The sequence below is a fragment of the Oryctolagus cuniculus genome, unplaced genomic scaffold (genome assembly GCF_964237555.1).
Source record: "Oryctolagus cuniculus unplaced genomic scaffold, mOryCun1.1 SCAFFOLD_134, whole genome shotgun sequence".
NCBI classification, from domain to species: domain Eukaryota; kingdom Metazoa; phylum Chordata; class Mammalia; order Lagomorpha; family Leporidae; genus Oryctolagus; species Oryctolagus cuniculus.
In genome coordinates, this window is record NW_027208314.1 from 1 (window position 1) to 144,179 (window position 144,179).

The 144,179-nt window shown below is 42.1% G+C and overlaps 1 protein-coding gene and 1 pseudogene across 19 annotated transcripts; one reads left to right on the forward strand and one right to left on the reverse strand.

Annotated features, from left to right (window-relative positions):
* Positions 1–18: 18 nt before the first annotated feature.
* Positions 19–121,441, reverse strand: LOC127488699 (uncharacterized). 19 transcript variants are annotated; one of them, XR_011386027.1, is made up of 8 exons: positions 90,014–93,105; positions 89,803–89,922; positions 89,275–89,369; positions 87,762–87,943; positions 73,275–85,748; positions 50,661–50,780; positions 48,620–50,227; positions 25,522–41,661 (listed from the first exon to the last, which is right to left on the reverse strand). XR_011386027.1 is itself a non-coding variant. In XM_070067811.1 (7 exons), exons 3-6 carry the CDS (start codon positions 87,866–87,868, stop codon positions 41,558–41,560), a joined length of 426 nt encoding a protein of 141 aa, XP_069923912.1. In that variant the 5' UTR covers positions 87,869–87,943; positions 89,275–89,369; positions 89,803–93,105; the 3' UTR covers positions 19–3,723; positions 41,518–41,557. The 19 variants fall into 19 exon arrangements, 6 of the variants coding, with proteins under 6 accessions (XP_069923912.1, XP_069923911.1, XP_069923908.1 ...); XM_070067811.1 differs by lacking the exon at positions 73,275–85,748 and adding an exon at positions 19–3,723 and having other exon boundaries at positions 41,518–41,661; positions 50,133–50,227; positions 89,803–93,105; XR_011386025.1 differs by lacking the exons at positions 73,275–85,748; positions 87,762–87,943 and having other exon boundaries at positions 48,620–48,801; positions 50,133–50,227.
* Positions 7,382–13,915, forward strand: LOC127488952 (adenomatous polyposis coli protein 2 pseudogene; annotated as a pseudogene).
* Positions 121,442–144,179: the final 22,738 nt, after the last annotated feature.

Sequence of the window (144,179 nt, forward strand, 5' to 3'; positions counted from 1 at the left end):
GGGTGGGAGGGACGGTATGGGGGGGGGAAGCCATTGTAACCCATGAGTCGTACTTTGGAAATTTATATTCATTAAATAAAAGATAAAAAAAAAGAAAAGAAATAGGATCTAGAGAATCTTGCCTTTAAATGAGAAATTCAAGAACCAACCATGCTGAGGACAAGTCGGGCTCTGTAAGCCAGGCACATGATGTGCCTCGGCTCCAGGCTCCCATCAGAGGCACTTTTTTCCCAAACCACTTTTTTCCCAAACCTAATCCTGAAAAAAATAACAGCACAACAAGTCAAGGCAACTTCCTCTGCACCATCTGTAACAGCGTTCCTCGCTCCTAGGTCAGGGAAGAAAAGCCGATGCACAGCCTCCCTGCATGACCCCTGTGCGGCTCACATATCTGTCTTCCTGGGCGAACGTGTCAGGAGGTAACAAAACTCGGCCAGGACTAATCACTGGGCGTCTCACACAGCAGGGTGCCCAGGCCTTCTGTGCTGCAGGGGAGAGGGGCAGAAGGAGGCACCCACAGTGTAGGAGCCCCAGAGCTGTGAGGAATGGCACTGCTGCAAAGGCACACTTGGGAAGTGGCACTGGAACCCAGCTCCCACCGGCAGCACTGTCCTCCTTGGCCATGTGCTGGCCCCAGAGCCTTCCCAAGGCAGGAACGATGTTTCTGTCTGTTTGCTATCAGCTCCTAGCCTAAGAAAGGACTTCGAAGACCAATCCCATTCACATAGCTACAAAGAAAATAAAATAGCTTGGAATTTTTTTTTTTAATTTATTTGGCAGATAGAGTTAGAGTGTGAGAGAAACAGAGAAAGTCTTCCTTTCACCCCCAACAATGGCCACCACGGCTGGAGCTATGCTGATCTGAAGCCAAGAGTCAGGAGCTTTTTCCTGGTCTCCAACATGGGTGCAGGCACCCAAGCACTTGGGCCATCCTCCACTGCCTTCATGGGCCACAGCAGAGAGCTGGACTGCAAGAGGAGCAACTGCGACTAGAACCACCGGCACCCATATGGAATGCTGGCACCGCAGGTGGAGGATTAACCAAGTGAACCATGGCATTGGCCCCAGCTAAGAATAAATTTAACCAAGAATTTTCAATATTGGAGAATCACAAAAGATTAAAGAAAGGAATAGAAGAGGACACCAAAACAACAACAACAAATTGAGAAGCTTCTGCACTGCAAAAGAGACACTCAGCAAAGTGAAGAGGCAACTAACAGTTGCAAAGTATGCAACTGATAAAGGATAACCTACCAGAAACTTTCAAGAAACTCAACAACAGCAAAACAAACCACCCACTCAAGAAATGGGCAAGGGACTTCAACAGGCTAAATATTTCAAGAAAGGAAATCTAAATGGCCAACAAACATATGCAGAAATGCTTAGGATCGGCCAGTGCCACGGCTCACTAGGCTAATCCTCCATCTGCGGCGCCGGCACCCAGGTTCTACTCCCAGTCGGAGCACCAGATTCTGTCCCGGTTGCTCCTCTTCCAGGCCAGCTCTCTGCTGTGGCCCAGGAGTGCAGTGGAGGGTGGCCTGGGTGCTTGGGCCCTGCACCCACTTGGGAGACCAGGAGAAGCACCTGGCTCCTGGCTTTGGATCGGCGCAGTGCACCGGCCACAATGTGCTGCCGGAGTGGCAATTGGGGGGTGAACCAACGGAAAAAGGAAGACCTTTTTCTCTCTCTCCCTCTGACACTGTCCACTCTGCCTGTCAAAAAGAAAAAAAAATGCTCAGGATCACTAGCCGTCAGGGAAATGCAAAGCAATACTACAATGGCCTTGTGAATGTGGGGAAAAAGGCACCCTAATCCACTGCTGGTGGGAATGTAAACTGGTATTGCCACTGTGGAAGACAGCATGGAGATCCCTCAGAAATCTGAATACGGACATAGCATATGACACAGCCATTCCACCCCTGGGAATATACCTAAGGGAAGTGAAATCAGCATATGAAAAAAGAGTTATCGCTGCCCCCGTATTTACTACAGCTCAAATCACAGCAGCAAAAATATGCAATCAGCCTAAATATCTATCGCCTTAAGACTGAATAAAGACATTATGGGCTATGTACATATGCAGACTGCATACATATACAGACTGCATAGCCTGGCTATTGTGCACCCTACTGCAATAAGCATAGGCCTATGAAAACCTCCCTGTCTATAATGATTTCTTTTTTTTTTAAAGCTATAGTACCAAATCTTTTGAGGTTTAACGGCTATTTTTTTGACAGGCAGAGTTGGACAGTGACAGAGAGAAAGGTTTTCCTTCCGTTGGTTCACCCCCCCCCCAAATTGCCCTATGGCCGATGCACTGCACCGATCTGAAGCCAGGAGCCAGGTACTTCTCCTGGTTTCCCATGGGGTGCAGGGCCCAAGCACTTGGGCCATCCTCCACTGCCTTCCCGGGCCACAGCAGAGAGCTGGACTGGAAGACGAGCAACCGGGACAGAATCCAGCGCCCCAACTGGGACTAGAACCTGGTGTGCTGGTGCTGCAGGCAGAGGATTAGCCTAGTGAGCCGCAGCGCCTGCCAAAATACAGTTCTTGAAAACGCAGTGAAACTGACAAAACGTTTATCCACAGGAAACAGGGGAAAAAAAGAGAACAGACTCCAGTGACTTAACAACAGAAATGACAGCGAGGACATTACTACCAACTTTACCAAAATAATAATCAAAAAGCACTGCGGAAAATCCACAGAGCCCTAACATCACACCAAATGCCAGGAACCCGAAACTGTCCTCCTAGACCAGGAAACGGACCAGCATTTTTGCCCTTGTTCCTCCAGTCCACAGTCTCAGAGGTCTAGAGCAGGGCGGGTGGGCCATCACAAAGCAAACACACGGGAACGCGGGGCCATTCCGGGAGGAGACAGAGCCACCTCTGCTCTCGCACAGCTGCTCGCACAGCACGACCGCGACTCCACTCGCACCGTCGGGACCCAGTGGGAAACCGCAACAGCCGCGCGTCACTCACCTCCAAGGGGGCCCGGTCTGCTGGCAGGACAGAGGCCCGCCAAGGCCGCTGCTTCCGGAAGGGGCCGAAGAAGAGAAACGCGCCTGGGAAACGGCGCGGCAGCCTCTCCTGATCCCGGCCTGGCCCTGGGGCCGCTGGGTCTCCCTCAGGCTCGGCCAGCAGCATCGCAGACAGCTACTCACGGCTCGTGCAGGCTCTCGGCAGGACCGGACACGGCGCTGACTCCCACCTGAGCACCACTGGGCTGTAGGCGCCAGGCGTGCGGGTGCACTTCCGGGTCACAGCGCCAGGCGCAGGCGCACTCCCCACTGGCCGTCACCATGGCGACACAGGATGCTTCTGCACACTGCCCCATCCAGCCTCCGAAGTTCCAGGACTGCTTCCAGTCTTGCCTCTCCAGGGTTCTCTGGGAGAAGCTGGGCCATCAGCGTCTGCATCCCTGAGTCACAGCCTGGATAGTGTCTGTTTCATTTGACAGGTTTTCTTCTAGATGCTCAGTTAGTTGTCACAGATCAGGGGGAATATATGATATTTATCGCTTGGGGACTGGCTTATTTCACTCACCATGATGTTTTCCAGATTCCTCCATTTTGTAGCAAATGACTGGATTTCATTTTTTACTGCTATATACTATTCTTTAGAGTACATATCCCATAATATCTTTATCCAGTCTTCTGTTGATGGGCATTTAGGTTGAGTCCATGTCTTAGCTATTGTGAATTGAGCTGCTTATCTAAGTACCTGAATATATATAAATTATTATATGTATAATATAATATACATATATATTATTTATCTAATTACCTATATATATATATCTCAGGGCTCACACATTTTTTTCATTCTGGAATCCTTATTTGTTTTATTGTTTTGGCTTACCACAGCTGCATTTTCCTTTGTTTTTGAGCTGTTCACCAAAAGTTTGCTTGTTTCAAATTTAATTATTTGTTTATTCATTTGTTTATTTATTCTTTTAAAAACAAAACTGCATTTGACATAGTATCGCTTATGATACAAGAAACACATTAAATTGGAGTTTTATGATTAGAAAACTACAGGGAACACCTACCCTTATGATCTATGTGTCTGGGAAAAGTGAAGGAGAAGGATTTTAAGTTTATCCAAAATGAATTTGACTACAATTTTTTTGTTTAAATCATTTGAAATGCTGAAGCCCCTTGGCCAGTATTGAGAGGCACAAACCAGAAAATCAGTTCTCCTGTTACTAAGCTCTATATCAGATCTGGCTACAGCCTCTTTGCTTGTTTGTTTTGCATTTTAATGCATTACATTTCATTTTGGCTTATAAATATTAATATGTTACATTTTGACTTCATTCTACATAATTTTACATAATTGTAAAAATGGTCTTCTTTAATCAGGGCACTGGCATTTAACCTTCTGGAATCATACGTTTTTTTTTGTTTTGTTTTGTTTTGGCTTCCAGCAGCCAGCTGTTTACGGGCTGTTACACACTTTGTGTGTGGCACAAAGGAGAAAAATCTGCTTCTCTCATTGCAAAACTCCATATCAGATCTGGATACAGCCTCTTTGTTTATTTGCTTTTTTAGGTATTTTTAATGTATTATATTTCATTTCAGTTTATATATTTTATTATGTTACTTTTTGACTTCACGCCAGATTAAACAATTTTGGTAATTGAATTAATTTTCTTTTTTAAATCAGGTCTCAGGCATTTCACCTTCTGCAATCCTACTTTCGTTTTCTTATTTTCCCTTACAGCAGCCAACTTTTCCTTTGTTAATGAGCTATTGCCCCTTTTATTACTTGTTTTCAATCTATTCATTTGTTTATATATTTATTCTGTCATAAACAACAATAAAATTGACATTGTATCACTTATGATACAATAAAACACAAAAAAATTGGAGTTTTATGATTAGAAAACTTTTGGGAACACCTACCCTTATGATGTATGCGTCCGGGTCAATTAAATTTTAACTGTATTGTGCAAGAGAAGGATTTTAATTTCTCCAAAATGAATCTTACTGCGATTTTCTTGTTAAATCATTTGGAATCCTAAAACAACTTGTCTGGTTTTTGGTTGCACAAACAAGAAAAATCTGGTTCTCTTGTTGCTAACTTCCATATCAGTTCTGGCTGCAGACTGTTGGTTTATTTGGTATTTCATTTCATTTGGGCTTATACATTTTATTATTTTACATTTTGGGTTCAGGCTGCATAATGGAATTCTGGTAATTATGCAAATACCCTTTCTTTTTATCAGGGCACTGGCATTTTACCTTCTGGAATTCTAGATTTTCTTTTATTGTTTTGGCTTCCACTAGTCAATATTTTCTTTGTTTATGGACTGTTCACCACATTATTTTGACTTTAAATTTATTTGTTTATTCATTGGATTATTTATTCTGTCCTAAATAAAAACACATTTGACATAATATCCAATATGATACCTAAAACAGCAAATTGGAGATTTGTGATGAGAAAACTACCCTTATGATCTATCTTATGGGAAAAATGAAATTTAAGTGGGAGAGAAGAATTTTAAATGTCTCTAAAACAAGTTTAACTGCAGTTTTCTTATTAAAATCATTTGGAATTCAAAATCAGCAATCTTGGCCTGTTTTGGGTGCCGCAGACTAGAAAAAGCTGGTTCTCTTGTTACAGAGCTCCATATCAGTTCTGGCTACAGCCTCTTTGGCTGTGGTGGTTTTCTTTTTCTTTTTTTTTTTTTTTGTATTTTTTCATGTATTGCACTGCATTTTGGTTTATGAATTTTATTACGTTACATTTTGGCATCATGCCAGATAATGGATTTAAGTAAACGGATAAATGCTCTTCTTTAATCAGTGTGTAGGTTTTTTACCTTCTGGAATTCTAAGTTTGTTTTATTGCTTTGGCTTCCAGCTGCTGCCTTTTTCTTTGTTTATGGGCTGTTCTGCACAGTTTTATGATTTTTAAATTTATGATTTTTTTAAATTTTATGATTTTTAAATTTATTTATTTGTGTATTCTGTCAGAAAAACACACTTGTACAGAAAAACCCAAGAAATTAGAGTTTTATGATTAGAAAACTACAAGGAACACCTACCCTTATGATCAATGTGTCTGGAAAAGTGAAATTTAAGCCTTTTGTAGTAGAGAAGATTTTTAAGTCTCACAAACCAAGTTTGACTGTGATTTCCTTGTTAAAATAATTCAGAATTATAATTTGTAGTAGAGAAGATTTTTAAGTCTCACAAACCAAGTTTGACTGTGATTTCCTTGTTAAAATAATTCAGAATTATAAAGCAACTTGACCTGTTCTGGGTGCAACAAACCAGAAAAATCCAGTTCTTTTTGCAAAGCTCCATATCAGATCTGGGAACAAAATCTTTTTTCTTAGTATTTTGGTAATTTTATTCATCAATTGCATTTCCTTTTGGTTTATATTTTAACTATGTTACATTTTGCCTTCATGCTGATAATACAATTCAGGTAATTGGATTAATTTTCCTTTTTAATCAGGGTTCAAGCATTTTAATTCTTCAATTCCAGGTATTTTTTTTTGGCTTCCAGCAGCTGCATATTTCTTTGTTTAGGGACTACTCCCAAATTTTTCCTTGTCTTAAATTTATTTGTATGCTTATTTATTTATTCTATGAAAAACAATACATTAGAAATAGTATCACTGTCGATACAAAGAAACAACAAACTGTCATTTTATGATTAAAAAACTGCAGGAAACACCTACTCTTATGATCTACTTGTCTGGAAAAATTGAAATTTAAGCCCTCTGTAGAAGAGAACGTTTTATGTTTCCCTAAATTGAGATTAACTGAGGTTTTCTTCCCAAACTCATTCAGAATGCTCAAGCAATTTTCCCAGATTTGGGTGGCACAAACAAAAAAAATACAGTTCTTTTGTTAATCACCTCCATATCAGATCTGTCTAGAGCCTCTCTTTGTTTGGGTTTTTTGTTTTTGACAGAATAAATGAACAAATGAATAAACAAATAAATTTAAAACCAGAAAAAATCTGGAGAACAGCCCATAAACAAAGGAAAATATTCTGCTGGTAGCCAAAACAATAAAACAAACCTAGAATTCCTGATTAAAACAACATCATTAACCCAGTACCTGAATTCCATCATCCAGCATGAAGCCGTAAGGTAACATAATAAAATTTATAAACCAAAATGAAATATAGCACATGAAAAAATGTAAAACAAACAAACCAAGATCAGTATCCAGATCTGATATGGAAATTTGAAACAAGAGAACTAGATTTCGCTGAGGTTTTTTTTGAATTTTATTTTAAAACGTATTTGAGAAACACAGAGACACACCACCACCACCCCTCCTACCTGCTGGTCCAGGCCCCCAAATGCCTACAAAGGCCGCCCAATCACCAGAGGGTCTGTTCCAGCCACACCTGACCCCGCCTCCACCCTCCCCCACCCAGGCAGGTGCTCCGCGACCACAACTGCCTGCAGAAGCTGCTGCAGCACCTGACCTCGCACAGCCTGACCATTGTGAGCAACGCGTGCTGCACGCTCTGGAACCTGTCGGCCTGCAGCACGCGAGACCAGGAGCTGCTGTGGGACCTGGGCGCCGTGGGCATACTGCACAACCTGGTGCACTCTGGGCACAAAATGATCGCCATGGGCAATGCCGCTGCGCTGCACAACCTGCTGGCCTACCAGCCCGCCAGGCACCAGGCAGCCGCCACGGCCATGTCCCCCGGCACCTGCGTGCCCATCCTCTATATGTGCAAGCAGCGGGCACTAGAGGCAGAGCTTGATGCCCGGCACCTGGCGCAGGCGCTCGGCCACCTGGAGAAGCAGGCCCTGGCCGAGGCGGAGGCCGAGGTTGCAGCCGCCGCCAAGAAGCCACTGCTGCCCCTGTGGCACCTGGACGGGCTGGCGCGGTACTACGCCTCCGACTGGGGCTGCTTCGAGGACGACCACGACGCGCCCTCCCTGGCCGCCACCACCGCGGAGCCCGCCAGCCCAGCCATGCTCTCTCTCTTCCTGGGCAGCCCCTTCCTGCAGGGCCAGGCACTGGCCGCACCCCGCCAGCCCGCCGCAGTCTGGAGCCCGAGAAGGAGGAGGGCAGCAAGGCTGTTGTGGCGGCCAAACCCAAACCAAGCTGGTGCTGGCGGTCCGCCGAGCGACCATCTGATGGAGGACATCTCGGCCTTGCACACCTCGTCTGACTACAGCTTCAGCCTCAGCTCCGAGGATCCCGGGCAGGAGGTGCGCAGGGGTGGGGTGGGGTGGGGAGGGCAGGCGCATCCCCTGCTGCTCAAGGCAGCTCATGCCAGCCTGTCAGACGACAGCCTCAACAACAGCAGCAGCAGCAGCGCCGGCTACTGCCCGCGGGAGCACATGAGGACCTGCCCGCTTGCCGCGCTGCCCAAGCACTGCAAGGAGCTCCTGGGCGGGCAGCCGCGGCCCGCTCGGCTCGACCGTGGGCCCACCCGGGATGCCGCTGGCGCCAACGCCCGTGTGCGCACCATCAAGCTGTCGCCCACCTATCAGAACGTACCTCTGCTGGAGGCCGCGGGCAGGGCAGGCACCAGGGATCCTGGCGGCCCCCAGGCGGCCCCCAGGGCCTGGAAGCAGCACTGGCTGCCGTCTGAGGGCCTGAGCAGGTGCCCGAGAAGCTGGGAGCTGGCTGGCCGGCCACGGCCAACAGGGCGCTGCAGAGGCTGGTGGCGCAGGAGGGGCCCCTCTTCCTGACCCGCTGCAGCTCGCTGTCCTCGGCCGGACTCCCCGGCCCCAGCGAGGCCAGAGACCTGGACAGTGAGTCCTCCCTAGAGGGCCTGGAGGAGGCCAGCCCCAAAGAGGCGGAGCTGGACGGGGCGTAACGCGGGCCCCCGCCCATGGCCATCCAGGCCCGCCGGCGGGGCTGCGGCTGGCGCCTGGGCATGGAGCTCCTCGGAGAACTGTGTGCAGGAGACGCCGCTGGTGCTGAGCCGCTGCAGCTCCATGAGCTCCCTGGGCAGCTTCGAGAGAGCCCAGCCATCGCCAGTTCCATCCCCAGTGACCCCTGAGGCGGACTAGGCAGCAGCATGGTGAGCCCCAGGGAGCTGCCCAACAGCCTCGGGCAGACCATGCCGCCCAGCAGCAGTAAGACGCCGCCGGCCACGCAGCCAGGCCAGCCCAAGGACAGCCAGGTCAGCCTGCAGTGGGAGAGCTACGGGAAGCGCTTCCTGGACATCCCCAACTGCCGGCAGCCCTGCCGCCTGCCTTCTGAGCTGGACGCCTGCAGCATCCGCTTCACCGTGAAGCTGGACGAGAACTTCTGCGCCTCCAGACTCAGTGCGCTGGCCCTGCACGAGCACTACGTGCAGCAGGACCTGGAGCTGGGGCTACTGCTGCCCACCTGCCCCGACCTCCGCGCCAGCCACTGTCAGTGAGAAGAGGCCGCCGGACGCCAGGAGGGGCCGGCACCCGCGGGCTCCCGCACCCGCACGGCCGCGGACCAGGAGCTGGAGCTGCTGCGCGAGTGCCTGGGGGCGGCCCTGCCCGTGCGGCTCTGCAAGGTGGCCTTGGCGCTGGAGCCCGACCGCAGGGCATTGCCCATCCGCGTCTACATGCTGGTGCCCGCCCCGGCCTAAGAGGACGACTTGTGCACCAACTCGGCCGAGGGCACTCCGGTCAGCTTCTCCAGCGCCGCCTCCCTCAGCGAGGAGACCCTGCAAGGGCCCACCAGGGAGCAGCCCGAGGCCGGCTGGACAGGCGGGAGCCCCCCGGCCTCGCGGCCCCAGCCAGCCAGATCTCCAGGAACCGGCTCAAGGCCGGGGGCGATGGCCGGAGCCCGGAGCAGGGCCGGGGAACAGGCAGGAGCCGGACCGGGCTGGAGCTGCCACTGGGCTGGCCCGCAAGTGCCCACTTGGACCAGGCTGGGGGGAGGGGGGAGGCAGTCCCTGTGCCTCAGGACGCCCACCAAGGAGGCCGTGTACTGCCTCTATCACTCTGAGGAGGCGCCGTCCTCGGCCGGGCCGCCCCCACGGCGACTGTCCACCATCCCATGGGCCCTGAGGTGGGGCGGGAAGGAGGCCCGGGCCCCAGCCAAGGCGGCCTCTCAGGCCCAGCCGCCCCCCCATCCCAGCCCAACCCTGGCTGATCACCAAGGAGACCCCCACCTTGCTATTCTCTGAGCTCTTCTGCCAGCTCGCTCAGCGATCCCGAGCCCTGTGAGCGGCCGGCCAGGACAGCCACCTGGGAGGCCCGGAGCCCACGGTCCCCCAGGCCCTGCGCCAGGGACCACAGCTCCCCCAGGTCGTGCTCAGAGGAGGAGCTCCTGCACTGCTGCATCGGCTCAGCCCTGCCCAGGCGCCGCAAGGCCCGGGCTCTGGGCAGGACTAGTGGCCGGCAGAGGCACCCCAGGACTGCCTCGAGGAGGTGGCCGGCTCAGACCAGGCCTCGGACCTGGACAGCGTCCAGTGGCACACCATCCAGGAGGGTGCCAACTCCATCATCACGTGGCTGCACCAGGCGGCCTTCTCCAAGTCCGACTCCCTCCCTCCCTCCCTCCCTCCCTCCCTCCCTCCCTCCCTCCCTCCCTCCTTCCTTCCTTCCTTCCTTTCTTTTTGACAGGCAGAGTGGACAGTGAGAGAGAGAGACAGAGAGAAAGGTCTACAATTAAATAGATTTAAAACCAGAAAAAAATGTAAGGATCAGCCCGTAAACAAAGAAAAAATCGTTTGCTGGAAGCCTAAACAATAAAACAAACCTAGAATTAAAGAAGAAGGTAAAATGTCTGTTTCCTCATTAAAAAATATTAAATCCAATGACCTGAATTCCATTATCTGGAATGAAGGCAAAATGTAACATATTAAAATTTATAAACCAAAATGAAACAATATATGAAAAATGCAAAAACAAACAAACAAAGAGGCTGTAGCCAGAGGCTGTAGCAGGATCTGATACAGAGCTTTGCAACAAGCAAATCAGATTTTTCTGGTTTGTGCCACCCAAAACTGGCCCAGTTGCTTTAGCATTCCAAATTATTTTAACAAGTAAACCACAATCATACTTGTTTTTTAGAAACTTAAAATGCTTCCCTTATACAAAGGCTTAAATTTCACTTTTCTCAGACTCATGGATCATAAGGGTAGTTGTTCCCTGGAGTTTTCAAATCATAAAAAGACAATTTGTTGTGTTTTTGTATCATAAGCAATACAAAAGTCAAATGAGTTGGTTTTTTTGACAGAATAAATAAATAAACAAATGAATAAACAAATTTTAAGTCAGAAAAAAGTGGGGAATAGCACATAAACAATGAAAAATTGGAACTGGAAGGTAAAATTACTATGTACTGATTAAAAAAAGAAAATTAAGCTAAATACATGAATTTTGTTATCTAGCATGAAGCCAAATTGTAACATACTAAAATTTATAAACAAAAATGAAATGTGATTCATGAAAATAATGCAAAGCAAACAAACAACCAAACCAGCAAAGAGGTTGTAGCCAAATCTGGTATGGAGCTATGCAAAAGGAACCAGATGTTTCTGGTTTGTGCCACCTAAAACCTTTCACATTGCTTTAGCATTCTAGATGATTTTAACAAGAAAACTGCAGTCAAACTCATTTTAGAGAAATTTAAATTCCTTCTCTTCAACAAAATGCTTAAATTTCTCTGTTCTCAGACACAAAGTTCAAAAGAGTAGGTGTTCTATGTAGTTTTCTAATCATGAAACTCCTACTAGTTGTGTTTTTGTTGTTTTTGACAGAATAAATGAATAAACAAATAAATATAAACAAGATATAAGGTAGGGAACAGCCCATAAATAAAGGAAAAACATCTGCTGGAGCCAAAACAATAAAGCAAACCTAGAATTCCATAAGATAAAATACATGTGCCCTGATTTAAAAAATTATCTAGTTACCAGAATTCCCTTATCCTGCATGAAGCCAAAATGTAACATAATAAAATTTATAAGCCAAAATGAAATGTAATACATGAAAAAATACCAAAAAAAATAAATAAATAAACAGAGGTTGTAGCCAGAACTGATGTGCAGCATAGCAAAAAGAGATTCAGATTTTTCTGCTTTGGGCCACCAAAACCTGGAGAGGCTTCTTTAGCGTTCTGACTGATTTTAATAAGGAAACTGCAGTCAAATTCATTTTGCAGAAATTTAAATCCTTTTCTTCTTCAAAAGCCCTAAATCTCACTTTTCCCAGACACATATCATAAGGGTAGGTGTTCCCTGCAATTTTCAACTCATAAAATCAATATTTATTGAATTTGATTGTATCACAAGAGATACTATGTCAAATGTGTTGTTTTTGACAGAATAAATAATGAATAAACAAATAAATTTAAAACCAGAAAAAATATGGTTACCAGCCTGTAAACAAAGGAAAAGGCAGCTCCTTGAAGTCAAAATCAACAAACAAACCTAGAATTCCAGAAGGTAAAATACCTGAGTCCTGATAAAATAAAAAAATTAATTTATTTCCTGAATCCCATTATTGGGTATAAAGCCAAAATATAACATAAAAATATTTATAAAAAAGTGAAATATAATTCATGAAAAAATGCAAAAAATAAACTCATTTTGGAGAAGCTTTCAATATTTCTCTTCTACAAAAGGCTGAAATTTTATATTTCCCAGACAGATAGATCATAAGCATAGGAGTTCCCTGTAGTTGTGTAATGATAAAACTCAAATTTTTGTATTTTTTAATCATAAGGGATACTATATCAAATGTGTTTTGTTTGACAGAATCAATAAAAACAAACAAATGAATAAACAAATAAATAAATTTACAAATGAGAAAAAAAAAAGAGAAAGAAAAAGAAAATGAGTTCACCTCAGACCTCAGGTTTCCCTTTTAAAATAATCGGGAATGCTGCAGCAACACTTCATTAGCTGGTTTTGGGTGGTAAAAGCCAGAAAAATCCAATTCTGTTGCTACTAGTCATGATTAACAGACCAGGCCATATTTTCTTTCCTTTCTTCTTTTTAAAAATTTTTGTGTTGTATAAAGGAACGCCTCAGGCAAACTCAATTTCAATAACTGTGAAATCCTTCTGAACTGAAAAAGACTTAAATTTAACTTTTCCCAAATACACATATCAGAAGTGACTATATTCTCTGTATATTTCTAATAATAAAATTCAGATGTGGCATTTTTTATCTTCATTTATTCCATGTCAAATATGTTGTTGTTGATGACAGAAAAAGTAAATAAATATATTTTAAAAAATAGGAATCTCTGAGGGTAAAGGCACATAACCAAAAGGATGAGGAATGGCAGGGAGACAAAACATAAAAAAAAAAAAAAAATGAGGAATCCAAATGGTAAAGTGCATGTGTCATGATATGAAAAATAAGACTAAAATAAGCTAAAATAATAAAAGACTAAAATGTTTTAAAAATTACACAATAAAATGTACCACATGAAAGTTAAAACAAATAGAATGAAAATGTGGCCTGTTCTGTTAGTCATGGTTAGCAGCAATAGAACTGGATTTTTCTGGTTTCTACCACCCAAAACCAGCCAATGAAATGTTGCTCCAGCATTCCTGACTTCTTTAAAGGAAAATTTGAGGCAAACTCATTTAACATAACGGTGAAATCAGTCTATATTGAAAAAGGCTTAAATTTAAATTTTCCCAAATACATGAATTAGAAGTACAGGTGTTCTCTGTGTATTTCCAAGAATAAAATCTCAGATTTTCTTTTGTTTTTGTATCTTATGCTGTACTATGTCAAATATGTTGTTGATGACTTAAAAAACATTATCTAAAAAAAAATTTAGATAATTACCTAAATTATCTAAAAAACAAAACAAAACAGGGATCCATGAGGGGATTGGCACATAGCTAACAGGATAAGACAGCCACCAGGAAGACAAAACAATAACAAAACTGAGGAATCCAAAAGATGAAATGTGTGAGCCATGATTTAAAAAAAAAAAAAGACCACATATTCAATTATATGTGCTAAACCATCACACAGAAAGCCAAAAAATAACACTAAAGTTTAAAAAAACTTCAAAATAAAATATACCATAGAAACAAAAAAATAAAATGTGGCAAGTTTTATTCATTGTGATTAGTAGTAACAGAAATGGAGTTTTCCAGTTTGTACCACCCAAAATTGGCTGATGAAATGTTGCTGTAGCATTCCTGGTTTTTTTTTAAATGGCAAACCTGAGGCAATCTCATTTTCAAAAACCATGAAATCCTATTGAATTGAAAAAAGGCATATTTTTAACTTTTCCCAAATAGATATATAAGAATTATATGTGTTTTCTGTATATTTCCAAGAATAAACCTGAGTTTTTTATATATATCTTAAGGTATACCATGTCAAATGTGTTGCTGTTGAACAGAAAAAACAAATAAATGTATTGAAAAAAACAGATTCCATGAAGAGAAAGGCACATAGCCCAAAGAATAAGGGAGGCAGCACTAAGTAAAAATAATAAATAAAAAACTGATAATCCAAAAATGAAATGCATGAGAGATGATTAACAACAACAATAACAACAAAACAAGACTACATATCAAATTAACTGAATCCACCATGAGGCACGAAGACAAATAAATGACAGACAACTGACTGAACACCAAAAAGGAAACCTGTTGAAGTGAAATGGACACTATGGGAAACGGTGACTTGATCAGCATAGCCCTGACTGTTAATGAACAACTTAATACATTATCCCTCTTAGTAGTTTTTTTGTCTGTTCTACATAATATGACTGGTTTAATTCTGTAATTAATACACAGTTATTCTTAAGTGTTGAAAATTAACTGAAATGTGATCCCTGTTAAACATAAGAGTAGGAATAAGAGGGGGAAGAGATGTATAATTTGGGACATGCTCAAGCTGACTTGCCCCAAATGGTAGAGTTAGAAACATACCAGGGGATTCCAATTCAATCCCATCAAGGTGGCATGTACCAATGCCATCTCACTATTCCAAGTGATCAATTTCAGTTCACAATTGATCATAATGAAAGGACTAAGAGTCAAAGGGAGCACATAAACAAGTCTAGTACCTGCTAACACTAACCGATAGAATAAATAAAGGGGAAAGTGGTCCAACATGGGAAGTGAGATACTCAGCAGACTCATAGAATGGCAGATGTCCTAAATAGCACTCTGGCCTCAGAATCAGCCCGAAAGCCATTCGGAGCTGGCTGAAAAGCCCATGAGAGTATTTCAGGCATGGAAAGCCAAGACACTCTGGCAAAAGATCTCTGCGAGTAAGATCCCAGTGGAAAGAACAGGTCTTCAAAGAAGGAGGTACCTTTCTCTGAAGGGAGGAGAGAACCTCCACTTTGACTATGACCTTGTCTAAACAAGATAAGAGTCGGAGAACTCAGAGGGCTTCCATAGCCTTGGAAACTCATGACTGGAGCATAGGGAGATTACTGATGCCATAGACAGGAGTGTCAATTGGTAAAGTCAACATCAGGAGTCACTGTGCACTTACTCCTCATGTAGGATCTCTGTCCTTAATGTGCTGTGCATTGAGATTTAATGCTATAATGAGTACTCAAACAATATATTTCACTTTGTGTTTCTATGGGGGTGCAAACTGTTGAAATCTTTACTTAATGCATACTAAACTGATCTTCTGTAAAAAAAATAAAAGAAATTATCAATTCCCAACTTGACTCTCACTGGGATTAAACATGACAATAGGTCTGATCTGATTTCATCATCATTTTAAAAAATCATCTGTTATTTTTCACTTTATGTTTCTGTGTGGGAGCAAACTGTTGAAATCCTTACTTAATGTATACTAAGCTGATCTTCTGTATATTAAGATAATCGAAAATGAATCTTGATGTGAATGGAAGGGGAGAGGGAGTGGGAAAGGGGAGGGTTGTGGGTGGGAGGGACGGTATGTGGGGGAAGCCATTGTAATCCATAAGTCATACTTTGGAAATTTATATTCATTAAATAAAAGTTAAAAAAAATCAAAAAAATCTTAAAAAAATTAAAAAAAATAGTGTAAAATAAAATATACCACGTGATAATTAAAAACTGAAAAGAAAGAAAATGTGACGTGGTCTGTTTAGTGACAACTGAACTGATTTTTCTGGTTTATACCACCCAAAACCAGCCAATTAAATATTATTCTAGCATTCCTGAATTTTTACTAAAAGTATAACCTGAAGAAAACTCATTTTCACTAGCTGTTAAATCCTTCTGTACTGAAAAGGCTTAAATTTAACTTTTTCCAAATAGACATCAGAAGTGTAGATGTTCTTGATATATTCCTAAGAATAAAATCTCAGATGTGTGAATTTCTTTGTTTTTAATGTTCAGTATTTCAAATGTGTTACTAATGACAGAAAAATAAATAAATATATTTTAAAAATGGGAATCCGTGAGGGGAACAGCCCATAGCTATAAGGATAACTACAGCTCACCAAAAATTTCACATAAGTGAAAAGATAAGGGAGCTGAAAGGAAGCCAAAACAATAAAACAGAAGAATCCAAAAGACTTGATGACAGAAAAAAATGAGTTAATATGTTAAAAAATGTGAATCCATGAGGGGAATGGAACATGGCCAGAAGGATAAGGGAATTTGCAAGAAGTAAAAACATTTAAAAAAGGAATTCAAAAGTGAAATTAGAGAGTCATGATTAAAAAGTTTTTAAAAAACCCATTATCCAAATATGAATTCCAAAATTGGGCATGAAGCCAAATAACAGACAGATTAAAGTATAAAAACAAAACAAAACAAAATATACCACACACACAAAAAGATAAAATGAAAGAAAAGTTGGCATGTTTTGTTAATCCTGTTTAATAGTAACACAACCGGACTTTTCCAGTTTGTACCACCCAAAGCCAGCCAATGAAATGTTGCTCTAGAATTCATGATTTTTTTAAAAGGAAAGCCTGAGGCAAACTCAGTTTCAAAAAAGTGAAATCATTCTGTACTGAAAAACGCTTAAATTTAACTTTTCCTTAGAAATATATCAGAATTCTAGGTGTTCTCTGTGTATTTCTAAAAATAAAATCTCAGATGAGGGTTGTTATTTGTATCTTAAAGTGTACCATGTCAACTGTGATGTTGTTGATGAAAGAAAAAATAAATAAATATATTACAAAATGGAAATCCAAGAGTGGAATGGCACATGGTGCAAAGGATTAAAGAGCCACCAGGAAGCCAAAACAATAAAAAACCTGAGGAATCCAAAAAGTTAAATGTGTGAGCAATGATTTAAAAAAAAATACCACATATAGAATTACATGAATTCCACCACTGGGCAAAAAAACAATTAAATAACAAATTAAAATTTTTAAAGAATCCAAAATACAATACACGACCCAAAAATTTCAAAAAAAAAAAAAAAAAAGAAAGAAAGAAAATATAGTCTGGTCTGTTAATTGTGGTTAGTAACAACAGATTTGGATTTTCTTGGTTTGTACCACAGAAAGGTGGCCAATGAAATATTGTTCGAACATTTCTGATTTTTCTAAAAGTATAACATGAAGCACACTCATTTTCAATAACCATTAATATCTTCTTTAGTGGAAAGTCTTAAATTTAACATTTCCCAAATATGGATAGCAGAAGTGTAGGTGTTCTCTGTGTATTTTTAAGAGTAAAATCTCAGATGTGGGGTGTTTTTTGGTATCTGAAGATATACCATGTCAAATGTGTTGCTGTTGATGACACCAAATTTGAATAAATGTATTTAGAAAATGGGAATCCCTGAGGGGAAAGGCACATACCCAAAAGGATAAAGGAGCCACAGGAAGTGAAAACAATGAAAAAGGAAAAAGAAAAAGAGCAAGAAATCCAAATAGTGAAATGATTAAAAAAAGAGAGAGAGAGAGAAACTGCATATCAATTACATGAATTTCATCATCAGGCAGGAGGCCAAAATCATAACAGGTGAAGAGTTGAAAAATATTCTGAAATAAAATGTACCACAGAAAAATTTAAAAAGAAAGAAAATGTGGTCTGATCTGTTAATCATGGTTTCTACAACAGAACTGGATATTTTCAGTTTTACCAGCTAAAAGCAACCAATGAAATGTCGTTCTAGCATTCCTGATTTTTTTAAATGGAAAACCTGAGGCAAACTCATACATAACCATGAAACCCTTCTGTACTGAAATGGCTTAAATTTAACAGTTCAAAAATATTCATATCAGAAGTGGAGGAGTTCTTTGTATATTTCTAAGAATAAAATTCAGATATGGGGTGTTTTCTTGTATCTTAATGTATACTATGTCAAATACATTATTGTTGATGATAGAGAAAATAAATAAATACATTTAAAAAACAGGAATCCGTGAGGAGAACGGGACATGGCCAAAACGATAAGGGAGCCAGCAGGAAGCCAAAACATTAAAAAAAAAAAAAACCTGAGGAATCCAAAAGGTGAAATGCATGAGCCATGATTAACAAAATAAAAAGAAGAAAAAAGAAAAGAACATATATCCAATTACATGAATTCCTCCATCAGTGATGAAACCAAATGAATAACATACTAAAGTATATATAAAAATTCTCCCCCAAAATATACCACACACAAAAGGAGGAAAAAGTGAGAGAAAGAAAAGTTGGGCTGGTCTTTTAATTCTGTTTAATAGCAACACAACTGATGTTTTCTGATTTGTACCACCCAAAGCCAGTCAATGAAGTGTTGCATTAACATTCATGATTTTTTTGGATAGAAAAACCTGAGGCAAACTCATTTTTAAAAAGATAAAAATCCTTGAGTACTGAAAAAGGCTTAAATTTATCTTTTCCCATATGCATACATCAGAAATGTAGGTATTCTCTGTATTTCTCTAAGCACAAAATCTCAGATGAAGGTTGCTATTTGTATCTTAATGTATATCATGTCAAATGCAATGTTGTTGATGACAGAAAAAATAAATGAATATATTAAAAATGGGAATCCCTGGGAGCTATGGCACATAGCCAGAAGGAAAAGAGAGCCGGTAAGAAAGCTAAAGCAATAAAAACAAAACCAAACAAACAAACAAAAAAGCTACCTCCTGAATCCAAATGTTGATAAACATGAGCCATGATAAGAAAACAAAAAGACCACATATCCAATTGCATTAATTCCACCATGTGCTATGAAGTCAAATCAATAACAAACTAAAACTAAAAAAGAATCCAAAATAAAATATATAAAACAAAAACTAAGAAAAGAAAATGTCACCTGGTCTGTTAATATGGTTAGTAGCAAATGATCTGGATTTTTCTGGTTCGTACCACCCAAAACCAGTCAATAAAAAGTTACTCTAGCTTTCCTGATTTTTAAAATGAAAACCTGAGGCAAACTTATTTTGAATAACTCTGAAAGAAATACTTCTGTCCTGATAATAGGCTTAAACTTAACTTTTCCCAAATGCATATTAGAAGTGTAGGTGCTCTCTATAGGTTTCTAAGCATAAAATCTCCAACCTTGGGGTGATTTTTATGTCTTAAGTTATTCTATGTCGAATATGTTTTTATTGATAACAAAATAAATAAATAAATTTAAAAATAGGAACCACTGAGGAAAACTGTCCATAGCCAAAGAATAAGTGAGCCACTATGAAGCCAAAACAATATAAAAAGAGGAATCTGAAAGTTGAAATGTTTGCATCAAGATAAAAAAGACCACATATCGAATTATATGAATTCGACTATCCATACCCTAGCCAAAATATTAACAGAATAAAGTGTAAAAAATTCTAAATTAAATATACAGCATGAAATTAATAAAAAAGGAAATCGTAGGCTTATCTGTCATTGCAGTTACTAGCAACAGAACTAGATTTTCCTCATTTTTAGCACCCAAAACAGGAATAGAAAAGTTGCTCTAGAATTCCTGAATTTTTTAAATGAAAAATGGAGGCAAACTCATTTTCAATAAACCTAAGATCATTCTATTCTTCAAAAGACTTTAACTTTTCCCAAATATCCCAAATATGTATTTCAGAAGTGTTTTTCTAAGAATAAAATCTCAGGTTGATGCTATTTTTGTATTTAAGGAATACAATGTACATGTGTGGTTATTGATGACAGAATAAATTAATAAATAAACTTAAAAAACAAGAACTCATGATTGGAATAGCCCATAGCCAAAAGATAAGAGAGCTGTTAGGAAGCCAAAACAAGAAAACAAACCTAGGAATCCAATAAGTGAAATGCCTGAATCAAGATAAAAAAAAATCCAAATATCCAATTACATGAATTCAAAATCTGAGTGAAGCCAAAAAGTAACAGACTAAAATTTTAAAAAGCCAAAATAAAATCTACCACACAAAAAAGAAAAATAAAAAAGAGGAAGTAGCCTGATCTATAATAGTGGTTTGTAGCAACAGACCTTGATTTTTAGTGTGTATACCATCCAAATTCGGGACAATGAAAAGTTGATCTAGCATTTCTGATTTTCAGAAAGGAACAATGGACGCAAATTCATTTTCAATACCCTTAAGACCTTCTGTTCTGTAGAAGCCTTAAATTTAACTTTTCCCATATACATATTTCAGAAGTGTAGGTGTGGGGGGCCGGCGCTGTGGTGTAGTGGGTAAAGCCAGCACCTGCAGTGATGGCATCCCATGTGGGCACCAGTTCGAGTCCTGGCTGCTCCACTTCCAATCCAGCTCTCTGTTGTGGCCTGGGAAAACAGTATAAGATGGTCCAAGTCCTTGGGACCCTGTACCCATGAGAGAGACCTGGAAGAAGCTCCTGGCTCCTGGCTTCAGATCACCTCAGCTCTAGCCATTGTGGCCAGGTGGGGAGTGAACTACTGAATGGAAGACCTCCCTCTCTCTGCCTCTGCTTCTCTCCATGTGTAACTCTAAAGTTTCAAATAAATACATAAATCTTAAAAAAATAAGTGAGGTGTTCTCTATATTTTGATTAGAATAATAGGTGTATTTTTATATTTAAGGTATTCAATGTCACATTATCATGGTTGATGACAGAATAAATAAAGTAATAAAGTTAAAAAACAGGAACCCATGATTGGAACAGCCCATAGCCAAAGGATAAGGGAGCTGCTATGAAACCAAAACAATAAAACAAATAGGAATCTAAAAGGTAAAATGTCTGACCCATAATAAAAAAAAAAAAAACATATCCAATTACATGAATTTCATCATCCATCATGAAGCCAAAAAAAAAAGACTAAATTTAAAATTAAAAAACTCAAAATAAAGTGTATCAAATGAAGAAAAAGAAAGTTGTTGGGGCCAGCCCTGTGGCGCAGTGGGTTAATCATCTGCCTAGGGTGCCCCCATCCCATGTGAGCACTGGTTGTAGTCCCGGCTGTTCCTCTTCCGACCCAGCTCTCTGCTGTGACCTGGGAAAACAGTGGAGGATGGCCCAAGTCCTTTGGGCCCCTGCACCCACATGGGAGACCATGAAGAAGCACCTGGCTCCTGGCTTCAGATCGGCGCAGCTCTGGCCATTATGGCCATGGGGGGTGAACCAACAGACAAAAGATCTTTCTCTCTGTTTCTCCCTCTCACTCTCTGTAACTCTACCTCTCAAATAAATCAATAAAAATCTTTAAAAAAAAAAAAAATAAATAAATAAACAAACAAATAAAAGAAAGTTGTGGCCTGATCTCTAATTCCTGTTTAGTAGCAACAGAACCAGATTTTTTCAGTTTATACCACCCAAAACAGGTGAATCAAAAGTTGCCCTCTCATTCCTGAATTTTTGAAAAGAAAAACTGGGGTAAACTCATATTCAATAATCATAGGATCCTTCTGTTCTGCAAAAGGCTAAAATTTAACTTTTCCCAAACACATATATGAGAAGTGTATGTGTTATCTATATTTTTTAAGCATAAAATCTCCAATGTGGGGTGTATTTTTGTGTCTTTAGGTTTTGCATGTCAAATACGTTCTTTTTGATGACAGAATAAATAATTTAAAAACAGGAACACTTGAGTGGAAAAGCATATTTCCAAATTATAAGAGAGCCACTATGAAGCCAAAACAATAAAAAAGACCATATATCTAATTATATGAATATCCCCATCCATCTCCTAGCCAAAATATTAACAGACTAAAGTGTAAAATATCCAAAATTAAATGTACCACAAGAAATTAATAAAAAAAACACACACAAAGAAACTGTGGCTTTATCTATCATGGTGGATAATAGCAACAGAACTGGATTTTCCTGGTTTGTACCACCTAGGTATTCCCTGTTTTTTCTAAGCATAAAATATCAGAAGTAGGGTATTACTTTGTATCTAAGGTATATAATGTCACATGTGGCATTGTTGATGACGGGATTAATTAATTAATTAATTTAAAAAACCAGTAAACCAATAGGATAACAACCCATAGCCAAAGGATAAGAGCTTTATTTAAAATATTCATGTGGTACATTTTATCTTGAATTTTTTATTTTTTCAGTCATTTTTTATTGTGGAATTCATGTAATTTGATATACAGACTTTTTTTTATCATGGTTCAGGCATTTCACATGTTGGATTCCATTATTATTGTTGTTGTTGTTGTTGTTTTGGCTTCCTAGTGACTCCCATCTCCTTTGGCTATGGGCTGTTCCCCTCATGTGTTCTTGTTTCTGAATTCATTTATTTACTTATTCTGTCATCATGTTATATGTATTTGGAAAATTTTAAATTTAAATCTTTTGCAAAACAGAATGATCTTATAGTTATGGAAAATAAGTTAGCCTCCATTTGACATTTTAGTGTAATAAAAATACAGAGAACACCTATACTTCTTTTTTTAAGATTTATTTATTTGAAACTTAGAGTTACACACAGCGAGAAGGAGAGGCAGAAAGAGAGGGAGGTCTTCCATTCGGTGGGTCATTCTTTTAAAAGAGTTAGCTCTTTTAAAAGCATCAGGAATGCTAGAGCAACTTTTCATTGATGAGTTCTAGGTGGTACAAGCTGGAAAAATCATGGGAAAATCATGAGCCTGTTTTATAAATTTATTTAGTTATTTATTCTGTCATCAATAAAACATATATGACATACTATTCATTATACAAAAACTCCACACAGTTTAGATTTTATGCTTAGAAAAATGCAGATAACATCTACACTTCTGATACGTGTATCTGGGACAATTAAATTTAAGCCTTTTGCAGAACAGAAGGATCTTATGGTTATACAAAATGAATTTGCCACTGGTTTTCCTTTTTACAAAATTAGGAATGCTAGAGCAAGTTTTCATTGGCTGGTTTTGGGTGGTACAATCCAAAAACTCCAGTTTTGTTGCTACTAACCATGATTACAGATCAGCTGACAGTTATTTTGCTAGTAATCTAGATTACATATCAGGCCATAGTTTGTCTGCTTGCTTGCTTGCTTGCTTGCTTTTTTTCTTCTTTCTTCTTTCTTTCTTCTTTTCACGTGGTATATTTTATTCTAGGTTTTTAAAAATTCACTCTAATTATTTTGACTACATCTCAAGTGGTGGAATTTGTTTAATTTGATATACTATTTTTTTTAAATCATTGCTCAGGCAGTTCAACTTTTGGACTCCTCGTTTTTTATTGTATAGTCTTCCTAGTGACAGCTTTATCATTTGCCTATGGATTGTTCCCCTCATGGTTTTCTGTATAATAAATTTATTTATTTATTTATTTATTTATTTATTATGTCACAAACAGCAACACCTTTGACAGAGTAAGCCTTTAGACACCAAAAAAACTCTCACATTGGAGATTTTATGCTTGCAGAAATACAGGGAATACCTACACTTCTGATGTATGTATTTGGGAAAAGTTAAATTTAAGCCCTGTGAAGAACAAAAGGATCTTATTGAAAATGAGTTTGCCTCCAGTTTTTATTTTAAAAAACTGAGGAATGCTAGAGCAACTTTTCACTGGCTGGTTTTGGGTGGTACAAACCAGAAAAATTCAGTTCTGTTGCTACTCACCAGGATTACAGATCAGGCCATAGGTTTTTTTTTTGTTTGTTTGTTTGTTTTTTTTAACTTTCTGTGGCACATTATATTTTGGCTTTTTTACAATTTTAATTTGTTATTTTTTGGCAATGAACCAGATGGTGAAATACATGTAACTAGATATATGGTCTTTTATTTTTTTACCATGTCTCATGCATTTTACCATTTGGAGTCCTAGTTTTGTTGTATTGTTTTGGCTTCTTAGCAGCTCCCTTATGCTTTGCCTATGGGCTGTTTTCTCATGGATTTCTATTTTTTTTTAACTTAATTCTTTATTTATTCTGTCATCAACAACAATATATTTGACATAGTATAAATTAAGATTCAAAAATTCATCCCATATCTGAGATTTCATTTTTGTAAAAATACAGAGTACACCTACACTTCTGATATATGTATTTGGGAAAAGTTAAACTAAAGGCATTTGCAGAACAAATGATTTTATGTTTATTAAATATTAGTTTGGCTCCAGTTTTCATTTAAAAAAATAAAGAATGCTAGAGTAACTTTCGATGGATGGTTTTGGATGGTACCAACTGGATAATGCAAGTTCTGTTGCAACTGACAATGGTTAACAGAGCAAACCCCAGTTTCTTACATTCTTTTCTGTTTTTAACAAATCTGTGTAGTATAATTCTTGTTTTTGATTTTTTAAAATTTTATTGTTATTTTTTGGCTTTGCACTGGATGGTGGAATTCATGTAATTGGATATATGGTCCATTTTTAATCATGGCTGAGGAATTTCACCTTTTGGATTCTTCCATTTTTTATTGTTTTTGTTTCTTAGTGGCTCCTTTATCCTTGGCTATTGGCTGTTTGCCTCATGGATTCCTGTTTTTTAAATTTATTTATTTGTTCTCTCATAAAAAACAACACTGTGGGGAGCAACTCGGACTAGACTGTTACTCGAATTAAGACTTATTTTATGCATCTGCTCTCCCACAATATGGCGCTGGGAGAGGAGGAAACAGCTTCTACACAGCTGCCTCCAGTTCAACCAATAAACAGCAGGACCTGCTCCTGATTGGAGGAGAGCAGCGTACTCGGCGTGTGGGTAGCAGAGTTGGGCTTGGTGGAAGAGGACTATAAAGGAGGAGAGAGACAACATGCACCAGGAACATCTATCTGAAGGAACACCTGTGCAGCCCCCGAGAGAGCCGGCGGTGTGCCGCTCCCCCGCGGAAGTGGGGAAAGTGGCAGGGGGAACCGCCCTTCCACGGAGGTGGAAGGGATGGTAGCCAACCCGGGAAGAACCAGCAGCAAACCCGGGGAGGGCCGAGCAGACAAAAGAACAATGCAGGGTTTAGTGTCATTCCTCCGCGAAGAGGGGGAGCGACATAATGGTGCTGTGACTCGGATATGAAGCCTAGGCAGGGTTTAGTGTCGTTCCTCCATGAAGAGGGGGAGCGACAAACACATTTCATGTAGTATACCTTAAAATTCAAAAAACACTCCACATCTGATACTTTATTTTTAGAAACATACAGAGAACATCTATACTTCTGATATGTGCAAATGTTAAATTTAAGCCTTTCACAGAACAGAGGATTTTATGGTTATTAAAATTATTTTGCCTCTGGTATTCCTTTTAAAAAGTTAGCAATGCTAGAGGAGCTTTCCATTGGCTGGTTTTGGGTGGTAGAAACTAGTTAAAACCAGTCATATCACCTTTTGGATATCTCAGGGTTTTTTTTTTTTTATTATTTTGGTTTCCTAGTGGCTCCCTTATCCTTCTTCTATGTGCTGTTCATATCATGGATTTCTGTCTTTTAAATCTATATATTTATTTATTCTGTCACCACTAACAACATATTTAACATAGTGTACCTTGGATAGAATGTAGCTTTTATGCATAGAGAAGTACGGAGAAGACCTACAATTCTGATATATTGATTTGAGAAAACTTAAATTTAAGCCTTTTGCAGAATAGAAGGATTGGGGTTCGTGCTGTGGTTCCCATGGTTAATCTTCCACTTGCAGCACTGGCATCTCATATGAGCACCAGGTTCTAGTCCCGGTTGCCCCTCTTTCAGTCCAGCTCTCTACTGTGGTCCGGGAGGGCAGTGGAGGATGGCCCAAGTGCTTGGGCCCTGCACTCACATGGGAGACCAGGAGGAAGCACCTGGCTCCTGGCTTTGGACTGGCATAGCTATGGCCGTGGCACCCATTGGGGAGTGAACCAACAGAAGGAAGACCTTTCTCTGTCTCTCTCTCTCACTGTCTATAACTCTACCTAATAAAAAAAAAGAATGGAGGCTTTTACAGATATTAAAAATGAGTTTGCCACCAGTTTCCTTTAAAAAAAAAACAGAGGCTGGCTCTGTGGTGCTGTAGATTAATCCTCTGCCTGTGGCACCAGTATCCCATGAGGGCACTGGTTCTAGTGCTGGCTGCTCCACTTCTGATCCAGCTCTCTGTTGTGTCCCGGGAAAGCAGTAGAAGATGACCAAGTCCTTGGGAACCCACACCTGTGTGGGAGACCCAGAGGAAACTCCTGGCTCCTAGCTTCGGATCAGTTTAGCTCTGGCCATTGCAGCCATTTGGGGAATGAACCAGCAGATGGAAGACCTTTCTCTCTCTGTCTCTCCCTCTCATTGTCTGTAACCCTAACCTCTCAAATAAATAAATAAAATCTTAAAATAAATCAGGGGCCAGTGCCGTGGCTCACTAGGCTAATCCTCTGCCTTGCGGCGCTGGCACACTGGGTTCTAGTGCCGGTCGGGGCACTGGATTATGTCCCGGTTGCCCCTCTTCCAGGCCAGCTCTCTGCTGTGGCCAGGGAGTGCAGTGGAGGATGGCCCAAGTGCTTGGGTCCTGCACCCCATGGGAGACCAGGAGAAACACCTGGCTCCTGCCATCAGATCAGCGCGGTGCGCCGGCCACAGCACGCCAGCTGCGGCGACCACTGGAGGGTGAACCAATGGCAAAAGGAAGACCTTTCTCTCTGTCTCTCTCACTGTCCACTCTGCATGTCAAATAATAATAATAATAAATCAGGAATGCTAGAGCAACTTTTCATTGGTTGGTTTTGGGTGGTACAAAATGGATAAAACAGCTTTTGTTGCTACTAACCACAGCTAATAGACCAGGCCAGTTTATTTGCTTCTTTATTTTTTTTTAAATTTTCATGTAGTACATTTTATTTTGGATTTTCAAAAATTTCAATCTGTTGACTTTTGTCTTCGCTCTGGATTTTGGAATGCATGTAATTGAATATACATATATTTTTAAGAATTATTTATTTGAAAGTCAGAGTTACACAGAGAAAAAAGGAGAGGCACAGAGAGAAAGAAAAAGAGGTCTTTCATCCGCTGGTTCACTGCCCAATTGGCTGCAATGGCTGGAGCTGTGCCAATCTGAAGCCAGGAGCCAGGTGTTTCTTCTGGGTCTCCTATGTGGGGGCAGTGGCCCAACGCCTTGAGCCATTATTCTACTGCTCTCCCAGGCCACAGCAGAGAGCTGGATCAGAAGTGGAGCCTGTGGACTTTAACTGGCACCCATATGGGATACTGGCACTGCAGATGGCAGCTTTACCAGCTATACCACAGCACTGACCCCTGGATATTTATTTTTTATCATGGCTTAAGCATTTCACCTGTTACATTCCTTGGCTTTTTTTTAATTGTTTTGTCTTCCTGGTGGGTCCCTTATCATTTGGTTTTTGGCTGTTCACCTCATGGGTTCCTGTTTCTAAATTTATTTATTTATTTATTAAATCTTTCACCACTAGCAAAATATGGGGCATATTATAACTTATATTAAAAAAAAAAAAGACCCTACAACTGAGTTTTTACTCTCAGAAAAGTACAGAGAACACCCACACTTCTGATATATGTATCTGGGTAAAGTCAAATATAAGCCTTTTGAAAAACAGAAGATCACTGAAAATGAGTTTGCTTCTTGTTTTCCTTTTAAAAAGTGAGAAATGGTAGAACAACCTTTCATTGGTCAGTTTTGGGTAGTACAAGCTGGAAAAATCCAGTTCTGTTGCTACTAACTTCAATTATATATCAGGCCACAGTTCTTTGTTTTTTTTTATTTTCATGTGGTATATTCTATTTTGGCTGCTTTTTAAATTTTGGTCTGTCATTTTTTTAGCTTCATGCCAGAAGGTGGAATCATGTAATTGGATATATGGTCTTATTTTCTTATCATGGCTCAAGCATTTAACCTTTTGTTTTCCTAGTTTTATTTTATTCTTTGACTTCCTAACAGCCCCCTTAGCCTATGGCTGTGGGGTGGTCCCCTTATGTGTTGCTGTCTTACAACTTATTAATTTATTTAATCTATCATCAACAACAACACATGTGACATAGCATACCTTAAATACAAAAGCCACCCTACATCTGAGATTTTTTCTTCAAATACACAGAGAACACCTACAATTCTGGTATATGTATTTGTGAAAGTTAAATTTAAGCCTTTTGCATAACAGAAGGATTTAACAGTTATTAAAAATGGGTTTCCCTCTCTTTTTGATTTTAAAAAATATCAGGAATGCTAGAGAAACTTTTCCTTGGCCAGTTTTGGGTGGTACAATCTGCATAAAATCAATTCTGTTTCTACTAACAATGACTGACAGCCCAGGCCAGAGTTTCTTTCATTTTTTTTTTTCCTATAGTACATTTTATTTGGATTTTTTAAAAAATTTCAGTCTGTTATTATCTGGCTTCCTGCCAGATGGTGTGATTCATGTAATTGTATATATTTTTTATCATATCTCAAGCATTTCAGCGTTTAGATTCCTTGCTCATGAGACTTGCCTGAAATGAGCCAGCAGGCAGCAGTGCAGCCTGCGAAGCCACTGACTTTGTTGACGATGTTCAGAATAGGTCACAACATGTATCACAGGAAGTCAGAGAGCGCACCACATCTGATTACACAGCACTGGACTGCAGGGAGATGCTGAAGCAAACTCTGGCTGTGAACACTCTACGTGTCTGCCTTCGTATTTCCCAGGGTGCTTAGGGTTTGCGTAGGTTGATAAACTTCTGAAGTTGCCGCCAACAGGGCCAGAAGTTTTGCTCGGTCCTGTGGTGGGACTGCTTTTACAAGTAACAATGGGAATGCTGATGTTGTGGCACAGCTAACAATGCTTCCGTTTTATATTGTAGTGCTGGGGCATGCCCCAGCTACTATGCTTCCACTCCAGCTTCCTCCTAAGGTGCATGGATAGACAGTAGGTGATGCCTGAAGATCTCAGGACTCTGCAACCCATGTTGGAAAAGAAGATGGAATTCCTGCTCCTGGCTTCACCTTGGCTAATCTGTAGCTGTTGCAGCCATTTGGAGAGTGAGGTAGTGGTTGGGATGATATCTCTATGTCGTTCCCTCACTAATATTTTTTTTCCAAATAAAAAATCATTAAAATGTAACAATAGCCAAGGAACTGTGACAGAGTTGTTAAGATGTCATTTGGGTTACCCACGTCCCATATCAGAGCGCCTGGATTTCAGCATAATCTTCCTGCAGTCAGGTTTCCTGCTAATGTACACTCTGATGGATAGCAGGCATTGGGTCAGTCACTTAGGTCTCTTCCACCAATGTGAGAGAACTGGATGGAGTTCTTGGCTTCTGACTTTGGCCTAGCCCTTCCAATAATGTCTGCAGGCTTTGGGGGTGAGGCCAACAGATGGAAGCATCTCTCTCTATCTCACACTGCCATTCTAATAATTAGTATATAAAGGCATCAATACATTGTATTTGGCATGGCAATTAAAGACATCATTTTTGGTGCCAGCATCCCATTGCAAAGTATCTAGGATCAATACCTGTCATGCATTCACATCCAGGTTCCTGCTTCTGCTTACCCTGGGAAACACAGGATGGCTCAGATATTTGGGCCCTTGCCACTCAAGTGGAGTGATCCAACCAGTGGGAAATCTGTTTTCTTGTCTTTCAATGAAACATAATGACTAACGCTTAAGTAAGTGAATAAATAATTCCACTGGGGCCAAGGTAGCTTGGTTGGGACTGCCCTAGGGGCAGCTTTGCCATTCAGGGGTGGTGGCTTGCACATGCTCACTGAAGAATGCCTAACAGCTCTCTTTTATTCTTAATTGTACACGTCCATTGAAATACAGAGGCTCCTGCTGTAGTGTGGTGTTTAACATGATCTGGACACCCACTGCAGTAGAAAACGTTTATGTTCACCCTCTGTGCAAACATGATGCCATCTGTTTGTGCTTTCCAGACAAGCTGGACAGGATCTTGATGTGGTTCAGTGACAGCTGCCAGCTGCCAAGTCTGTTGCCCCGTGATTTGTAGGCTACTTCCTGTCAGGAACACAGGAACTCAATCTGTTCCTGTCCAGTCTTTGGGCAGGCTTTGTATCTCCATCCACAGCAAGGTGTATATACATCTGTGTGGACTTCCTTGGTGTCTGAGATACAGAACTTCACCACCTGAGATGGTTGCAGACAAGGCATCTACTTTCTTAACCATGTCCTGGGTGGTACTTGGCAGCATGTGAGGAGCAGCCAGCAGTCATCTGGTGCATCCAGACTCACCATCCCGCAGCATACAAGACTCTGCATTACCCAGGTGGAGGTACAAATGTCTGAAATGATCTCATGAGACCATGTTACTTATACGGGGCTGCCAGCAACACTCTGCACACAACCTCAAGAAGCCTCACTGTCTCACTGGGAGTCTGTGGGGGACACAGAAACCAGTGATAAACCAATGGGTGAACCCATGCACTCCATTAACAACGTCAGTCCACAAGTCTACCAGGTACTATTTCCCATACGGCAAATGACAGAGAAATTTTCCACCGATAAACTTTAAGCCTTTTTGACATGCTCTTATATTTATCACATTAAATATTCCTCAACACAATTGTTAACAATAACTGGATTCAACAACATTGTAGAATACATGATGTTGTGCATGGAAAAATCTAAACACTCCACCAAAAAATGGTTCAAGATGAAAAACCAATTCAGTAAAGATACAGGTTACAAAATCAACATACAAAAGCAGTAGCTTTTTATATGCTAGCAACCAACTTGCCAAAAATGAAATCTAAAAAGTAATCCCATACACAATAGAGACAAAAAGAAAACATTTAGGAATCAATGTAACCAAATAAGTGAAAGATATCTACAATGATAATTCTAAGATGTTGAAGAAATGAATCATCAAGGACTCCCAAAATGGAAAAATATAACTTGCTCACGGATTGGAAGAATTAGTATAATTAAAATACCTGTATTAATTAAAGCAACCTACAAAATAAATGAAATTCCTATCAGACACCAATGACATTTTTTACAGAATGAGAAAATAATCCTAAATTCCCTAAGAAATCACAAAATATCAAGAATAGCCAAAATTATCCTGAGCAAAATTTAAAAAACAATCAACTTGGAGGCATCAGAATGCCTGCCTTCAAAACTAACTACAAAGCTATAGCAATCAAGGCAGCATGATAGTGGAATTTAATTAATTAATTCATCAATCCAAACAGGTAGAGACAATTGATTTTTCATGGAAGTGCCCAGACTATACAATGGAAAAAAGTATCATCTATTCAGTAAGTGGTGCTGGCAAAACTGGATGCATCTATGTAGAACTGAATATTACAGTACTATAAAAACTGAAAGCCTGTTATTAGTATCAAAATCATTGCAACTGGAGGACTTCATGCTCAGTGAAATTATCCTGATACAGAAAGACAAATATTAGATGTTCTCCTTTATATAATGAGAGCTAAAATTTTCTTTTACGAAAAAAGAAATCAGGCAACAACAACAAAAGAAAAACAGAAAAAAAGTTAATGCCTGTGTCTATCAGTATTGCTGCAAATATAGTTTTGTTCAACTTTCTTTTATATCTTTATCAAACAAATTCTTAAGGATGATATACTACTATTATTTTAATAATTCATGATCATTTTAAAATTTACTGTGTATTAGTGTAGTAGTCATTTTTATAGAAACCTTTGATTTAATAAACATAAATCTCATAAGTACAACTTTTGGATTACAGCAGTTCTTCCCCCCATACCCACCCTCCAACCCGCAAACCATCCCAACTCCTACCCCCTCTTCCATCCCATTCTTCATTGAGATTCATTTTTAATGATCTTTATATACAGAAGATCAATTCTATACTAAGTAAAGATTTCAACAGACTGCACCCACACAGACACACAAACTTTAAAGTACTGTTTGAAGACTAGTTTTACCATTAATTCTCCTAGTACAACACATTAAGGACAGAGGTCCTACATGGGGAGCAAGTGCACCGTGATACCTGTTGTTGATTTAACAATTGACACTCTTCTATTTGACATCAGTGATCACCCTAGGCTCCTGGTCATGAGCTGCCAAGGCTATGGAAGCCTCGAGTCCACAAATTCCAACATTATTTAGACAAGGCCATAATCAAAGTGGAAGTTCCCTCCTCCCTTCAGAGAAAGGTACTGACCTCTTTGGCGGCCCTTTCTTTCCCTGGGATCTCACTCTTAGAGACCTTTCATGTGGGTGATTTTTTGCCACAGTGTTTTTCTTGTCTTTCCATGCTTGAAATGCTCTCATGGGCTTTTTAGCCAGATTCGAATGCCTTAAGGGCTGATTCTGAGGCCAGAGCACTGTTTAGGGTAGTTGTCATTCTAGGAGTCTGCTGTGTGGCTTGCTTCCCATGTTGGATCATTGTCTCCTTTTTAATTCTATTACTTTTTTTTTTTTGACAGGCAGAGTGGACAGTGAGAGAGAGAGAGAAAGACAGAGAGAAAGGTCTTCCTTTGCCATTGGTTCACCTTCCAATGGCCACCGCGGCCGGTGCACTGTGGCCGGCGCACTGCGCTGATCTGAAGGCAGGAGCCAGGTGCTCCTGGTCTCCCATGGGGTGCAGGGCCCAAATACTTGGGCCATCCTCCACTGCACTCCCTGGCCACAGCAGAGAGCCGGCCTGGAAGAGGGGCACCCGGGACAGAATCCGGCGCCCCGACCGGGACTAGAACCCGGTGTGCCAGCGCCGCTAGGCGGAGGATTAGCCGGCTTTTTTTTTTTTTTTCCTATCTATTACTATCAGCAGACACTTCGTCTTATTTAGGTGATCCTTTTTTTGGTAAATTTTATTTAATAAATATAAATTTCCAAAGTACAGCTTTTGGATTACAGTGGCTTTTTCCTCCCATAACTTCCCTCCCACCCACAACCCTCCCATCTCCTGTTCCTTCTTCCATTCCATTCACATCAAGATTCATTTTCAATTGTCTTTATATACAGGAGATCGATTTAGTATATATTAAGTAAAGATTTCATCAGTTTGCACCCACACAGAAACACAAAGTGTGAAATACTGTTTGAGTACTAGTTATAGCATTAATTCACATTGGACAACACATTAAGGACACAGATCCTACGTGGGGAGTAAGTGCACAGTGAATCCTGTTGTTGACTTAACGATTCACACTCTTGTTTATGGTGTCAGTAATCACCCCAGGCTCTTCTCATGAGTTGCCAAGGCTATGGAAGCCTTTTGAGTTCGCCAACTCTGATCTTATTTAGACAAGGTCATAGTCAAAGTGGAAGTCCTCTCCTCACTTCAGAGAAAGGTACCTCCTTCTTTGATGGCCCATTCTTTCCACTGGGATCTCACTCCCAGAGATCTTTCGCTTAGGTTTTTTGTTTTTGGTTGTTTTTTCTTTGTTTATTTTGTTTGTTTGTTTGTTTTGTTTGTTTGTTTGTTTTTTGGCCAGGGTGTCTTGACTTTCCATGCCTAAAAACACTCTCATGGGCTCTTCAGCCTAATCCGAATGCCTTAAGGGCTGATTCTGAGGCCAGAGTGCTGTGATCTCTTTGACACTTAATGCCATCTTACTAGTTAAAGTGATCAGTTTAAGTTCATAACTGATCATAAAGATAGGACTTTTTTTGTTTGATTACTTTTATTGCCCTTGCCTATATTCTTCCTTAATAGATGAACTCTTTATTGAATGGAATATAAAGCTCTTATGAGGTAAATTTAAAAATACACTATTTCAAAAATAAAAGATTTTAAAAGAATGACAAGCCCTCACTTTTTTAATTTCTGGTTTGTTAAGAATAGTGTACAAATTAAAATGTCTCTGTAGTGATTCTCAAAAACCAATAAAATCCCAAATATGAAAAAGCTTATCTCATATTCATTGTATTGCTCTGATGCTGTTCAATTTCACATACACACATGAAAACATACTACCATTTTAGTTTATTAAAGGAAACAATCTAAAATAAATATCCATCACCAACTTAAACACAGCCAGGTAGCCCTTCGACTGAGCATGACAAGAAAAGAACAGTTCAGTTATTTACAGGTTATGTTTTTGCTTGTATTAATTAACCATTTTCAAATACCATAATATTAGTTGTGACATTAATCATTTAAAACCCCTTAACTTTATACACCAAGTAACATGTTGGTATTTTTCCTTAAATTTCATCCACAAGAGTTGTACATATTTATGGGCTAGTGTGACATTTCAATACTCATATAAAATTTGTACTGATCAAATCTACATTAATCTTTGGCATTATTTTATGGACAGAGCCTTGGGCTCCTTTATTTCTTTTTCTAATAAAAGATAACAGATTACTGTGAGCTACACACATCCCCCTGCATGATCCTAGGAAATGACTCAGTAATCTAAGGCTACTGGGATAATCATCCGTAAACCATTTTTTCCACCTAGTTTTAATATTGCAATTGGTTTCAAAAGCAAAACACGGAGAAACAATAACGGGGAGGGGGGAGGAGAGAGAGAGAGAGAGAGAGAGAGAGAGAGAGAAAGATACCACCCATCTAGTAGTTCATTACCCAAATGTCCAAAATACTCAGGGCTGATCTGACCCAGGCTGAAGCTGGAAGATGGTCTCCAATGTGGTAGCAAGAATCCAACTACTTAAGCCATCACTGGCTGCCACTGGTATCCTGAGCATTGTCTTTCCCACCATGCCAAATGTCTACCCTTCAAAAAACTGTCTGACACACCCTCATATAGCCCTGGCTTCCAGAGGAGGAGGCCACAGTCCCCTGTCTTGACCCCATCACTGCATGGTCTCCTACTCCCAAATCACTACACATGCCAAGCTCCTGCCCAACTCCAGCCACAGCATCTGGTTTAATGGATCCAACTGAAGACACTGGGGACCCTGGCCCACCAGGGTTACCAAACATGCAGTCACTGGACGTAAAGGCCCACATCTGAGGCAGAAGCAACCTGGATAACCACATGTCCAAAACTGAAACTGTATCACTGTTACACCACATATTAAAATCAGCTCAAAATGAACTGAAAGTCCATACAGAAGATCTGAACACTTACAACTTATAAAGTAGAAAAGTCCTTGACATCAGCCTCAAGAGTGGTTGCTTATGTGCTAACAACTAAAGCACAGAGAGCAAAAGCAAATGTAAGGAAATGAAACCCCAACAAACTAGTAAAGCAAAGATCAGTGAAATGAAAAGGCACACCAATGGATAGGAGGAAATATTAGCAAACTGGATGTATGATCAAGGGAATAATACAAGGAAGGCATACCACTAAGCAGCAAAGAATACAATTTAAAAAGGACAAAGGACTGAATCAATGTTTTCCAACAAAGACATACAATGTACCCTGAGGGTATGTGAAAAAGTTCTGAACATTGCTATCATCAGCAAAATGCAAATCAAGATGACAATGGTTATTATATCTGTTAAATGGCTACTATTAAAAAGTTAAAAGATAACAAGTATCGGGCACAATGTAGAGTAAACAGAACACACACTAGTGGAGGGAATGTAAATTGTGCCAGCCATTATGAAAAGCAATATGGAAGTTCCTCAAATGAAATTAAAAAAGGAACAACCTTTATTAGCCATGAATCCAAAAGAAAACCACCATCTCAGAGAACTGTCTGCACCCCCACATTCACTTCAGCATCATTCACAATTCCACGATATGGAAATAACCCAAATCTTTGTTGATGGACCCATAAGGAAAACTGGGATACACACACAGTGGAATCCTCGCCAAACCTTAAAAACAAAGGAAATACTACTACTTGTCACGAGATGGATCCAAAAGTATGGAACTACAGGACATTACAATGAGTGAAACAAGACACAGAAATAAGAAATACTACATGAGCACACTTACATGTGGAATATACAAAAGTCAAACTAACACAGTCAGAGAGCAGGAAAAATGAAGAGATGTTAGTCACAAGATACAAATATATGGTTATGGTGCTGGAGCTGGGGTGTAAAAGCTTAAGCCTCCACCTAGACGGCCAGCATCCCCTATGGGCACCAGACCGAGTCCCAGCTGCTCCACTTCCCATTCACCTCCCTGCTAATGTGCCTGGCGAAGCACTAGAAGATGTCCCAACGGCTTGGGCCACTGTGCCAAAGTGGGAGACCTGGGGTCCAGCCCTGCCACTGAGGACATTTGAGGAGTGAAATAATGCATGAGATGAGATATCCCTCATCCTCTCTCTCACTCTATCTTACTCTCTTTCCCTGCTGCCTGCCTTTCTTTTTTTTTTTTTTTTTTTTTTGACAGGTAGTTATACAGTGAGAGAAAGACAGAGAGAAAGGTCTTTCTTCTGTTGGTTCACTCCCCAAATGGCCCCTAGAGCTGGCGCTGCACTGATCCAAAGCCAGGAGTCAGGTCCTTCCTCCTGGTCTCCCACGCGGGTTCAGGTGCCCAGGCACTTGGGCCATCCTCCACCATCCCGGGCCACAGCAGAGAGCTGGACTGGAAGAGGAGCAACCGGGACTCGAACCCGGCACCCATATGGGATGCCGGCACTGCAGGCAGAGGATTAACCAAGTGAGCCATGGCGCTGGACCCTGCCTTTCAAATAAATCTTCTGGGAAAATACATACATAAATAAAATTTAAAAATTTTAAAAACACTATAGGAGTGATAACTTTGTTAAGTAGCTTCATTGCACTACCCCTTTCATAGTGTATGGTAAGTACCAGGAGAGTCGAAAAGTTTGTGTGAAAATGCAATGTAAAGATCAGACTCATATCGAAACACACATTGCATGCCTTGAATATATACAATTTTTGTTTCTCGGTTGTATTGTAATAAGGCTGGAAAAATAAAACATGCAAAAATAGGTTCCTATACTTAAAATGCAAATAAAAATTAAGGAACTTAGGTTAATATTGTGGGGTTTTGGTAGGCTTCATGGGAAAGAAATGAGTTTTAAAACATTCATGATTGGGGCTGGCTGGCACTGTGGCATAGTAGGTGAGGCCACCAAATGCAGTGCCGGTATCCCATATGGGCATCGGTTCAAGTCCCGGCTGCTCCACTTCCAATCCAGCTTTCTGCTATGGACTGGGAAAGCAGTAAAGGATGGCCCAAGTCCTTGGGCCCTCGCACCCACGTGGGAGACTTGGAAGAACCTCTTGGCTCCTGGCTGCGGATCAGCAGAGTTCTGGCCATTGCGGCCAACTGGGGAGTGATCCAGCAGATGAAAGACCTCTCTCTCTCCCTCCGCCTCTCCTTCTCTCTCTGTGTAACTCTGACTTTCAAATAAATAAATCTTAAGAAAAACATTCATGAACTTGACTAAACTAAATTTCAGGCGGTTTATATCTTGAAAATAAAGATTCAGGATTTCTATCAAGAGAATATTTAAGACAATATCCAAGTAACACATTACACTGTCACCTCACCTCCCTCAGACTGAAAACTCAGAAATAGAAAATAAAAGTTAGTATATCTGAAGGAAACCAGGAAAGTGAGAAGTGAAATTAGAATTATAAATTACCATATGGTATTCTCCCACCGATGGGTGTACATTCCTATATGCATGTAACACAGTTACATATTACAGGCAGGTTGAGAATTCGCCCAATTAAACCATGGAACTGAAAACGCAGGGCCTGCTTCATCAGCATGTCACCAGTGACACGGCAACTGGACCCAACGAAAAAGAGTACGCTCTCTGCTGTCCAAATTCTTGCTGGATTTCGCTTGAATTTGTACTTTGTAAATGAAGGCTGATAGGAAGATGGGGCAAGTGCTGGGGCTTGGAGCTAGGGGGCTCATGCACAGTTTGATCTCTCACTGACTCACCGGGACAGGTCTTGGTCACAGTCCTCAGGCTCACTGCCCTAAAATGCCTTCCATTTCCCATCATTGTTGACCACAATGGCCCTTGGTTCAAAGCAATAGTTGGATGTGGGCACATTATGTTTAGAGAACACACCTTTGGGGAGGCACCATGGTAGTTTCTCACCTAAACTCAATCTAAATTCCTAGGGTTTCCATATTGAAATGCATGACAATTTTTCAACAGCCCAATCTGCATTTTTCAGTTCCTACCAGGAGCTACACCTTATGGAGTTAGTTCTGTCAAGTTTTAGAATTTACACTTTCCTATAGTTTTCACAATGACATTCTTTCAGCTTATTTTGTAATCACAGGAAAGGAAGGAGGGAGGAGGGCAGCATTCTGGGGAGAGGAGGGAAAGGTGAAGTATCACTACACTCCTCAATCTGTGTCTATGAAATACATGATATCTGTTCACCTCTGTATAAATAAAAATTATTAAAAAAAGAAATTTAGCTGTGAAAACTGCAAGAGGAAATAAACGAACCAAATGGAGATATCATGTATTTAAGTTGAAGAACAAAGCAAAACATGGCAATACCAAAATATTAAACCAGGATGCTCACAGCAGTATGGCAGGGCCTTCCCCGTGGAATGAGTAGCAGTACAGGCCTACGGCATCTTAGTCACCAGGGGCTGCAGCCTCTGCCAGGGTCAGAGGTGCTCACGCTGCACTTGCTTCACTGGATCAATAGGTGGCAACGTCTTCACTGATCAGGTTGCTTTAGAACCCATTTTCATAAATGGCAGGACCCCAGTAGATATCATGAAGTATTTTACCAGAAAACTGTGGGTCCCATTACATTTATCATATTATCTCTATGTACCTCAAAAATTTAGGGTCTGCCAAGAATTACTCAAATTCTACCTGCACAGAGCAGACGGCTATACACCATGAACATTAGTCTACTACAAGAATATCTCTTGGGGACGGCACTGCGGCATAGCAGGAAAAGCTTCTGCCTGTAGTGCCGGCATCTCATAAGAGCACTGGTTTGAGTCCCCACTGCTCCACTTCTGATCCAGCTCTGTGATATAGCCTAGGAAAGTGGAAGATGGCCAAAGTGCTTGGGCTCCTGCACCCACAGAGAGACCCAGAAGCAGCTCCGGGCTCCTGGCTACATATCAGCTCAGCTCCAGCCATTGCGGCCTTATGGGGAGTGAACCAGCAGATCAAAGACCTCTCTCTTTTTCTCTCTCTGCCCCTGCCTCTCTGTAGCTCTGCCTTTCAAATAAATAAATCTTTAAGAAAAACCTTTCTTTCCCCATTTGACACTCACATGTCATCTTCCATAGTAATCAGGTGGGGAAATCAAGCAAGGTGATCCATTAGTGTAGGAGGAGTTATCAATCACATAGAGCTCAGTGTTTGCTGAGGCAGCACTTTTAAATTTAACATCATATGTATGAAAATGTTTACAAGGTTTAAATGTCTTTGAAAGCAGCACTCTGAAAACTACACATATACCAATTCATTGAAGGATTTCCTGGACTCCATGCCTGTTTTCTCACTACAGCACTTCAGTAGAAAGCTTTATAATATTTGCAATACTGAACTGCAAGTCACAGTTTTAGTTTCCCCATATGTAATTATAGAGGCCTACATAATTCACAAACACAATTGTATAGAGGTAACAAAGGCATTGTTTGTAGAAAACTTTTCACCTAGTTTTCCCCCATAGATATGACTTTAGTTAAGCAGAGGAAAAGCATCTTAAGATGTTTGGCATAAACCACTCTAATTTTGGAATTTCCTCACAAAGTTTCTATATTTTAACTTCTTATTAGTAGTGCACTAGTAGTTGCTAGCCTAGGCTTTTTGTGGGAGATGCTAAAGTTTCATGGTAGTCACAGGAACAGAGGTTTGTGGAAAAGGTGACAGAACTGAGACGCAAAAGTGAAAAGCAAAAGAATCACATATTCATGTGGCTTTGAGAAGGGTGTAGGGACCAGACAGCCTTTGAGATGCCTGGTGATTGTTATCAGAGAACATCTGTGGACTGGGAGCATGAGAAAACAAAAGAACAGATTTTTCTTGGTTTGTTGTGTGTGAGGGCAAATTATGGAATCAAGGAATCAAGTTTGAAAATAGCCAACACGAGAAAACCATGGGCAATATAAATAGGTCAAGCTAACGATGAGAGAAAGAGCCAAGACCTTCCTGAAACACGGTACAGAGATAAGGCTGCCTAGGATGAGAAGACCAGTGAGAACAAACACATAGACTGAACATGGGGTCATTTCAACTTCTGGATTTGAACAATCAGCACTAACAGGAACACCAAGAGTGGATACTGAGGAAACTGGAACATCCACGAGGACGTGCACCAAGGGGCTGTTTCGGAGTAGTCACTGGTCAGCATCTCATAAGATGAGGATCAAGGAATGATCCTGGGATGTCAACACGAGTAACTGCTAACCAGAAGGAAGGGAGACTTAATTCACCACATACTGTAAGAACCAAACCACAAAACACAATACCTACGGATTTTGAAATTTTGTGTTGTTTAAAACACAGGACAAACAGGGATTTCAATTCACCAACCGATGGTTTAGAACCAATTACACGGCAACCAGAGTGGATACTGCCCAGAAACAATGCCCCTGCCTTCTCAGACCTAAAAATGGTCTACAAATATCATAATCCGAATGATTTCAGTATTTCAAAATCGAATTTAGAAGTAAAAAGAACCTGTATTGAGTTATTCAGAACCTTATAGTTTTATACCTGAAACAAATATACTTAGGAAGTAATGCTACCCACTCAAAATTTCGGTGCCATCCTCTGATGATAAACGGAGTCCCCATATTCCTAGTTAATGCAATAGTATGACTGGGATATGTAAATTTTACATGATATGTCTTCCCAGATAACCACACTCATTAACGCAATACAACAATGTATTCCTCAGGAACTTTTTCATAAAATTAGGGAAACACTGGATATCACAGAGGCAGAATTAGAATTCAGTGGGGCGATGACAACAATGTACAACCATCTTTTTGAGTTTAGCAGTCAAAGTTATTACTGCTGTGTTGGAGAACCTTCAACGCAAACTGAGAGAAACTATCTTAGCAAATTAGGAAAAACAGGAAGCAAAGCCTGTGAGCAGGAACTTCCTTCCTGGATGACCAGATCCACTTTCTCAGCTCCTATCCACTAAGTAGAACTATAAATCCAGAAAATAAAACAAGAGACCTGGAAATCAACACAGTTGCTGGGCATCTTAATTGCCCACCTATAAGAAGATGACTCACCTGCGGGCACCTGCTGGTTCACCCATCCTGGCATCAGAATTCAGCCAGGTAGGCTCACACCTCCTGGAACTGTCTGTGATACCTCCGAGCACATATATGGTTTACAATATACAATTTAAAATCTATTTAGAACATATGATATGAAATTTATAATATATAATAAAAGGTTATCATATAAAATACAGTATTCAATTTATAACATACAATTTATTCTTCCTTCCCCCTGGCTCCTGAAGGCCCAAGTGTCCCCTGCCTGTGTCCAGGACCAGCGTATGATACGCACAAACATTTCAAGAAGACTCACCAGGCGAGGATGGACAAACCTGAGGGTCCTGTTGAATCTACTACCGGCAGCCCGGCCCTTCCTGCAGGTGTTGCTCTCGGCTGCTCACCTCCTTGTTCTTAGGGCCAGGGCTTAGCACATACTCCAATGAAGAGCTCCACGGCGCTGGACACCAAGAAGAGAAAAGGGAAACAGCAGCACTGAGCACCCCTTTTATAAACTCGGTATTCAACAGCATACATCAATTCTGGTTGGATTACCTGCAGGCTCCAACCAATCAAAAAACAAAGACCAAGCCCGCGCAGGGGTGTGGCTCCAGGCTTCTCCTGGGCTCCTGCTGTCTGTCCCCAGTAGGCAGTGAAGCCAGGCACCAGCGCAGTGGGGCCACAGGTCAATTGTTTGCTTCACTTTTGTCATGGAATTTATTCCACCATTCGATTTAAAATTTGACAGAGTTTTTCTCTTTAGGTACAATACATACTCATCTGCTTTTTCTCCTTAGAGTGTTCAAATAAAGTGAAATTGCTTTTATAGGACTCATGCATTGGGAGTGGTGGCTGTTTTTCAACTACTGGATTACAGAAAGAAAACAAGGGTGGGATGCTGGCATTACAGGTGATGGCTTAACCCACTGCACCACAACACTAGCCCCTACCCACAGAATTTTAGAAGCCCAGTGAGTCAGAAACTAGATTGTCTCATTTGTGCAAGGAATGAAAATGTATAGTTTCGATAAGCCTGAATTATTTTTATTCCAGAAAACAAGTAAACACAAAGATATTTCAACTAGGTGATGAGGTGTCAGATATGATATTCATTTAGCATCATCGTTACCACTGCTGTATCTTTTCCTCTAACAACTGGTTGAGACACTTGCTTTAAATGTGTGGCCAGCTTTGGAAAGCTGGAAATCTTGATGCCAAGCTGATGTGAGATGAAATTTAAAACAGAGGCATACCAGCAAGAACCACAGCCTAAACCTAACTCTAGTGTTTACCTCTTGGCGATAGTTGGAAATCATAACCTATGTAAGTAAGAAAACACCAGATTCCACGTTAAGCACCATGTACACTGACCAACAATGCTTTACTCCCGGTGTTGATGGAAAGCACAGGAAATTTACCTCACTGTTTGTGGAAGTCTAGATGGATGCAACCCTGCGGAATAATGTTGAAGGACCTAGGAAAATTTTAAACAGGACTGTTCTTGTCTTAGCAATTCTCCAATAACACAGGTCATCAAAACAGTTCCAGGGATGCTCAAGTATGCACATTCCAGGTTGATCACTGCCGCATTATTTTAATGGTGAAAAATCAGAATTATCGGCCGGTGCCGCGGCTCAGTAAGCTAATCCTCCGCATTGCGGCGCCGGCACACCGGGTTCTAGTCCCGGTCGGGGCGCCGGATTCTGTCCCGGTTGCCCCTCTTCCAGGCCAGCTCTCTGCTGTGGCCAGGGAGTGCAGTGGAGGATGGCCCAAGTACTTGGGCCCTGCACCCCATAGGAGACCAGGATAAGTACCCGGCTCCTGCCATCGGATCAGCGTGGTGCACCGGCCGCGGCGGCCATTGGAGGGTGAACCAACGGCAAAGGGAAAACCTTTCTGTCTCTCTCTCTCACTGTCCACTCTGCCTCTCAAAAAAAAATCAGAATTATCACACAAAATAGCAACCCCTTATGTTGGAATACAATGTAATCTTATACAGTCACTGAAGAGAATTAGATCTATGTGTTTATAATGTCTATATGTATAAAATGATCTATGTTTATTGTGTTTATAAGGTTTATAGTTTACTATACTGTCAAGTATAAAAAGAAAGATGGAAACTATCCTATTAAGAGCACAGTTCTGCACAAAGTCATTTCTATGTGCATGTGAGCACTGTACACACACAATACACCCACAACCACACCCACACACACACACACAATTTAAGGGAGGAAAAGCATCTGTAAGAGAGCACACCAAACTGTCAACAGTGCTTCGGACATCTCCAAACAGAACTGAGGAGTATCTTCCATTTTCTTTTTCAACTTCCACTTTCTAAATAATAAATTTTGTGATGTGCACACTTCAGGGACAAGTAAATCACATTCAGAATAACAAAAAGTAAAGATGCTGAACTTCATTTAAATTCTGGAGCCAAAAATCTTCAACATTTATAAAACTAAAATTCTGGGCTCTGGTATCAAGTTCCAGATGAACAAATGCAGCCAATACTCCAGGCTTTATTTATTCCTGCCCCATAAAATGAGGCTGGGAACACCTGTCCTAGCCTCTGCTCTGGTAGCTCAGGTAGCTAAATTAAAGTTCCCGGGTAGCTAAATTAAAGTCATAGGAAGAATTAAAAGCAACTCCTGCGGTGCCAGCATCCCATATAGGCAGCAGTTCGAGTTCTGGTACTCGGATTCCAATCCAGCTCCCTGCTAATGTGCCTGGGAAAGCAGCGGAGGATGGCCCAGCTCTTGGGCTCCTGGCTCTTGGCTTAAAAATTTGCTCTGTGGGCCAACGCCGTGGTAAAGTAGGTAAAGCATCCCTCCGGCAGCGCCAGCATCCCTCATGGGTGCGGTTCGTGCCCCCGATGCTACTCTTCCAATCTAGCTTTCTGCTTATAGCCTGGAAAAGCAGCAGAAGATAGCCTCACTTCTTGGGCCCCTGAAACCATGTAGGGGACCTCAAAGAAGCTCCTGGCTCCAGCTTTTGAATCGGTTCGCCTCTGGCCATTGCAACCATTTGGGGAGTGAACCATTGGACGGAAAACCTCTCTCTCTGTAACTCTACCTCGCAAATAAATAAATAAATCTTTAAAAAAGTTGCTCTATCTCCCACTGCTTTTCAGAGAGAAGGTGGATAAAAAGGTGCTGTGCGCTCTAAATCCATTTGACAAAAAGGACTAAGATAATCTAAGATCAGGAGCAGTAGTAAGCAGCCTTTGAACCACAAAATAGAATAAAAACTATGTTGCTTAGCACACCAAGTGTTGGTCCACTACTACTCAAAAGCAAAGCATTTCATCCTTGTAATTATGCTCACACGACACGCACTTATATACCCTAATGGTTGCGAAATTTTCTTCAGAATACTCAAGACTTTAATTTTTAAAGAAGAGAAAATGCCAGCTTTGATAAAATGAACATGCCTGCACTCGAAGGGAAAATTAAACCTTTAGGAAAAAAGCAATGAAACCACCAGATTGTGAAAAGGGTATTTTATCCACCAGGAAGTTTCTGAAAGCTGTTTTCTGTCATAAACAAACAAGGTGCCCAAACTCAGGACTGAACAACACATTCTACCAGTGCCACACAGCCACGATACTAAATTATTGTTCTTGCCAAGGCTTCAAATAGAGGGTACATTTCTAATTATGCTGGGTAAGCTCCAACTCCCTCAGTTTTGAGCAAGCAGAAAATTGTAGTCTAATGCTGCAAACTTCTATCAAGTTCCTAGTACCACGGGTTCAGTAAGTTATAACACACGTAAGATGGTGAATTTACTGATGACCAAAGATTGCCAAAATGACTTTTCACATACATTTCCTCAGGTTTTTAAACAAAAGGCATTTTAAAGTTGCTATAGCAATATAAAGGGAAAGTAAAGAATGACCAATCACACTGCCTCTGTTAAGGTCAGAGATGCTCTGTCTCATCTGCATTCCTTGTAGGCTGAGTCCTATTAGTGAGTCTCAAACTGAATTCTGCAGAACGGCATAGTTTCTAACTTCACAAGGCTGTAGTGATTGTATCTGGTGCCCAACACAGACAACCTAGTGCTGTGCTGCTCAAAAAATCCCAGCAAACCTTGTGGTCACTTCAATTCTAGAAGTCTCTTCTGCCTTCTCATTAACTGCTACTTATATTCCTCTGTTTTTCTTATGACTTTCCCACGTGGAGCATTCTCTAAAATACCTTCAGGCCAGACTTCAGCCCCTGGATCCTCAAAAGTGCAATAATGTACAGTTTGCAGGGCACTGTTAAGAGGTCAGGGAGAAGTCCCCTGGTGTTAATAGCTTCAGTAATATTGTTTTCTCCTTTAGACCACATCATTAAGGTGCTTTCATTATCCATAAAGCAATTCTTTATGTCACAGCAAATGAGATCCGGCACTAATTCAAATAGGCTAATTTCAACCTAACAAAATAATTTATTCCTAATAACTAAAGGACCAAGACAATGACCAAAATTTGTAAAGACTTGTTATGATACATGAGGGATCTTCAAACATTATATAAAAATACGTATTACAAAAAATATGCATGGGCTTAAAAAATTTTACACTAAAATAAAGGTATCTTTTGATTCCATTTCCCATTAACTTTCTGAACTATTCTGATGAAGAAGAGAAAAAGAAAGAGAAAAACTTAAAAAAAGTTTTAAAAATGAATCCTACCAGAGCAAAGGATGATGCTACATGATAATTTACAAGGGAGAAGCCAGCAGAGAAGAAGCAAGAAGCCTAACGCAAAAAAAATGCTGCCCTTCCTGAATTGCAAGGTGACTTGAAGCAGAGGAATGAGATTTCCTTTCCAAGTTAGAACAAATGCACACATTAGCATTAAGTTCTTTTTTAAAAAAGATTTATTTTACTTATTTGAAAGAGTTAGAGAGACAGAGACAGACAGAGACAGAGAGGTCTTCCAACAGCTTGTTCACTCCCCAAATGACTGCCAATGGCCAGTGTTGAGCTGATCCAAAGCCAGGAGCCAGAATTTTCTTCTAGGTCTCCCACACGGGTGCAGGACCCCAAAGACTCAGGTCATCTTCTACTGCTTTCCCAGGGCTTAGCAGAGAGCTGGCTCAGAAGTGGAGCAGCCGGGACATGAACCAGCACCCATATGGGATGCCAGTACTGCAGGCCAACACTTTATCCTGCTGTGCCACAGCGCCAGCCCCAGCATCAAGTTCTGATAGGACCATCTCCTCGTCCTGAGGCTCTGCTCCATACTACTGGAAAGACACAGTTTTACCTTCTAAGCTACACACAGATTCAGTGACAGCCTCCAGAGCACCATGGCTTGCTGTGCCACCCTGGCATCCCAGGAAGATCCCACAGTCCCAGCAGGAAGCACTCAGCTCCACCATGAGGCGGCACTCAAAAGTCTTCACCATGGGTGTCTGCAATCACAGTTGGATATCCAAGTGGTCACACAGATCCGAGGAACTCCGTTACATGTTTTCTGGCATCTGGAAACTCAGAAGTCAACTCAGTACATTTCCAGAGGCCAGAGCCTCTACACCTAGGACCAAGCAGCTCAGAACATGTCCTGGGGTGGGGGCAGTGAACTTCCCAAGGCAGGAAGTGTTCAAGTTGCACATAAAGTCCTGACCTCTGGTCCAAGATCCATTTGTGGGGATCTTGAGGTGACCTTAGTTATAAGGGGGCTGCTTGGATGCAACATTTCTATCAGGGGCCTTGTCTGGACCTTGATTGCCAGGCTCAGAGCAGGAATAGAGCAGGGACAGACTGTCCCATGAGTCATTTGCGAGCACAGTTCTCAAAGTGTGGTACCATAGAAACACTAAGCGGAGCTGTGGGGACCCAGTACTGCTCAGAGAACTTGCAGGAGGTCTCTGCCACACAGCAGCATTCCAGTTCCTCTCAGTGCTCTAGGTCAGGGGTGAGGAGCCTTACTCTAGAAAAAGATACCAGTCCTAGCTAGACAAGACAAGAGGTCTCTAAGAAAATCGAGGAGCGTGATCACGAGACAGTATGACTAACTAGTCCACACAATCCTCAGGGAGCTGATTTAATAAGACATAAGTCTGCCCAGGTGCCCTGGAGTGTCACAGGATTAGACCTGGACTGGTTAAAGCCAATGGGTTATATTCAGCAGCCAGGGCCAACCTCATGGGCGTGCAGCCTACATGGTCACACAGAAACAGTCACACGGCTCGCTCTCTGAAGGGCCTGCACTGGGTTTAAACCTCTGCTGGTGGTGTCTTAAAAATCCTCAAAACTCTGTCTTTGAACTTGTGTTTTGTAAGCCAGTCAAAAGAGCATGAGTCTGAGCCAAGGAGGTAGGTGGAAGAAAGGAAAGAGCTTTATGTTTTAGTATCTTTAGTGGCCCTTTACCCCTGCCTTTGGAACAAGGTCCTCACAAAATTGTGCAGCAGGCCCAGTTAGCAGTGGTGAGGTAAACCCCTCCCAAGTAGCCAGCCACACTTTGAAGGAGGGAACTGAAGACTAATCAGGGATGGGCTTTTGGTATAGCGACTAAGCCTCTACTGTAATCCCCACAGCTCATGTTAGAGTGCCCAGGATCAAGTCCTGGCTGAAGTCCTGAATCCAGCTTCCTACTATTCCAACCTGGGAGGCAGCAGGTGATGGCTCAAGTACTTACATCCCTGCCACTCACATGGGAGACTTGGATTGAGTTCCCAGACCCTGGCTTCACATACCTTTCCAGCTGTTGAGGGCATTAGGGAAGTAAACTAACGCATGAAATATTTCTTTCTTCCTTTGAAATAAATAATAAATAAATTTTAAAAAGACTAATCACCAGGGACCTTGAGGACTCCTCAAACCCTCTGGTCCTAACCCTACCAGCAAATCTCCTTTCATACCTCAAGGTCCCTCTTAAAAGTCAGTTCCAGTCCCAGGGTGGCAAGGTACCCTCCTCAGACCCCCCCGCCCCCCGCCAACAGCTCAAGACTCCCCACTGGTGTGAACCAGGACACAAGACCTATGTTAACAAATCACAGCATGAGGCCACAGCATTAGCAAGAAGGGTCCTTAGTGACACAGCTCAAGTCCCTGTAGTTATTTATGCTCCACACACAGACAAGCCCAAAGACTAGGACCACTGGTTTTCTCCGGCTACCACCTCTCTGATACCCCAACTCTGGAACCGATGGAAGCTGAGGTTCCAACCCCAGGAGGGACACAGCTCTGGGGCAAGCAAAGCAGGATTTAAACTGGAACTTCACTGATCTTGATATATGGCCTAGGGCAGGTTCCCACTTCCTTTAACTAATATTTAAAAGGCTATCAGAAGTGCCTCCCTCACAGACCTTTGAAGAGAATTAGACAGGACAATGTGGTATAATTCAAAAAAACAAAAACAAACAAACAAAAAAACCTCTTGCTTCCCCTCCTTGTGTTGTTATTTAGAAATGAGACAACGGTACCTTAAGAAGCCTGACAACTGAAAGTGCTTCATTAATGCTGATTCTGTTAAACATCCTTTCTTGTCCCTCCGACCTTTATTCTTGTGACCAGAGCCTTCATTAACCATCACTTCCTGTCCCAAGACGCAGCAGTGAGGGCACTGTTAGTTCTGCATATATCAAATACCAACTGTGACCAGGGACTACAGGAATGAAAGCAGAGAGATAAAGTCCTGCCCTGGACAAGCTCACAGTCTTGCATGAAATAGGTACACAGCAAATAAATGGTGATTAAATGGGTAAGTACTTTACATATATAAAGAGTGTGTAACAGAAATATTTCTGTAATGAAATACATCCAAAAGCTCTGGATACTTACCTCTGTCAGGGGAAGGAGAGAAAAGTATCACAGAAAAGGAAGACACCCATACGGGATGCTGGTACAGCTGGCAGTGGCTTCACTGACTATGCCATGGCTCTGCCCGCCCCACACCCCCAAACCCCCAACAACCCAGGCTGTTCCCACTTGTGATCAAGCTGTCTGTGTGCAGTCTGTGAAAATTCACCAGATTCTGTGCAAATTAATTCGAGCGCCCCATGCCCGTTTTCCTGCACACACACCTTACACTTCCGAACAACCTGGAGAAGAGAGGCCGTGAGTCAAGGTCCTCTTCTCAAGGACGCGACCAAGGCTACTGCTGGCCAGGGACAGAAAACACCCAAGACGCAACCGAGGCCATGGGAAAAGTTCTTCCTCTCCCAAACCCTGCCACCACCCACACCCACCAGGACTCCTGTCACTCTCCACCTCCCTTTCCTCTCCTCCACGCGGGTTTCTGCCCCTCCCTTCCTCACCTCCACACCTACACATCACCTTTTCATTCTCCTCCCTTCCTCTCTCCTCCCGCGTCCCCCTTGAGCCCCTCCCTCCTCCACTTTCTATCCCAACTACCCCTCAAACACACACACCCTCCCCGCTCTCTGCACCTCGGGCCCCACCCACCCAGTGACAGGAAGGCCACCACGGCCAACCATCCACAGAAAGAGCTGAGTGGATATGAAACCAGGAGCCAGGAGCTTCCTCCAGGACTCCCACACAGGTCCAGGGGCCCAAGGACTTGGGCCCTCTTCAACTGCTTTGCCTGGCCACAGTAGAGAGCTGGAACGGAAGTGGAGCTGCTGGGACTCGAACCAACACACATATGGAATGCTGGTACTGCAGGCGGCGGCTTCACCCGCTATGCCATGGCTCCGACCGCCGCCCCACCCAGGCTTTTCCCACTTGTGATCCCGCTGTCTCCTCAAACGCCTAGGAAAGCAGAGGAAGTGGCCCAAGGACTTGGGCCCCCGAACCCACACCGGAGTACTGGATACAGTACCTGGCTTGGGCTCCGGCCTGGTCAAGCACCGGCCATTGTAGCCACCTGGCACCTGGGCGGGGTGAGCCCACACACTGAAGATCTCTCCCTCACCGCCTCATCTATAACTCTGCCCTTCAAACCAGTCTTTAAATAGAAAAAAGTCGCGTACTTACTATGAGGTGTCAGAATCTTGGGGCAGGCTGGAACAGAGCAAAGAGGGATTCTTGGGGTTTCTCTAAGCTTCTGCTTTCTCCTCCCTGTGTGCAGTCTGTGGAAAGTCACCGGATTAGGTGCAAATTAATTCGAGCGCCCCATGCCCGTTTTCCTGCGCACACACACCTTACACTGCCGAACAACCCGGAGAAGAAAGGCCGTGATCAAGGCCTCTTCTCACGGATGCGGCCAAGGCTACTTCCCACCAGGGGCAGAAAACCGGGGCCGTGGGAAAAGTTCTTCCTCTCCCCACCCCACGCTCAACCACACACTCACCGGGATGCCTGTCACTCTCCCCCTCCCTTGCCTCTGCCCCACGAGGGTTTCTGCCCCTACCTTCCTCGCCTCCACACCTGCACGCCACTTTTTCATCCTTCCCCCTCGCTCCCTCCTCCCACCTCCCCCTTACACCCTCTCCTCCACCTTCTATCCCAGCTACCCTTCACACACACACCCCACCCCCGCTCTGCACCCTGGGCCCCGCCTACCCAGTGACAGGAAGGCCACCACACCAAACTCTCCGCAGGAAGGCCGTTTCTGTGTCTCTGGAACATGAACGCAGTCTTGAGGTGTAGTCTTCCAGAAGGGGCCGAAGCAAAAGACTGCACCTAGAAATTTCCAGAAGCCCAAGATAACTGATGCGGCCGCCTCAGACTGCAGCCTCATCTGAACCCGGCCTGAACCTGGGGGGGCACTCACTGTGTCTTCTCAGGGTGGGCCACCAGCGTCGAGGATGGCTCCTCAAGGCTTGTGCCAGCGCTGGGCAGGAGCGGACACGACGCTGACTCCTACCTGAGCACCAGCACAGCTGCAGATGCGCCTGCGGGTGCACTTCCAGGTCACAGCGCCAGGCGCAGGCGCACTCCTCACTGGCCGTCGCCATGGCGCAACGGGACGCATCTGCGCACTGCGACATCCCGCGTCCAGCGCCCCCAGGGTCACTTCCAGTCCCGCCCCTCCAGGCTTTACCCAGGCGGGGCAGCCGCTGGTGGCCCAGGTACTCTGCACCCCACTTCCCTGCCTCCTGGGAGTCCTCAATGGAGCTCCTGCCCCCTGGCTTCTGTTTGGCACAGCGCATGCTGTTGAAGCCGCATGGGGAGAGAAGCAATGCAAGCGGCATCACGAGCGCTCTTTCTCGCCAGAGCGTCCTTCTGGGGGATCAACCCCCCAGGTGACTACAAAGGCCGGGGCTGGGCCAGGCCAAAGCAGATGCCAGGGACTTTATCCGGTGCTCCCTTCTGGGTTCAGGGGCCTACGTCCTTGGGCCATCTCCCTCTGCTTTCCCAGGTACGTTAGCAGACAGCTGGATCCCACGGGGAACAGCTTCCGGGAGGGACCAGCGCTGTGCGGTAGCGGGTAAAGCCACCGCCCACAGTGCCGGCATCCCATATGGGCTCCGGTTCGAGTCCCGGCTGCTGTACTTCCGAAGCAGCTCTCTGCTGCGGTCTGGGAATGCAGCAGAAGATGGCCCAACTCCTTGGGCCCCTGCACCCATGCAGGAGACCCCGGGGAGGCTCCTGGCTCCTGGTTCCTGGCTTCAGATCCGCTCAGCTCCGCCCTTTGCAGCCAACAGGGTAGTGGACCAGCAGATGGGAGACCTCCCTCTCTCTCCTCTCACTCTGCCTCTCATCCTCTCCATGTGTAACTCTCAATGAAAAATAAGAAAGATCGAAAAAAGTAAAAAATTTAAAAAAGGAAGACATAGCTGTAAATAAAATACTGCATCAAGACCAACTACTAGAGTTTGTGTAGAATTTGATATTATATGCACTACATACCCTATTAACACAGAATTTGAAAAAGAGTTTAACTTAGAAAAGATTCTGGTACACATTCCTTCTCTTCTTCCTTACAAACATTCTGTCTGGCGTATTCTCTGACTCACGCATCAGGAAATCTTTGCAATTTATTTATTCAGACTCTTACGTATCCACTTGCACAAGGACACGGAACACCTGTGATCTACACAGTTCTCCACAGAACACAGGTCTGCTTGCCAGTCACCACCCTTCACAGTCTAGCCCTGCATTTAACCTATGGAATGTGTTTGAAATGTGACAAATCCTATCTTCCACAAAGCAAGACAGAATACAGAAAGGCAGCATCTGAGGTCACTGTTGACATTTTCTACGTGCACGTTATCATGTTGGTACTTTTTCTCTCATTTCTCAATGTTAGATACATCAGCTAGGAGCTGCATCATAAGCAGCACTAGGTGTTGGCACTGTGGTGTTGTGGGTAAAGCTGCCCCCTGCAACGCCAGCATCCCATATGGGTACCACTTCCAGTCCCAGATGCTCCATTTCTGGACCAGCTCCCTAATTGCCTGCGAAGGCAATACAGATGGCCCAAGTGCTTGGGCCCTACCACTCTTGTGGGATACCCAGATGAAGCTCCTGGCTCTTGACTTTGGCCTGGCCCGGTCCCAGCCACCACTGAGGCCATTTGGGGAGTGAACCAGTGGATGGAAGATCGATCTATCTCTCTCCCTCTCTGTCTCTCTGCCTTTCAAATGAAAAACCTTATCTCTTTTTTTTTTTTTTTGAGTAAAGTAGCAACACCAGGACTTGAAACAGGGAATACCATATGGGATGCAGGTGTTCCAAGCAGCTTCTTAATGCCATCCAACATCAAATACCTGCCCCTGAAGGTCTTCTTACTCAACTTCTCATTTCACATGTGAGGTTTACAACCTTTGTTCCTCTCAAAAGGACAGTACTGTACTGCCTATGTTAGAAAGAGGAAATCTAGCAGGTAAGCGCTGTGGTGTAGCAGGTAAAGCCACTGCCTGCAGTGCAGGCATGAGCCTCAGCTGCTCCACTTCCAATCCAGCTCTCTGCTGTGGCCTGGGAAAGCAGTAGAAGATGGCTCAAGTCCTTGGGCCCCTGCACCCATGTGAGAGACCTGGAAGAAACTCCTGGCTCCTGGCTTCAGATTGCAGCAGCTCCAGCCATTGCAGCCATCTGGGGAATGAACCAGCAGACGGAAGACCTCTCCCTCTGCCTCTCTCTCGTCCTCTCCTTCTCTCTCTGTGTAACTCTGACTTTTAAGAAAATAAATCATTAAAAAAGAAAGAAAGAAGAAAGAAATCTAATCAGAGCAAGATCAGCAGTAACATTCCCGTGTCAGGCATTTGATAAGAGAAATGCCCCTACGTGTTCAAAGTGCCTCCCTGTATTCTCTCCATTTACTGAGTGCATGTATTGGTCAAACGACTGGTGCTTTTGAGGAGGATGAGCAGAACAAGAATAAGAGGCAAAGGATGACAATAATCTGCAGCAGGGCCATGGAACAAAGGTGGCAGAGAGGGAAGATTCTAGTTATACCAAAGCTATAAAGAGAAAAAGCTGAGTCGCTCCACATGCATGTAGAAACATCTAAAGGTACTCTGCTTTCTAGCCTAGGTAGGAGGCGTGAGTAACAAGAGCACCCATCAAAGAGAACACAGCCTTTTTTTACCTATTAAGACTGCTAACAATTACATAATAATGACCTGGAGTTCACACTACAGAATAGAGAAGCAGTGTGCTTCAAGACAGCACACTTGAGTCTTTTTTTTTTTTTTAATTTTTTACAGGCAGAGTGGACAGTGAGAGAGAGAGAGAGAGAGAGAGAGAGAGAAAGCTCTTCCTTTTGCCGTTGGTTCACCCTCCAATGGCTGCCACGGCCGGCGCATTGCGCTGATCCGCTGGCAGGAGCCAGGTGCTTCTCCTGGTCTCCCATGGGGTGCAGGGCCCAAGCACTTGGGCCATCCTCCACTGCACTCCCGGGCCACAGCAGAGAGCTGGCCTTGAAGAGGAGCAACCGGGACAGAATCTGGCGCCCCGACCGGGACTAGAACCCGATGTGCCGGCGCTGCAAGGCGGAGGATTAGCCTATTGAGCCACGGCGCCGGCCATACTTGAGTCTTAAACCAAGGGTTCTAACATGATCCAGGAGCAACCAGGACTATAACCCGGCGTCCATACAGGATGCTGGTGATGCAGGCAGAGGGTTAACCAAGTGAGCCACGGTACTGGCCCCTCCAATCACTCTCGTAACATCTCCACAGTTCCCTCCTCATGCGTGTCCTCTCTCAATCCCTACTCAGTATAGATTCTACTGTCTGGCACTATCAGGCCCCCCACCAGGTGCCCAGTACTCATCCTCTCCTCCTCTGTTTCTCTATCACAGGAACCTTAAAGACCTTGATATGTACTAAACCCAACTCTCCGCCATCACCTCACCTCCACACAAATAGCTGGCCATGGTTCAAGGATGCTACAAGGAACTGCATCCCCTGAACTGCAATGTCTCCATCATTAACGTTTTACCACATCTGTTCCAATCACCTTCTTTATCTAACTGCACCCATTCTCATTACTCTTAGAGAGCAAGTTTCTGACATAAGGGCTGATCTGCCCTATGTTCACCAGAGTAAACGTTCCACAAGAGAATATTCACCTCTGGAACCTCAGATCAGTAGCTGAATAAGGAAACTGATACCACACTGTCAGTCCAATCTAGAGGTCCTCTGCACACGCTGTGCCTGTCAACAGCAGCCCTTGCACTTGCTGCCCAGCATCAAATGTGGCATTCCCTTGCTGTACCTCTTTTATTCTCAAATAGCTGCTCAGTGTTTCCCCACCTTTGTGATATTGACAATTCTCAAGAGTTCCAATCTTTCACTCTTTAGGATGTCCCTCAAGCAAAAACTGTAAAGGTGTCCTCAAAGTCAAACTCATGTTGGCATTTTATCAGAAAAACCTCAGAAATCACACTAACCTTTTCTCAGCTTTTCTCATCAAGAATCACATGATGTCAACGTATGTCACGACTGGTGAGGTTAACCTAGATCATCTGGTCACCAGATTTTCCTCTGTAAATCATAAGCATTTTGTGGGGAGATAACCCAATACTACACAGCATTCAATGTCTCATCAAACTTCTTCCCACCAACATCAAGATCCATTTGTAACTTCCATATGAATCAACTATCATTATGGTAGACGCCAAATAATGGCTTGTTTTTTTAACTACCCATTTTACGGGGAGATAACCCAATACTACACAGCATTCAATGTCTCATCTAACTTCTTCCCACCAACATCAGGATCCATTTGTAACTTCCATCTGAATCAAGTATCATTATGGTAGATGCCAAATAATGACTTTTTTTTTTGAACTACCCACTTCTTCATCATTAACAAAACGCCCCGCTGTAAAGAAGAAATTTTTCTTATCTCTCACTTATTCGTATACAACATCAACATTTACTTTAGTGCTGAAATTATCCAGTATCTGGCCAGTGTGCGCTCCTTCAAGCTAACTTCTGCATCTTCATGACACACCCTATCACTCTGAAAGAATTTTTTTTTAAGATTTATTTATTTATTTGAAAGGTAGAGTTAGAGAGCCAGAGAAAGAAAGAGAGAGAAGAGAGACAGAGAGAGAGACAAGAGAGAGATGAGAGAGAGAGAATGAGAATCTTCCATCCACTGGTTCACTCCAGAAATGGCCACAATGACCAGAATTTTGCCAATCCAAAGCCAGGAGCTTCTTCCAGGTCTCTCACATGGATAAAGGGGTCCAAGGACTTGAGCCATCTTTCACTGCTTTCCCAGGCACATTAGCAGAGAACTGAATCTAGCAGCTGGGACCCAAACCGGCACCCATATGGGATACTGGCCCCACAGGTGGTAGCTTTACCTACTAAGCCACAGCACCGGCCCCTGAAGAGTTCTTCAATTCCTTAGAGAAATATATTTCCCAGGCTCATTACACATACCCTGCAATCAACTGTTCCTTCAAGGAACTTTGATTTCCCTCTTAGGAGATGACAGAATTTACAAATTCATCTAGCTATTTTTGATTGTAGACATCTTCCATGACCATTTTGAGGACTTCCCATATGCATGGATTTCAAACTTTTCGCATCAAAATAAACTTCTCTCTTAATTCCATTTTCTACAAACTTTTAAAGTGGTGTCATATGCATAGATTTTCAGTATCTACATTTATATTCATGTTTTAAAAACCATGAATTTACTTTAAATTTCCAATTCCTGTCTGACATCTTCAAATTCTTTTTAATCTTCCTCATTCTATATTTATAAATTCCTTATCTGTCAATAATAAACATAGTTTGTTGTAACCTCAATATATTTACTTGGTTGCTCAATCTCCTGAATATATAACCAACTTCATTGGCTGCCTATGCAGCTCTCAGTCCCACTGCCTCCTTCACCTCTAGTCTGGTTGCCCACTCTTCAGCTCCTGTACCTGTCACTGCCTCCAAAGAAAGGGAAGGTAGGGAAATCCATGAAGAGTCCATAACAATCCCAAAATGGAACTCCATATTTTCTCCCTGCAAACCTGCTTTTCTCTGAGTCTTCCACTTGTCAGTAATCCAATGTAATTCACTTCATTGTCTGGCCAAAATTGGGTTTGCTTCTTTTTCTCAGTATCCATCTAATAACACGCTTATTTGCTCTACCTTCAAGACTTAATCCAAGCATTGCTACTTCTCTCCAGCTTCAGGCCAACTTTTACAGCCCAAGTCTACTTATGCTGCTCACAAAGACTGCTTTAAGAGTCTCAAATTCTCTGCCTTGCAAGCCTACAATCTATTCCCCAGAGAGCAACCAGGATGACTTTTTTTTTAAGACAAACACAAACCAACGCACAGCCTACTCTACTGAAAATTCTCCATGGACTTAGACGTAAAATAAAATCCAAACCCTTCACCGTATCGTATCAGCTTCTTGAAGTACCCCTGCTACTTCTCCAACCTCACCCACCAGCTAACTAGCATCTGCCACTCAGATCTTTCTGTGACCCTCAGTCACCAGGCTCTGCTTCATGCACTCTGCGCTTGCTGCTCTCTTCCATAAACTGGGTGTAGTCCCTCACATCGAACAGCTGTGCTAGAATGTCACCTCCCCAAGAGCCTTTTCTGACTGCATTCAGTACCTCTAGCTCCATCTTCATACACTGCTTTTTTGTTTTCACAGCACTTAACACTATCTGTAGCGCTATAATGAGTTTTATTCAGTAGTTTAATGTCTGTCTTCCATTATAAATCGTTATTCTTATAGAGACAGCGTATTGACCACACAGTATTACTTATAACACCTCATGAACACTGAATAAATGTTTGCTAAGCTGACACATTTACAGAACTGTGTATGGAATACTACATGAAATACAATCACTTGAAGCTACGGACTCAGTATGCATTCCAAAATAATAGGGTCAGCAACCACCAGCAATTTCTAGAGCATACCCTCAAACCTGAGATGTGCCATTAACAGCAGAATTTCTGTGATTACAGAATGCGGCAACTAAAGAGACATGAATACCAAGTCAACTGACAAGCTGCTGTCTGCAAAATATAAAAGGTGAGCAGAGAGCCGCATGGAGAAAGTCTTTCTGAGCTGCCCAAATGACAAATATCTTCATAATAATATAAAGCTCTATCTGGAAGACATCTATAAGATTCAAAAATGCATACTCCAGTGGTTTGTATATGCATCAAGAATGAAAACCAACCAAATAAAAGACCATCTATGGCTCTTCGCAGCCCTGAAAGAAAGAAAAAGAAACAGGATGGATACACAAATGAGGCAGATTGATGGCATGAAGGAAAACTTGACAAGAATAAATGGGACTGCAGGAAACAATCATGATGGAGAAAAAGAGAAATGAACGTAACCATTCCATCCAGCATTCCCCAGAACAGTGATGGAAGAACATGTAACTAAAAATAAAAATAACTCCAAATAGCTGTCCGCAATGAGAAAACTCATAGACAAAGGTATAGATATGTGCACAAGCACGTGTAAAACAAATACTCATACAAAAAGGGGAGGCTGATAAACTTTCAAAAACAATGATTATTAAATGCATGTTAGGTCATATTATATGTTAAAAAACTACCTTTAAAATTTTTCCCCAGCATGATGGCAATGTGGCATAATATGTTAAGCCTGCACCTGCATCTCCAGCATCCCTTATGGGCACCAGTTCAAGTCCTGGATGCTCTACTTCTGATCCAGCTTCCTGCTAATGTTCCTGGGAAGGCAGCAGAAGATGGCTCAAGTGCTTGGGCCTCTGCACCTTCTTGGGAGACCAGGAAGAAGCTCCTGCCTCTTGGCTTTGGATTGGCCCAGCTCCAGCCATTGCGTTCTTCTGGGGAGTGAATCAGTGGATGGAAGATTGATCTCTCTCTCTCTCTCTCTCTACTCCCCACCTTCTCCCCCTCGCCCTCTTTCTGCAACTCTGTCTTTCAAACAAACCTTCCAAAAATGGCAAAATATTAAAGGGTTTGGCAAGAATGTGGAGAAAAGAGAAGCTCTGCACACTGCTGGTAGGAATGCAGATTACTACAGCCATCTTGGAAAACAGTATGGAAGTTCCTCAAAAAACCAAAAAGTAGAACTACCATATGATCCAGCAGTTCTACCCCTCGGTATATATATCCAGGGGAAATGAAATATGTCCATTGAAAAGGCATCTGCACTGCCATGTTTATTGAAGCATTATTCACAATAGCCAAGACATAAGACAAAATCTAAGTACTGGAATACTGATAAATATATAAGGAAAATATGATACCCATAAATAATGGAATATTACTTAGCTATAAAAATCGAAATCTTTTCATTTGCACCAACATGAACTGGAGGTCATTGTGTAAGTGAAATAAATCAAACAGAGAGAACTATGACTTGATCTCACTCTAAAAAAAGTCTTTGTGGAGTCTTAAAAAAAAAAAACAGGTAATCTCATAGAAATTGTGTATATAATAGTGGTTACCAGAGGATGGGGAGCAAAGTGAGGTGGGAGTGATGGGGAAAGGTAGATGGATGAGTACTAGGTTCCAGCTAGATTGGAATAAGGAGTTCTGGGGTTCTATTGTACAGTAGGGTGACTACAGATCATTACATACCATATAGTTCTCTGTAAAGAAACACTAGAAGATAAAAGGCAAATAAAATATATCCCTAATTCAACGCTTCCACCATCTCTATGGCTGCCATCTGATCCATCAACTTCATTCCCTTTGATTGGATCATTTAAGTGGCCTCCTAACCGATCTTTGTGATTTCATCTCTGTCCCCTGCGTGCTGTTCTCAACACACAATCACGTCATGCTACTCGTGACCTTAGTGCTTCAGTACGATCATGTTGTTTCTACCCTGACTCAGTGTCTTCCAACTGTTTGTCATCCTGCTCCACACAATGCACCCCAAAAGGCTCTGAATGATGTGGTGCCCCTGACTGCATCTCTCAGATCTCAAGCAATTCATTCTGCTATTTATTCTTTCTGGAAAGTTCTTTCTCTGCAGAGCTGTGTAGTTCACTCCTTTCCCTCTTGAAATGTCATCCTCTCAGGCACTATTTGTTGAATGAATGAAGGAGTCAATGTTGTCAATAAAGCTGCTATACTCACTCAGGCCAGGCCCTGCAGGCTTCTAATCCCCATGATGTAGTCAGGAACCAAGGACTGGAACCCATACTTGAAGGATACTGTGTTCACAGCCACCAAGGCATTAGCAGGCAGCTGAGGCTGTGCCCACAATCAGAGTAATATTTTTGCTATATAAGTTGATGGCAAGTCTGTATGTACAAACACAGAACTAAGTGTACAAATACAGGACTTTTTGTGAGGATAAAATTAACATTGCCGGTCAAAGTATGACCATAAATTGATACCATTTCCACACTCATATTGATATTGTAATTAAGAACAAGCATTTAGAAACCTCACAGCAATTGGACAGTGCTATGGCACATCAGTGAATGGGTCTCACATGGGATTGTACTGCATACAGTCATGTGCAGGCAGATCACTAATCTACACAGGTTCTGCATTTGTTTAAAAAAGAAAAAAAAACAGTCCTCACCACAGGCAATATTAAGTGCATTATTAAAAAGTACATCTTTACAGAGGACAAAATACAAGCATCTGCCTGAATACCTACCAAATGACCTTTGTTCTTTTAAATATACAGAAAACTACTAATTTTTGGTTTTGACACTTGTTCTCATAATTCAAATGTGCATCCAATTTTCTTTCTACAACATATACAAATAACACATAACAATTTGGAAAGTGTGTGTGTGTGTGTGTATGTGTGTGTATGTTAACTGTCAACACTGATAGGTATACTAGCAGGTGACCACTTCCCAGGATCTTCCTGGAGATTAACAATACTGTATTTGACACATAGATTATAATAACTTTTTCACGGAACTTCTTGTAGTCAAAATCTACCAACAATAGATGCTGGAGAGGATGTGGGGAAAAAGGGACACTAACCCACTGTTGGTGGGAATGCAAATTGGTTAAGCCACTATGGAAGTCAGTTTGGAGATTCCTCAGAAACCTGAATATAACCCTACCATTCAACCCAGCCATAACACTCCTTGGAATTTACCCAAAGGAAATGAAATTGGCAAACAAACAAGCTGTCTGCACATTAATGTTTATTGCAGCTCAATTCACAATAGCTAAGACCTGGAACCAACCCAAATGCCCATCAACAGTAGACTGGATAAAGAAAGTATGGGACATGTACTCTATAGAATACTATACAGCAGTCAAAAAACAATGAAACCCGGTCATTTGCAAGAAGATGGAGGAATTTGGAAAACATCATGCTGAGTGAATTAAGCCAGTCCCAAAGGGACAAATATCACATGTTCTCCCTGATTGGCGACAACTAACTGAGCACAAAAGGGGAAACTTGTTGAAATGAAATGGACACTATGAGAAACAGTGACTTGATCAGCTCTTGTCCTGACGGTTGATGTACAATGTAATACTTTATCGGTTTTAGTATTTTTTTTGTTCTAGTACCATTGGTTGAACTCTGTAATTAACACACAATTATTCTTAGGTGTTTAAATTTTAACTGAAAAGTGATCCCTGTTAGGAATTTGGAAAACATTATGCTGAGTGAAATAAGCCAATCCCAAAGGGACAAATATCACTTGTTTTCCTTGATAGGTGACAACTAACTGAGCACCAAAAAGGAAACCAGTTAAAGTGAAATGAACACTATGAGAAACGGTGACTTGATCAGCCCTCACCCTGACTGTTGATGAGCAACTTGATATGTTATCCCTCTTAGTATTTTTTTTGTTTGTTCTACTTAATACTTTTGGTTGAATACTGTAATCAATACACAATTCTTCCTACGTGCTGAAACTTAACTGAAAAGTGATCACTGTTAAATATAAGAGTGGGAATAAGAGAGGGAAGAGATGTGCAATTCCGGACATGCTCAAGCTGACTTACCTCAAACGGTAGAGTTAGAAACATACCAGGGGATTCCAATTCAATCCCATCAAGGTGGCATGTTCCAATGCCATCTCACTAGTCCCAGTGATCAAGCTCTGTTCACAATTGATCATAATGATAGGACTAAGAACCAAAGGGATCACATAAACAAGACTAGTGTCTGCAAATACTAGCTGATAGAATCAAAAAGGGAGAGAATGATCCAACATGGGAAGTGAGATACACAGCAGACCCATAGAATGGCAGATGTCCTAAACAGCACTCTGGCCTCAAAATCAGCCCTTAAGGCATGTGGATCCGGCTGAAAAGCCCATGAGAGTATTTCCGGCATAGAAAGCCAAGACACTCTGGGGGAAAAAAAACCTAAATGAAAGATCTCCGCGAGTGAGATCCCAGTGGAAAGAACAGGTCATCAAAGAAGGAGGTACCTTTCTCTGAAGAGAGGACAGAACTTCCACTTTGACTACAACCTTGTCTAAATATGATCAGAGTCGGTGAACTCAGGGGGCTTCCATAGCCTTGGCAGCTCATGACAAGAGCCTATGGTGATTACTGATGCCATAAACAAGAGTGTCAATTGGTTAAGTCAACAAAGGAGTCACTGTGCACTTACTCCTCATGTAGGATCTTTGTCCTTAGTGTGCTGTACATTGAGATTTAATGCTATAACTAGTACTCAAACAGTATTTTTCACTTTATATTTCTGTGTGGGAGCAAACTGTTGAAATCTTTACTTAATGTATGCTAAACTGGTCTTCTGTATATAAAGAGAAACGGAAATGAATCTTGATGTGAATGGAAGGGGAGAGGGAGTGGGAAAGGGGAGGGTTGCAGGTGGGAGGGACGTTATGGGGGGGAAGCCATTGTAATCCATAAGCTGTACTTTGGAAATTTATATTCATTAAATAAAAGTTTAAAAAAAAAACTTTCCAATACAACATTATGCAATAATGTCCTCTCCTAAACCACTCAGTCCTCTGAATGCCCTCTTGATAGTTCTCATCACATTCCAACATTACCATATAACTATCCATCTTCTACCGGACTACACCACTGTAGGGAAAGGCACCATGTCTATACGGGTTTATCACAATACTGAAAGTAGTTCCTGGCTCACACTAGGGATTCAGCATACTTTTATCATGAATTCATCTTACACAGGAAAGAAAACTGAAGGTGACAATAAAATGTGGCCTCTTCAACTGGCCAAAGGGAACATAGTGTCCACTTCCTAAACAAGAAGATACAAGACAATGGTGTAGCTCTCAGTATTATGGAAGTGAATGAGCTTTAGTGCATATTCATATGCCTGTGATTAGAAAAAAACAGTGAAATGAACTTAGACTTTTGCACATGAATGTAAAAAAGTAAACTAATATTAAATCGTTTGCAAGAACAGAGGCAAAACAAAAAGTTTCCTTTGAATTGGAATGTTTTCCATAACATATATGTGCATGCAAGGTGGATACCTCAAGGCGGGGAGGAGAGTCAGGAGTGTGGAAGCAAATACATTACTGTCCCTGAACAGAACTGATTCTTGTCTCAGCCAAAGACTTGATTTTGGCTTGTTTCTGCCTTTTCTCTGGCTTGACCAGAAGAGGAAAAAAAGTTTAAACTGTTACAGATCAAAAGTCTACTGACAGGTGATCCATATTACTTAGTTACTATGAGGAGACTTCAAAAAGTTCAGGGAAAACTGGAATTAAAAATTAAATTTATTCTCATGCAAAAAATGAAATCTATTTCATAATACACATTTTCCATAAATTTGAAGACCCCCATATATGATATCAATTCTGCAAGTCACAGTTTTTTTTCTACTCTGAGAGGCTGGGTGTCCCAGACCTCCCTGTCCTGCACTCCCTCTGGTGCTCCACAACCATTGAGGGACTGAAAATGCTGGGGGCAGAAGCACACGCTGCATGCTGTGCAGGATAAAGGTAGCAAAACGTCCTAAGTGACTCTGCAGGAGTACTGTGGGTCTCAGCTAAACCTTGCAAGACTGCTAACCATTCACCAAGAGGGTGGGGACAAGTCACTTTGATTGACTAGTGCAGCACTCAATGATAACCTTCTACATGCTAGGTATATCTGCAAGCTCTCACTGGCCCATGGTAAGCTACCATGGAAGCACACAACCTACATCAGTACATGTGGTTCTGCCTCCCCACTACAAGAGGTCTATACCAGCGCAGATTACACCTCTAGGATTCAGCACCTAGCACACTCCTACAGCTAGAATACATTAGTAATTGTTAGTTGCGAAGACAACAAGCTTTTTCATTGTTGAGTCCGTAACAGTTGTATCATTCAGATCAGTGGTACATCATGTTTCTCGGGAGATTTCACTCCTTCTAGATTTATCAAAAACACACAAATATTGTCATTCCTCATCAAATATGATACACCTACATTTTCCCCTTTATTTAATCATGATCTCAATCACTTGTCTCATGACACAAATGTTAAAGGTTTACCAATTTACCACTTTGTATTAAATCACACAATTTGCCTTGAAGAAGATTTTTATAAAACTATTACCCAAGTTCTATACGGTGTAATTAAATAAGTCAAACCAACCCTTAGGGACCTCTTGCTCTGAAATGAAATTTAAGAGCCAAAGAGTGCCTGTAACCTTTACTGAAGTCATGTCTAAAATGTGGCTTTAAACTTAAACTAATCAGATCTCCATAGAAAAGGCTGGTCACACTCACTGACATGCATACGTGTGAATTTCACCCCCACCAGAAAGATCAATATGGAAAACAAGACCAGACTGTTCCAAGGGTACTCAAAGCTAGGAGTTTCCCTATCACTCAAGGTTAGAGACAGTAGTGCTGCTTGCTTGTTCGCTGTCCCTCCAACCTCTAGCAGTTCTATAGATAAGGAAATAAAAAAATATTTCATAAGGCAACCTAGGTGGTGCCAATCACCAATCACTAATTTAATAAACATCTCAAAGCTCCTTTATGATGCAAGACCCACCAAGTAGATCCAAAGACAGTTCCTGGGGCTGGTGCCACAGTACAGTGGGTTAAGCTGCTGCCTGCGATGATGGCATCCTCTATGGGCACAGGTTTGAGTCCCAGCTGCTCCCCTTCTGATCCAGCTCCCCGATAACAGCCTGGGAAAGCAGCAGAAGATGGCAGAATTGCTTGGGCCCTTGCATCCACATTGGAGACTCAGAAGGAGTTAGTTATGGCCTCCTGGCTTCGGTCTGGCACAGCCCAGACCGTTGTGCCATTGAGGGAGTAAACCAGCAAGTGGAAGATTCTGTTTCTCCCTCTCTCTCTGTATTCTGCCTTTCAAATAAATAAAAAATAAGTCTTTTAAGAAAAAGATACAATTCCTGCACACAGGGGCCCCAAGTATCTATTTCACACAGCATGCATACATTATCTCTTTAAAATTAGCTAAATTCATGGGGCCAGCACTATGGCTCAGCAGCACCAGCATCCCATATGGGCACTGGTTTGAGCCCCAGCTGCCCTACTTGTGATCCAGCTCCCAGCTAATCCAACTGGAAAAGCAGCAGAGGATGGCCCAAGTCCTTGGACCCCTGCACCCACATGGGAGACCTGGAAGAAGCTCCTGGCTTCTGACTTCAGATCACCTCAGCTCCAGTCATTACAGACATTTGGTGAGCAAACCAGTGGATGGAAGACACTTTTTCTCTCTCTTGTCTCTCTCTCTCTCTCTCTCCCCCTCTCTCTGTAACTCTCTCAAATAAATAAATCTCCCTTAAGAAAGCTAAATTCATATGCATTTAGCAGGAACATTATTCATCTCAGTGTAACCTGAGTGTCAAACATCCTCTCCAATTACCTCTCAAAAGCCAGAGGGACAGGGCACTGAATCAGAATTAAGAGCCAGAATTTTGCTTCTACTTATTATATTGACACACTGGCTGGATTTGATAAAATAACTTCTAATTTCTCAATTTTAGCTCTTCACATTCAACAGATGAAGCAACTCTTAAAAAGCTGGATGAGCACAGATTATCTGAGAAGTACATGAAACAGTCAGAAACAAGGAGAAAGATGTATCACTCCTACTGAATTAGATCTTCAAAAAAAGAGACAGCATAAACAACAAAACTGAAAAGATAGCAGAGCTAAAGAAGAAATTAATGCAGTCATAACTGAAGGCTTTTTTTTTTAGATTTATTTATTTATTTGAAAGTCTGAGTTACACAGAGAGAGAAGGAAAGCCAGAGAGACAGGTCTTCATCCGCTGGTTCACTTCCTGATTGGCCACAATGTCCGGAGCTGCACCGATCCAAAGCCAGGAGCTCCTTCCACGTCTCCCACACGGTGCAGGGGCCCAAGGACTTGGGCCATCCTCCACTGCTTTCCCAGGCCACAGCAGAGAGCTAGATCGGAAGTGGAGCAGCCAGCACTTGAACCGGCACCCACATGGGTGCCGGTACTGCAGGCTACGGCTTTACCTGCTACGCCACAGCGCTGGCCCCTATGTCTTGAAATACTAAAAATCTTACAAAGCCTATAGTTAAGAGTACTGGATAAAGAAGGTGCTTCCTGATGATGGCTCAGACCCTTTATCTCATATTCACCTGTCAAGACTCTCCACACCTTCGATCCAATAGCTTATCACTTCCAGACTAATCCTTATGAAATGTTCACTTCCTTTTATTATTTTCTAACTCAAAAACTTAGGATTTCCTGAACCAGGAAATCACTATCTAAATTCCATTACATGATTCTCCTACAATTGTATGTATTTTTACTACTTATTTTTACTTTGTGAATATACCTCTTGGCCGTCCCATAAAAACCTTATGTCCAGTCCCATGTCATATTTAGGTTGATCATGTTTTCCCCATCTTCTGTGACTCTTCAATTTTGAGAATATCAAACCCAAAGTAGCCTCCAACATCCCACTCAAGACTGCCTCCTCTATTTATGGCCTTTTTCTATTTTCCACCTTCACTAAGTTGGCTTCACTCTAAAAGAATGTTTACCACAAGTTTATCACTGTCAAGATAAACAGAGAGTAGGGAAACATTCATATGCATCATATGCTGTATCCATGCAGCCCCCCAAAATTGTCCATGTCTCTAATTCCTGGATCCTATGAAGATGTTCTTCTTCTGAGAATGAAATAATATTCTGCATTTAAGCATAAGCTCTTAAAACAGAGGTGAGAGCAGGGAAGAAGACTGCTGACTGGAACTCAGGCTGCTGTTGCTGGAGAGGGCTGCATGGATACATGAGAAGGGGTGTGAGCAGCCCGCAGCAAAGGGGCTTCCATCCTAGGACAGCAGGAATTGAATCCAGGCAACTGCAATGAGCTGGGATGTCGCTCCATCCTCAGAGCTCCCAGAAAGGAACACGGACAGCCCTACTGGCAACTTGATTTTGGCCTCATGACACTCTAAGAGGAGGACACTGTCACACACACCATACTGACCTGCAGAACTGTGAAATAAGATAGGAACATTGTTTTAAGCTGCAAAATCTGGGGTTCTTTATTACAGTAGCAACAGGAAACTAATCCACACACACATATGGCTGTGTAGGGTCAAGCAAGAAAGCAGGCAGGCCAAAACACAAGTTCAGACATGCCATCCAAGCACCTCTAAAGTGCTGGTACTGAGGCTGGTCAGATAAAGATCAACACGCCCACTGGAACAGGAATCAAGTGAACAGGTGGACTTCATGACTCACTTTTTATTAGGGAAAACTTGGAGAGATTCCTCTAACCAAACTGAATTTTAAAGTAATCAGGTCAAATATATTAGAATTACAGCATATAAGACAATTTGTTTCAACTATTCTTGACATAGTATAAGAGATCTGCATTTAACTTCCAGACTCTCAAGCAATACATCCCTTTATGACCAAATGTAAGGTTTTTTTTGACATGACGTTTGCACAAGACGCAGCAAAGTCGAACAGCTGCATCCTGACTGTACGCCCAGCCTTGTTATTAACATTACACTAACGAAGAGCTCAATGGAGTAAACAGATAACTGCACAGGATGTTCTTCACTAACCTGAATATCTGCTTATAGCTAAACCAATACAAGCAGGGGATTTATCCGGAAGCTTTTGAGGAGAGCAGGGTGAAACATCAACTTGTTGGTGGAAATCTTGAATCCATTTACAAAACCACTGAGCCAACAGATGGGCGAGAGGGAAATGTGACCCCAACAAGAGGGTCCCCAGAGAAGATCCTGGTAATGTGACAACCAGCATTTTTAATTGCCTTACACAGTGAGAACAGTCCATCTAAAGGTACTAACTTTTAATCAAATTAAAATAACTTCAGACAATTTCCCCCAAAATGTACAGTAACGTGCCCAAGAAAAACACATACAAACACAATCACTCATAATCCCAACATCCGGAGGTAACTCCTGCTATCAGTATGTTGTTAGTTGGTTTTCTGATTTATATACATGTTTGTATTTGAACAGAATACTTAGAAATGTCATATTGTTATAAAATTCAGCATTAATCTTTTACATCTATTTTCATGCACATCTCTGGCCTCAACAGAGGCAAAATGAACTTCCGACTTTACCAATTCACTGGCTACTTGGCATTAGAAAAGTCACTTCATCTTGGCTTCAACATTTCTACATATAAAAATGAATATAATAGTACCTGTTTCACAGCAATACAATTAGGTATGCATAAAATATTGCCCAAAACATAATAAGCTAGTATAAAAATGTTAGATCCTATCACTATCATTTCCTACAACCAATCTCCAAAAGTCTAACTGATGAGAAGAAAGGCTTACCTCTTAAGAATTTTTAGGATGCATTAGTATTATTTTCTCAAGAAAGAATGGTACAAAATAAATTATTCACCTTTAAGAAATTCATTTTACTGCCTCATAGCAATACTGGATATACTAAAGAAGCACATACTATCCTCCACATGGGAAAAAATGGAACTATAAAATTAATACCTTATTCAAACATTCTCAAAGATAAATTTTGTTTTGATTCAAAGAGCCTAAAACTGTTATATATTTTGGCTATTTAAGGATCCCTAGGTGGCTTCTTCAAAGAGAACGGGCACAGAAACAAACTAGCAAAGAAGGGGTTAGTGTTTGACACAATGGGTTAAGTTATACCTTGGAACACCAATAACCCATCTATGAGTGTGTGGGTCTAAGTACCCAATCTACTTCTGATCCAGCTTCCTGTTAATGCATTTCCTGGGAGGCGGCCAGTGATGGTTCAAGTAGTTGTGTCCCTGCCACACATGTGGGAGACTGCACTGAGTTCTGGGCTCCTGGCTTCATCCTACTCTGACAGTCCCAGCTGTTGCAGATTGGAGAGTCAATCAGCATAAGAAAGCTAAGTATGTCTGTCCATCTGTCTCCCAACCTCCTTCTTTCCTGGCCTCTGCCTTTCATATATGGATGATTTCTGTCTCTCTGCCATTCAAAAAATAGAAATAACCAACAAAACAACAAAATAAATTACTATTAACTAAGAAAAATATTTATGCATTGAGTATTGGCTACAGTTGGTATAATAACAGGAACACATTTGTGATTAACAGCAACTTATGTATTGTCAGGTGCTGCCATGGTCTTACTTAATGATGACCTAGCAAAGAAATGCACAGTGAATTCTCTGAATGTGCTGAGTCAAGCAAACATTTATTGGCATAAACTTCAAGGCTTACAGATCACGCAACATAGAAGAGTTGAGACCCTTATCAGAAGAGTTGGTGATGTCAACAGGGACAATTTGCATGCAATACATTAAAGATAATTCACCCCAACCATAGGAGTAACAGGCTTTGAGCCCTGAGTCACAATGAGAGGTACACCTGCATTCCTAAGCAGTACACACTACTTCCTAATCAAACACACTATAAGTTCCTGCAGAAAGCAAGCAGAAGTATCAAGTATCATCAGGACAACATGGGAAACAAAGCACAACTTGAGTTCTTCTTCTATATATCACAATATGTTTCTGTCTCTAATGCCATACAGAATTCACTCAGGTACAACTCAAGCAGTAATGGAATGCACCCAATAAAAACAAGCCAACATAATTAACAGGAAATAGGTGACCAGCATTGCAGCATCATGGGTAAAGCCACTGACTGCGATGCCAGCATCCCATATGGGTACCGGTTTGAATCCTGGATGCTCCACTTCTCATCCAGCTCCTTACTAATGCACCTGGGAAAGCAATGAAAGATAGCAAAGTACTTGTGTCCCCGCACCCACGGGGGAGACACAGATGAAGCTCCTGGGATCTGGATTGGGCCTGGCCCAGCCCCAGCCATTGCAGCCATTTGGGGAGTGAATCAGAGGATGGAAGATCTCTGTCTCTCTTTCTCTAACTCTGCCTGTCAGAGAAATCAATCAATCTTAAAAAAATAAATAAAAATAAAAAAAGAGGAATTAAGAGTTCCACACAGGGGCCAGTCTGTTATGTACTGGGTTGAGCTGCTGTCTATAGCACCAGCATCCCATATGGGTGCCAGTTCAAGTCTGGCTGCTCTACTTTTGATCCAGCTCCCTGCTAATGCACCTGGGAAAGCAGTGGAAGATGGACCAAGTACCTTGGCCCCTGCACCTGCGTGGGAGACCCAGAAGAAGCTCCTGGCTTCTGATTGGCCCAGCTCTGGCCACTGCAGCCATTTGGGGAGTGAACCAATGGATGAAAGTGCTCGCTCTTGGCGCTCTCTCTCTCTAACTCTGCCTTTCAAATTAATATTAAAACATATAAATAAATTTTGAAAAAGAGTTCAACACAAAGACTAGAAATATTATTGCTCTAGAAAATGGAAGAGTAAACTGGGTATAATTCAAGGTTGTTTTGTATTTACTTAATTATTTTGAAAAAGTTAAAGAGGGAGAGATGGAGACAGATCTTTGATCTATTGGTTCACTTCACAGATGGCCAAAATGGCCAGCCCTGGCACAAGCCAAAGCCAGGAGATTAATCCAGGTCTCCCATGTGGGTGGCATGGGCCAACACCTGGGTCATCTGCTTTTCCCCAGGCCATTAGCTAGGAGCTGGATAGGAAGCTTAACAGATGGAACTCAGACCATAGGGGATGCCAGCGTTGCAGGCAGTGGCTTCACTAGATATGCCACAATGCCAGCTCAACCAATTTGTACACAATGATGAATATGCCTGAATTGAGCACTCCTACAAACACTGAAGATACTGGCAGCTTCCTATCAGGGCAAGTACTATCACTCTTTCAGAGGGAATGAGTTCAAACTAGAAATGGTTCAGATTAAAAGTGTAAATGGGCTTGATAAGGGTTGTGTGTTTTGTGTTTTGAGAGAGAGCTGAGCTGATCTGAAGCCAGGAGCCTCCTCGGGGGCTCCCACGTGGGTGCAGGAGCCCAAGGACTTGGGCATCTTCCACTGCTTTCCCAGGCCATAGCAGAGAGCTGGATCGGAAGTGGAACAGCCGGGACTAGAACCAGCCAGCGCCCATATGGGATGCTGGTGCTTCAGGCCAGGGCATTAACCCACTGCACCACAGTGCTGGCCAATAAGGGTTTATATATTTATGAAAGATGTATGCAGCATAAGTTATAGAGAAAAAAAACGAATCTGTTTGCTTAAAACTCTAATTCTCTAAGAAAGGCAAACACACACCCCTCCATACTTCATCCTCCCTCACCCCCACTCACCAAAAACAACCTGGTTGTGGACAGTGGATGCTAACAGTAGGCTGATCTGACCCTCATGGCACATCACTGCTCCACGAGTGAGTGCTTTCTCTGGTCCCCAGGTTACAGTAGTGAAGTCCATTACAGTAAGTGAGTTCTTAGGAAAGGGAGTGCTTTTCTGAGTGATTTTGTATCCATCTCTTTTGAAGTCAGAACGTCTGATATTGGACACCTTTCAAATCCATTGTCAGACAACACCAGAGTTCTTCACACTAGACATTCAACGACTTTTCCAAATTATCATTTGCACAAACTCATAATACATTGTACAAAGGCAGACCTAGTACTTGTATTTATAGAACTATTTACAAAAATATCTCTAGTAGAAAATTAGAAACAAATTCATTAAGAGATCATGGATGCTGGAAAACTACTTCACTTAGGAATCAGGAGAATGTTTTATTTATTTATTTATTTATTTATTTATTTATTTTTGACAGGCAGAGTGGACAGTGAGAGAGAGAGAGAGAAAAGAGAAAGGTCTTTCTTTTCCGTTGGTTCACCCCGCAATGGCCGCTGCGGCCCACGCACTGTGGCCGGCACACTGCGCTGATCCGAAGCCAGGAGCCAGGTGCTTATCCTGGTCTCCCATGGGGTGCAGGGCCCAAGCACTTGGGCCATAGGATGTACTCTTAAAAATAGCACAAGGGTGAACATTTGAGACCCACATCCCATTTTAGCATGCCTGGTTCGAGTCCCTGCAACTCTGCTTCAGATTCAACTTCTAAAATACTAATGCACCATTTTACGCACAATACAAGAACATTTTCTAATAGGTGACTGCCAAATCTCATTACATTTAAAAGCTCTTACAAGGGCCAAAAGCATGGTTAACAAAACAGGAAAAGATTTCATTGTGATTTTAAGAGGGGAACATGGCCACAAAATGATATTTACCCCAAATCTCAACCATCCATACCAAAAAGCAGAGAAATATAAAGGAACGAAATAATACCTGTTAAGAGTGGTTGCCTCAAACAATTAACTAATTTTGCTGGAACCTTAATTAACTGCAAAACAGGTCAAAGATTTAACAGACACTTTAAGTCTATAGATAGAAAAATAAGCATATATTATATTATAAAGATATATTATATATATTATAAAGATATATAACATATTATAAAGATGTTATAAATCATTTGTCATCAGTGAGGTTTAAAACAACATATCACTCACTACACAACTATTTGAACAGGAAAGATCCAGAACTCTGACCTCACCAAGTGCTAGGGAGGAAGTGAAGCAACTCAAAGGCTCACGTATTGCTCGCAGGAATGAGAAATGTGCAGCCACTTTAGAAGGAGGTTTTGTGGTTTCTTGAAAGCTAAACCACCTCATACACTTCCACCCAGCAATCAAATTCCTTGATGATTACACAAAGGAGGTGCAAACAGGCCCATACAGAAAGCTGTCCACAAATGTTTATGGCAGCCTTATTCCTAATCGCCAAATCTTGGAAGCAACCAAGAGGTCCTGCAGTAGGTGAAACTTTGGTACATTCAGCCAAAGGAATCCTATTTGGCACAAAAAATACTGGATTATCAAGTCATGAAAACACATTGAGGAACTTAAATGCATAGTACAAAGTGAAAGAAGGTAGTGTAAAAAGTTTACCCACTGTGTGACTCCAATTATATAAGTCTAGGGAAAAAAATCAGAGTTAAGAGATTGGTGGTTGCCAGGCATTGGAGGGCAGAAGGGATGAATAAGCAGAATATGGAGGATTTTTAAGACAAGAAACTACTGTCACAGTAGATAAGTGCTCCTGAAGTTTGTCCAAACCAACAGAAAGTACAACAGCAATAGTGAATTCTAATGTGCACTATGGACTTTCCATGGTAATGATACGTTGATGCAGGTCCACTCCATGTGTGGGGGATACTGATAACATGGTAGGTTATGTGTGTGCAGGAGTACAGGGTAGATGAGAATTCATTGTACCTTCCCCACAATTTTGCTGGGAACCAAAAAATGCTCTATAAAGTAAAGCCTAGGGGAAGCATTTGGCCTAATAGCTACAAAATCCACATCCCACAACCTGGGTTAAGCCCTAGCTGCAGTCCAGATTCCAGATTCCAGCTTTCTGCTAATGTACACCCAGATTGGGTTTCATCACTGCAACTCACATCGAAGACCTGGATTCAGTTCCTGGCTCCCGGTTCCGATCTTGCCATGGCTGTTCTGGGCACATGGAGAAAGAAGCAGAGGACAGGAGCCCTGTCTGTCTCATGTGGTCCCTCTGGCTCTCAAACAATAAAATATAAACATAAATTAAAAAGTCTATTTTAAAAAGAGGTAAAATTGTGGCTGGGCTTATTTTTATTTTTTACCATACAAAGCTTCTAATGCTTTACTAATTTTCTACAATGAGTTTATTTTTATAATAAAGTTTTTTAATAACTGCTTGCTGAATACAGTCACTTAATAAAATTATCAGGAAAAATGAGTTAGAGGAATCCACAGCATTACATAGACAGGAATAACTGCTAAAAAAAAAAAAAAACATTTTGACAAGCCATTTAACAGAGTCTGACAATTTGATTAGCAAATTTTACCAGTAAGTTAAATGTTCATTAAATAGGAATACTTTATGTACAGTACTAAAGTAAGGAAAATGGCCTAAATGATCTACTTATTGAGCTTTAAATAATTAAAGCTTCAAAAAATTGAGGCTATTTTTGAACTAGAGCTTTATTTAAAATCCTTACCCTTGAAATCTTAAGAAAATGTAAATAGCTATAGATATTGTCACTAAGCATTTAAAAATAAAGAATGATCTAAATATAGGATAGTTTTCAAAAGCTACCAAATTATGTTGTAACTGCTCATCAAGAAAGAAGTAAAATTCCACATGACCTGAACTAATGGCCACAGCTTGGAGGTACCTGGGACTACTCTTCAGACCCCAAGTTTACTGCACAATGCTGCCAGCTGGGTCACCAAATACATCCCTACCAAACCAGCCTTTGGCACTGTCCCCTTCTCTTTCTGGGTTACTGCATAGCCACTCACTGTTCCTCTGCTTTCACCATCAACACCCCTGTGCTGACCCCTAATTTAATCCCATCTCCTGCACCATCAACACCCCTGTGCTGACCCCTAATTTAATTCCATCTCCTGTCCTAGTCCCCTACTTCCATCCTGAATTCCCACACGCACCAGTGGAGCAGTCAGTCATCTTTCCAGTTCCTGTTCTGAAGGTACCCTTCTTACTCAAGTAAAAAGGAGATCCTCATGAAAGGATCCAAGGCACAGTTCCTGTCATCTATGCAGCTTTCCTTTGGCTCCACTCTAGGCCAAGGTGAAGCTCCCCCATCCCTACTCATCCTGAAACAGCAGCACCTCTAAGAGGCATCTCTGGGTCACCCAGGTTAAACTGCAGCTCATGCAACCCCACCCCTGCGCTTGCTCCTGTTGTTGTCCCAGTGCATTTAGCACCAGACAACAAACTGTTTAGTATTTATTCTCTGCCCCCATGCCCTGCCACTAAGTAAAAGCTCAATGAGAACAGGAATTTGTTTGGCTCACTGATGTTTCCCAAGCATTTAGAATTTAACTGGCACAATGAACAAGATCCATGAACATGTGTTGAATGAATTTTTACAAAAGGCCCATTCATAGATCACAAAACTAACACAGAAGCACATTACGGTAACTCTGCCTAAAATTAAGTGTTATGCTTCTCTCTCAAGACGAGTGACACTTAATGGCTGTACTGCTACAAGTGATTATGATGATTAGATACCAGAAATCTACCTTCCTTGTTAAGAATAACATGCCCTGGTATAGCTAAAAAGGATGTCTGAAAAAAATAGAAAGACATTCCTTCTCCAAAACCAAACTCTCCATACCCTTCAATTCCTCTTCCATTCACTATGCATATGCATTAAAAATCAGAATATCAATAGTAAATATGACATTAACAATAGTAAATATGACATTAACAATAGTAAATATGACATTAACAACTAAATAGTGGGTAGTGAAAACAGATAAAATAAAAATTCAAGAAGTCAAGATACTATTGGTAGTATCTACTGTGGCAGAATTTCTGTTCAAACCAACCATAATGAATATTCGGATATGCTTTTCTATAAAATTTTAAACTCTTTGAGACATGCTGGCTCCTGCCTCACCTTGCATAGTGTTCATCCCTTGCCAGCAAACAGTGGTTTGCAAAGCTACAGAGCAAAAAAATCCTCTGGTCCAAGCACATGGAAAACACTATGAGATCTACTCTGGATAAGGCAATCCCTTAAGAAAATCTGGAGGAACAAGATAATAAATGAGCCCAATTCCAGCTCTATGTCCATGGTTGTCTACCACAGATATGTTTGAACCACCAGAGAGCTTTGCTAAGTACCTGACCCTTAACCAACAGGGATTCTGATTTAATTAGTCTGAGGTAAGACCCAGACATCTAAAATTTTTTATTTTATTATTTTTGACAGGCAGAGTGGACAGCGAGAGAGAGAGACAGAGAGAAAGGTCTTCCTTTTGCGGTTGGTTCACCCCCCAATGGCCGCTGCGGCCAGCGCACGGCGCCGATCTGAAGCCAGGAGCCAGGTGCTTCTCCTGGTCTCCCATGCGGGTGCAGGGGCCCAAGCACTTGGGCCATCCTCCACTGCACTCCTGGGCCATAGCAGAGAGCTGGCCTGGAAGAGGGGCAACCGGGACAGAATCCGGTGCCCCGACCGGGACTAGAACCCGGTGTGCCGGCGCCGCTAGGTGGAGGATTAGCCTATTGAGCCACGGCGCCGGCCGTCATCTATAATTTTTAAAGCCCACCAGGTGATGTGCAGCCTGAATTGAATTCTAAACATTCTCTTCTCTAAAATGTAGATTCCAACCATTCATTTTCTATGTGTCTAGAGGGCTCTCTCTTCCTGTCATGTTGCTTTTCTTACAGAAGTCCTCCCAAGGACCCACGGCAGGAAAGCCCCAAAGTGGGGTCTGCCCTGTGATGTTAGGGAGAACTGGTGGTCAGAGAGCAAGCAGTTGGGCATGGGTGAGACCAAGAGACCACTGTTGTTACTTGAGAGGCCCTGAAGAACACCCAGCTGTTCACATCTCAGCTTTGAGTCTGTAAGACGGAGGTGTCAAAAAAGCCTCAGCGTGGTTTAAGTATTCCCCAACCCCCTAAACAACCATTATTGTGTACCAGTCCCACTTTCAGTGCTTTGAAACATTCCCTCTCAGAAGGCGTGTTTTATCACTACCCCCAATTCACAGGCAAGGGAATTGAAACATAGAAAGGTAAAACTTGGCAGAACTGGAATTTAAAACCAAGGAGCTCTGGCTCCAGGGTTAGCCCAGACACTCATCATTAATATGAGAAAAACAACACAAAAAGCCCAAACACTCTCCTGCATTTACGCTACCTGTATCCTGGGGTTCAAGTCAATCTGCAAACACCACTGTCTGAAACTGTGCTCCTAAATCCTGGTTACTTTTTAAGGCAGAGGGGTGAATGCATCTACAGCCCACAGGCACAGACACACCTCATTCCTGAGGTTGCCGTGAAACATCGAGTTTGTTACTGCTTCCGGGCTGCCATGACCTGCATTCAGTACCGCAGCTATTCCCAGAAATTACTAAAACGCAGTACATGTATGTATTGCTCAAAAGCAGAAGAATAAACTACATCTCACATTCAATGAAAGAAGTATTCACTTCCTGTGCCCATCCATAAATATATGCTAAGCACTTACTGAGAACAACTATTCCTGCCATCAAAGAAATTCAAGTCTGACATGCAGCCTAGCAGGTAGGGTGCTGGTTGGGATGCCTGTGTCCCATGTGCTGGATGCGCCACTCCAGCTTTCTGCCAACACTAGTGACTTCCCGAGAAGGCAACAGTTTGGCTCAAGTGATAGGTGCCTGCTCCTCACACAGGAGACCCGGGTACAGTTCTCAGCTCCCAGCTTCACAACTGGCTCTTGCAAGCATTTGGGGAGGGAACCAGTGAATGGGAGCGTGTTCGCTTCGTGTCCCTCTCTGCTTCTCAAGTACAAATTTTAAAAAGAACTTCCTTCAGTGAGGGAAACAGACGTGGGGCCCTGCCAGTGCATTCCAAGGCTCTTTCAAAACCAAGACTCTAGGTGTTAAGAAAGATAAAGCACAGAATGTGCTGAAGAATCAGGAGAAGACCGTCAGAATCAGAGAGAGCTAAGTAAGCTGCAATCTCGAGAAACGAGAATGTCAGAGGGGTAAGAGCAATGGTTATTTCAATACGGAGCACACTGAGATTGCGAGCCTGAGGGACAAGGAAGTCAACAGCCAGACCTCTACCTCAATCTGAAACTGCTAAGAGTGTGTGGCCATGAAAATATGCATTTTAAAAACACCAGCTTCCAGATGGCAATTTATGTGATGGACGCATCTGAGAGTGCTACATAACAATGTGAGGAATTAGACAAAGACCATAGACAGTACCCCAAGAGTGCCTGGTAAGAGAAAAAGAAGCCAGATGAGTAGGGGACACCCTGAAAGAAAGGAAGTAGAAACCTATTGCATCAAGAAAGTCAAGGGTAGAGAGATTTCCACGAGCGTCAAGAGTGTCCAATGCCATTAGGAATCAAGGGGGATTAGGGCTGAGACAGGTTCATTGATCGCAGCAACAGTGACCCTTAAGTAAGGCTGGTGAGGACAAATGCAAGGGAGCTGCTGCTGGGTGAAGTCAAGACTGAAGCAGGGTGAAGATTAAGCATCAGCAGGTCTAGAGGTGGCTGTTTAAGACTAGGGGAGATTAAGGCACACTGAAATGCACACTGGAGACAGCGAAGGAGTGACTGAACAAAGATTAACTGCAGGCTAACGTATTCAGCCAGCACTTACTAAGTACTTACTATGCATCAGAATTTGTTCTAGATATGGAAATATGACAAGGTAGGGAGAGATATGGGAATATGGTATGGCAGGGGGAAGTCATTGCATTAACAAAGGAAACAACAAACAATCGCAACAAAGAAGGCGTGGCCAGTCAGTGTGGAGTAACTAGCACTAGACCAGCCTTCCTGCAGTAAACAATGGAAAAACAAAAGAAAACAGGAGAAACAAGTGTTTTCTGTCACTACACTGGCATCCCTAAGCACCAAGCATACCATGGAAGACAGGCTACATAATTTTGTCAGATGAGGAGAAGTCAGGGGAATTTGCACGAAAAACGCAAAAAGGAAAGGGTTTTAAGGCTGAAGTTCAGAAATCTGCATATGCACCCCCTGGACTCTAAATGCCAAGCTGTATATGACTGCCATGACACTGCATGAGCAACTGCTAGAGCACACAGGGCTGGAAGGCATCAGAGCCCCATGGACAGTTCAGTCCATGCCTGTGCATTCAGCAGAAACCATGGAAGCCCACATGCTGGCATTAGAGTTAAATAAACCCAGCAAGGAAGACGACTATTCACAACACAAGAACAAAAAACCTCAAAGCCAGGCTTGATCATTGCAGGTTGATGTGTAATGTAGTTTGCTGCAAGAATATACTTTTTAAAGGAAAATGCATGCTCAACCAGGAGAAAAAGCAAACCATGTAAAGAGATGCAGCAATCAAAGAGAAAATGGAATACTCAGGGCTTCCAGTGAACTTTCACATATTAACTATGCGCACAGATAGACATTAGAGGATTTGAAGAGCCTCAAGGACAGTGGATCTACATGAAAACATACAAAATAGAACAAACACCTAGAGTTAAAAGCACCTGAAATGAAATAAAAGATTGGTGAGTTTGAAGTCAGGGGAATAGAAACGATACCAACTGAACCATGGCTGCAGTTGGTGGGGAGGAGCTGAAACAGTCTCAGTAAACAAGGCCAACAACAAGCAACACAACACACAAGTCATCAAAGGCACAGAAGGAGGTATTGAAGATACACTATTTAAAATTTGCCAAATTACTTAAAAAATAACAACTCGAATATAAATGAGGGAGGGTGGGTAGAGAGAAAATCAACAAATTTCAAACAGAATTTTTAAAAAAGACACACAATAATGAAATACCTGAAAACCAGTGATAAATAGAAATTCTTACAGAGCAGTGGGTAGGAGCCAGGGGGAAGAAAAAAATATACACAGGGAAGACACAAGAGTTACTGTTAACTTTTCATGAGAAAGAATACAAACCAGAAGCTGGTGGAAGAACATCTTCACATTCAGAATAAAAACTAAACTGTTTTTCTGGTAGTCTACATGCAATGAAAAAGTCATTCAAAATGGAACCAAACTTTTTAAAACCAAACAAAAGAGAGTTTGTGTTCAGAAGACTTCAACTTCACAAAGAAAAAAGCTAGAAAGAGAAAAATGGAAAATGTTATCAGGTGAAAACATGGTGAAAAAGATTAAAGAGCACTGTACATCGTGAATTTAGGAAAATATATAAATTTAACTGGATTTGTGCTTTTAAGCTTTTTAAAAGATAACTGAAAGCTAAAAGCAAAATTAAAAATGTAGAGATTGGGACAGTGCTGTAGCATAGCAGGTTAAGACCCCAGTCTGCAGTGCCAGCATCTCATATGTGTGCTGGTTCAAATCCCAGCTGTTCCACTTCTGATCCAGCTCTCTGCTATGGCATGGGAAAGCAGTAGAGGATGGCCCAAGTCTGTGGGCCTCTGCACCCACGTGGGAGACCCAGAAGAAGCTCCTGGCTCCTGGCTTCGGATCAGCACAGCTCCAGCCACTGCAGCCATTTGGGGAGTGAACCAGCTGATGGAAGACCTCTCTCTCTCTGCCTCTGCCTCTCTGTAGCTCTGTCTTGCAAATAAATAAATAAGCCTTTTTAAAAAATGTAGAGATTACTATATCCATATAACTATAAAACATAAGACAGTAATAGAATGAGGAGAAAGACTGAAATGAATATACACTGCTTAAAGCATCTTTTACAAAAAGATTTAAAAGCTACATAACAGTAAATTACAGATAAAAATTGTAAACTCTAGAGCAACCAGCAAAAAATTAAAAAGATGTGGTTAATAAGTGAAAACGATATAGCAGATTATACGAAAAACTCAAAATGCAAAAGAAAAATAATTTCTACTTCATTGTGATCAGGTACATACAACCTACATTTTTAAAGGAAAATTATTTTAATAGTTACATGGACTTACCATGTATAAAGACAAAAATGGGCTTTATCATTGCTTGAAATTTTATTTATTTTGGTTGTTCACTGATTGTGTGTCCCATCACAACAAACGTTGCATGAGAAAAAAACTTTTCTTGTAAAATTTTATTCTATGTTTATTACTGTAACTCCTAATGCCTAGAAAAATACAAGGCACATAGAAATAAATTAAATGAATGAATAAACCGATCTTTTTTAAAAAATGTTTTTTGCTAAGACTAATCCTTGAGAACAGATGAATGTTAAGTAACTGCTTCAATTTTATTTATTTATTTTTTTGACAGGCAGAGTTAGACAGAGAGAGAGAGAGAGAAAGGTCTTCCTTTTCCATTGGTTCACCCCCGAAGTGGCTGCTATGGCTGGCACGCTGCGCTGATCTGAAGCCAGGAGCCAGGTGCTTCCTCCTGGTCTCCCATGCGGGTGCAGGGCCCAAGCACTTGGGCCATCCTCCACTGCCTTCCCAGGCCACAGCAGAGAGCTGGACTGGAAGAGGGGCAACCAGGACAGAATCCAGCGCCCCGATCGGGACTAGAACCCGGGTGCCGACGCCACAGAAGGACCGATTAGCCTATTGAGCCGTGGCGTCGGCCTCCCATTTTATTTTTTAAAGGCAGTACAATCCACTTCCCAATCAAAATCCTATCTGGAACTGGAATCTATATAGAAGTTCAAAGGAGGCCCCTGAATACCCAAGGCAGCCCTGAAGATATCTCTATGAAATACAAAGCTCAATTCAAAAACTCTTGCTTTCTGTCATTTTACTGACCACTATGAAATACCTTGGTTTTAAAAACAGTTCCATAGAAATCTGCTCTACACGAGACACAAGGCTTGAAATGTGTATCTCGGGGCCAGTGCTGTGGCTCAGCAGGTTAACGCCCTGGCCTGAAGTGCCGGCATCCCATACGGGTGCCGGTTCTAGTCCCGGCTGCTCCTCTTACCATTCAGCTCTCTGCTGTGTCCTGGGAGGGCAGTAGAGGATGGCCCGAGTCCTTGGGCCCCTGCACCTGTGTGGGGGACCTGGAGGAGGCTCCTGGCACCTGGCTTCGGATCGGCACAGCTCCGGCCGTTGTGGCCATCTGGGGAGTGAACCATCGGATGGAAGACCTCTCTCTCTCTCTCTGCCTCTCCTCTCTCTGTGTAACTCTGACTTTCGAATAAACAAATAAATCGTTAAAAAAAAAAAAATAAAAATAAAAACAGTTCCATTAAGTTGTCACATACCATGACATTTACCCACTGAAGTGTTCAAATCAACAGACTGTCAAATTCAAAAGCTGTCACTAACACAATTTTAGAAAATTACACCAACCCAAAGAAAAACTTCATATCCATTACCAGTTAATCCCCATTTCCAACCCCAGCTCCAGTCCTATGCAACTATTCATCTACTTTCTCTTCATATAAATTTGAAGAATTTTTCTTATACAAGGAATCATACAATACATGATTTTTGTGTCTGGCCTCTTTTAATTGGCATAATGTGTTCAACATTCTCCCATGTGATAGCATGTATAAGTATTTTGTCCACTTTTGTTGCCAAGCAGTATTCAAGTATATGGATATATCATATTTTATTTATCCATTCATCAATAGACATTTGGGTTACTTGTACTTTTTGATGAATAATACTGCTAGAAACATCTGTGTACCAGCTTTTACATAGCAATGCTTTCATATTTCTTGGGACATATGGTAACTGTATCTTTAATATTTAAAGGAACTACCAAACTGTTTTCCAAAGTACTTGTACTTAATTCCCATAAGCAAAGCTTGAGTTTTTTTTTTTTTTAATTTCTTTGTTGACTATGTTTTTAATGTAATATCTAAGAAACCATTACCTAACCAAGGATCAGGAAAACTTACTTTGCTACTTGCCTCTAAGAGTTTATAGCTCTAGCTATAATGTGATTTGAGTTAATTTTTGTGCTTGGTGCGAGGCAGAGGTCTAAACATTCTTTGAATATATAGTTGCTCAAACAAAAAAACATTAACATGTCTTTTATTTCCTGATTTCACAGTCCTAGTACACTTGTTGAAAATCTGTTGACTGTGAAAGTACATTTCTGGACTCTCAATTCTATTCCACTGATGTGTAGACCTTTATGCTAACGCCTGTTGTCTCCATCACTGTAGTTCTGGAGTATCATTAAAATTGCTAAGTGTCAGTCCTCCCATTCTGACCTTCTTTTTCATTGTAGTTTGGTAACTCTGGCTCCCTAATACTACTGTGTGATTTTAGGATCAGCTTGTGAAAATCTACAATGACAACAACAACAAAAATCCAGCAAGATCTTTGATAAAGTGTGCTTAATCTGTAGATTAATGTGGGGCTTAATACAGTTTTAACAATATGAAACCTTCTGATCTATAAACATGTCACATCTTTCCATGGATTTAGATCTCTCATTTTTTCAAAAAACATTTTGTTGTTTTCAATACTACTCTTGTGCGCTTTATTTAAAAAATTGTTTTAAAGTATGTTTTAATGCTATTGTGAATACAGCTGATTTTTTAAAAAGATTTATTTATTTGAAAAGTAGAATCAGAGTCAGAGTTAGAGAAAGACAGAGAGACAGAGAAGAACCTTCCATATGCTGGTCCACTCCCCGAATGACCACTATGGCCAGGGATGGGCAGGTCAAAGCTAGGAGCCTGGAACTCAATCAGTCTCCCATGTGAGTGGCAGGAACCTAAGCATTTGGGTCATCTTTCGCTGTTTTCCCAGGCACATTAGCAGATAGCTGCATCAGAAGTTCTGGTACTCGGATTCCAATCCAGCTCCCTGCTAATGTGCCTGGGAAAGCAGCGGAGGATGGCCCAGCTCTTGGGCTCCTGGCTCTTGGCTTAAAAATTTGCTCTGTGGGCCAACGCCGTGGTAAAGTAGGTAAAGCATCCCTCCGGCAGCGCCAGCATCCCTCATGGGTGCGGTTCGTGCCCCCGATGCTACTCTTCCAATCTAGCTTTCTGCTTATAGCCTGGAAAAGCAGCAGAAGATAGCCTCACTTCTTGGGCCCCTGAAACCATGTAGGGGACCTCAAAGAAGCTCCTGGCTCCAGCTTTTGAATCGGTTCGCCTCTGGCCATTGCAACCATTTGGGGAGTGAACCATTGGACGGAAAACCTCTCTCTCTGTAACTCTACCTCGCAAATAAATAAATAAATCTTTAAAAAAGTTGCTCTATCTCCCACTGCTTTTCAGAGAGAAGGTGGATAAAAAGGTGCTGTGCGCTCTAAATCCATTTGACAAAAAGGACTAAGATAATCTAAGATCAGGAGCAGTAGTAAGCAGCCTTTGAACCACAAAATAGAATAAAAACTATGTTGCTTAGCACACCAAGTGTTGGTCCACTACTACTCAAAAGCAAAGCATTTCATCCTTGTAATTATGCTCACACGACACGCACTTATATACCCTAATGGTTGCGAAATTTTCTTCAGAATACTCAAGACTTTAATTTTTAAAGAAGAGAAAATGCCAGCTTTGATAAAATGAACATGCCTGCACTCGAAGGGAAAATTAAACCTTTAGGAAAAAAGCAATGAAACCACCAGATTGTGAAAAGGGTATTTTATCCACCAGGAAGTTTCTGAAAGCTGTTTTCTGTCATAAACAAACAAGGTGCCCAAACTCAGGACTGAACAACACATTCTACCAGTGCCACACAGCCACGATACTAAATTATTGTTCTTGCCAAGGCTTCAAATAGAGGGTACATTTCTAATTATGCTGGGTAAGCTCCAACTCCCTCAGTTTTGAGCAAGCAGAAAATTGTAGTCTAATGCTGCAAACTTCTATCAAGTTCCTAGTACCACGGGTTCAGTAAGTTATAACACACGTAAGATGGTGAATTTACTGATGACCAAAGATTGCCAAAATGACTTTTCACATACATTTCCTCAGGTTTTTAAACAAAAGGCATTTTAAAGTTGCTATAGCAATATAAAGGGAAAGTAAAGAATGACCAATCACACTGCCTCTGTTAAGGTCAGAGATGCTCTGTCTCATCTGCATTCCTTGTAGGCTGAGTCCTATTAGTGAGTCTCAAACTGAATTCTGCAGAACGGCATAGTTTCTAACTTCACAAGGCTGTAGTGATTGTATCTGGTGCCCAACACAGACAACCTAGTGCTGTGCTGCTCAAAAAATCCCAGCAAACCTTGTGGTCACTTCAATTCTAGAAGTCTCTTCTGCCTTCTCATTAACTGCTACTTATATTCCTCTGTTTTTCTTATGACTTTCCCACGTGGAGCATTCTCTAAAATACCTTCAGGCCAGACTTCAGCCCCTGGATCCTCAAAAGTGCAATAATGTACAGTTTGCAGGGCACTGTTAAGAGGTCAGGGAGAAGTCCCCTGGTGTTAATAGCTTCAGTAATATTGTTTTCTCCTTTAGACCACATCATTAAGGTGCTTTCATTATCCATAAAGCAATTCTTTATGTCACAGCAAATGAGATCCGGCACTAATTCAAATAGGCTAATTTCAACCTAACAAAATAATTTATTCCTAATAACTAAAGGACCAAGACAATGACCAAAATTTGTAAAGACTTGTTATGATACATGAGGGATCTTCAAACATTATATAAAAATACGTATTACAAAAAATATGCATGGGCTTAAAAAATTTTACACTAAAATAAAGGTATCTTTTGATTCCATTTCCCATTAACTTTCTGAACTATTCTGATGAAGAAGAGAAAAAGAAAGAGAAAAACTTAAAAAAAGTTTTAAAAATGAATCCTACCAGAGCAAAGGATGATGCTACATGATAATTTACAAGGGAGAAGCCAGCAGAGAAGAAGCAAGAAGCCTAACGCAAAAAAAATGCTGCCCTTCCTGAATTGCAAGGTGACTTGAAGCAGAGGAATGAGATTTCCTTTCCAAGTTAGAACAAATGCACACATTAGCATTAAGTTCTTTTTTAAAAAAGATTTATTTTACTTATTTGAAAGAGTTAGAGAGACAGAGACAGACAGAGACAGAGAGGTCTTCCAACAGCTTGTTCACTCCCCAAATGACTGCCAATGGCCAGTGTTGAGCTGATCCAAAGCCAGGAGCCAGAATTTTCTTCTAGGTCTCCCACACGGGTGCAGGACCCCAAAGACTCAGGTCATCTTCTACTGCTTTCCCAGGGCTTAGCAGAGAGCTGGCTCAGAAGTGGAGCAGCCGGGACATGAACCAGCACCCATATGGGATGCCAGTACTGCAGGCCAACACTTTATCCTGCTGTGCCACAGCGCCAGCCCCAGCATCAAGTTCTGATAGGACCATCTCCTCGTCCTGAGGCTCTGCTCCATACTACTGGAAAGACACAGTTTTACCTTCTAAGCTACACACAGATTCAGTGACAGCCTCCAGAGCACCATGGCTTGCTGTGCCACCCTGGCATCCCAGGAAGATCCCACAGTCCCAGCAGGAAGCACTCAGCTCCACCATGAGGCGGCACTCAAAAGTCTTCACCATGGGTGTCTGCAATCACAGTTGGATATCCAAGTGGTCACACAGATCCGAGGAACTCCGTTACATGTTTTCTGGCATCTGGAAACTCAGAAGTCAACTCAGTACATTTCCAGAGGCCAGAGCCTCTACACCTAGGACCAAGCAGCTCAGAACATGTCCTGGGGTGGGGGCAGTGAACTTCCCAAGGCAGGAAGTGTTCAAGTTGCACATAAAGTCCTGACCTCTGGTCCAAGATCCATTTGTGGGGATCTTGAGGTGACCTTAGTTATAAGGGGGCTGCTTGGATGCAACATTTCTATCAGGGGCCTTGTCTGGACCTTGATTGCCAGGCTCAGAGCAGGAATAGAGCAGGGACAGACTGTCCCATGAGTCATTTGCGAGCACAGTTCTCAAAGTGTGGTACCATAGAAACACTAAGCGGAGCTGTGGGGACCCAGTACTGCTCAGAGAACTTGCAGGAGGTCTCTGCCACACAGCAGCATTCCAGTTCCTCTCAGTGCTCTAGGTCAGGGGTGAGGAGCCTTACTCTAGAAAAAGATACCAGTCCTAGCTAGACAAGACAAGAGGTCTCTAAGAAAATCGAGGAGCGTGATCACGAGACAGTATGACTAACTAGTCCACACAATCCTCAGGGAGCTGATTTAATAAGACATAAGTCTGCCCAGGTGCCCTGGAGTGTCACAGGATTAGACCTGGACTGGTTAAAGCCAATGGGTTATATTCAGCAGCCAGGGCCAACCTCATGGGCGTGCAGCCTACATGGTCACACAGAAACAGTCACACGGCTCGCTCTCTGAAGGGCCTGCACTGGGTTTAAACCTCTGCTGGTGGTGTCTTAAAAATCCTCAAAACTCTGTCTTTGAACTTGTGTTTTGTAAGCCAGTCAAAAGAGCATGAGTCTGAGCCAAGGAGGTAGGTGGAAGAAAGGAAAGAGCTTTATGTTTTAGTATCTTTAGTGGCCCTTTACCCCTGCCTTTGGAACAAGGTCCTCACAAAATTGTGCAGCAGGCCCAGTTAGCAGTGGTGAGGTAAACCCCTCCCAAGTAGCCAGCCACACTTTGAAGGAGGGAACTGAAGACTAATCAGGGATGGGCTTTTGGTATAGCGACTAAGCCTCTACTGTAATCCCCACAGCTCATGTTAGAGTGCCCAGGATCAAGTCCTGGCTGAAGTCCTGAATCCAGCTTCCTACTATTCCAACCTGGGAGGCAGCAGGTGATGGCTCAAGTACTTACATCCCTGCCACTCACATGGGAGACTTGGATTGAGTTCCCAGACCCTGGCTTCACATACCTTTCCAGCTGTTGAGGGCATTAGGGAAGTAAACTAACGCATGAAATATTTCTTTCTTCCTTTGAAATAAATAATAAATAAATTTTAAAAAGACTAATCACCAGGGACCTTGAGGACTCCTCAAACCCTCTGGTCCTAACCCTACCAGCAAATCTCCTTTCATACCTCAAGGTCCCTCTTAAAAGTCAGTTCCAGTCCCAGGGTGGCAAGGTACCCTCCTCAGACCCCCCCGCCCCCCGCCAACAGCTCAAGACTCCCCACTGGTGTGAACCAGGACACAAGACCTATGTTAACAAATCACAGCATGAGGCCACAGCATTAGCAAGAAGGGTCCTTAGTGACACAGCTCAAGTCCCTGTAGTTATTTATGCTCCACACACAGACAAGCCCAAAGACTAGGACCACTGGTTTTCTCTGGCTACCACCTCTCTGATACCCCAACTCTGGAACCGATGGAAGCTGAGGTTCCAACCCCAGGAGGGACACAGCTCTGGGGCAAGCAAAGCAGGATTTAAACTGGAACTTCACTGATCTTGATATATGGCCTAGGGCAGGTTCCCACTTCCTTTAACTAATATTTAAAAGGCTATCAGAAGTGCCTCCCTCACAGACCTTTGAAGAGAATTAGACAGGACAATGTGGTATAATTCAAAAAAACAAAAACAAACAAACAAAAAAACCTCTTGCTTCCCCTCCTTGTGTTGTTATTTAGAAATGAGACAACGGTACCTTAAGAAGCCTGACAACTGAAAGTGCTTCATTAATGCTGATTCTGTTAAACATCCTTTCTTGTCCCTCCGACCTTTATTCTTGTGACCAGAGCCTTCATTAACCATCACTTCCTGTCCCAAGACGCAGCAGTGAGGGCACTGTTAGTTCTGCATATATCAAATACCAACTGTGACCAGGGACTACAGGAATGAAAGCAGAGAGATAAAGTCCTGCCCTGGACAAGCTCACAGTCTTGCATGAAATAGGTACACAGCAAATAAATGGTGATTAAATGGGTAAGTACTTTACATATATAAAGAGTGTGTAACAGAAATATTTCTGTAATGAAATACATCCAAAAGCTCTGGATACTTACCTCTGTCAGGGGAAGGAGAGAAAAGTATCACAGAAAAGGAAGACACCCATACGGGATGCTGGTACAGCTGGCAGTGGCTTCACTGACTATGCCATGGCTCTGCCCGCCCCACACCCCCAAACCCCCAACAACCCAGGCTGTTCCCACTTGTGATCAAGCTGTCTGTGTGCAGTCTGTGAAAATTCACCAGATTCTGTGCAAATTAATTCGAGCGCCCCATGCCCGTTTTCCTGCACACACACCTTACACTTCCGAACAACCTGGAGAAGAGAGGCCGTGAGTCAAGGTCCTCTTCTCAAGGACGCGACCAAGGCTACTGCTGGCCAGGGACAGAAAACACCCAAGACGCAACCGAGGCCATGGGAAAAGTTCTTCCTCTCCCAAACCCTGCCACCACCCACACCCACCAGGACTCCTGTCACTCTCCACCTCCCTTTCCTCTCCTCCACGCGGGTTTCTGCCCCTCCCTTCCTCACCTCCACACCTACACATCACCTTTTCATTCTCCTCCCTTCCTCTCTCCTCCCGCGTCCCCCTTGAGCCCCTCCCTCCTCCACTTTCTATCCCAACTACCCCTCAAACACACACACCCTCCCCGCTCTCTGCACCTCGGGCCCCACCCACCCAGTGACAGGAAGGCCACCACGGCCAACCATCCACAGAAAGAGCTGAGTGGATATGAAACCAGGAGCCAGGAGCTTCCTCCAGGACTCCCACACAGGTCCAGGGGCCCAAGGACTTGGGCCCTCTTCAACTGCTTTGCCTGGCCACAGTAGAGAGCTGGAACGGAAGTGGAGCTGCTGGGACTCGAACCAACACACATATGGAATGCTGGTACTGCAGGCGGCGGCTTCACCCGCTATGCCATGGCTCCGACCGCCGCCCCACCCAGGCTTTTCCCACTTGTGATCCCGCTGTCTCCTCAAACGCCTAGGAAAGCAGAGGAAGTGGCCCAAGGACTTGGGCCCCCGAACCCACACCGGAGTACTGGATACAGTACCTGGCTTGGGCTCCGGCCTGGTCAAGCACCGGCCATTGTAGCCACCTGGCACCTGGGCGGGGTGAGCCCACACACTGAAGATCTCTCCCTCACCGCCTCATCTATAACTCTGCCCTTCAAACCAGTCTTTAAATAGAAAAAAGTCGCGTACTTACTATGAGGTGTCAGAATCTTGGGGCAGGCTGGAACAGAGCAAAGAGGGATTCTTGGGGTTTCTCTAAGCTTCTGCTTTCTCCTCCCTGTGTGCAGTCTGTGGAAAGTCACCGGATTAGGTGCAAATTAATTCGAGCGCCCCATGCCCGTTTTCCTGCGCACACACACCTTACACTGCCGAACAACCCGGAGAAGAAAGGCCGTGATCAAGGCCTCTTCTCACGGATGCGGCCAAGGCTACTTCCCACCAGGGGCAGAAAACCGGGGCCGTGGGAAAAGTTCTTCCTCTCCCCACCCCACGCTCAACCACACACTCACCGGGATGCCTGTCACTCTCCCCCTCCCTTGCCTCTGCCCCACGAGGGTTTCTGCCCCTACCTTCCTCGCCTCCACACCTGCACGCCACTTTTTCATCCTTCCCCCTCGCTCCCTCCTCCCACCTCCCCCTTACACCCTCTCCTCCACCTTCTATCCCAGCTACCCTTCACACACACACCCCACCCCCGCTCTGCACCCTGGGCCCCGCCTACCCAGTGACAGGAAGGCCACCACACCAAACTCTCCGCAGGAAGGCCGTTTCTGTGTCTCTGGAACATGAACGCAGTCTTGAGGTGTAGTCTTCCAGAAGGGGCCGAAGCAAAAGACTGCACCTAGAAATTTCCAGAAGCCCAAGATAACTGATGCGGCCGCCTCAGACTGCAGCCTCATCTGAACCCGGCCTGAACCTGGGGGGGCACTCACTGTGTCTTCTCAGGGTGGGCCACCAGCGTCGAGGATGGCTCCTCAAGGCTTGTGCCAGCGCTGGGCAGGAGCGGACACGACGCTGACTCCTACCTGAGCACCAGCACAGCTGCAGATGCGCCTGCGGGTGCACTTCCAGGTCACAGCGCCAGGCGCAGGCGCACTCCTCACTGGCCGTCGCCATGGCGCAACGGGACGCATCTGCGCACTGCGACATCCCGCGTCCAGCGCCCCCAGGGTCACTTCCAGTCCCGCCCCTCCAGGCTTTACCCAGGCGGGGCAGCCGCTGGTGGCCCAGGTACTCTGCACCCCACTTCCCTGCCTCCTGGGAGTCCTCAATGGAGCTCCTGCCCCCTGGCTTCTGTTTGGCACAGCGCATGCTGTTGAAGCCGCATGGGGAGAGAAGCAATGCAAGCGGCATCACGAGCGCTCTTTCTCGCCAGAGCGTCCATCTGGGGGATCAACCCCCCAGGTGACTACAAAGGCCGGGGCTGGGCCAGGCCAAAGCAGATGCCAGGGACTTTATCCGGTGCTCCCTTCTGGGTTCAGGGGCCTACGTCCTTGGGCCATCTCCCTCTGCTTTCCCAGGTACGTTAGCAGACAGCTGGATCCCACGGGGAACAGCTTCCGGGAGGGACCAGCGCTGTGCGGTAGCGGGTAAAGCCACCGCCCACAGTGCCGGCATCCCATATGGGCTCCGGTTCGAGTCCCGGCTGCTGTACTTCCGAAGCAGCTCTCTGCTGCGGTCTGGGAATGCAGCAGAAGATGGCCCAACTCCTTGGGCCCCTGCACCCATGCAGGAGACCCCGGGGAGGCTCCTGGCTCCTGGTTCCTGGCTTCAGATCCGCTCAGCTCCGCCCTTTGCAGCCAACAGGGTAGTGGACCAGCAGATGGGAGACCTCCCTCTCTCTCCTCTCACTCTGCCTCTCATCCTCTCCATGTGTAACTCTCAATGAAAAATAAGAAAGATCGAAAAAACAAAACAATCCAGTTAAGAAATGGGCAAAGGACTTGAAAAGGCATTTTTCAAAAGAAGATATTCAAATGGCCAACAGACACATGACAAAATGCTCAGGATCACTAGCCATCAGGGAAATGCAAATCAAACCACCATGAGGTTTCACCTCCCCCCAGTCAGAATGGCTCTCCTACAGAAATCTACCAACAATAAATGCTAGTGAGAATGTGGGGAAAAGGGTATCCTAATCCACTGTTGGTGGTAATGTATAGTAGAAGAACCACTGTGGGAGACAGTTTGCAGATTCCTCAGAAATCTGCAAACAGATCTATGAAATGACCCAGCAATCCTACTCCTGGGAATTTACCCAAGGGAAATGGAATCAGCATATGGAAAACTTATCTGTACTGCCATGCTTAATGCAGATCAATTCAGAATACTTAAGTCATGGAATCAACCCAGATGTCCATCAACCAGTGACTAGATAAACAAAACATGGTATATATACACTATGGAATACTACTCACAGCCGTAAAAAAGAATGAAATCCAGCCTTTTGCAACAAAATGGATGCAACCTGAAGCCATTATACTTAGTGAAAAAAGCCAGTCCCAAAAAGAAAAATATCTTATATTTTCCCTGATCTGTGGTAACTAATAGAGCACAAAAAATGTCATATATATAAAAGAAATTGACATTTTGAGATTTGATTATTATTTACCACTCTTGTCTCTACTGTTGAAGAACTGGGTTTTTTTCTTTGCACTATCTATTGCATTCTTTACTTAGTGGAGGGTTAACCTTATGACTATAAGCATGCCAATGTAAAAATTGACAAAAATAAGAAAAGATGGAGGGAGGGTGGGAGTGTGGGTAAGAAGGAAAGTAAAGTAGAAAGCATTAGCATGCTCCTAAATCTGTATACATAAAATTTGTTCACCTTATATAAATTTTTAAAAATGAAAAAAAATACTGAAATTGAATACCAGCTTTTTAGAGTATCCCTAAGGAGCTCTCTTCAATCAGTACCTTGTCCTTGAAATTAAATGCTAAGAGCTAAGACTTTGTTTAGCAGTTTGGATCTTTGGAGAGCCACAGCCAATGTACTTTCTAACATTTTCTTTTTGTTGTTGTTGTTTTTACCTTTTTCTACTCCAAACTGATTTTCATGATATTGTCCCTTTTGAGAATGTATGCACTAACAATAAGCATGATTTTTCAGAAAAAAAAAATGAGCTTTCAACCAATTGCTGCTTGAAACTTTAACAGAAACCAATGATAAAACATAACACTTAACTGGCAGAGTCTCATAATCCTTATGCTACACTGAGACCATGAGCTAATTCCATCCTTAAACGTATTCTGATCAAGCTCAAACGGAACAGAGAGCCACACGCTCATGCTGGTACTGTGCAAAGCTACTTTCACACTACAGTGGTGGAGCTGGGCAGCTGTGATGGAAGCCACCTGACTCACAAGATCTAAAATATCAACGATTGGAACTTTACAAGGAAAATTCTCCAACTCCTGTTCCAGATCTAATACATAAATAACCTAACAAAACTAATACAACTACTGTATCAATTGCATAAAGGTTATAACATGCCTGTAAGATAAAATAAGGAGACACTGGGAGAGAATGAGAGGTGGAGAAGAATGCATCTTCTTATCAGACCTATGTGGAATGGTCACAAAATTGTCAAGGATTAGGGATAGGCATGGAACTAAAACTCAAATACAACTCTTAGAAATGTTTTCAAAGGGATGTAATGGGTTAAAATTAAAACACAGTTATAAAAATATACACTATCGCGGCCGGCGCCGCGGCTCACAAGGCTAATCCTCCGCCTTGCGGCGCTGGCACACTGGGTTCTAGTCCCGGTCAGGGCGCCGGATTCTGTCCCGCTTGCCCCTCTTCCAGGCCAGCTCTCTGCTGTGGCCAGGGAGTGCAGTGGAGGATGGCCCAAGTGCTTGGGCCCTGCACCCCATGGGAGACCAGGAGAAGTACCTGGCTCCTGCCATCAGATCAGCGCGGTGCGCCGGCAGCGGCGCCCATTGGAGGGTGAACCAGCAGCAAAGGAAGACCTTTCTCTCTGTCTCTCTCACTGTCCACTCTGCATGTCAAAAAAAAAAAAAAAATATATATATATATATACACACATACTATCACAGTATTTACTTGCCAAAATTTAAAAATTTATTTTTAAGAGTATTTTTAGGTAAATAAAAAAAAAGGAAAAAAATTTTCTTTATACAAATGTAACAATTAGGGCTCACAAAATGAAGACTGACAAACAGCCAAAGGAGGGTCAGAAGAAAAACCACAGCACACACAAATACATTATAAAACATAAGAGACTGAAAATAAGTACACTTTAACTCAGGTAAGGTGGAGCAACAATAAATCCAAAAAATAGGACAGATACTGAAGGGAAATAGGACAAATTATTGAAGATGAAAGAAGGTATGAATTATGAAACAAAACAAAAATACCAAGACACTTGAAACCCAAGTTCTATGAAATGACCAACAAGACCACAGTCCTGGGAAGTACGATTAAGAAAAAAAAAAGACAAAGCCCTAATTAACCACACTAGAAATGAAAAAGGGAACACAACTTCAAATAACAGAGATTTACATCTTTCTCTGTCATTTTAATTTTAAAAGCTAGACAAACCAGATAAACTGAGTGAACAGAAAAATGAGCTCAAATTTACATAAAGAGTAAAAAACCTGTGAATGGACTAATAATCAGAATAAATTAAGATAATCAGTATTGTTTGACTCTTAAAAACAGATAAATGCAGATGGTTTTATGGAAGTGTCTTCTAAACCTTCAAAGAATAAATACTTCCCATGTTATATATACTGGGAAGAACAGAAAAAAAAATTTTTTAAAACCTTACCTAAGGTTTTAGGGAGGCCAGCATAATCAGATTCAAAAACAGGGCAAGTAAAGAACAGAAACTTATATGGAAATATGGGAATAACATCTAGTAACATAGTCCAAACATATTAAAATAAAATAAAGTATCATCTTCAGATATAAAAGTTCGGTAAGGACTGTGACACTACGGTGATTATCCAAAGCATATAAAATAGTTTTTAAAATTACAAAAAAAAGGAGGAGACAGTCCCAATAAACTTTTCTATATTCTCATTAAAATACAGACTGAAACATCATTTAATACTTAAAACTTGCCCCTATCAAAAGTGCTGGGAAACTCAGATAAGGAACATACACCAGAAATTAAGAGAAAACGTATTTAATGGTCAAATATTATAAGCATCCATTGTAATAGAGAGCTTAAAAAAAGACATACACATTCTACCTACTAACCCCCCCCACCCCCCCAGGATACTGACTCAGGTATTAAAAAAGATTTAAAAATTTAGAGATATAAATATTATAAAGTAAAATACAAGCTTATTGTAACTCACAAACAATATGCTTATTCACCTAGTAAATCAGAGGCAATCAACAGAAAAATAATGAGAGATTTTGGCAAGGAGACTACATACAAGGTTAACCCAAAAATCAATAGCTTTCTTACACCTTCAAAACAGCCAATTGAAGAACCTAATAGAAAAAAGCAACATAAACCTTAAAGTGGGTATAAAACTAAAAGAAATGTGCAAGAACTTTATGAAGAAAACTATAAAACTTTACTAAAGGACATAAAAGAAGCTGAATAAATGAGAAGATATACTGTGTTCAGGAATGGTGAGACTCAATATTGTAAAAATGTCACTTTTCAACAAAGTAATCTATAAATGTAACTGCAGTCTGTATCAAAATTTGAACATGATTTTAAGAATTTGACAAACTAATTCTAAAACTTGCATAAAATTATGTGTAAGAAGTTTAAAAAATAACAACGAAAGATGCTGAGCTATACAGTATGAAAATAATATAACCTGATATTAAAATGGTATATTTGTTGAGATAAATCTATTTATTTGAAAGGCAGAATTAGAGACAGAGAGATAGTGAGAGACAGAAAGATCTTCCATCTTCTGGTTCACTCTACAAATGGCTGCGATGGCCAGGGCTGGGCCAGGCCAAAGCCAGGAACTAGAAGCTTTTCCCGGTTTCCCCTGTGGCAGCAAGGGCCCAAGGATCTGGGCCATCTTCCACTGCTTTCCTAGATGCATTACAGGGATCAGAAGTGGAGCTGCCAGGACTTGAACCGGCACCCATATGGGATGCTGGTCTCAAAGGCAGCAGCTTTATCCACTATGCCATAGTGCCAGACCCAATGGTATATTAATATGATAAACACAGAACTGAAGCGAGAATCTACAAACCTTTAACTCTTCATCACCATCACTGCTGTCACCTTCATCACAGGTAAGACTGATTCATCAATCACTACGTGCAGGACCTGGCTCTGAGTTGTACTGATTAGCTCATTTAATACACCAAGTCATTAAAGTAGGAATTTTTGTTATTTCTGCTTTACAACTGAGAAACTTATAACATAGAAGGGTTAGGTAACGTCTAAACTCTCACATCTAGAGCATGGCAAGACCGGGATTTGAACCTGGCACATCTGATCATAGTACCACATACTGTCCTGAAATCATTTCACTCGTTTTAGAGTCTGGAAAGTAAACAAGGCCGAATTTCCAGTGAGGGATGTGCTGGCTATCTCCCGTGTACCGCTCTAGATCCCCTCTCCTCAGCTTGCCCTAGGCTACAGAAGCTGAACTGCTAGGGCTCCATTAGCAGGTCTCCTGGCTTGTGGCTACCAATAAGGTCCAGCCAATGGGGAACGAGGATAATAATTGGGTCAAGGTGTTTATTCTGCCTGTTCACTGCAATCCTCTGCCCCAGAGTCATCTCTGCACACAGGATCAGTTTCTAGGGAGTTACCACAAAGCTCACTAGAGCCTTAGGAAAAGGTCACAGCTCCTACCAGTTGGTCCTCCCCATTGGCCCCTTCAACATCTAGCTTGTATCTGCAAGCAGTCGTCCCTTAAGACTAATGGGAGGAAAGAGCAGTTCTTACTTGCTCGGGATACAACATTATTCCTTTAGGCTTCCCTAAACCACCGCACATTTGTGAAAACACCATATTAAAACCTTCTCAAATTATCTCTGAAAACTACATTGTCTACTCTCCACCAGGACTTTATTACACAAAAAAAGGACCAATTAATTAAATCAGCTACTTAACAAAAATTACTTTTTATTTTTTGAAAGACACAGAGTGAGAGAGAGACAGACAGAGATCAATCTTCTATCTACTGGCCAGGCTGATGCTAGAAGCCATGTTTCTTCCAGTATCCCATGCAGGTGCAGGGTCCCAAGGACTTGAGCCATCGTTCGCTGCCCTCCCAGGCACTTTAGCAAGGAGCTGGATTGGAACTGAAGCAACCAGGGCTTTTTAAAAACACTATTGAAAATCTCCAAACATCTATGTAAAAAGACAAACCACCCAAATGTAACACAAAAGGACAGTCATCAAACGTTTCATAAAGCTACAGTAATAAAATAGTATAAAACACCGATGTGTAAAAATGATAAGGGTTTCACTTCATGGGAAGATGGCAACAACCGGCCAATACTACCTACCAACAACATTAAAAATACTCAGAGAATAATTTCAGAAAAGTTTGTGTAAAATATTTCTGATCAGGAAGAAAAAGAAACTGTCGAGAAAACTGAAGGTTGACTCTCAAGAGGACAGTGAGCTACACAGTCGGGTTTCACCACAGTTCTGAAGGCTGCCTGGGGCTCCCATCTCTACCAGGTGGGGCACTCAAGACATTAATTCATTTGGAACCCCCAAATCCTGAACCAAAGCATAAAGATGAATGAGACACCAATCCCTGTGCAGAACAGCAAAGTAAGGAATCTCCTCTTGATGCAGGCAAGGGGACAAAGAGGATCTGAAGCCCCAGACGCCCCTGCAGCCCCACCTGCTCAACACAAATGCCACCTTTTGGGGCTGAGGAAAAGCACGCTTTCTGTGAAACCGCTACCCGGAATCAGCTCCAGGCAAGAATAAACAATGTGGCTGCCAACTGTGTCCCGTGACCTATACCTAGATTGTATTATTATAATAAAATTACCATGTAAACTAATATATTCCTACTCTGGTGATACACCTGATGGCATGACACTTCTGAGAAGAAAAAAAAGGTCAAGAGAATGGGCAGTACTTAAACTCCATGCCAAAACACTGCCCCCAGGAATATTCAATTAAATTCCACTCCACAGACCACCTCCTATGCCTGCAGATCATATAAAGGGAAAGCCCCAAATCTCGTTGGGCACAGCTCACTCTCACTCATGTCCACACACCCTATGGAATATCTACTTCTGCTTTGCATGCAATTAAGTCTTAGTCCTCCACTAACCTTTATCTGCATCACATCCTCAAACTGCATACTCAAATTCTTTCTTGAGTTAGAGACACGATCCTGGACTCAGCCATCCCACAATAGTTTGATTCACTGGGACGGAAAGGAAATCTCTTCCTTACAATTTATAAGCACTAGGGGTCCTCCCTCTCATCTGCCTCCAGATTCCTGCTGTTTTAACACGGAGATCCAGAACAATCTCAAACAATTTAATGCAGCTTTCAAGTAGCTGTACCCCCATCCAACTGGAAAAACAAATCCAAGTCCATTCTATAAGAAAGCAGCTTCAATATAGTATTCAGATCATTACTGAGGGAAATCAAATAGAAAAACAGCTAACAGACTAGCAGGCAATTCACACTAGATCAAATGCCCACAAACATTCAATGGAGAACACAGAAACACACGCATCATCTCCCTAGTGGAAACCAAAGAAACACAAATGAAAACAATCATGCACTGTCATCTCACCCACTTTATTGGCAAAAAATTATAAATCTCATAATACCAAATGCTAAGAAAAATGTAGAAAAAGTGGATTCCCAAATGTTGCTTAATTATTGTTCAACAAATATTTACTGATCCACTATGTACCTGGTATCATTTTAGTAAAAGCCACTAAGTATATTTGAAGCTACAGTGACAAGACTCAAGCAATAAAGTAATTAGATGATGGGGGATTAGGAGCACTGGAGACACACTGAGAAGGCTATAAACTAAAAGGAATCAGTATAAGCATAGAGAGCAAGCATGTACAAACTTTTTCTGTAAAATGCCGGAGTAAGTTTTTTAGGCTGTGCAGGTCACTTGGGATCAGTCGAGTTTGGCCTAGGCACTGCATAAGCAGCAGCAAAAAACATAAAAACAAAGGAATGAAAGGGAGAAAATACGATTTTTCCTCAATCCTCATGATTTCATGCCTGGGACAAACTCCTGTGAAAAAAGACAGCTTAACAAGAGAGAAACAAGCAGGTTTATTAACTCATGCAGCACAGATCGCAGTGGAAAAAGTAACTTAAAACAGCGGCTTAGCTTTCTGTTTATAAGAGCTACAACAAAGAACAACATATTCTAGAGAGGTGACAGGAAAAAGGAAAGCAGTCAAAGGAAAACGGGGGAAGAAGCAAACTCTGCTCCCAAATTCTCCTGGTGCCACCAACTCTGGAAGCAAAATTTATACTGTGTCCTGAGGTCAGGAGGGCTTGCAGGCAAACAGTGTGAGCACAAAGACCCCTGGCACATTGATTACCTTCAGCTCAACTGGCCTTCATCTTCTGAGTAGAGATAGTTTGGTTTCCTTTATGAGTATTGATGTGTTTCAAAAAAACACTTTAGTTACATGAACATGCACAGAGCCAGGTATGGTCTTTGGACAACAGTTTGACAACCCCTATTAAGGCATAAAGGCCAAATAATTTAAAACTATTATGAGCGCCTGATGCTGCAGTGCAGTGGGTAAAGCCAACACCTGCAGTGCCAGCATCCCATAGGGAGCTGGTTGCCGCTCCATTTCCCACCCAGCTCTCTGCTATGGCCTTGGAAAGCAGTAGAAGATGGCCCAAGTCCTTGGGTCCTTGCACCCACATGGGAGACCTGAAAGAAGCTCCTAGCTCCAGCCATTGTGACCATTTGTGGAATGAACCAGTGGATGGAAGATTTCTCTCTCTGCCTCTGTTTCTCTGTAATTTTCAAGTAAATAAATAAATCCTTAAAAAAATCAACATCATTTTATGATGAAAACCTAAAGCAAATTGGTATAGAATAAACACTCCTCAAAATAATCAAGGCAATTTATGACAAAATCACAGCTAGCATCCTACTGAATGCGGAAAAATTGGAGGCATTCCCATTAAGATCCAGAACCAGACAAGGACGCCCACTCTCACTACTGCTATTTAATACAGTCCTGAAAGTTTTAGCTAGAGCCATTAGAGAAGAAAAAGAAATCAGGGGGATACAAATTGGGAAGGAGGAAGTCAAACTATCCCTATTTGCTGGCGACATGATTCTGTAAGTAGGGAACCCAAAAGACTCCATGAAGAGATTATTAGAACTCATAAAAGAGTTTGGTAAAGTAGGATACAAATCAACAAACAAAAATCAATAGCCTTTGTATACACAGACAATACCATAGCTGAGAAAGAACTTCCAAGATCAATCCCATTCACAGTAGCTACAAAAATTTTAAATACCTTGGAATAAATTTAACCAAGGATGTCAAAACTATCTATGATGAAAATTACAAAACATTAAAGAAAGAAATAGAAGACATTAAAAAGTGGAAAAAATTTTCACATTAATGGATTGGAAGAATCAATATAGTCAAAATGCCCATACTTCCAAAAGCAATTTATAGATTCATTGTTATCCCAATCAAAATACCAACAACATTCTTCTCAGATCTAGAAAAAATGATGCTAAATTCATATTGAAGGCCGGTGCCGCAGCTCAATAGGCTAATCCTCTGCCTGTGGCGCCGGCACACCGGGTTCTAGTCCTGGTTGGGACACCGGATTCTGTCCCAGTTGCCCCTCTTCCAGGCCAGTTCTCTGCTGTGGCCTGGGAGTGCAGTGGAGGATGGCCCAGGTGCTTGGGCCCTGCACCCCATGGGAGACCAGGAGAAGCACCTGGCTCCTGCCTCCAGATCAGCCCGGTGCACTGGCTGCAGCGCACAAGCTGCAGTGTCCATTGGGGGGTGAACCAACGGTAAAGGAAGACCTTTCTCCCTGTCTCTCTCTCTCACTGTCCACTTGGCCTGTCAAAAACAAATTCATATGAAAACACAAGAGACCCCAAAATAGCTAAAGCAATCAAACAACAAAAACAAAGCTGGAGGCATCATTAATACCAGATCTCAAAACATACTTCAGGGCAGTTATAATCAAAACAGTTTGGTACTGTCACAAAAACAGAGTGTAGACCAAAGCAACAAAATAGAAACTCCAGAAATCAATCCGCACATCTACAAACAACTTTTCTTTGACAAAGGAGCAAAAATCGATCCCTGGAGCCAAGACAGTCTCTTCAACAAATAGTGCTGGGAAAAGTGGCTCTCCACATGCAGAAGTTGAACAAGACTCCTATCTTACACTTTACATAAAAATTTTTGATCAAAATGGATCAAAGACCTCAATCTAAGATGTGATACCATCAACTTACTAGAGAACCCTACAAGACATTGACATAGGGAAAGACTGCTTGGAAAAGACCTGAGAAGCACAGTCAATCAAAACCAAAATTAACAAATGGAATTACATGAAAGTGAGAAGTGTCTGCACTGCAAAAGAAACACTTAGCAAAGTGAAGAGGAAAGTGAAAGAAAGGGAGAAAATATTTGCAAACTATGCAACTACAGAGGCAGAAACAAAAAGGAAAAATGTCTTTTTGTCTCGATTCTGCAACAAAGTAGAAAGCATGTATTGTGAATTATAATTATACAATGACCTTAATGAATGACTGAAATTTAACTTTCACTTTGTAATCTAAACACTCCAGAGAAATTAATCTGAAGAAGTACCTCCTTGGAGGCTGCACCAAATATGACAGAGAACACAGCTGTCTCCAGAGAAAGGTTTTCCTTCACACAGCCCTCAGAGAACCAGCACAGTAACAATCTCCACACACGGTAGTACAACAAACAAGGAAGGAGGGCACCAGTGGAAGCCATCAGAAAGCACTAGCAGGATAATCAGACACACATTGAACATGCCTGATCTGTTTTCTGTGTCTGCACATGAAACCAAGGCCTCATACAAAGCCTTTGATGTAGGTACTCGATACAAACAGGCCCTCCACTCCCAGAGTCTGTTTCCCTCTCTTTTAACTTAAAGGGCCTTTGCCCTGCTCTGATGATTTCAACTCAACCTCCTACTAAGATTAACTCAGGAAATTGAGGGAGGGGTCATTAGAGCCAGCTGGCCCCACAGAGTCCCTGATCGCAGTCACGTGCGGTCATTTATCTCTACTACAAACAGCTTGATGTTAACCCTTGGCTTGAGGCTTCTTTTCAGGAAGGCACAGTATCAAGCAAAAGTAACAGCTACCTTTACTAAGGCAGCCCAGACTGATCAGGCCCCCTCCATGATCCAGATTCCCAAAAAGACACAATGGTTGCCATATTGCTGACCAGTTGACGATAGGTCCTGAGCACAGTGGACCACCTAGAAGTCTGGATGTGCGCTGACCATGCCTCTCCCAGCTCCCACTTCATTATGTCAGATTCTTTACCCTTCGTCCCAGAGGAGTCTGGGAATCCAGCAATAGCTTCCTAAACGTCTTGCTCTGCGGCCTGCAAAATAAATACCTACTTTCTTCCTTCACGCAGTGTCAGTGATTGGGTTACTGAGTGACAGGCAAGTGAACCTAGGTTTTGGGGTTCTAAAAAAACAAAACACTGTATATGTAGCTTTTTGGAAAAAGAACAACCAGATGCAATTCACTATGTTTTTAAAAATAGCAGGCAATTGAAGTCACAAGAGACAATGAAAATATGACCCAGCATATTTTTAAAAACACATCTTCAGGGCCGGCGCCGTGGCTCAATAGGCTAATCCTCCACCTTGCGGCGCCGGCACACCAGGTTCTAGTCCCGGTCAGGGCGCCGGATTCTGTCCCGGTTGCCCCTCTTCCAGGCCAGCTCTCTGCTATGGCCAGGGAGTGCAGTGGAGGATGGCCCAGGTGCTTGGGCCCTGCACCCCATGGGAGACCAGGAAAAGCACCTGGATCCTGGCTCCTGCCATCGGATCAGCGCGGTGCGCCGGCTGCAGCGGCGGCCATTGGAGGGTGAACCAACGGCAAAAGGAAGACCTTTCTCTCTCTGTCTCTCTATCTCACTGTCCACTCTGCCTGTCAAAAATTAAAAAAAAAAAACAAAAAAAAAAACAAAAAAAAACACATCTTCAATAAATTAAAAAGTAGAATCATATAAACAAATTAGATACAACTGAGAAGAGAATCTGTGAAGCTGGTGATAAAAGTAAACAGTATAATGAAAACAGTCAAACTGTTTTCTAGAAGTAAAATGGGTTGTTTGACAAAGTGGTTAAGATGCAGCTTGGGATGCCTGCATCTTATACGGGAGAACCTGAGTTTGAGTCTAGGCCCACTTCCTCTTCCACCTTCCTGCTAACGCACACCCTAGAAGGCAGCAGGTGATGACTCAAGTACTCTGGTCCCTGACACCCATGAAGAGACTCAGAGATTGATTTCTTGGATTCTGCCTGGACCACTCCTGGCTGCGGTGGACATCTGGTAAGTGAACAAATGGATGGCAGATCTCTGTCCATCTCTGTCCTTCTCTCTGCCTTTCAAATAAACAAATAAAAATTCCTGATGGAAAGAAGTAAAACAAAGAGTATAGTAAGAAGTACTAACATACATATAATAGGAATTCACAGAGAGAGAGAAGTGATGACTACAAAGTCTTCCAGAATCAGTGACAGACAGTACAATGAATTCCAATTACGAGAATTACAAAGAATCCTCACCTAGGCATATTATTAAGAAACTCCCATAGCCAAGACAGACAATATGAGAAACAGCAATTCAGCTACAGAGAAGTTCTCAGCAGCAACACTGGAAACTGGAAGACAATGGAATACCTTATGATGTAGAAAGAAAATAACTGTCTAAAATAACATCTTTATAATAATGAGAGAAAATAATTGTTAGCCTAGAATTCTACAGCAAATAAAACTATCTTTCAAATGCAATAGCAAAATAAATACATTTTTCAGGTAAATAAAAGCTAAAAGTGTGAAAAGAAACTTCAGAACAAAAACAAATCCAGGAGATTGGTTTGAAATCCAAGAAGGAAAGCTGAGCCAAGAAAATGGCAAAAATATGCTGGCGCCGCGGCTCACTAGGCTAATGCTCCACCTTGCAGCGCCGGCACACCAGATTCTAGTCCCGGTCGGGGCGCCGGATTCTGTCCTGGTTGCCCCTCTTCCAGGCCAGCCCTCTGCTGTGGCCTGGGAGTGCAGTGGAGGATGGCCCAAGTGCTTGGGCCCTGCACCCCATGGGAGACCAGGAGAAGCACCTGGCTCCTGCCATCGGATCAGCGCGGTGCGCCGGCAGCGGCGGCCATTGGAGGGTGAACCAACGGCAAAGGAAGACCTGTCTCTCTTTCTCTCTCTCACTGTCCACTCTGCCTGAGAGAAGGAAGGAAGGAAGGAAGGAAGGAAGGAAGGAAGGAAGGAAGGAAGGAAGGAAGGAAGGAAGGAAGGAAATGGCAAAAATAGTATGTGGTTAATTCCAGGTAAACATTGACTATATAGAAGAATACTGATACGGAATTTGGGAATTAGACCAAAAAAAAAAAAAAAAAAAAAGAAAGAAAAGAAAAGAAATACCAACTACAGGGGCGGCCAGTTGGCCTAATGGCTAAGATGCCAGTATCTTATCACGGAGCCTGTGTTCCACTCCCAGCTCTCGTTCCAGACGCCAGCTGCCTGCTAATGTAGATTCTTAGCGACAGTAGTTGATGGCTAGATTGAGTTCCCCGCTCCAGCCCACTCAAGCAGGCCTGCTGTGCCACTGCCAGTATGTAAGGAGTAAATCATAGGATAGGAATGCAATCTTTTTTCTTTCTCTCTGCCTCTCAAATTATTTAAATAAATAATATCTACATAAACTAAAAATACTGGAAAGTAAGGAAGTGGAAGAAAAATTGCTACAGTTGAAATAACTGGATTTAGAATAAGGAGAAGTCTTTGGGCTTTAAATGTGTCATCAAACTTTTAAGAGTAACTACAAAAAAGATAGAAATAATTCATTACATCCAAAGTGGCAAAGGAAAATATGAAAAGGATAAAAATTTTTTTAAACTCAAAGTAGGACAAAAGAAAATGATAGAACTACAATGGAAAAATCCTCCAAATTTATCAGTAATCATAGTAAGTGTAACTGGAGTTTTTTCTTTTTTTCTTTTTTTTTTTTTTGACAGGCAGAGTGGACAGTGAGAGAGAGACAGAGAGAAAGGTCTTCCTTTGCCGTTGGTTCACCCTCCAATGGCTGCCGCGGCTGGCGCGCTGCGGCTGGCGCACCACGCTGATCTGATGGCAGGAGCCAGGTGCTTCTCCTGGTCTCCCATGGGGTGCAGGGCCCAAGCACTTGGGCCATCCTCCACTGCACTCCCAGGCCACAGCAGAGAGCTGGCATGGAAGAGGGGCAACCGGGACAGTATCCCGCACCCCAACCGGGACTAGAACCCGGTGTGCCGGCGCCGCAAGGCGGAGGATTAGCCTAGTGAGCCGCAGCACCGGCCGTAACTGGAGTTTTCTAAATAAAACAAGTATGTCAGAAAAGGTAAAAATATCTAAAACCTGCAAACATAATATGCACATTCAAACACATGCTGAGTACTTAGGAGAGTGATAACCTCAAAACACAAGGCTGCTGAACAACAGAAAGTTAAAGATGGGAAAAGATGTAAGAGGAAGCAGGGATCAGTGTGACCCTGCACTCCTGGAGGACCCGGAGGACCTGTCCCACGCTGTCCTCCAGGCCACCCACTCGGACTCCTGGCCCCTTCCATCAGTACAGCTGGTGAAGGAGTCTCCCACAGCCACATCCTTCTGTCCTCTTCTTGTGCCTCATCTTTCCATATTTAAGGTTCCCTGAGATTACCAGCCCCAGTCAGTAATCCAGGACCTGCAACCTTAACTCCCGCTGCTGCTTCAATTTCCCTTTGCCATGCAAATCAATAGATTCACAGATCCTAGGATTACAATGTGGACATCTGTATTTGAGCAGGATATGGGTGGGCAGGTGATGGCAGATGTGTCATCACAGTACTGAATATCAGCTTCAAAATCTAGTAAAATTTTTTTAAAGATTTATTTACTTGAAAGTCAGAGTTACAGAGAGAGAAGGAGAGGCAGAGAGAGAGAGGTCTTCCATCACTGGTTCACTCCCAGTTGGCCGCATTGGCTGGAGCTGCGCCAATCTGAAGCCAGGAGCCAGGAGCCAGGAGCATCCTCCAGGTCTCCCATGATGGTACAGGGGCCCAAGGACTTGGGCCATCTTCGACTGCTTTCCCAGGCTATAGCAGAGAGCTGGACTGGAAGTGATGCAGCCAGGTCTCAAACCAGAGCCCATATGGGATATTGGCACTGCAGGCAGCGGCTTCGCCCGCTACTCCACAGTGCCGGCCCCTAGTAAATATTTTAACATGTCAGTAATCAATAGATAACCAGACAAAAAACAATCATTAAAAAATATTAAAGATTTGGATGATATAATTAAAAAGCTGATTTATAGATATTTTTAGGACCCGCATTCAACTATTGCAGAGTAGGTATTTTGTGCAAATATGAAGCATTTATACTAAACAACCACACCCTGGGCCATAAAGTCTTACATTCCAAACAATCTAAACACCTCGGGTCCTTTGACTACCATGCAATTAGTTAAAAATCACGTTTTTTTCAAAATCATTAATTTTTTCTCTTCCAGGCCAGCTCTCTGCTGTGGCCAGGGAGTGCAGTGGAGGATGGCCCAAGTGCTTGGGCCCTGCACCCCATGGGAGACCAGGAAAAGCACCTGGCTCCTGGCTCCTGCCATCGGATCAGCGCGGTACGCCCGCCGCAGCGCACCAGCCGCGGTGGCCATTGGAGGGTGAACCAACGGCAAAAGGAAGACCTTTCTCTCTGTCTCTCTCTCTCTCACTATCCACTCTGCCTGTCAAAAAATAAAAAAATAAAAAAAATTTAAAAAAAATCATTAATTTTTTTTACTTAAAAACACTTTCTAAGTAATTCATTGATTACAGAAGAAATCATAAAGCTATAATACATACACATAATAAAAACATAATATCAAAACTACCAAAAAACAAGCGACTACAAAAAAGTTATAAATCTGAATGCTTAAACTGTACAGGCTGACAATGAAAATGTATCAAAATTCAGAATTATGGAAGGAGAATAGTATAAACCTAAGCCAGGAAAATTCAAGTAAACAATAAAAGGGCAGAAATAAAAGAATTAACAAAGATTAAACTGAAATTCAAGACGACCTTTATTTGACAAGCCTAATAACACTGATAATGAAGAAAGAAAAAGGTCTACACTACTAAAAACACACTGGAGGATATACACACAATTCATGACAATCAAATATCTAGTTTATCCGCATTTTATTTAAGAGAAGATGTAAAGATAACATTCTTTCTCTAACAATTACCACATTCGTGTTTTTAAAAATTTTCCCAATTTAAATAAAAATGAAAATCTTATTCACAAAAGAAATAATAATATTAAATGCTCATATACATTAACAATACCTGTGGAAAATGCATTTCAAAAAATTAGGAATATATATATATATACACACACACACACACACACAAATATACTTCACATATAAGGAGATTTACCATGTTCCTGAAGAAGGTTATTAGGGAATCCTAATTATATAAAGACGTCAATATTCTTACATTAATTTATAAATTCAATTTATAAAGTAAATGGAATTCTAATAAAAACTCCAAGAAGTCACTTCGCAAAACCTAACAAACTAAGTCTGAAGTTAATCCTTTAGAATAAATGGGAGGTAATGGGGCAGAGACTTTGTAAAAATAGCTAGAAGAAAACCCAGAAACAGCTGTCCCTTCCTAGGGAGTATGTTTAAAATCAACAGGAAAGGACACAGCAGCGCTTCCTGGCTCAGCACACGCTCTGCCACGGGCAGCCTCCGGCAGATGCCAGACCCAACGGCCCACTTCACTCCCAGTGTGCACTTCCAAACCACAAGCCAAAGTAACCTCTCCTTAACAGACTCTTCTCAACTACTATAGTTAAGTGCACAACAGGCTGACTAACACGGACAGCTGGTACCAAGGAGTGGGGTTGTCAATATAAATATACCCAAAGATGGGGAAAGTTTGTTAAGAGTTTGGAGGAGAAGGCTAGAGAAAAGCCTAGAATGCTATAATCTGAGTTTTAAGGACAATTCTTGCCAGGGCTTAGAAGCCTATGATGTTGGTTAGAATGTGCACAGTAAAGGCCATGCTGGTGAGTTTTCAGATGGAAATGAGAATTCCCTTGGGAACTGGACTAAAGGTCGCCCATTTAACATGGTGGCGAAGAATGTGGCTTATCTGTATGTCCCTGCTGTGAAACTTCACTGAATTTAAGAATGGTGGACTGGTTTGCTTGGTGGAGATGTGAAGGCAGCAAAGCATTCAGGCTGCAACATGGCTGTTTTTCACTGCTGTTAGTAAGTTTCATAAGGAGAAACAGCAGTAAAAGGGAACAGAGAAAAAATATTTGGAAAATTTGCAGGCTAGGCAGGGAAGAGAACAAAGAAAAAGCTTGTTCAGGACAGGCAAGTGGAGAAAGCGCTTACTACAGAGTTCAGGTCTAGTAAACTGGAGCCCTGTATTAACAGGCAGGACAATGGGAGAGAGACCCACGCACCCCCCGAACAAATGAGAGATCTTCATGGCATACCCGCCCATCACTGTCCCTTCAGAGGCCCAGAGGAGAAATTTGCTTCAACGATGTTCCAGGGAAGAATCCTTTCAGGAAGGAGCCCCAGGGCACCCTGCATGCACAGGGCCAGCTCCCGAGTCTGGCTTGCTGGGTTGGGTGCAACTCCTCCAGTGGTAGCCCCTGGCCTTGTCTAGATAACTCTGGTTTTAAAGAGGTCCAAAACACAAGAGTTACAGGGTCTTGGCAACGTCCACTGAGATCTCAAAGGAAAGTCTGGGAGACCAGACAGAACTGTGCTACGGAGTTGAAGGCTCTTAATAAGCACTGCATTATGGAGTCGCAGAGCAAATCCCATAAAAGTAGAGGTGCCAGCAATGTGAGACATCCACCATGGAAACCCACAAGCAGTATACCAGGTCAGCCTGGAGAAGTCATCGTCGTTAGCATCAACCTTACAAAGCAGCCACATGACCAAGGACCAACAGAGCCTTAGAGTACTCCATCAGATTTCAAAGAATATCCAACACAAAACGGGAGACCCAGAGACTGGTCACTGGGACAGAGTCACCGTGAGGAACCTCACCGGGTAATCAGCAGCAGGATATGGAGTTGGAAATGACTCGGCAAGGCCCCATGGGAGTTGCAAAGAGGAGAGGTGCCCAGCTCCCACAGAGTACACAGGACTTGGACAGGGAACTTTAATTTTTGCTTTGCTAGCTTTCCCTCTAACTTTGGCCAGTTAATCCTTTCCATTTCCTCACAGCCCCTCTTTGGAAGGGGAATATGCACCCTGCCTCTGCCCCGCCACTGTACCTTGGGAGTAAACAACTTGCTTCCGATTGTACAGAAGGCTTCACAGCTAACAGTTTGCCTAGAGTCTCAGACGAAATTTCAGACAATGGACTTCGGAATTAATACTGAGCTGGGTTAAGACATTGGGAGTTTGGGCCAGCGCCGTGGCTCACTAGGCTAATCCTCCACCTGCGGCGCCGGCACACCAGGTTCTAGTCCTGGTCAGGGCGCTGGATTCTGTCCCGGTTGCCCCTCTTCCAGGCCAGCTCTCCGCTGTGGCCCCGGGTGTGCAGTGGAGGATGGCCCAAGTGCTTGGGCCCTGCACCCCATGGGAGACCAGGAGAAGCACCTGGCTCCTGCCTTCGGATCAGTGCAGTGCGCCGGCCACAGTGCGCTGGCCGCGGCGGCCATTGGAGGGTGAACCAATGGCAAAAGGAAGACCTTTCTCTCTGTCTCTCTCTCTCTCACTGTCCACTCTGCCTGTCAAAAAAATACAAAAAAAAAAAAAAAAAAAAAAAAGACATTGGGAGTTTGGAAGATGGAATGACTGTATGTTGTATGAGAGAAAAACAGGAGTTTTAGGAAGCCATGAAAAAATGTTATGGAATGAACAGAATTGGGCTCCCCAAATTCACTGAGATGCTTAAACTCTGAAGTCTTTTAAAGATTTATTTTATTTATTTGAAAAGCAGAGTTACAGAGAGAGGCAGAGAGAGGGGTCCTCCATCCACTGGTTCACTCCCCAGCCAAATGGCCGGAAGCCAGGAGCCAGGAGCTTCCTCCAGGTCTCCCACGTGGGTGCAGGGGCCCAAGGACCCGGGCCATCCTCCACTGACATCCCAGACCACAGCAGAGAGCTGGACTGGAAAAGGAGCAGCTGGGAACAGAACTGGAGACCATATCGTATGTCGGAGCCAGGGCTTTAACCTGCTGTGCCACCGGATTGGCCCCTGAAGTTTTTTTTTTTTTTTTTTTAAGATTTATGTATTTATTTGAAAGGTAGACTTACAGAAAGAGAGAAAGAGAGAGAGAGAGAGAGAGAGAGAGAGAGAGAGAGAGAGAGATATCTTCCATCTGCTGATTCACTCCCTAAATGGCCACAGCAGCCAGGACTGGGGCAGGCTGAAGCTAGGAGCCAGCACTTTCATCCAGATCACCCACATGGATGCAGGGGCCACCCTCCACCGCTTTCCCATATGCATTAGCAGGGAGCTGGATCAGAAGTGCAGCAGCTGGGACTGGAACCAGCATCCATATGGAATGCTGGTGCTGCTAGACACAGCTGTAACATGCTGAGCCACAAAGCTGGCCCCAACCCTGAAGTCTTAAATTAAGAGTTGATGGATTCAGGGTGGAGACTGGTCTCATCATGGCATGTGATAGGTGGGTCTGGTGAGAAGTCTTTAGATACTGAAGACTAGCCCTTGGAAGGCAGCAGGGATGTTTTTATTTATTTGAAAGGCAGAGTTACAGTGAGAGAAGGACACGGACACACACACACACACCACACACAGATTATCTATCTGCTGGTTCATTCCCCAAATGGCCACAATGGCTGAGGCTGCATCAGGCTGAAGCCAGGAGTCCAGAGTTTTTCTGGGTCTTCTCATGGGTGCACAGGCCCAAGCACTTGGGCCACCTTCCATTGCTTTACCAGGCACATTGGCAGGGAGCTGGATCAGAAGTGGAACAGCTGGGTTTCAAAACAGTGGTTAAATGAGATGCAAAGGCAGTGCCTTAACCCATTATGCCACAGCTCTCGCCCTAAGGTAGAAGTTCCTACAAAAGAGTAGGTTATTTAAGCTTAGTTCTGCCTACCTGCTCTCTCTGCTTCCGGGCTCACCACATGATCCTTCCTCTGTATGCTCTGCCATTGCAAGCCCCACCAAACACCAGAAAACTGGGGCTGCACTACCCTCAACTTGGACCTCCAACCTGAAAGCCAAAATAAGCCTATTCCTTCCCAAGACACTCTTCTTCTTATATTTTAGATGAAGTAACAAAAAACTTGCTAGTACATCTGATTAATTTCCAAAATACACAAGAGACTTGTATCTGACCTCTTATGGAATATTTTCCATTTCATTAAAATTTTCCACTTAATTACTACAGAATATTGAACAAATAAGTATTTAATAAATAAATGACCTTGTGTTTGCTATTCAAAACATATTTACGATAGTCTTATATATGCATGCACTCTGCAGAATTTGTGAAGCTCATATTGAAAACTGAAACTTTGTGGGGAAACAAAAGGTACAACTGAATAAATAATGGGAAACAAAGTTACTCCACTAATTCTTACTATATAACCAAACACAGTATCCACGGATTAAACATCTCTTGACACAGCAGCATCATTTAGGGGCTGGCGCTGTGGTACAGCAGGGAAAGCTGCCACCTGCAGTGCCGCCATCCCATATGGGCGCTGGTTCGAGTCCCAACCGCTCCACTTCCAATCCAGCTCTCTGCTATGGCCTGGGAAAGCAGTAGAAGATGTCAGTGACGTGAACACAACACAAGATTCCATAATCAAAACAGTTCACCGTTTATCTGTAGATGATAATTTTCTGTTTCCATTACCTCTCTTGGTAGCGTCCAACACTACCAGGACTATGTCTTTAAAAAATGGTGAGTGGTGATTCCAGTATTTCATCTCTTTCAAGCAGATATTATTTTTTCCTAGATTATTATAACATTAAATTATTGAAAATGTATTCCACATTCCACAGGCCCCTGCACTTGCGTGGGAGACCCAGAAGAAGCTCCTGGCTTCTGGCTTTGGATCAGCGCAGCTCCAGCCATTGTGGCCACCTGGGGAGTGAACCTCTGCCTCTGCCTCTCTGTAACTCTGCCTTTCAAATAAATAAATCTTTTTAAAAAGATTACATGTAAAACTTTCATCCAATTTCTCAATGTATACATTACATAAAAGTCATGAGGCAAAAATTTAACAGCTCCTATAATTCCAAAGTACAGAGGCAGGTCATGCTTCAGACTCATTTTGATCCAAGTTCTGGTTTCATTTTTCTGCTGTTGTTTCAAATCTGCCCTCATCTTGCAAGTACAGCTGCAACTGCACTTGTCTTAGAGAATTTTACTAAGTTGTATCATTTGGCAGAAATGTGGAATACATTTTCAATAATTTAATGTTATAATAATCTAGGAAAAAATGATACCTGCTTGAAAGAGATGAAGTACTGGAATCACCACTCACCATTTTTAAAGACATAGTCCTGGTAGTGTTGGACGCTACCAAGAGAGGTAATGGAAACAGAAAATTATCATCTACAGATAAACGGTGAACTGTTTTGATTATGGAATCTTGTGTTGTGTTCATTTATTTATTTATTTTACAGGCAGAGTGGACAGTGAGAGAGAGAGAGAGACAGAGAGAAAGGTCTTCCTTTGCCGTTGGTTCACCCTCCAATGACCGCTGCGGCCGGCGCACCGCGCTGATCCTATGGCAGGAGCCAGGTGCTTCTCCTGGTCTCCCATGGGGTGCAGGGCCCAAGCACTTGGGCCATCCTCCACTGCACTCCCTGGCCACAACCCGGCGCCCCGACCGGGACTAGAACCCGGTGTGCCGGCGCCGCAGGCAGAGGATTAGCCTATTGAGCCACGGGGCCAGCCCGTGTTATGTTTCTGTCACTGACATTAAAGAAAGCCACAAAAGGTAGAAACAGATCAGAGAAACAAGATCTCAGGAACAGCTTCCATATGACTATTGTCCATTTCAGGAGACATTCCAATGCCTTCCTTCAATGAATGAAATTAGTTGCCTAATACAAAAGTGAGAGACACTGTTTCAAGAAAGGGTTTAAGTTGATTTTAAAAAAATATAAAGCATCTTTTTCTGGTAAGTAGAAAAAGTTTCAATTACCAAAAGATAAAAGGAAGAAACACAATAGCACTTAAAGTTACAATGATAGAATTTTAAAGGCAAAGGCACACTGCTTCAGTTTATAAAACCTTTTGTGAAGAAGGCCTATGAGCAAATGCATCAGAAATGCCATAGAGAGCCACCGAAGAGCTAAGCAACTTTTAAAAATGCAGATCCACTAGCAAAGCACAGATCTGGCCTCGTGACAGTCGTGAACTCTACAGTAAATAATTTGAAAATCAAACAGTTAAAGAGAAATGATTTCAAATAAAGCATTCATGATCAAAACAAATTTAACAACAGGAACATAAGTTAGAGGATCATAAAACTAGCCTGAGGGTATTTCAAATTCATAACAAACTGGAATTAAAAGATTTGGGTACAAAAAATCTTGAAATTCTTGCAAGTTTTTTCTTAATATGCATCTTTGATGAACTTTTTAAACACCCTGGAAAAGCATGGGTTTCAAAATGATTGGCACCAAAATAATCTTTAAACTCAAATTTCCACAAGCTTTCTGTCCCTGCACACAGTAAGCATCCACTATGTCCCACTCTAAAGGAAAGCACCACCATGGAGGGAGAGTGTGCACTCCGAGATCCACATGGACAAAGACAGGAGTTGAGACAAATTTCCCCCACGGGACTAAAGAATGAGCAGCAATTAACCAGGGAAAGCAGGTGGGGTGGCGATGTGGACAGGGTTCTGGGAGGTGCCAGGGAGCATGGAACAGGAATTCCAGTCCGTGGAAAGACCAAGTAAGTACCTCAGGAAATCATGTCCTGAAGACAATCAAAAGCAGCTGAAAACTAAAGAACAAGAGGAGAGTTCTGATTCCAGTCCATGCTGATTCTTTTTAAGTACTTATTTAAAGTCAGAGGTAGAGAGACAGATCTTCCAGCTGCTGATTCACTCTTCAATTGGCCACCACGGGCAGGGCTGAGCCAGGTCGTAGTCAGGAGCTTCATCCAGGCTGCCCACGTGGGTGGCAGGAACCCTATCACTCGGACCATCTTCCACCGGTTTGTCCCAGGCCATTCTGATCCATGGAGCTGGATCAGAAGTGGAGCCGCGGGAACAGGAAACGGTGCCCACGTGGGATGCCAGCATCACAGATGGCTTTATTACCTACTATGCCACAATGCCGGACACAATGTTGATCCTAATTTTAAGCCATGTTTTACAGAAGAGATAACAGACAGGACTAAACAGTTTTATGCCAAGGAACAACATGATAAAGTGTGCTTTAAATTATCATCCATCATCAACATGTGGAGAACAGAGTGGAAGTGAATGCAGTCAATTAAGATGTTTCTACAATGACCCAGGTGAGCGATTCCAGTGGTTACTAAGATGTAGTAATTATTAACAAATAAAAATAATGGATTGGGTGCATCTGAAGGAGAGATAAACATGCAACCTGGTGGAGATGGTACAATTCGCCAAGTTAAAAATTGGAAGAGCATCAGTCAAGGGTAGGAGGAAGTAGGATAGGAGAAAGAGATCAAGGGTCAGAATCATGTTGTCAGAGCTGGAAAAGACAACATGAGTTGTCTCAAACATGTAGTAGAGATGTCAAATAGACAATATGTCAAATAGACAATCCTTCCATGGCAGACTATGCTCATTTTCAGGTGAGAAGGGAGACTCAAGGCTGTCAAGGCATTTGCTTAAGACCACACACAGCTAGCATATGGTGGACACCATCTTCCCACACCTGCTACGCTGGCTCTGAAGCCCATACACCTTCTATTGTTACTCACTGCTGCGGTACCTAGAAATCTATACAAATTTGGGAGGAAAAAAAATAAGAAAAATAAGTAGACAATACAGTGCTCTTAAAGATCACATAGTTTTATCAGACTCCCCAAACACTTTTATAGAGTAACAACTCGTGGGAGCTAGTTTAGGAAGAAGCAGCCAGAAACAGAATAAAGATAACTAGAAAGATAAAATTTTAAAAAGCAATAATTAAAAATAAACGAGCAGCTGGACTTCGGAAATTAAACGTAAAATTGAGACAGCACAGGAAGCATGCAGTGGAAGTCAACAAGCTTTCAGACAGAGGCCGGTGCTGTGGCTCAGTGGGTTACGTCACCACTGGCATCCCTTATCACAGTGCTGGTTTGAGTTCCCAGTTGCTCCACTCTGATGCAGCTGCATGTTGATGTACCCAGGTAAAGCAGCCGAAGATGGGCCAAGGATTTGGGCCCACCACCCACTGTGGAGGCTGAGATGGAGTTTCTAGCTGCTGACTTCAGCCTGTCTCACCCCTGGCTGTTGTGGCCAATTGGGGAGTGAACTAGTGAATGTGCTGTCTGCCTCTCCCTCCTTCTCTGCCTTTTAAATAAATTAATTTAAATAAATAAAATAAATTCATCCTTTTCAAAAGGCCTTCACAATGTTCACTTAGGATAGTCATCATCCCACTGAATTCAAGAGTCCCACCCAGTGGTGGGGGGTGAGGAGAGCTCTCAGGTTTTGACACTTCACAAATTGACTCTTCAAATTAGCACAGGATTTTGTTGATTCCATATAATTACAACAAGGCCTTCAATACAAACCTGCAAGGATTATTGAAGAAGTGTAAAAATGTACAGGAGCCGGCATCTGGTCTAGCAGTTAAGGCGTCCGTTTCCCATAGTGAGTGCCTCAGTTTTTGGAAGTCTGTCTCCCAATCCCGGCCTCCTGCGCGAGTGGACTCTGAGAGGCAGCACATGCCCGCTGAGCAGTTGGGTTCCTGACACCAGGGAAGCAGTGTGAACTGAGTTCCCAGCTCCCAGCTCTGGCACCAGCCACAGCTCCCACTGTATCTCAGGAGAGAACCAGCAGATGGGTGCACATGTGCTTGCTCTCTGCCTCACACATTAAATAATGCTTGCCATTGAACAAAGCACTTCTAAAACAGCAAATAAAGTAATAAAAGGTACAGGCCAAGTAACTACTGCACGCATTTAAATACAATTTCACTCTTCATTTTCCGCATGTTCTTCAAATTCATTCCCTGGTCTGGAGAAGGATTTCGGGCGGAACCAGTTTTCTCAGAGGCAGCATGAACAGTGAAAGGTGTCTGGTAGGATAGTTGAGTCTGCGGTCATTTCTCATTATTTGAGCAAATTATTTCATCTCTTCCACGTGCGTTTTCTCATACTTAGTCCAGACTCTCCTCAAAAGGTTGTGTGATGCTCAAGTACATTGGCACCTTTTCAAATATTCCTGAAAACACAGAGAGCCACACCAATACAAGCAACAATGATGCTGAGATTGTTTATAAAGATGGAACAGGAGGGAGAGGGAAGGGAGAGAAGCGGCCAAGTACCAAGAGCACTGGTCAGGGTCCACGCCTCGCATTGCCTTACATCAGCAAGGCTTGCACCTCTACCACTGAAGTGTCCTCAGAACCCTGACCGGGCCTGGCTGTTACCTCTGTGTTCTGATTAGCAACCTGACAAGTCTTCTTTCTTGTTAACTGTAAATTGAGGAATTTAGTCGAACATTCTAAATGCTCAAAGTCTGATGGTGTTCCATAACTTCAGTTATTTTGCCTTTAAAATTCAAGACAGAGTACCCTGTTTATTTCAATTGGGGAAGTAACCATCTTTAAATAAAAGTAGAACCCCAGGGCTGGCACTATGGCATAGCAAGTAAAGCCGCAGCCTACAGTACCAGCATTCCATATTGGTGCTGATTCGAGTCCCAGCTGCTCCACTTCTGATCCAGGTCTCTGCTATGGCCTGAGAGAGCAGTAGAAAATGGCCAAGTCCTTGGGTCACTGCACCTGCTTTGGAGAGCAGGAAGAAGCTCCTGGCTCATGGCTTCAGATCAACCCAGCTCTGGTCCTTGGGGTCCTTTGAGGAGTACTAGCAGATGGAAGACGCCTCTCTCTGTTTGTCTCTCTCTGCCTCTGCCACTCTGTAACTCTTTCAAATAAATAAATAATAAATATTTTTTAAAAACCCAAAATTTCTGCTCACAATTATTCTGCTAAGACATACCAGCAATAATCTTATTTTTTTATGCACTTTTTTTTAAAAAACTTTTATTTAATAAATATAAATTGCAAAAGTACAAGTTTTGGATTATGGAGATCCCCCCCAACACCCTCCTACCTGCAAACTATCCTATCTCCTACCCCCTCTCCCATTCCATTCTTCATTAGGATTCATTTTTAATTATCTTTATATACAGAAGGTCAACTTAGTATATACTAAGATTTCAACAGATTGCATTCACACAAAGCATAAAAGTACTGTTTGAATACTAGTTTTACCATTAATTCGCACAGTACAACATATTAAGGACAGATTCTACATGGGGAGTAAATGTACAGTGACTCCCATTGTTGATTTAACAATTGACACTCTTATTTATGACATCAGTAATCACCCGAGGCTCTTGTCATGAGCTGCCAAGGCTATGGAAGCCTCTTGAGTTCACCAACTCCAACCTCATTTAGACAGGGCCAGAATCAAAGTGGAAGTTCTCTCCTCCCTTCAGAGAAAGCTAGCTCCTTCTTTGATGGCCCATTCTTTCTGCTGGGATCTCACTCACAGAGATCTTTCATTTAGGTCTTTTTTTTTTTTCCCCCCCGCCACAGTGTCTTGGCTTTCCATGCCTGAGAAACTCTCATGGGCTTTTTAGCCAGATCTGAATGCCTTAAGGGCTGATTCTGAGGCCAGAGTGCTGTTTAGGGCATTTGCCATTCTATGTGTCTGCTGTGTATCCTGCTTCCCATGTTGGATCATTCTCTCATTTTTAATTCTATCGATTATTATTAGCAAACACTAGTCTTATTTATGTGATCCCTTTAACAAATAATGCTATCTTTATGGTCAATTATGAACTTAAATTGATCACTTTAACTAGTAAAATGGCATTGATACATGCCAACTTATTGGGATTTGGAGTCCCATGGCACGTTTCTAGCTCTACCATAATGGGTAAGTCTGAATGAGCATGTGCCAAACTGTACATATCCTCCTTCTTATTTCCATTCTTATTTATAACAGTGATTAATTTTCAGTTAAATTTAAACACCTAAGAATAATTGTGTATTAATTAAAGAGTTCAACCAATGGCATCAAGCAGAAAAACAAAATACTAAAAAGAATAAAATAGTAAGCTGTTCCTCGACACTCAGGACAAGGGCTGATCAAGTCACTGTTTCTCATAGTGTCAGTTTCATTTCTACAGGGTTCCTTTTAAGTGCTCAGTTAGTTGTCACAGACCAGGGAGAACATAGGATATTTGTCCCTTTGGGACTGGCTTATTTCACTCAGCATGATGTTTTCCAGATTCCTCCATTTTGCTGCAAATGACCGGATTTCATTTTTTTAACCGCTGTATAGTATTCTATAGAGTACATATACCATAATTTCTTTATCCAGTCTTCTGTTGATGGACATTTAGGTTGATTCCATGCCTTAGCTATTGTGAATTGAGCTGCAAGAAACATTGAGGTGCAGATAGCTCTTTTATTTGCCATTTTAATTTCCTTTGGGTAAATTCCAAGGAGTGGGATGGCTGGGTCATGTGGTAGGGCTATATTCAGGTTTCTGAGGAATCTCCAAACTGTCTTCCATAGTGGCTTTACCAGCTTGCATTCCCACCAACAGTACATTAGTGTGCCTTTTTCCCCACATCCACGCCAGCATCTGTTGTTAGTTAATTTCTGTATGTAAGCCATTCTCACCGGGGTGAGGTGAAACCTCATTGCGGTTTTGATTTGCATTTCCCTGATGGCTAGTGATCCTGGACAATTTTTCATGTGCCTGTTAGCCATTTGGATTTCCTCTTTTGAAAAATGTCTATTTAGGTCCTTGGCCCATCTCTTAAGTGGGTTGTTAAGTGGAGTTTCTTGATCTCTTTGTAGATTCTGGTTATTAAACCTTCATTGGATGCGCAGTTTGCAAATATTTTTTCCTATTCTGTCAGTTGCCTCTTCACTTTCCTGATTGTATCTTTTGCAGTACAGAAACTTCTCAATTTGATGTAATCCCAATTGTTAATTCTGGCTTTGACTGCCTGTGTCTCTGGGGTCTTTTCCAAGAAGTCTTTGCCTGTGCCTATATCTTACAGGGTTTCTCCAATGTTCTCTAATAATTTGATGGTGTCGGGTCATAGATTTAGATCTTCAATCCTTGTTGAGTGGGTTTTTGTGTAAGGTGTAAGGTAGGGGTCTTGTTTCATGCTTCTGCATGTGGAAATCCAGTTTTCCCAGCACCATTTGTGAATAGACTGTCCTTGCTCCAGGAATTGGTTTTAGTTCTTTGATCAAATATAAGTTATTGTAGATGTTTGATCTCTGGTGTTTCTATTCTGTTCCATCCAACAATACTCTTATAAATTTGTTCTTTAAAAACATACTTACATATTATCTTTATTGTGTAGTGTTTTCTAACTATATGGTTAACCTTGTCCTCCCAATTAGATTATAAATCTGTTCAAGTAGAAAAAGGTACTACTTTATTTTCATTTTCCTCACAGGACCTAACAACATACATGGTACACTCCAGATGCTCAAAAAACGTACATAAATTATTTAGTATGTACAATTTGTAACCAATTCTCCATCTCAAAAAGGTATTCCAAAATTATAAAAGCATGAAGGATAAAAATAGAATTCTGTGGACATTTATGAAATAAAAGACACAAAATAATACTGACAATCCCTTTGGCCAACAAGGGAACTACGCATTTACCAATTCACACCAGAGTGGGGAAGGAAACCGACACAAGCTAAGAAAGCATTCATTTCTAACAACACTACTTCTACCTCACTAAAAATACAGAGGGGTTAAACACTGCTAAAGTGAAAAACTGAAAAACCAGCTAAGACTACAATGCCTGCTTCAAGTAAAAGTGACAGTAATTATGAATAATCAAACGACATTAAAGAGGAAAAACCTTTTCTAAAAATCAAATGCAAAACACCTCAATATTTGTTTCAGAGAAACTTCGCATTACAACTGAAGCTCAATGAGTAATGACTGTTTTGAACTACTAAAACCAGGTAACTTTTACATTAAAAAAAAGCAAATGAATTATAAAAAGTAAAATTATACAAACTGTACTTTGTTCATGGTTACTAATAGCAGTACTTTGTTTCTTTACAACATTAGAGTTCCTTTCATTGAAAACAAACTCAGCTGTTCTTGATCCTCACTCATTCCAAGCATCCTAGCCAAACTGAACACATAGGTAAAGATGAAAATTGAATTTCATCTCAATTATTTGGAGAATCTAAACTGACTGCTCATACTGCTAACTCTATTAATGACTCCTTAATTAGCAAGGTTTTAAGTATTGTAGTTTGAGGATTAACACATATTAAAAATAATGATGTGAAATAACCTAATTTACAATATTGGGAGTTGATAATGATTTTTTGGAAAGAAACAAGGTGTAATAAAAATAATCTAGATTCCTAATACCACTTACTGACAATCACAGCTTTATATCATGCTAAAATTACACACTTATCTCCTCATTAGCAACTAATCTCACTTATTCCTCCTGCCAAACCAATTATAAGAAAATTTCCAGACTCAAAGGAATTAATAGGACACTTGGACCTCACTCAGTCCTCTCATGACTCAAGTAATTAACAAGCACTTATACTGAAATCCAAATAGTTTTCCTAAACTAATTAATGGAGGACATCAAAATGTTATCAACTAACAGCAACTCAAGTGCCATACACTAATAGTCCTCAAACAGAGTAACTGCCAGCCGCTGACAGGGTCCTTTTGGTCAACTCAAACTAATTTGGTGTGTAAATACGGAGGAAGGAAATCTGGTTACTTATCAAATACAGCAAACTATTCATATGATAAAGGAATATGTTACAGGCAATGCCTTGCATAATGAATAGCTTTTGGATTCTTCAACTTTTTAAGCACATAATACAAGGAGAATAAATAACAGTAGAAATTTACATTTATATGATATTTTCTTCCAAGTAATTCAAAAATGGAAGAACTTGAGGCTAAGCCATTTTTGCAAAATTTCATAAAAGGCCTGGAATTTCTGAAGAGGAATTTGGAAAGCTCTATTCTTCTGTGAGTTCCTTATTTTCTGTGTTCTTTCAACCAAACATTCATTTCAGCCATCAGTCTATAACCCTTCATCAGACTATCATATTGTTTCCTCTACTTCCATAAAATATTTCCAAAAACATTTTCAACGTACCCAGTTAAATCTTTCTCCACAAAGTTGTCCAACAGAATAAATGTAAACCTTTAAAATGGACTTTAAAAACATTTAATTTTATAAATGAAGAGCTCACTAGGTGTCCCGAACCCTAACTTTTTAAAAGGTAAAAATCATTAATAGTGTATCAGAAATTAAATTCAGTTTTGTTACAGATTTTACTTTACTTTCTGACAAGAGAAGCCCTTCATAAGATCTTTGAATAGCAGCACACAGTGTTTTGAAAACAGAACCTTCACACACTTTGAAGCTCATAGCACCAGCTCCTGTAACTGTTAGGTTTGCTCTTGGTAAACAGTACAAGCACGTCTTCTAAAGGCTCATGGGAAATGCATATTATGCACAGACCTCAGTTTTTTGGCACCCAAATAAATTTAAAGTCAGGTGTGATATCTAAGGAGGATCTAGTTTGAAAAATTAAGAAGGATATCAATTTGAGAAGAGCCCCTAACACAGCAACATGAAGTCTCCTAAAATTCAAGAGAAACATCAACTATATGGTGAAGCTTGAGTGTGAGAATGGTGAGCTCGTGTATGCTTTACAAAAAGTTGACGTGGAAAAGGCCCCTAAATGTGAATTAATGATATGACTAGTGCTCAAACAGTATTTTGCACTTAGTGTTCTGTGTGGGGGCAAACTGATGAAATCTTTACTTAATATATACTAAATCAATCTTCTATATATAAAGATAATTGAAAATGAATCTTGATGTGAATGGAACGGGAGAGGGAGCGGGAGACAGGAGGGAGGGTTGCGGGTGGGAGGGAAGTTATGGGGGGGAAAAGACATTGTAATCCATAAACTGTACTTTGGAAATTTATATCTACTAAATAAAAGTTAAAAAAAAAAGATATCAGCAGTTTACTAACAGATAACTCATCTTAGGAAGGGATGAACTAATGCTAAAGATGAGCCCACGGAGGCAGACTATCCACATCAATTTGCAAAAGGAACATGTAATCACAGCCATGCCCTAAATGAAGAGCACCCACAATCAACAGAAGAAACAATATTCAACATCACAGATATCTCAATTGGGCTGTCTACACAATTATGACCAAAAAATTAGAAGTGAAGATATTCTACTCACCGTGTACCAAAACTATTGCACCCAGATTAGTGGCAGACAAGAGCAGAGCTTTCAATTGATAGGTTTAACAAGTGTGATCAAGGTCCTGAAGCAGCTCTTTGAAGAACTATAAAAGGAGGTAAAACATGGCTTTTGCAGAGCCAACCTGAAGACAAAGCACAATCAATGCAATGGATACCAAAAGGTAGAAATGTTCCAGTAAATGCAAATATGGACCGGTGACAGGGAAAGCTCATGCAACATTGTGAGCAGGCTTTTTGCTTGCTGACTTTCCAGAGGGTGAAAGAACAAGTAACATCTGCTGATCACTGAGTGTTTGGAGAAAGGCAGCCAAAGCTTAGCAGGAAAACAGCAGGAAAGCATTGACGGTCAGTCTTTTAACGCAACAACGTTGTCTGCTCATTCCTCTCATTAAAAATGGGTACCCTTCTGACAGTTCCGAGGGGAAATCATTAGGCATCGCCTTACAGTCATAATTTAATTCCTTGTGACTACTTCTTGTTTCTCATTTTTCTTCAGTTAATAATGTAAAAAAGACTACGCTGACATAGTTAAATTCCCAGGCCGTCAGTTCATTAAGGATGGTCTAGAAGACAGTACAAACACTTTCTAAAGCTTTTTGAACTTCATGGACCATACGTTAAGAGGAGTTTTATAGCTTTTATTATCTCTTAGTTCCATTTTCCCATGAACTCTTTGAAGTCCCCTTGTAGAAACCAGAGTCTAACACAAAATAAGCAGTCTATATGTATTTGTTGAAAATGAGAAGGGGCAAAGTAGAGGTATTTGGCACAGTGCTTAAGACATCACTTGGGATGCCCAATTCCGTATTACAACACCTGGGATGGCGTCCTAGCTCTGCTTTAATCTAGCTTTCTGCTAATGTACACCCTGGAGGCAGCAGGTGATGGCTCAAGCACTTGGATCTCTGTATTCTACGTGAGACCTAGACTGAGCTCCTGGCTAATGTCAGCCTGGCTCAGCCCTGGGTGTGGCATGCATTTGGGAAGTCAGCCAGCAGACAGAAGACTTAATTCTGTCATGTAACTAAATAAGAAAAGGAGTGAGGTGGAAGAAACAAGTGAGTTTGCTATAGATCTTGGAACTGTAGATTCAGCATAAACCAGCTGAGAATTTTTCCTATGACGACAGACCCTAAGGAAAGTGAGAACATACCACCTCTCTAGTCCCTTCTACAGATAGCGCTTATTTTAAATATGATAAAATATAAGTTTCTTCCAACCTTCAATATTATGGCATGAGTTTTGTATTCCAGGTGAAATAAAAGCACATTTAATCACACCAAGTCAAACAAATCTCTGTAATCTGTAACTTAGGATGAAACCATTGATCAACAGAGTTATTTTCCCATGTTTTAATTCAAGGAAGAAGCTTCACCTGATCTGAAATCTTAGGAAGCATTTTCAATTTCTTTGGGAAAATGCCTGACAGACTTCTTTTTAATCTCTCTTTAGATAAAACACTTCGAAGATCAAAGGGGCCTCACTCAGGCAGATGTGTTTTCTGTCAATGGCTATGAGGGAAAAACAGACTTTAAGCAAACTGCTCAAAGAAACCTTTAGCAATTAGGCATTAAACAGATAATACAGTCTTCAGCAAGGTATTCACACACAAAAAACCTTCTTTGGAAAACCAACCTAGAAACAGGTCCTACGTGGAAAATTAGACGGGCTTCCCTTAAATACTCAAAAATAGTAAAGAAGTGTACATCACCCAATGCTATCTACTGAAGTCTTTATTTCTTGGTTCTTCTAAAGTTATTAATGTATTTGAGAGAGAGAAAGGGAGACAGATAAAGAGCACTCCCATCTCCTGGTTTATTCCCAAATACCCACAAACATGGAGGCTGGGCCAGGACAAAGCAGAGAACCAGAACACAGTCCAGTCCAGGTCTTCCACATAGGTAGCAGGACCCAGTTATGTAAGCCATCACCACCGTACCCCAGAGCCTGCATCAGCAGGAAGCTGAGGTCAGGTGCAGAGCTGGGTTTGAACTTGAGCACACCAATATGCCACATGAGCATCTCAACTGTTAGACTAAACGCCCACTCCGAAGGTCCTAGTTTTTAGTCAAGAATTTCCTAGGAAATCATGTTAGACAAAATACCAAACTTAGAAGACAGTCTATACATCATGACATAATCAGAATCCTAACCGCATATTGTTACTGCTTATTTCATATCATAACTTTAATTAGGAAAAACCCAAATTGTGAGAGTAATAAACTTCCAAAATCTTATTAAACAATTTCTGTTTATATCCTTTCAAAAAACATATCACTGACACAAGAGAATCACATTTCACTCGTAAAGGAAAATATACTTGTCTTGGACAATGCAAATATTACCCGAAGTAATAATAAAGAAAAGTTGAGGGACAATGGCATAGTGGATTAAGCCTCTGCCTGCAGGGCCGGCATCCCACATGGGCTCTTGTGTCCCAGCTGCTCCACTTCCGATCCAGCTCCTTGCTAATGGCCTGGGAAAACAGTGAAAATGGCCCAAATGCTTGGGCCTCTGCACCCATGTGGGAGACCCAGAAGAAGCCCTGACTCCTGGCTTCGAATTGGCCCAAACTGGCCTTTGTGGCCACTGGGGAGTGAACCAGCAGAGGGAAGACCTCTCTCTCTTTCTCTCTCTCTATCTCTGCCTCTCTGTAACTCTTTCAAATAAATAGATCTTAGAAAAAAACATTGACCACATCACTGAACTTTGTCACCACTTAAATAAATCCATTCCATTCAAAAATACTGAGATAATTATTCACTTCTTGGATATACCACAGTAAACTATCAATTCCTAAAGTACAGAGCTGCTTAAAAACCTCATTAAAGAAAGGTAATAATGACAATGATGAAGTCACCTACCTATGACAGTTAAAAAACCAAGAGCTGGGGCTAGCACTGTGGCACAGCAGGTAGAGCCACCACCTGCAGTGCCGGCATCCCATATGCGTGCTCCACTTCCAAAACAGCTTTCTGCTGTAGCCTGGGAAAGCAGTAGAGGATGGCCCAAGTCCTTAGGCACCTACACCCATGTAGGAGACCTGGAAGAAGCTCCTGGCTCCTGGCTTCAGATCAACACAGCTCTGGCAGTTAAAGCCATCTGGAGAGTGAACCAGCAGGTGTAACGCCTCTCTCTCCCTCTCTCTCTGCCTCTCCTTCTCTCTCTTTTTAACTCTTTCAAATGAATAAATAAATCTATAAAAAAAAAAAAAACCAAGAGCCTAAAATAAATAACTTATAAAAGAAAGATCTAACAACTTGATGCATTTTCAGATTTTTCCAGCAGTGTTCTAGAGCATAAGATACACATAAATTCTAATACTCAGGGGAAAAACTCAATTTCCATTTGTAGAAAAACTTTTCATTAAAAACCATCCAATTGGGGCTGGTGCTGTGGCCCATCAGGTTAATGTCCTGGCCTGAAATGCCAGCAACCCATATGGGCGCCAGTAACCCATATGGGCGCCAGTTCTAGTCCCAGCTGTTCCTCTTCCAATCCAGCTTTCTGCTATGACCTGAGAAAGCAGTATAAGATGGCCCAAAACCATGGGTCCCTGCACCCACGTAGGAGACCCGGAAGAAGCCCCTGGCTTCAGATTGGCACAGCTCTGGCCATTGTGGCCATCTGGGGAGTGAACCAGCAGATGGAAGACCTCTGTCTCTACCTCTCTCTGTAACTCTGCCTTTCACATAAATAGATCTCTAAAAAAAATCCATCCAATTAGAAATACTTTACCATATATCTAGTTTAACCTTCCTTTTTGCCTCAATTTGTAATACAAATTTGTGTGTAGAAAGAAATCACAAATCAAGAAATTGATAACTTTTTAAACAAAGTTTCTTAAAGCAACTTAATATTTGCAAAAAATGGATTACAATTTCCATTGTATTTGTTTAACATAACAATTTTTAAAACTCACCACGGTAAAGATTTACCTAAAGGTAAATAAATTCATTCAGGTAGGTAAGGGACCATCTATCTCATTTCTCCAAAAACCAATTGAACTGTAATTTTATCATATATCTTTGGTATTTTTACTTTTCCTTTGTGTATTTTTTGCTTTTATATATTTTTGGTACATTTTATATTTTTACACATAACAAAAGTACAGAAGGCAACAATTATTTTTTAAGATTTATTTATTTGCAAGGCAGAGTTACAGGGAGAGAGACAGAAAGGTTTTCCATCTGCTGGTTCATTCCTCAAATGACCAGAAAGGCTGAGGCTAGGCCAAGCCAAAACCAGGAGCCAGGAGCTTCATCCAGGTCTCCCACGTGGGTACAGGGGCCCAAGCACTTGGGCCATCTTCCACTGCTTTCCCAGGCCACAGCAGAGAGCTGAATGGGAAGTGGAGCAGCTGGGACTCTAACCAGCACCCACATGAGATGGCGGCACTGCAGCCGGTGGCTTAACCTTCTATGTCACAGTGACGGTCCCACTGGGCAACAATTCTCAAAAGTGCTTCAGTACAGCTCTTAATTACATGAGCATTTTCATTTTTAAGAGAAATCTAAGCAGTACTTAGCTCTAATTCAAATCTTGCTCAATATACAATTTTTACTTTGCTTTTAATTATTGGTAAAATTTTACAGAGTTTTTCTATTATATTTATAAGCATATGCTTACTATAAGACAAATAATTTTTACTGATCATAAAAATACTATATGATGCAGAAAGCAAATTAAAGACAAAAGCATCCAAAATTGCACCAACCAGGCATAATATTATCATTACCATTTTGATGTCTTTCTTTAATGTTTTATTTACATACTTTAACTGGTACATAATTTACAACAACACACACACACAAGTCTCACATGTCACACACCAGAGAGAAGTATTTCAAAAGAACTACAAACAAAAATATTGACAGAAAAGAACAGGCTTAACAGGTTTAACGTGGATGGCTTGTAAATGTTTTCAATTTTAAAATAATTCATTCAGTTACTCGGCAACAGTTTAAACACAGAGTAAGTCATGAGTCAAAATCCATGGCTATGAAAATGCCTTTTATGTTGTTCAACTACTATGCTTTGGAGAAGTGGTGGAGGTGGGGGGATACTTTGTGTAATCCTCTTGACAGATTAACATAATCGTTCAAAGAGTTCTGCCATTAATAGCAAATGCTACAACAGAAAGGAACCAGTTATTATTTTAAGTGATAAGCAAGAATGACAAGCAGTGCTATATGCACTGTGGATACAGAGCACGGCTCAAAAACACCAGACACATCACACTGTGATGAGAGGGGACAGGGATGAGTCAGCTGACAGAAGCCCCAGTGCAAGAAAAGCTAAGGGCCTAAGCTAAGGAAGTCAAGTGACAACACACAGTGCAACTGGATTCTTGAAGTTAGGACACAAACTAGATAAAAACCCCGTCTGTAACAGAATGATGCGCACTGTGTTCACTCTGTCAGCCAGGAGAAAATGGAGCACCCCCCCTCCCCCAGCATGAGAGGCAAAGTATGGTTTCATGTTTCTGTGCTTCCTGTTAATGATTGGAGTGACAGAAACCTCACCTGCAAGGGAAAAAGTCTGCTTCCCTACCCTGTAGAACACAGCCATCAGAATGGGCATAGAAATCTGCCTTAGGACTCTGAGGTTCTCCCCTTGTCAGGAACTGAACAACAGTTAGATGTCTTTCCATGGAGTTTCAAAGTGCCACAATTACCAATGTGCCCAACAGTCTCCATCTATGAGGCTGACGTCAAGGCACACACAGGTACAAAATCTCACCGCCTAACAGAGGCGTCCATTCAAGGAGAAAAAAGCCAGTGGCCTCCTGGAGTAGCATTCCAAGGAATGCATGTGGATGCTTGACTTAAGAAAAAACAGTAAGTGATGAAAAACTACAGCACCACGTTTCATTCACAATGGACTCGGTGCAGGCACCAGGTCTCCGGTGTGATGTGTATTCAGTTCTCAGCCAGTTCCTTTGTTTGGCTGGGGTTCTGGATTGAGGACTACCCAGGTCTGACTCCCTGGAATGCCCCATCATAGGCTGTAGAATACTTCAGTAAACACCAATACAGTGTTCTAAGCTGGCTCCCCTTAGACTGCACTGCTTTCACACCTCTCAAGTCCTAAGCTTGAATAGTCAGACACGCAGATGATGAAAGAATGTGGTCCCAGATTCCTTATGTCTTTACAGCAGAAGGGGGACTTGATCCCCAACAGCACGACAGTACACTAACACAACCATGAAAGGGAGACAAAGTCCATCAAAGAAAGGGCAGTTTTCACAGCTATTACATGACAAGGAAAACTATGGCCAGGGACAGTAGATGACTCTACTAGAATTACCTCTTTTCTACTTTAATCTTCATTATTTACTCTTTTTTAATAAGTGATTTTTTTTATATTCTATTTATTTATTTGAAAGGTAGAGTTACAGAGAGGCAGAGGGAGAGGGAGAGAGAGAGAGAAGGAGATAGATCTTCACTCCCCAAATAGCTGCAACGGCTGGAATTGCGCCAATCCAAAGCCAGGAGCTTCTTCCGGGTCTCCCACATGGGTGCAGGGGCCCAAGCACTTGAGCCGTCTTCTACTGCCTTCCCAGGTCAGGGCAGGGAGTTGGATAGGAAGTGGAGCAGCCGGGACTCAAACCAGCACCCATACAGGATGCTAGCACTGCAGGCAGCAGCTTTACCCGCTCCACCACAGCACCGAGCCCCAATTTACTTTTTTTATGTTTCTATTCTAAGTTGCATTTTTTGATTAAGTACTTTTATTCCTAGTTTAATTTGTATTTCTAATATAAATGTTGAGAGAAATTATGATAATCTCTAGGGAATTCCATTCATTGTCACAAATGATAAACTGGGCTGAGGGCCTCTGTTTCACCTCAGAAGCCCGGCCATTATAAATCAAAAAGCAGGCTATCTTAGAACCCCAACAGCCACACTGAAGTGGAAGCATTACTCTAATTTGCTTTGGGTATCTCTCGAGCCGTAGCCTCATTTGTAGAGTTAGCTCTACACACAGAATTTTCACATTTCTGATCCCCGTTAAAAGCCCTCCCTTTCAAGAGTTTTCCTCTGTTTTACTGTTAGTTAGCAATAACGTTAGCCTTAGCAACACAAAGGTATCATCTTTTAAATACTCTCTGGAAGTTCATTATCAACATTAAAGGAAAAATATCACATGAATAAGAATTATTCTCCAATGAGGGCAAATTTAACATAGACTGTAGTTAATTTCACAAGTTTGATAAGAAAATTGCTACAAAAGTGATTTTTATAAAAGTCATATTGGGGCCAGCACTGTGGTGCAGTGGGTTAAAGCCCTGGCCTGAAGCACCAGCCGGTTCTAGTCCAGGCTGCTCCTCTTCCTATCCAGCTCTCTGTTATGACCTGGGAAAGCAGTAGAAGATGGCCCAAATCTGTGGGTCTCTGCACCCGCGTGGGAGACCCGGAAGAAGCTCCTGGTTTCAGATCAGTGCAGCTCCGGCTATTGCGGTCATTTGGGGAGTGAACCACTGGATAGAAGACTTCTCTGTCTCTACCTCTCTCTGTATCTCTTTCAAGTAAATAAAAATAAATCTTTAAAAAAAGAATATTTGTGTTTAAATATGCACATACCTACAAATACAGTGAATGTTAACATAGTGTGAGTCAAGCATGAAATAAGATTTTGTTAGTCTTACGTCATAAATGTTGGCTTAAAAATAGCTTTTCTCAAAAAAAAGTACTTGATAGAATGAAAAGTATTTCAAATCTTAAAGTAGGGTATTAAACAGAGGAAAATAAAATTTTCTGTCCCAAAAACTGCTTTATACACCTTTAAATGTGCATTTTTAAGCTTCACTCAAGGAAACAGTGTGTCAATATTGCAGTACTCAAAAAATAAGCACATAAAATGTTTTTACAATAATTTTACAATTGATTGAGTTAGAGTTAAACTATACTAAAAGAATTTTGATTGTATTTAGATTAAAGCTATCAGGGAAAGAGAGATTAATAGTACAAAGAACATTTCCCATCTGCTTAGCCCTCTGAGTACTGAAGCCAACTCTGAGGGAAATTGCCTGAGCTTAGGAATTCCTGGGGAGAGAGGCACAGAGCTTTGAGGTCCACATGCCTAGGAGGGGCAATGAAGCCAGCTTAGGTCCAAAGTCACCATTAAATTAGATCTTCCTCCTATGGCACTCCTAGGGCCTCGCTATACAAGAAGGGAAGTGTATGGGGACCAGCACTGGAAGACAAAGTGACAGGCAGAGAATGAGTTTGAATGAGACCAGAAGGGCCCCACAAAATGCCTAAGCACTATTCCCATCTTTTTCCTTTGGGATACAAAATATGCAGCTTAAATAAACACAGATATCTCACTTAGCTTACAAAAACATTAGTTGCAAATACTCTAATGGGAATAATCATAATCCTCAAATAATTTATCAGCATTTATCATTGGCTGGCACTAAACTATGCACTTTTCACTCATAGAATACTATGCACACTTATTACCCCAATTTATCACATTAGCAAGAATGGCTTTTTAGAGAAGATGACCTCAGACTAAGTGCTAAAATAAAAGCTCAATCTAGGTGACATCATCATTCATTCAGGAGTGAGTGAGTTCCAACTACACAAAAAGCATTTTGCAGCTCCAAGATTAGGTGGAAAGAAAAAAACGGACAGCTATTCTTGTCAAGAGGAAAGAGGTTTTAACCAAATTATCACAAGACTAAATGTAAAGTTATATACGTGAAAAATACTATTTAGAACCAGCAAAGCCTACAACAAATCGTGACCCTGTCTTCATGAAAGTCAAAGACAACTTCCCTGAGGAAAAGACCTTGGTGTTAAAATCTGGAGTTAGATGTAGAGTCAGGTGGAACAGGGCACAACTCTCATATGACGGGGCAGTCTTGCCAGCTTAGGTAAGTCCAGAATGAGCAGTCCATGTTAAATTGTGGCCTTTATCCTAATAGTAACCGGGAGACACTCAACATTAGCAGCTAGAAGTAACATGATAGTGTTTTTCTTTGTCAAATATCACATTGTCAAAGAACGGTAAACTAGAAGGGGACTACAATGAAAGAGACTAGTTCAGTTAGAAAGTAAACTACTGCAGTAGCCTAAAAAAGACACAATGACAGCTTAGGTTAGGGTGGCAGAGCAAGGGACAGAGCTATTTGAGGACAATATGGTGATACAGGAGGTTAGTAAGAATGAGACACTGGGGTGGCTCCTAAGTTTATGACATGCTTGACTAGCTAGATGAATTTTGTTTGATACATGTTGTGTTTGAAGTACCTTGGAAATATCCAAGCAGAAACATCATGACAAGAGCCTCGGTGATTGACATCATAAGTAAGAGTGTCAATTGTTAAATCAACAACAGGAGTCGCTGTGCACCTGCTCCCCATGTAGGACCTCTGTCCTTAATGTGTTGTACCATGAGAATTAATGACAAAACTACTACTCAAACAGTACTCTATACTTTGTGTGTCTGTGTGGGTGCAGTCTGTTTAAATCTTTACTTAGTATATACTAAGTTGATCTTCTATATATAAAGATAATTGAAAATGAATCTGATGAAGAATGGGATGGGAGAAGGAGATGGGATAGTTGCAAGTGGGAGGGAGGTTATGGGGGGAAAAGCCACTATAATTCAACAGTTGTACTTTGGAAATTTATATTTATTAAATAAAAGTTGAAAAAAACAAGAGGCAGGCAGACATGACAGGGGTATCAGACATTCTTGAGACACCACTATAAAACATCAATAGAGGATAGTTCAAAGAGGGTGTATGCATGAAATAGCTTAGGAAGATGTCCTGGACTGAGAGGAGAGGAGAGGAGAGGAGGGAAGAGGAAAGGAGAGGAGATGGAAGAGGAGGGGAGGGGAGGAGGGAAAGGGAGAGGAGGCAAAGGGGAGGAGAAGGGAGGGGGGAGGGGAAGGGAGAGGAGCAGAAGGAAAGGGAGGGGAGGAGGGAGGGGAGAGGAGAGAAAGGGAAGGAAGGAGAGGGGAGGAGGGGAGGAGAAAGGAGAGGAGGGGAGGGGAAGGGGAGTGGAGAGAGGAGGGGAGGGGAGGGGATAGGAGAAAACTTCTGCTGCATCAAACAGACAAGGAATTAGAGCAAAGTACAGCATATTGCTCAGAGAACTGTCACTGTGACTGGAAAACAAGGTTCCAAAAATAGGTGAGAATCTAGAGAAGCTCAGCGAAGCCAGGATCCAACCACGACAGTAAGCCGGCAAAGGGCTGGTGATGAGAGCTGCGCACTTCTAACTTAACCAACATCATCTGACCGCCCTCCACACTGGTTTGCACAACACACCAGGCACTGTATATGAAACAAGCCCTCAACAACTGTACAGTGTGTAAAATCCAATTAAATACTACATTTCCACATGACATGTATCTGGTTCTCAAACTGGCTGCTTTAATCTTGAATGTCCAAGTATTATTTAGAATGTAAAAGGAAACATTTCTCTTTCACACATTGAAAGGTTGCTCTTTAGTCAAGAATCCTAAGACTTCTTTTTTGAAAAATACCAAGGCTATGAGCGTACATGGATAACCTGAACTGATTTCTGTAAGTGAGTTTTCATTTTCATGCATTCTCCATTTGATAACAATCAGGCTGTTTTTAGCTCTCGAATAAATTGTTTTTAACTGATTCATTCATAATGACTAAACAAAGCCACTTGACACCAGACACAAAACTATATCTAATTCCTCTCCAATTGCCACATTAAGCAAGATAATATAACCAATAAAATAAGGAAAGGCCTAAGGAAAAGAAATGGCAAGATCCAGGCCATTAAGTTCAGAAATTCTGTGAATGAGATTTTGGTGTAAACCAACTGCTACTCCATAATGACACAGAAACTATCAGAACTCCTGTTCTCCTAAAAGCACATTTCAAAATTCCTTCCTTATGAGTTCCACCAAAAATAAGTCAGCTATAAAGTCTGAATTTTCATCAAATCACAAAAGTACATAATTTCCCAATGACAAAAAATACTAATAGCAAAAAATTTATTAAAGTTTCTAAAAATAATTCACTAATTACACCATCTCAGATAAAGTGATTTATCCCCCTATTTATATCTTCTTCAGACTATTTTTATGAAAGGCTTACTTTATTTATCCCAAAACACAACTGTGGCAAGCAAGTATATGACCCACGTGCACAGCAATTGTCCCCATTCTATAATTTTTGACTGAAGGGAATTTCGAAAGCATTCCCAATCACTGAGATAAGTGCTTATCTTATTATGCCTGAAACACTTCAGGAAGCAACATTTTGGAAACAGTAATGCCATTTACCATCTTAAAATACCATCAAATCTTAAACAAAAAAAACTTTAAAATATCTTTTATAAAAAGCCATTTAATTTTAAAAAGCTGGACAAAGCCAAAAAACAGCAAAAATAAAAATTACTTTCTTTGCTATCCAAGAAGAATTCTGACAGGTTTCCAAAAATGAGTAAATTATATACTGAGAAGCCTCAATAAATGTGACAGGCACCGTCTCTCAGCTACACAATGTTTCTTTCTCCTCTTTTTCTGCTCAAAGAACTCCAATCAGTTCAAATAGCAGCAGAGAGGGAGGGAAGGCTCGGACCCAAGGAGGTGAACCAACTGGAGAAATCTCATCGCCCCTGATTAATGAGAGGTCAAGAGGGTCTGTGTGACTGAATGTTCTGGCCAAGAAGATAAAAGCAGCAGTAGGTAGAGGTGGGGCGTTTGGAAGGCATTTTATCCCCCAACTTTAAAAAGAGCACAAATACACTCTGTAGGCATCTCTTTTGCCCCAGGATATTTTTTCCTACTTCCTGCCTGGAACAGAAAAGTGATACCTGAACTACAAGGCGAAAGCACAAGGACAAGAAGTAAAACAGAAAGGGAGGAGACGCACACACCTGAAAGAATCTAGGTTCTTGAGGGTACTGTGAAGCAGCTATACCCACCTCTGTGCCAGCTACTTGCAGAAGTTAGACAAAAAACAATCACACACATCCCAAAGAGTTGGAACTTTCACATTATCTGGAACTAAAAACATTGAAAATAAAGCGTACAAACAGCGCAGTGACTGAAAAGATACCTTATGCAAAGAGGGGTATAAAGATTTACTACAAATATGAGTATAGCACTAAAGTTCTGTTAAATGAACGAGGCACTACAAGCAACAGACTAAATTCTCATGCAAATTGTTTGGAGAAAATGCAAGTTTCAATAAAAAGAATAAACATAGGTCACAGATGAAAAGATGTAATACCATAAAGATGTCAACTGTCCCCAAGTCAATCTCTAGATTTAATGTAACTTCATTTGAAATCTCAGCAGACATTTTTCTGTGTTTATACATAAAATCAGACATTATCTTTTTAAAGTTTGACCTACTCATTTGAAAGAAGTCAAAAGGATAGAGAGGGAGGGACACACACACAGATTCAACAACAACCAGGCCCTGGGCCCCATCAAAGCCAGGAGCCAAGAACTCTGGGTTTCCCACATGGGTAGCAGGAACCCAAACACCTGGGCTATCACCCTGTGTCTGCCAGGCACAATAGCCAGGAATCTAGATTAAAAGTATAGGCGGAGGGGCCAGTCTTGTAACATAGTAACACTGCCGCCTGTGATACCAGTATCCTATACAGATGCAGGTTTGTATCCTGGTTGTTCCACTTTCAATCCAGCTCCCTACTGATAGCCTGGGAAGAACAGCGGAGGACAGCCCAGGTGTTTGGACCCCTGCTATCCACACTGGAGACCCAGAGGAAGCTCCTGGCCTGAGCCTGGTCCAGTGCTGGCCACTGCGGCCATCTGTAGACTGAACCAGCAGATGGAAGATCTGTTTCTTCCTCTCTCTATAATAAATACTATTTCAAAATAAGTAAAGAAATCTTTAAAAAGAAAAAAAAAGTATAGGTGGGACATGATCCTCGTCACTCTAATGCAGGATGCAAGTGGCAGTTTAACCCACTGTACCACAACACTCACCCCTGACACATTGATGATTTTGAAGAAAAACAAATTTAGAGGCCTTTCATTACCAAACATTACTTATAAACCTACACTGGTTAAGACAGTGTAACAGTGTATACAGTTATGAAACCAATGAAATAGTCACTTGATTTTTGAAAAAATGTGACATTGTGCTATATGGGACAAAGGATGATCCTATTAATAATGATGTTGTGTTAAATAGGCATCTACACAGAAAAAAAAATCTTCACAACTTTACTATATATAAAAATCAATTCTAGGAACCAAAACTGTGGCACAGCATGTTGGGCCTCCACCTGTAGCACCAGCATCCCATAGAGACGCCAGTTCCATTCCCTGCTGGTGGCCTAGGAAAGCAACAGAGGATAGCCCCCAGGTGCTTGGACGCCTGCACTGGCGGGGGCGGGGGGGGGGGTTTCCTGGATCTGGATAGACCCAGCTCCAGCCACTGCGGCCATTTATCTGGGGAGTGAATCAGCAGATGGAAGATCTGTCTCCCTCTCTCTATGACTCTGCCTCTCAGAAGAATGAGTAAATGAACGGAAGGAAGAAAAGGAAGGGAGGGTGGAGGAAGAAAAAAGAGGGGAGGGGAGGAGAAGGGAGAGGGGAGGGGAAGGGAGGGAGGAGGAGGGGAGGGGAAGGGAGGGGAGGGGAAGGGGAGGGGAGGGGAGGCAAAAAAAGAAAAGAAAGAAAATCAATTCTAGATACCTGTGGATTGTTCTGGCTCTCAGCACAGCTTTGATGTGAAAGGTGCTTTACAAAAACACACTCTAAGGGCCAGCGCGTGGCGTGGCAGGTAAAGCAACCACTTGCAGTGCTGGCATCCCATACAGACCCTGCAACGAGTCCCGGCTGCTCCATTTCCAGTACAGCTCTCTGCATGGCCTGGGAAAGCAGTGGAAGATGGCCCAAGTGCATGGGCCCCTGCACCCACGTGGGAGAAATGGAAGAAGCTCCTGCCTCCTGGCTTCAGATTGGCTCAGCTCGGCAGCTGCAGCAACCTGGGAGAGAACCAGAAGATAGAAGACTTCCTCTCTCTCTCTCTCTGCCTTTCCAATATCTTAAACACACACACACACACACACACACACACACACATTCTAGAGGAAAAAGAAAAAAAAGGCCACAATTTTTGAAAATTTCCCTGCATATAGAATGCAAAAAAAAAGAGGAAGGGAAGAGGAAGGGGAAAGGAGGAAGAGGAAGAAGAGAAGTAGAAGAACTGAACAGCAGAAGAGGCAAGATAATTTGAAAATGAATCCTAGAGATTTAATTGCCAAGTAGAAGTTTATTTATTCACTTATGCAAGAAACATTTATCATAAAGAGTACCCACTCTACTAACTGGAGTAGTGTTCTAATAAGCATTTGGGATAAAGCTGTGAACTCAACAAAAATCTTTCTACTTTTGGAGCTGTGTTCTAGAAGAGTTCCAAAAAAAAAAAAAAAAAACCAAAAACAAAAAAGAGATAACAAGGACAAAAAAGTACACAATTTCCCAGGAAAAAAAATCCTAATTTCCAGAAGAAATAACTGAGACTCAGCTCTATACCACATCAAAGCATTAAAATGCAAAATTTGAAATTATGAAAGATAAAGAGAAGTCTCTAAGAGCATTCAGGCAGGGGGAATAAAGTCAGATGTGCGACTTGGGATTTTATTTCATTTCTCAAGAGAATAATGAGAGCTTGTAAGGCAATGGGCAACACTGGAAATCCTGAAGGATTGGAAAATATTTTCCAACCAAGAACTGTAAGCTTCAACAAGTGTGAGAATAAAATAAAGACAATTACAAAGACCAACAGTGTCTAAGCACTCACTTTTTTTTTATTTGACAGATAGAGTTAGGCAGTGAGAGTGACAGAGTGACAGAGAGAGAGAGAGAGAGAGAGAGAGAGAGAGAGAGAGAGAGAGAAAGGTCTTCCTTCTGTTGGTTCACCCCCCAAATGGCTGCTACGGCCAGAACTACACCGATCCGAAGCCAGGAGCCAGGCGCTTCTTCCTGGTCTCCCATGGGGTGCAGGGCCCAAGCACTTGGGCCATCCTCCACTGCCTTCCTGGGCCACAGCAGAGAGCTGGTCTGGAAGAGGAGCAACCATGACAAGAACCTGGCGCCCATATGGGAGGCCGATGCCTCAGGCGGAGGATTAATCTAGTGAGCCATGGCGCCAGTCCCAACACTCACTTCTTACATGCGCATTCTCAAGAAACTCTCAGAAGCTGTGCCCCAACTGACATGAAGCAAACACAAGACACAGACAGGAGTCCAGGGAACCGGAGCGACAGCAGAGGGGCGCGCTGATGGATACGGGTGGGTTGGTAGTGACGTGAAGCTCCAAGAGAAGAGGTGTACAGATGGCAGTGGAACTGGCTCATCTGAAGAATGGCTCTTACCAGGTAAAATCAGGGTATTGGGGGGGGTGCAGTGGGAGAGAGAAGGAAACACATACTAGTTGATATGTTTGGTCATATGAAAGTCAATTTCATAATGTTTGGGAATAGACTAATAAGTATTTTGAAAGCAAAACAAAAACCTTTGACAAGAGCCAGCTAGTAACAATAACTAATTATCATGAAGATATAGGCACCACATTCTAATGTAACCACAAGAGTGAGATTGGGAGGATGACAGGAGGGGAATATAGAATGTGTACAGTATCGGGGTGGGGGCTGGGGAGGCATGAGAATCAGTAAAGAGTTCTATCTCCATCTGCAATAAGAAAATCTGAATGGCAGAAGGAGTCAAGTAAAGGCTGAGGTCTCTCAAGAATTCACCTATGGGAAGAAAGCAAACCAGACCCTATCTCCTGACCTTCAAACTAGCAGAGGCAGCACCAAAGGCAGGTTCACTCCTCCTCCCTTGGACAACGCGGGAATCCCAGCAATGACAACAAGGGGGGCACAGCAGCACCAAACCGAAGGGTCAGTTAAGAACCTCACTGACAACAGCCTTCAGAGGAAGCACCCTGATTCCCAGACCCCCTTCTCCAGCTTGGAGTCACCAGGCAATCAGGAGCCTGGGAAGCAGCTTGGCACCCCCAGGAGGCACCTGGAAGGACCAGGGAAGAGCACAGACAGCAGAGGAACGAGAGACCAAATCAGACAAAGAATCTAAAAATTAAGATCTCACTGGAGCCAGCACCACCGCTCACTATGCTAATCCTCCGCCTGCGGCACAGGCACACCGGGTTCTAGTCCCGGTCGGGGCGCCGGATTCTGTCCCGGTTGCCCCTCTTCCAGGCCAGCTCTCTGCTGTGGCCCGGGAAGGCAGTGGAGGATGGCCCAAGTGCTTGGGCCCTGCACCCCATGGGAGACCAGGATAGGTATCTGGCTCCTGCCTTCGGATCAGCGCGGTGCGCCGGCCCCGGCGGCCATTGGAGAGTGAACCAATGGCAAAGGCAAAGGAAGACCTTTCTCTCTGTCTCTCTCTCTCACTGTCCACTCTGCCTGTCAAAAAAAAAAAAAAAAAAAAGAAGAAGAAGAACTCACTGGAATCAAAAGCAGACCACAGTGCAGACCTAAGTAGGATGGCTCTCAGATAAAATCAAAGCCAAAAGTAATACCAAAAACTGCCAGACATGATAGCCCAAATGTCCCAAAAACACTAAGAAATCATACATGATACCAAAGGCCAGGTAAGTCACAACCTGAGTGAGAAAAAAGCGGTCAATTAGTGCCAGCAAAGTGACATATTTTGTTAGAATTTTCTGACAAGGATATTCAAACAACCCTAACAAAAATGCACCAAACAGAAATTAAGTGTTCTCTAGAAGCAAATGAAATCTCAGCAAAGAACTGGAACTTGTAACAATTAAACTGAATGAAAGCCACGGCATCCAAAACCACAGTCACAGAAACAAGAAAACTTGCTGGAAGAGCTCAACTGGAGAAGGCAGGTAACAGAGGACAGAACTACTGATCCTGAAGACAGAGGACAGAATTCACCAGTAAGAATGACTGGAAACAGGACATCAGGACCTGTATTATAATAACAAAAGATTCAAAATTTTAACATTGGAATCCCAGTGCTAAAGGGGAGGAGAAAGCTGGTGAAGTTGCAAACAATTATTTGAGGAATAGCTGAATATTTTTCAAATATAAAAAGACATAAAAGAACAGATTCAAGAAGCTGAATGCTCTCTCCTTTTAACTCTGACTTTCAAATAAATAAATGAATATTTTAAAGAAGCTTAATTAACCCCAAATAGGAAAAATAAAAACAAAGGAAACCCAACAGAAATCAATGCAAACTAAAAGTCAAAAAATATCTTGCTAACTGTATGTGTATGAAAGACAAAAGTAACAATTCATGCTGAACTCAAGGGGCCTCCATAGCCTAGACAGCTCATAGCAAGAGTCTCGGGTGATTGCTGACATCATAAATAAGAGTGCCAATTGTTAAATCAACAACAGGAGTCACTGGGTTCATGCTCCCCACACAGGATCTCTGTCCTTAATATGTTTAACTATGAAACTCAAAAACAACACTACTAGTCAAACAATACCCTATACCTGGTTCAGTTGTGTGAGTGTAACCTGTTGAAATCCCTGCTTAGTATATACTAAGTTGATCTTCAATATATGAAGGTAATTGAAAATGAAACGTGATGAAGGGTGGGATGGGAGAGGGAGTGGGTGAGGGGAGGGCCACAGGAGGGAGGGAGGTGGGGGGGGGCCACAACAATACAAAAGATGCATTTTATATTCTATTTAAAACTATTGGTTGAACTCTGTAAAAAAAAAAAAAAAAAGTAACAATTCAACTAAGATTAGACTTCTCAATAAAACCACAAAGGCCAAAAGGATTTCAACATGTTTCAAATGCTTAAGGAACTCTCAACTGTGTGTTTTATTTCAACAAAATCACTTTTGATGAATAAACAGGAAATAAAAACATTCTGTGACTAGCAAGTTTTTCTGTGAATAATGTCAATTCTCCTGAAAACTGATCTATAGGTTTTATTATAATTCCTATCAAAATCTCAGCATGTTTTTTGTAGACACAGACATGATTATATAAAAAATTTTATGTAAAGGCAAGGAACCTGGAATTGCTAAAACAATCCTGACAAAGAAGAATGATGTGAAAGGAATTGCTCTACCCAATACTGATGCCTATTATTTAGCTAGAATAATCAAGTCTATGAACACACCAACGAATAGAGTTCAGTATACACACACATAAATATACAGAGCTAACTGCTTACAAAGGTGCAAGAGCAACTTAGCAGAATGGTCCTGTCCACACATAGTGCTGGAGCAACCAGACACTGAGTGGTTGTGGGGTTTGGGAACAGGTATAAAGAACTTCCACCTAGGTCTCAGATCTTACATTATTTAAAAAAAAAAAAAAAAGTGAACCGCAAATGGATCACAAACTAAAATGCAGAGTTCAGAAAGATAAAACTTTTAGAAAACAAAAACAGCACAAACTCTTCATGAACTAAGGTAGGTAAAGAACTCTTAGACTTGACACTAAAAAACACATAACAAAAACTGATACATTGGACCTCATCAGAATTGAAAACCTTTGCTCTACGAAGACTTTTAAAAAAGATGTGAAGACAAGCTTACAGAAGACACAAAGATATCTGTGCAATCTGGCTATCCAACAAAATATCTAAACTATATAAAGAACTATCAGAACAGTAAAAAACAATCAATGAAATTATAAAATGGGCAGATGATGTGAAGAATCACCAAAAGATTAGTAGTACCTAGAAAAATGCTGACTGAAACTACGAAACCAAATACCAGTATACACCTGCAACCCCAGTAAGAATGCAGAAAAACTGTAAATTCACACCTTGGTGGTAGGACAATAAAATGGTCTCGTATTCTCTGCAAAGCAGTTTGGCAAATTTCTTAAAAAACTGAACATGCAGGGGCTGTTGTGAAACAGCAGGTAAAACTGCCGCCTGCAACGCCAGCAACCATATGGCCCCAGTTTGTGTCCCGGCTCCTCCACTTCTGATCCAGGTCCCTGCTAATGGCCTAGGAGAAGCAGCCGAAGATGGACCAAGTGCTTGGGCCCTTGCTACCTCTGTGGGAGACCTTGATAACGCTCCTGGCTCTTGGCTTGCCTAGCTCAGTCCTGGCCATTACAGCCACCTAGGGAGTGAACTAATGGATGGAAGAGACAAATATCTCTCCTCCCACCCTCCCTCCCTCCATCTCTCCCTCTCCTTCCCCCACCCCAACTTTTTCAAATATATCTTAAAAAAAAAATGAACATGCTATTATACAACCTAGCAACAGCACTCTTAGGCAACGACCTCAGAAAATTCAAGTTACGTCCTCATGAACATCTGTACATAAATATTCACTGTAGCTTTATTGGCAAAAGCCAAAAACTGCAAATACCTGAGATCCTCCAAGGGGAAAATGGTTAAATGAACTGTGGTATGTCCATGTCATGGAACACCCCTCAGGAATAAACACAAATCAACTGCTGATAAACAAAACCATCCTGACAATGTCCAACGGAATAATGCTGACTGAAAAAGCAAACAGCAATGGTTACATAGTATAATCTTTTTAAAATAACAAAATTATTAAACAAATTTGTTACTACAAAACATTAGAGATTGGGGAAGGTTGTGAAAAGGTAATCGAGGGACCTTGTAGTTCTGCACCTTGTAGGAAGGCACCTGCTCTGTACCTTGAGTGTATAAACACAAACTATACACAATTCTGATAAAAAATGCAGAGAACTACATATACACATTCATAAATGAGTCCAAGTAAACCTGGAGAAAAATGAAAAACATAAGTGCATACAAAAAGTTTAAGTTTTAAAGAGTAAAAACCATAAAAAAGAAAATATTAAAATGGTGATAAAGATGAAACTCTAGAAATTGAGTTGGTCTTTAAGATCTGTCTGTAGCAATTATGAGACTTGATCATGTGTATATTATATTTGTATTTATGTATTCTTATTGCATAGCGCTTCAAAAATCTTATTAAGACACTTATAAATAAACTGGCAATCAATCAACCTGGAATCCAGGCTTAACAAGTAAAAAAAAAATTTGCTCTAAAAAATAAGTTATAATGAAAACCAAAATAAAAAAAAGACAGATTTTAAAATAAATATAGGTAACCAAGAATTTCTAACACTTATTTGCACCCTTCTATTTCACAGGTGTGCAACACAGCAAAATCAGATAATGGATTCGATTACTCTACACACCTGGACGAATCCAGATGAGCACTAACCCAAATGCCCCTGAATTACAGGAAAGGAAAGCAGGAGGATCTCACACTGTCCATCTCAGTTCCATTAAAAACATCAATCAAATGTCAACCAAGATGCCACGTGTCATCTCACACTAGCTGCAGGCTGGACAGCACAAACCGCCCTGCCTACTGGACCAGCTTCCTGCACCTACTGTAACACTTCAGACAACAGAGTTCTTTCTCTGACATCTTTACGTTTCTGAAGGCCAGAAGGCTGAAGGCAGGTGTCTGCAGGGCTGCTGTCCTCCAGAGGCTGCAAGGGAGACTGTCCCTTTACTCTGCAGTCGCTGGCTGCCGCCATTCCTCTAGGAGGCCACCTCACTCCTGTCTCAGCATCTGTGGCCACACACTGCTGCCTCCTCTTGTGTCTTCCTTTCATTCTGTATGTCTCTCTTAAAAGAATGCTGAATACAAAACAATCTCTTCCCCTCAAGACCTTGAATTTAAATCACAAAGGCCCTTTCTGGGGGGGGGGGGTCACACTCAAAGGTTCATGGATCTGACATTGCATTTATGGTGAGGGGAGGACAACATTTTCTACCCAAATAGCTACTGACTCTGGATCTCTGGGGTGGGACCAGGAATCTGCAACCCTTACCAGACAGTGATGTTCCTCACACATAGTCAAGTGCCAGAGCCACTGTTCTAAGTACTGGAAAGGTGCCAAAGCACTAGCTCTGTTCAGGTCCTGGTAAAAGTTTCCCCAAGTAGGCAGGGAGGCAGGGGTCCTTAGGGAGCTCTGCTCACAGTTCCAGAACTCAGAGGCAGGGTGGGGACAGAAGGTGCCGTGATGGCACATTCGCTCCTACCATGGCGGCAGGAAGCACTGCTGGGAAAGGGACAAACACAGCACATGTGTAAATTTCTCATGGATGGATAGAGAGGGATGGGGTAGCCAGCGTTAGCAGGGGCATCATCATGGCATACGCTCTGTTGTATAAAAAAGCAAAATAGAAGTGACCAGAAAACAAAGAGAGGAACAGAAGAAAGGGACATCCTCAGCATGAACACCAACAGGAAGTGGATTTATCAAAGCCCTCCCAAGACTTTGGCAAGAGCCAAAATGCCCATCAACGATAGACTGGATAAAGAAATTATGGGATATGTACTCTTTAGAATACTATACCGCAGTAAGAAACAACGAAATCCAGTCATTTGCAACAAAATGGAGGAATCTGGAACACATCATGCTGAGTGAAATAAGCCAGTCCCAAAGGGACAAATACCATATGTTCTCCCTGATCGGTGACGACTGACTGAACACCAAGAGGGAAACCTGTTGGAGTGAGGTGGACACTATGGGAAATGGTGGCTTGATCAACATAGCCCTGACTGTTAATGAACAACTAAATACATTATCCCTCTTAGTAGTTTTTTTTGTCTGTTCTACTTAATATGACTGGTTTAGATCTGTAATTGATGCACAGTTATTCTTAAGTGTTGAAAATTAACTGAAATGTGATCCCTGTTGAACATGGTGGTGGGAATGGGAGAGGGAAGAGATGTATAATTTGGGACATGCTCAGGCTGACTTGCCCCAAGTGGTGGAGTTGGAAGCATACCAGGGGATTCCAATTCAATCCCATCGAGGTGGCATGTACCAATGCCATCTCACTGTTCCAGGTGATCAGTTTCAGTTCACAGTTGGTCATGGTGAAGGGACTGGGAGTCAAAGGGAGCACATAGACAAGTCTAGTACCTGCTAACGCTAACTGATGGAGTAAATAAAGGGGAGAGTGATCCAACATGGGAAGTGAGATACTCAGCAGACTCATAGAATGGCAGATGTCCTAAATAGCACTCTGGCCTCAGAATCAGCCCTAAAGGCATTCGGAGCTAGCTGAAAAGCTCATGAGAGTATTTCAGGCATGGAAAGCCAAGACACTCTGGCAAAAGATCTCTGCGAGTGAGATCCCAGTGGAAAGAACAGGCCATCAAAGAAGGAGGTACCTTTCTCTGAAGGGAGGAGAGAACCTCCACTTTGACTATGACCTTGTCTAAACAAGATAAGAATCGGAGAACTCAGAGGGCTTCCATAGCCTTGGAAACTCATGACTGGAGCATAGGGAGATTACTGATGCCATAGACAGGAGTGTCAATTGGTAAAGTCAATAACAGGAGTCACTGTGCACTTACTCCTCATGTAGGATCTCTATCCTTAATGTGCTGTACATTGAGATTTAATGCTATAACGAGTACTCA

Excerpts from the sequence above, each read along its gene's own strand:
- LOC127488699 (XM_070067805.1), bottom strand. The coding sequence starts at position 51,292 with ATGCCGCTTGCATTGCTTCTCTCCCCATGCGGCTTCAACAGCATGCGC. Across the intron at positions 50,781-50,871 it reads GCCCACCCTGAGAAGACACA|GTGCAGTCTTTTGCTTCGGC; the intron begins GTGAGTGCCCCC and ends GGAAATTTCTAG. Across the intron at positions 50,228-50,660 it reads GGTGGCCTTCCTGTCACTGG|ACTGCACACAGGGAGGAGAA; the intron begins GTAGGCGGGGCC and ends GACTTTCCACAG.